We start from the raw sequence: 144,179 nt of genomic DNA, 5'->3' as shown, positions 1-144,179 counted from the left end.
GCCTTCCCCACAGCGGGTGTGAAGGAAGACCTTTCCTGGTGAGAAGAAAAGGTGGTAGACCATATGTCGCAACTTACTTTGGTTGGTTGGGTGGATGTTCAGTGCAGGTACTCCATAAAGAGGGCAGCCAGTGACTAGATAAATGGCCTGGTAAAGGACTTAAAAGGAGGTACTGGATAATGGAACAGAATGGGGGAGGTGGTTGGGGACTCCTATGATTGGTACGGCTGGGAGCCAAACCCCACTGTTCTCATAGCCCTCCTTAATCGTCTTATGAGGCTGGTGGATGGTAAGGTCCAAGCCATGGGTCGGCTGGGGGACCTGGATGGAAAGAAACAAAGGGGGGGCGGGGGCTGGTGGAAGCCCCAGAGAATTTATTTGAATATGCATGGATTTGCCTGCACTGTACACTTTATCTGCTGGATAGTCCCAGACATCTATATAATAAAGTTGCGGCCTGATTAAAACCCATAATAAGTCTCCTGTCCTTCTTATGGTATACCCAGACAACTAACAGAAAATCCCTGGCCCTCAACTTTGTTGATTGGTGAACACCTGGTAACTCTGTCATACAGGATATGTGAGAGGGGAAGAGGTAGCCTAAGACCACTCAAAGAAAAAACTTTATTTACAATTTAAATTCATGTTTGGATCCAAATGCAAATCATTCCTGGCATTGTTGAAACATCCAGAAACCATCTGCTTCTACATACCAGAATACAAGTATGTTATTCAATAGACTGAATAAGATGCATAATGATTATAAATAATATGTATGACACAACAGCAAAGTTTAGAACTAATTAGGTTCAATATTCCACTGTACAAACAAAGTTAACATTTATGTTTAGTTGAGCACAAAAAAGTGCCCTAAAACTTAAAAAAAAAAAAAAAAACTCAGGGTAAAATAACCTCTTTTTCTGTACCCAAGGACCAAAACCCTCTAAATTATTTTAAAACAAATCTACGGGACAAAAATTAGCTGTTTGTAGGCTGAGACTTTCTGTACAAGGTTTCTATCCAGAGGGAATATAAACCCTTCATACACAAAGTTTATAATGGAAATTCTGTCAAACTTAAGTACAGCAGAGCAAATGGCACAGCTATAATATGTAAAAAAAAAATTAAAATGCTATGAACACAGGGTGAAGGCTAGCTGACTTGACACTGAACATAGAAAGGTAAATGATTGGAACTTTAATTACTTTGATCCGTCATGCCTTGTAGCTATATGTCAACTAAGCCAACAAAACTGACACAGAACAAAGGCCATGACTGTTCAACATCTTAACTCATTTCTAATGGTTGATTAATAAGTCTATTGAACTAAACGTGTGATGAGAATTAAGAAAAAATATACAGTGTGTGTACACACACATACTGCGTTTTTCCCAGTCGTCTCATAATTTTGTATACACACACACACACACAAATAAACGAAAACCCACACACAGACATCGTATGTGACTTTTTTTCTACAAAAAGTATTTTGGCTCAAAATAAGTGACAAATGGAGGCTGTATCTGGGGATAAGTAAGCTTATTTCTGTGTTACTTTCTGGAAGGAAGGTCTGCATGGAATATATAGGCACAGAAACATTCACCTAGGAAGTTGCATACAATTTTTGTCAATAACATTGAAATAGTATCTTACGGTAAATTCTGGAGAGCTTCAACTTCCTTGGCCACTGCTCTTCTGAACTTTGATTGCCCTGAAACCCCTTTGGAGTGAGCTTTTATGACTATCCAGCAGTTTACTCAATCATGGAAAAAAGTCCCCCAGATGTATTAAATGACCCAGTCTTTTTACACTCTGTCACTAGCCCCTGCATTTGACATAATCTTTTTCCCTCCTGTGTCAGCTTTTATTTCCCTCCTCCCTATTCACCTATTCTCTCTTAGGCCCTGATCCAGTCATTCATGACAACAGTCATCCAGTCATGACATCAATGGGACAACTCAAGTGCTTAAAGCAGGTACTTACGTGCTTTTCTGGACTGGGGCCTTAGTTCCCAGAGTGGTGCTGCAGGTCTGCTAAAGTGGAGCTACAATGAATATCTCACTCGAGTTGTCCAGTGTGGAAGTATGTCTTCCATTTTAGTCTTCTCCTTGAACAAAACACTCAATTTAACAAGTTTTAACTATGCTCCTAAAATATGAATATCACTATACATTAATAAACATCACTATCAATATATGGCCTCCTCCTTCCACAATTTAACATAACTCTGCATGGTTGCCTATTTCTGAATATGGTGCTATTAACTCATTGGATTTCTCTCTCAAAATGTCAGGCTTGGGTCTTTCTGGCTTGTGTGTCATCTCCAGTAATAAATATTCTGTGGGTCAAATTCTGCCTTTGGTTATAAACCCATTGTTATCAATGGGGTTGTACATAAATAACGAAGGGCAGAATCTGGACCTGCAATTGGAACCTAAAACCAATGGAACTAATTGATTTGTGTTGATGAATTGTGCACACATTGGATCCTATGAATATTTCCAGGGCCGAAAATGTGTTTTGCACAAATTATTCATCAAATCATCATAAATTTTGAATGTGTGTGTGTGTGCGTGCACTGGGGAGAGGGTGGGCGGGAAAATTAAGGGCTCAGTTGTGACGTCGCCAAGAGCCCAGAGTCAGGGACACTGGTGTTATTCTGCCCCATGAACACTCAGCAAATAATCATCTCTCTACCAGTTCCTATGCTGCTTTAGTAAGGAAGTAACTAGTAAATAGTGCTGGATCTAGTGCATATTCCCCAGCACGGCTATTCTGGCTGATGCACACTGGGAGCTCTGCCCAGTCCCCGCCCAGTTATACCCTCTTCGGCCCATCGAAAGGAGAGCTTTCTTCCCATCCCATGCAACTACTCATAGTGCCTTGTGCCCTCTTACTCTCCTATGCCACCAGGCTAGCTGGGCCAAAACTTGGCAGAGAATCTATGATATAGAATTCAGGGGTCGGCAGTCTTTCAGAAGTGGTGTGCCGAGTCTTCATTTATTCACTCTAATTTAAGGTTTTGCATGCCAGTAATACATTTTAACGTTTTTAGAAGGTCTCTTTCTATAAGTCTATAATATATAACTAAACTATTGTTGTATGTAAAGTAAATAAGGTTTTTAAAATGTTTAAGAAGCTTCATTTGAAATTAAATTAAAATGCAGAGCTCCCCGGACCGGTGGCCAGGACCCGGGCAGTGTGAGTGCCACTGAAAATCAGCTTGCATGCCGCCTTTGGCACGCATGCCATAGGTTGCCTACCCCTGATATAGATTCACAGTGAACAGCTTATCTAGTTTTAATATTTAGTGTCCTGTGCTATGTGAAATTTATGCACATTTAGTTATAGTGTCAATCTTCAAACTGAAATATCTGTTCCTTTCTTTAGTGTTGTTTACATTTGGGTGCTAGTTTTTGAAATGAGTTCTTCAAGATGTAGTTGAAATAGTCTATGTTGGAATTCTCAAAACTCATTTGATACTATTTCTCAGTCAGCATATCTAGTATAAAACCGCTCTCTTCCATCATTTGAAGCTCTGGAACGTTAAACACTGTTCTGTGTTGTAGCGGTATCTGAGATTACTTGTGTAGCACCAAATGTCTCATCAACATATCTACTTTACAAAGGGAACTTTAAACAAAATTATATAGAGCTACTCATTTTTTATTTTTTCCTTTTACTGTAGTCTACAAAGTATGTTTCTAAACTTAATTCAGCAACCAGTGTAGTAATTTTATTTGATATGGAGCACTAAAGATGTAACTTAAAATATTTGAACTTAGATTTTACATTAAAAAACAAGTATGCTAATGTTGCAGGGAACCAAATTGATGGAAGATTATAAAATCAGAAGGCACCACTGTGATCTAGTTTGCTCTCCAATGTAACACAGGCCATAGAACTTCCTCAAAATAATTGACATTTGAACTATATCATATCTTTTAGGGGGAAAAATGCAATCTTGATTCAGAAGTTGTCAGTGATAAAAATGCGTGTCTTATTTCCATCCTTCATTTGGCTAGCTTCAACTTCCAACCACTGGATCTTGTGATACCACTGTATGCTAGATTGAAGAACCCATTATCAAATATTTGTTCCTAGGTGACTGTGATTAAGTCACTTCTTAACCTTCTCTTTGTTGAGCTAGAGAGACTGAGCTCTTTGAGACTCTCATGATTAGGCATGTTTTCTAAGCCTTTAATCATTCTTTTGCCTCTTTGAACCATCTCCAGTTTATCAACATCCTTCTTGAATTGTGGTCACTGGAACTAGACACAGTTTTACACGAGTGATAGCACAAATGCAAATACAGAGGTAAAATATTTTTTCTACTCAAGCTTCTCCTCTTTATACATTCAAGGATCGCATTAGCCCTTTGGGCCATAGCGTTGCACTGGGAGCTCATGTTCAGCTGATTATCCACCATGATACCCAAGGCTTTTTCAGAGTGACTGTTTCCCAGGATAGAGTCCCACATCCTGTAAGTATGGCCTACATTCTTTGTTCCTAGATGTATACATATAAATCTGGCTGTATTAAAACATTCATTATTTGCTTGCTATAAATCTATTAATATAAAAAGCTAATATTTACAAAAAAAATTATCCTTTAAAAATATAAATAAGAACCTAAGAGCAGCCATACTGGGTCAGCTAATTTAGACCCCATCATTTTGTATGTATAGTTAGGATTATTTTTTCCAATTGTGCATTATTTTGCACTTATCCGAATTCCATTTGCCATTTTGTTGCCCAGAAACCCAATATCATGAGATCTCTTTGTAACTCTTCACACTAAGCTTTGGGCTTGATTCAAAATTAATCAAAATAGTTGTCTGCAAATTTTGCCACCTCACTGTTCACCCCCTTTTCCATATCATGTATGAATACGTTGCACAGCACTCATCCCAATACAGATCCTAGGGAGACCCCACTATTTACCTCTCTCCACTGTGAAAACTGGCCATTTATACCTACCTTTCCTCCCCCCCATCTTTTAACCGGTTACTGATCCATGAGAGAACCTTCCCTTTTATCCCATGCATCCTTACTTTGTTTAAGAGCCTTTGGTGAGGGACCTTGTCAAAAGCTATCTGAAAGTCCTTGTACACTATGTCCACTGGATCACCCTTGTCTACATGTTTGTTGGCCCCCTCAGAGAATTGTAATAAATTTGTGAGACATGATTTCTCTTTTCAAAAGGCATGTTGACTCTTTCCCCAACATATCATGTTTGTCTATGTATCTGATCGTTCTGTTCTTTGGTGAAGTTTCAATCAGTTTGTCTGGTACTGAAATTAAGCTTACCGGCTTGGCCTGTAATTGCCAGGATTTTTTTTAAAATAGATATTACATTAGCTACTCTCCAATCATCTGGTACAGAGGTTAATTTAAATGGTAAGTTGCATATCACAGTTAGTAGTTCTGTAATTACAGATCTGAGTTCCTTCAGAAGTCTTGGGTGAATAACATCTGATCTTGATGACTTATTACTGTTCAGTTTATCAGTTTGTTCCAAAACCTCCTCTTCTGACACCTCAATCTTGGGATAGTTCCCCAGATTTGTTACTTAAAAAGAATGGCTCAGGTGTGGGGGCCTCTGCCACATCCTCTGCACTGAAGACCAATGCAAATAATTGATTTAGCTTCTCTGCAATGGCCTTTTCTTCTTTGGGTGCTCCTTTAACATCTTGATCATCCAGACTGTGGCCCCACTGACTGTTGAGCAGGCTTTGCTGTTGTGTCCTTAGCTAGTTTCTCTTCATATTCTTTCTTGGTCTGCCAGATTTACTTTTACACTTGACTTGCCAGAGTTTATGCTCATTTCTATTTTCCTCACTGGAATTTGATTTCCCATTTTTAATGGATGCCTTTTTGCCTTTAACTGCCTCTTTTACTCCGCTGTTTAGCCATGGTGGCATTTTTTTTTTTATTTTATTTTATCTTATTTGGAGTATACATTTAGTTTAAGCCTCTTTATCGTATTTTTAAATGGTCTCCATGCAGTTCGCAAGCATTTCACCCTTGTGACTATTTCTTTTAATTTCTCTTTAACTAGCTTCCTTATTTTTGAGTAGTTCCCCTTTTTGAAGTTAAATGCTACTGTGATGAGTTTCTTTAGCATTTTCTCCCTACAAAGATGTTAAATGTAATTAGTTTATGGTCACTATTACCACCTCCTGGACCAGATCCTGTGTCCACTCAGGACTAAATCAAGAATTGCTTCTCCTTTGTGGGTTCTAGGACAAGCAGCTCCAAGAAGCAGTCATTTATAGTGTCTAGACATTTTATCTCTGCATCACTTCCTGAGATAACATATACCTAGTCAATATGATAGTTGAAATCCCCCATTATTATTCCATTCTCTGCCTTTTCAGCCTCTCTAATCTCCCTGAGCATTTCACTAATCACAATTTACCATTCAATTCTCCCAGTCATCACCAACCAAACTATTTATATTTCTAATAATCAAATCCCCTGAAAAGTTTAACTACATTTAGGAACTGACTGTCACCTGGTCAGGTGGTCAGTAACATATTCCTACTGCTATACTATTACTGTTCCCGCATGGAATTTCTATTCCCTAGAGATTATGTGGTACAGTTTGATTTATTTAAGATTTTTACTTTATTTCAATCTATGCTTTGTTTTACATATAGTGCCACTCCCCCATCAACACAACCTACTCTGTGATTCGTATGTATTTTTTACACTGGTATTACCATGTCCATTGTTTATCCTCAGTCCACCAAGTTTCCATGATGCCTATTATTTCAATATCCTCATTTAAAGCCAGGCACTGTAGTTCACCCATCTTAGTATTTAGATTTCTAGTATTTTTCAACATGCACTTGTACATTTTGTCAATATTCAGTTGCTTGCCTTCATGTGTTATATTTAAATGGGACTCTTATGTTAGACTGTTCTTTACTAGCTCCTACTTGTACTTTACCAACTTCTTTCCTATCCTTTTCACTAGGATATAAAGTTCTTCCTTTAATAAATTCATCCCTAAGGGATGTCTTCACCCAAACTGTGCACTCCTCCGCACCTGTCGGCTTTCCCTCAGTCCTTAGTTTAAAAAATCCTCCACACCCTTTTTAATTTTATATGCTGGAAGTCTGGTTCTGTTTTGGTTTAGATGGAGCCAATTCTTCCTGAATAGTCTCCTCCTTTCTCAAAAGATTCCCCAGTTCCTAATAAACCTAAAGCTCTCCTCCCAACAGCATCATCTCATCCATGCATTGAGATTCGGAAGTTCTGCTTTTCATCCTGATGCTGGGCGTGGAACTGGAAGCATTTCAGAGAATGCTACCATGGAGGTCCTGAATTTTAATCTCTTACCTAGCATCCTATATTTGGTTGTCAGGACCTCTCTCCTACCTTTTCCTATTTCACTGGTACCTACGTGTACCATGACCATCTGTTCCTCCCCAGCACTGCACAGAAGTCTGTCTGGATGTCTTATGTGATCCTCAACCTTCACACCCAGCAGGTAATTCACCATGTGTTTCTCCCAGTCATCACCAACCCAACTCAGTGTGCAACGGCAGTCAAAAAAGCGAACAGAATGTTGTGAATCATTAAGAAAGGGATAGATAATAAAACAGAAAATACCATATTGCCTCCATATAAATCCATGGTATGCCCACATCTTAAATACTGCATGCAGTTGTGGTCGCCCAATCTCAAAGAAGATATATTGGGATTGGAAGAGGTTCAGAAAATGATTAGGGGTATAGAACGGCTTCCATATGAGGAGCAATTAAAAAGGCTGGGACTTTTCAGCTTGGAAAAGAAAGAGACGACTAAGGGGGGGGGGATATGATTGAGGTCTATAAAATCATGACTGGTGTGGAGAAAGTAAATAAGGAAGTGTTATTTTCTCCTTCTCATAACACAAGAACTAGGGGTCACCAAATTAAATTAATAGGCAGCAGGTTTAAAACTAACATAAGGAAGTATTTTTTTCCACACAACGCACAGTCAGTCTGTGGAACTTTTTGCCAGAGCATGTTGTGAAGGCCAAGACTATAAAGGGTTCAAAAAAGAGCTAGATAAATTCACAGAGGATAGGTCCATCAATGGTTGTTAGTCAGGATGGGCAGGGATGGTGTCCCTAGCCTCTGTTTGTCAGAGGCTGGGAATGAGTAACAGAGAATGGATCACTTGATGATTACCTGTTCTGTTCATTCCCTTTGGGGCACCTGGCACTAGCCACTGTCGGAAGACAGTATACTGGGCTAGATGAACCTTTGGTCTGACCCAGTATGGCCGTTCTTATGTTTTTAACTGCCTATATTTCTAATAGTCGAATCCCCTGAAAAGTTTAGCTACATTTAGGAACTGAGGATACTGAAATGTTAATTGCTCTTGAAAGTTTGTAGAAACTAGAACACTTTTGAAACCTAATTCACAAATCCATACAATAATAAGGTTCCTAAATTGCACTAAGTAAGATGCCTTATGATGAAGCAGTGTACTCCAGGGGATAAAGTACTGAACTAGAAGTCTAGATGACCTCAGTTATATTTCCAGTTCTGCTACTAGCTTGCTATTTGTCTTGGGCAAGTCATTTCACTACTCTGTGCCTTAGTTTTGCTATCTATAATTCTGATAACAATACCGAGCTTCTTTGTAAACAATATTTTAAATATGTTGCTGTTTTTAAATGTTTCCTTTTAAATATGTTGCTATTATTACTGTTACCCTAAGCTCAGATGCCAGAACCCTGTAGAGAACAAAGAGAACAACAAGGGAAACAAAGTCTAATTCATTGAAAGATGCAACTACTAATAATCTTTTACACTTATCTAACACCTGTCATCTGTGGCTTTCAAAGTGCTTTCCAATTAATTAATCCTCCTCACACATCTGTGAGTTAGGTAAATTTTGTGCTAGGAATGAGTTAGCTCATTGGAACCTGATGTTTTGTGAGTTTCAGAATTTTTTCCCCCCCAAATACCTGGGATTTTACAAAATGAAGTTTGTATTTTGTGAGGTCCCTTTCTCCAATAAATTACATCCATTAAATTATTTTATTAAAATAACATTTTATCTACCTGAAGGAACACCTGTGCTACTCAAACAGTAAAGAAAACAATACAAGGTGATTTTTGTATAGTGTCAATATGTTCCTGACCCCACAGAAACATAGCTAAAGCCTGACTAGTGACTTTGAAATTAGGGAAGCTGGAAAACTACATTGAAAAATCAATATGTTGTACCCAGAATGTATTGAAAAATGCTCTGGTAAATACTGAGGGCCATGGAAGATACCCAAAGTGGGTGAGTATGTAGATGGGTATTTGACAACAAGGTTGTTCTGTTGTTGTTAACCTTATTCCTGTTGGCATGTTCTATCCACTGTGGTCTGGTTAGAGCAAAGAACTGGGAGTCAGGAGACTTGAGTTCTATTCCTGATTCTGCCACTGAAATAATGTGTAACTTTGAGTGAGTCACTTCATCTCCCTGTGGACAGTAATACCCACATCTGTAAATGGTTTTGAGATTCCTACATGAAAAGTGCATAAGATTTGTTCTAAATTATCTTATATTAAAGAATTGTTTTTAATCAGAGTTTTGTGTATTTCTAGACAGCAAACACCCATGGCATTTGTTTGAGTAAGTACTATATGAATCACATGTCCTTTGCATGTTTGTTAATAATATGTTTGGCTTATGACTAGAGTTTATTACTCAGGTAAACGTGCTCCACAGAGAGATGCATTAATTGTTAGGATGTAATGGTCTGTCAACCAAAAGAGGTGGTTATGGTGAAGACTCCTACTTCCCAAGGCAATTGAGAGAAAAGGGGCAACCCACCAAAGTGGGTGGAACTGGGAGGAGAAGACAGCCAAAGTTGCACTATCATGGCAATTCCTTATCCTTCTGCTAGTGCAGGGCTGGGAGGATGGCCTGGCCAGATCCACACTCATGTTCTGACTCCTGGCTGCTCCTGTTGGAGCTAGGAAGGGAGTGCATTTAGAGGGACAGACCAGTGAAATGGGCTTCAGAGGTGTGGGTGACTTGGACCATTTGCGCAGCTCCCAAATGGAGAGGGAACACTAGTTCAAGTATTTGTTCTGCTACCAGTTTCTGCACCGTAACAGCTCCCTGGGAGAGGAGCCTTACACAAAGAAGAAAGAATGAGAAGATACTCAGAGGGACGTTCAGTGTGCATTGCATATTTATCTGAGATTTCTCTTGTCCCAGTGGAGGTATCTGCATCTGTTATATCTATGGAGCCATCTCCCACTCTTTCCACACTGGGCCTGTCCTGTTGAGAATCGGAAGATTTGTTGTAGAACCAATTTGTGGGCACCAGGAATGGTTATCTAGTTAAACTTAACCGAAAAGTTAATTGCCAAATTTGCTGTAAAGGTTAGTCAAAGAAGCACAGCCATTAAATTTTAATACTGAGCTGTAGAAAGTGTTCTCTATGGATCAAAGCAGAACCACTTTTGATAGTCTAGCAATTGTTATGGCATTTATGAAATCCTGAGGCACTCTGCTAGGAGACTCCAGCAAACATGGTGGACAAAAACTCTATCAACTCATTTGTGGAACCTGAAGTGTAATGGGACAGCCTGCATCTTATCACTGTACTTGCTTTAACTCTATCTTGATACATAACCTTATTCCACTTCTTACACTTGGATATGAATATTGGTGCATTGGAATTATTTGTGTATGCTGTTCCTTAGATGAAAAATATATTGCTTTACAAGTACCTTTGGTTAGTAGAAGTCCCATGTCTCTTAAGGAAAAAAGCAGTCTGTCATAGCACTGTCAATTTTGGGTGAGATTCACAGATGGTATAAATCCGCATAATTCAATTGACTTCAATAAAACTATGCTGATTTACACCAGCTGGGGATCTGATCCCTGACATTCAGCAAGACCAAAAGCAGGAATTATTTCTCCTGTTTTAAGTTTTTCCAGGGTAACCCTCTGATTTTCACATTTTGCAGAAAGTTGAAGATCCTGTCCTTGCAAAACTCATCATTATCATTCTTACTGCTATATAATACTGTCGCTTTATTAATGTGTTCATGAATATAGAGTAACAGTTCTAATACATTCACATTCTAACAGCTGGTAATAGTATGTGAAGTAAGTAAAGTACAGAATGGGCTGCTCATTGAGGTGGTATTTAATGTAGATGAGAACAGTAATATAGGTTAATTTGAACAAAGTAATAAATCGCTTAACTTTTTTGGACTGTTCCCAAAGAAATCATGGCACAGTGCATTTCAAAGGCAAGCCCTTTATTTTTGTATAACATCTGATAATGTATTACTAGAAACAGAGCTAAGCCAAAATCCCAGAGCCAAACAACCCCTAACTTTGGGGACTTGCACCTGACTCGACTCTTTTTAAAAGGTCAAAAAAATACCTCTGAGTGTTTATAAAGGAAGGAAAGGGATTGAAATTCAGATCTGAATCCAACTATTGCAGTTTAAGCTCATTATTGTTTGTTGTTTTTACTGAAAATATTTCCATTGATTTAGATAATGTCATGATAGATCAAATCAGGCCACTTCCTAGGCCACAATACATATTTCTCCCCTGGCATTTTAATGTATGTTACAATTTCATAACACTCAGCTGCACACATTGAGTCATGCGATAACATTAACCATTATAAATGGTGCTGAAATGCAAGTCAGCTAAGGTGGAATAATTTTGCTAAGTGTAGTATGACACTGACAATAAACAGGTGATAAGGCTGATATGTCACTAAAATGGTCTGAATGGCATAACATTCTGCAAGCCCTGGAAATTAACCACAAGAAACACAACTTTAAGAAAGTTAGCACAATGGAATAATTCCACCAAAAGTGCTTTTGTGAGAAAAATGTCCTGAATGTCTATGCACAACAGAGAGAATTTAGCTTTTTAAGGTCACAAAAGAGAAAAAGAGAGAGAGAGAAAAATGCAAGAATTGAGTTTATCTACATCTGAGGGCTAAAGGACTGACTGACCCCCTCAGGTATTAAAGTCTAGGGAAAGTATATGCTTTTTTCTGTTGAGTCAGTGTTTACAGCATTAGGCCATTGCTTCCCTACCAAAATGCCTGTAGTGACATTACTGGACCATTACTATTTAGAGATAGATAGCATGTATTGTTTTAATTCTTTCTAATTAACCTTTTTATTGATTTTTAAGCAAATTATATAAATTTGATAATTGTTTGTACATAGCCATGTATATACAGTACCAAATCTGTTTGCTTTTAGTTTCATGGGTATACACACGTTAGAGTGCTCCTCCATATTTTATATAGCATATTAAATTGATCTCGTCCCCCAATAAAAAAAGTTTTATTTGCATAGTATTACGACTGCTGTATAGTACTAACCAATAAACTCAATTAACAAATGGAAAAAAAAGTATCAATAAAGAATACAGTATAATACCAGAGTTTGATATTCATTGAAGGGCTACTACTGAAATATAATAATTCTGTAATTATCTGAAATAGAAGGTCATACACAGTAGAGTGTATAGACCTGGGAAGGAGGAACTCCTTGGTTTGAATCTTGATGCTGACACCCCCCCACCCCCATTCCCCATGGCCCTTGCCCATGTCATTGGTTTCCAGTTTGCAATGTGAGACAGACAATACTGGATTTGCTTACTGTACCCTACAGGAATGTTGTGAGAAGTAATGTTTGTAACGTGTTCTGAAGATAAAAACTAGTAAGTGCTAATTGTTCTAACTATACCTTACATTTCAAGAATAGAACAAAAAAGAAATGCCCTTTGATCACTCATCTTTCCAAAATATGAAACAAAACCTCAACCTTCTTCTATCTACTTTCCAAACTGAGTTGGTTTTTCATTCATCAGCAGGACTGCGGGAATGGAAGCATTCATAGATTCTAGGACTGGAAGGGACCTCAAGAGGTCATCGAGTACAGTCCCCTGCCCTCATGGCAGGACCAAATACTGTCTAGACCATCCCTGATAGACATTTATCTAACCTACTCTTAAATATCTCCAGAGATGGAGATTCCACAACCTCCCTAGGCAGTTTATTCCAGTGTTTAACCACCCTGACAGTTAGGAACTTTTTCCTAATGTCCAACCTAAACCTCCCTTGCTGCAGTTTAAGCCCATTGCTTCTTGTTCTATCCTTAGAGGCTAAGGTGAACAAGTTTTCTCCCTCCTCCTTATGACACCCTTTTAGATACCTAAAAACTGCTATCATGTCCCCTCTCAGTCTTCTCTTTTCCAAACTAAACAAACCCAATTCTTTCAGCCTTCCTTCATAGGTCGGCGCTCTGCTCTCTTTTCCAGTTTAGACACTCTGAATACTTCTATCAATGATTCATATCCACTTAACAAAAATGGCTGATTAAATAAGATAGCAATAGTCATTCTCTATCAGCATTGCAAAATAGCAACCTCCTTTGCTAGAGTGGACATCCAGGCATGTTAGAGCAATGTTATAAGTGATCTCACTTCTGCCATCCATCTCCACCCTCTGACACACAGAGGCTAGGGACACCATTCCTTACCCATCCTGGCTAATAGCCATTAATGGACTTAACCTCCATGAATTTATCTAGCTCTCTTTTAAACCCTGTTATAGTCCTAGCCTTCACAACCTCCTCAGGCAAGGAGTTTCACAGGTTGACTGTGCGCTGTGTGAAGAAGAATTTCCTTTTATTTGTTTTAAACCTGCTGCCCATTAATTTCATTTGGTGCCCCCTAGTTCTTATATTATGGGAATAAGTAAATAACTTTTCCTCGTTCACTTTCTCCACACCACTCATGATTTTATATACCTCTGTCATATCCCCCCTTAGTCTCCTCTTTTCCAAGCTGAAAAGTCCTAGCCTCTTTAATTTCTCCTCATATGGGACCCGTTCCAACCCCCTAATAATTTTAGTTGCCCTTCTCTGAACCTTTTCTAATGCCAGTATATCTTTTTTGAGACGAGGAGACCACATCTGTACGCAATATTCAAAATGTGGGTGTACCATGGATTTATATAAGGGCAATAAGATATTCTCTGTCTTATTCTCTATCCCTTTTTTAATGATTCCTAACATCCTGTTTGCTTTTTTGACAGCCACTGCACACTGCGTGGACGTCTTCAGAGAACTATCCACGATGACCCCAAGATCTCTTTCCTGATTAGTTGTAGGTAAATTTGCCCCCATCATAGTGTATGTATAGTTGGGATTATTTTTTCCAATGTGCATTACTTTACATTTATCCACATAAAATTTTATCTGCCATTTTGTTGTCCAATCACTTAGTTTTGTTCTTCACAGTTTGCTTTGGTCTTAACTATCTTGAGCAGTTTAGTATCATCTGCAAACTTTGCCAACTCACTGTTTATCCCCTTTCTCCAGATCATTTATGAATAAGTTGAATTGGATTGGTCCTAGGACTGACCCTTGGGGAACACCACTAGTTTCTGGAAATCTAAGTACACTATGTCCACTGGATCCCCCTTGTCCACATGTTTGTTGACCCCTTTGAATAACTCTAATAGATTAGTAAGACATGATTTCCCTTTACAGAAACCATGTTGACTTTTGCCCAACAATTTATGTTCTTCTATGTGTCTGACAATTTTATTCTTTACTATTGTTTCAACTAATTTGCCCGGTACTGACGTTAGACTTACCAGTCTGTAATTGCTGGGAGCACCTCTAGAGCCCTTTTTAAATATTGGCGTTACATTAGCTATCTTCCAGTCATTGGGTACAGAAGCTGATTTAAAGGACAGGTTACAAACCATAGTTAATAGTTCCGCAATTTCATATTTGAATTCTTTCAGAACTCTTGGGTGAATGCCATCTGGTCCTGGTGACTTGTTACTGTTAAGTTTATCAATTTATTCCAAAACCTCCTCTAATGACATTTCAATCTGTGACAATTCCTCAGATTTGTCACCTACAAAGGATGTCTCAGGTTTGGGAATCTCCCTAACATCCTCTGCCATGAAAACTGAAGCAAAGAATTCATTTAGTTTCTCTTCAATGACTTTATCGTCTTTAAGTGCTCCTTTTTTTCTTGATCGTCCTGGGGCCCCACTTGTTGTTTAGCAGGCTTCCTGCTTCTGATGTACTTAAAAAACACTTTATTACCTTTTGAGTTTTTGGCTAGCTGTTCTTCAAACTCCTTTTTGGCTTTTCTTATTACATTTTTACACTTAATTTGGCAGTGTTTATGCTCCTTTCTATTTACCTCACTAGGATTTGACTTCCACTTTTTAAAAGATGCCTTTTTATCTTTCACTGCTTCTTTTACATGTTTGTTAAGCCACAGTGGCTCTTTTTTAGTTCTTTTACTGTGTTTTTTAATTTGCGGTATACATTTAAGTTGGGCCTCTATTATGGTGTCTTTGAAAAGTGTCCATGCAGCTTGCAGGGATTTCACTCTAGTCACTGTACCTGTTAATTTCTGTTTAACTAACCTCCTCATTTTTGCATAGTTCCCCTTTCTGAAATTAAATGCCACAGTGTTGGGCTGCTGAGATGTTCTTCTCACTGCAGGAATGTTAAATGTTGTTATATTATGTTCACTATTTCCAAGTGGTCCTGTTATAGTTACCTCTTGAACCAGATCCTGCACTCCACTCAGGACTAAATTGAGAATTGCCTCTCCTCTTGTGGGTTCCTGTACCAGCTGTTCCAAGAAGCAGTCATTTAAAGTATCAAGAAATTGTCGTCTCTGGATTTCATCCTGAGGTGACATGTACCCAGTCCAATATGGGGTTCATTGAAATCCCCCACTATTATTGAGTTCTTTATTTTGATAGCCTTTCTAATCTCCCTTAGCATTTCATATTCATTATCACTGGCCTGATCAGGTGGTTGATAATAGATCCCTACTATTATATTATTATTAGAACATGGCATTACTATCCATAGAGATTCTATGGAACATGTGGATTCAATTAAGATTTTTACTTCACTTGATTCTACATTTTCTTTCACCCCTCCACCCCTCCGCACGACCTGTTTTGTCCTTCCAATGTATTTTGTACCCCGGAATGATTGTGTCCCATTGATTGTCCTCACTCCACCAGGTTTCTGTGATGCCTATTATATCAATATCCTCCTTTAACACGAGGCACTCTAGTTCACCCATCTTATTATTTAGACTTCTAGCATTTGTGTACAAGCACTTTAAAAACTTGTCACTGTTTATTTGTCTGCCCTTTTCTGATGTGTCAGATTCTTTGTTATGTGAATGTTTCTCATCGGATCTGGCCCATACTTTATCCTCTTCCATCCTCTCCTCCTGACTAAAACGTAGAGAATCTCTATCAATAGACTTTCCTCTAAGAGAAGTCTCTGTCCGATCCACGTGCTCCTCTGCAGCAGTTGGCTTTCCCCCATCTCTTAGTTTAAAAACCGCTCTGCAACCTTTTTAATGTTAAGTGCCAGCAGTCTGGATCCACTTTGGTTTAGATGGAGCCCATCCTTCCTGTATACTCTCCCCCATCCCAAAAGTTTCCCCAGTTCCTAATAAATCTAAACCACTCCTCCTTACACCATTGTCTCATCCACGCATTGAGACTCTGAAGCTTTGCCTGCCTACCTGGCCCTGCGCATGGAACTGGAAGCATTTCTGAGAATACCACCATAGAGGTCCTGGATTTCAGTCTCTTTCCTAGCAGCCTAAATTTGGCCTCCAGGACGTCTTTCCTACCCTTCCCTATGTCATTGGTACCTACATGTACCACGACCACCGGCTCCTCCCCAGCACTACACATAGGCCTATCTAGATGCCTCGAGAGATCCGCAACCTTTGCACCAGGAAAGCAAGTCACCATATAGTTCTCCCGGTCATCACAAACCCAGCTATCTATGTTTCTAATGATCGAATCTCCCATTACTAACACCTGCTTTTTCCTAATGACTGGAGTTCCTTCCCCCAGAGAGGTAACCTCAGTACGAGAGGATACCCCAACATCATCTGGATTATGTCCCCAGCTGCCTCTGGAGAGGAGTGGCATGGGGCATCTGACAGAGCTAAGGGAATAGCAAAGAAAGCTGAGGGAGCTGAACATCTGAGACTATTTCACCATCCCAGAAACCTCTTTAAGCTGGATAATTTGTCCATCACAAGACAAGTCCGACTTAGTGAGGGGATTAGTATAGCTAATGCTATTCATACTGCTCAGAAAAACATTTTCTGTGTCATCATTTTATTGTTTTTCTATTTATAGCAAGGTGAGTGAGAAGGCTAGCATTCTCTGACTCCATGAGAGCTTCATGATAGATTGTACCAGACCAGACTGTTCAGTAATGTGTTTACTGTGCCTATGTGCAAAAAAGAAAAAGAAACATTTTCATATTTCGCGGCTAGCAGGCTGCCTGAAAAAGAAAATGGTACAACTATGAGTGAAAACCACACACTTTGTTTTTATACCTGTTTCTCTTTCAGTTTCCTTGGGACAGAAATATTTTATTTTAGCATTGCAAACACATTTTCCTAACGCTTACTGGTCATTACTGCAGTTAGAAAGAGCATGTACTGTTTAGGTAATCTTTGTATGAATGACTTGGATTGTGTTATGAGCAATGAGCAGGATCCCTCATCACATTTTTTTTCCATTCTCTTCCGACTTGTACATTGTGATATCTGAGCACCCTTAGTCTTGTTGACTTAGAATAGAGTATTTGTGGATATAAGAAAATATAACTATGGAACTTCATTGGAGTCAACAGCTTAACTTAATCCTTTTTTAAAAAAGTCTGACTTACTTTATATCTCCCAAACATATTTAGTTGCACTGCTTTCAAATGAGACTAGAATTTTCTGTGTTTTTTGCTGCATGATAGTACATTGTCTATTGCTGATTTGTGTGTGTGTGTTGTTTCTGGTGTTCCATATTTGTGCTGTTTCAAAACACCTTGAGTTAATTGTATGCTATACATCACTATTCACTCTCACTCTATATGAGCAAGTCTTTGTTCATACAATTTGCCAGACAGTGGCAGTCTGCTGTTTCAACTTTATCTGTGACACATTAATTAGATGGTACTCCTTTGCTGGGAGATTTTTTTTAAATAACTGTGTGTCATTTCTCATCCATTAGAACGCAAGTGTCTGAGACACTTTTTTAATGCCCATTGAAAGTTTTGCCAATTCCAGATCTATAGTCTTAGGTCAAGCATTGATTATGCATTTAGTTCTGCTATGTTAACTTGCACATAACTGTTAATTTTGCAATTTCAAAATCGGCACACTCACTTGCCTTCCACTGGTACCTGGTTGCCCCTTTAAATTTATAGTTTGCTTTGTTTTTTCTTGAATATCTGTGCATTCTTTGGGATCACTTAAAATTGAATGGGATGGACTTTGATGTTGACCTCAAATTTAGCAGATTACTAAGAGATTAAAAACCCCCACCCATTTTAACGTAAGTGAGGTTCAGGCAAACACAATAAAGCCAATATTAGGCATCTAGAAAGTGTGAAAAGTGGGACCACTTTCTGAAACAAGGCAGGAGTAAAAACTACATGCAAGACAACTTAAATAAAGCAATTCTTGTTTTGGGACTGGTAAACAACTGATTCCTCACAGTTGCTGACATGGAAACCTAGATGCTTGTGAAAACATGATCAAGTGCACAATAGACTCAGTGTCACTGGAAAATGTAATTGACACACAGATGGGTACTTTGCAATTGTTTCTTTCTGAGAGTCATGCATACATTCAATAAGGACTGATAGTAATTAGTGCTAGATATGGTTTAACCAGGAGCGCCGCTAGCTTTTCTGCCGCCCTAGGCGGCGGAATGTCCCGTCCCGAAATGCCGCCCCCCACAGAGGCGGCGGAAGGTCCCGCCGCCGAAATACCGCCGTGGTCACTGCCCCCCAAATTGTAGTGCCCTAGGCAACCGCCTAGGTTGCCTAATGGGTTGCGCCGGCCCTGGGTTTAACATTTTAACTGGTTATAGGTGGGAGTTCATAGGCACATAGACCAATGTATTACAGTATATGAAGAATATAGCACAAAGTTTTGAGCTTCTTTTGTGCTAAGAACACAAGAGAAGATAGAGTGCCTCCAGTACATAAAGAGTGTGTATGGTACATTATAAACATATATACAAATCAACATTAATCCATCACTATAGCTGATCTTGCACAGGGTTAGCTAGTCCTGAAATGGGTTAGCAGGGAAATTGTACTGGGGAGCAGGGACTGAAATCGGCTGTGCAAATGTAGAACATAAAATCTACATTATACACATGGTGCTCACCTTTATTATCTACTTTCTCCTTCAAAGTAGCATCAAAAAGGATGTGTTTGGGGAGGACAGTTAGGGTGCTTTGCAGGAAAATGACTTGCACCAGAATCTAAAGTACACAATTGGGTGATAGCAGTGTTCTTTTGTGAAGAGAAAAAAGAAGTTATTCTTGGTGTTAAGTGACTGAGAGGCTCCCTAGTCATTGCACAGTCTGGCACATAACTGGCTGTATGGTGGGAATTGGTCATGGAAATGAGACTCTCCACACACATTTCCACGATATGTCAAAAATAATTGTTAAACTGTGGAAGTGCTGAAAATCTAGGAAAAAGCAAATGCAGTACCAATTATCAAAAAAGGAAAGAATGGTGATCTTGGTAGTTACCATTCCAGCAGCCTAACTTCTAGTGCTATAAAATAGTGGAACAAATATTGAGAGAGAACTCACTAAGGGTGGCATTCTGCAACCCTTATTTATATTATGTAGCATTTACTCACAAGAGTAGACTCTAGAAGTTAATTGAACTGTTTGCTTGTCCACCCAAGTAAAGGTTTCATAATATAAGAAAGTAATGTAGTAGATATATTTGGATATTGGTAAAATATTTATTACTGTGTCTTAAAGTGTTTTATTTTTTAATTGAAGTAAATTAATTCAAATCAGCTTGGATAGGTAACCTGTCATGTGGACTAAAATGTGTTGAGTAATGCCTAAATTATGACATGGTATGTTGGGGAGAAGTGTCTAGTTGGGTACCCTAAACATTTGTGTTCAGTCTAGGCTTAAACTGCTTCATTAATTATTTGGAAGAGGGGAAAGGCAGCATATTAATGAGATTTGTAGATGATATTAAATTGGTATGAGTTGTGAACCATAGTCAGGACAGAGAAATAATATAAAGGTGTCTTACACATTGTTTCTAACTGTTTAGGTTCTATTTCTACCTGGACTGATTTCTGCTCTTAAACATGTTCTTAAAACTGACCAGAACCAAAAACATAGCTCTGATGTGTTTTAGTCAGTGTTTTGGAAACAAATTCCAATGATCATCTTGCAGCTCTCAGCTCATGTGAGTTTGCAACTGTGATCTTAGGCTCTTTGATAATATCAAAATAGTTCAGTACAGATGCTTCTCTGGCAACTTTTTTAATTGTATTGTCAATTTTTCTGTATTGTCCTCAGGCAGCATTCTGAATGGAGTGTTTAATTGTGACAAATGAGAGATGAATTTGCTTAGATATGTTAACATGCTGTTGCCTTATTTTGATGTTTTACCATTTGTACAATTGTCTTGGGGTCCAGTCACACTATTTTGTCACTGAGTATGGTCCGGATCCTGTATTTTATGCACACTGGGGCAGCCATGCACTTGCAAGCGGTGAATTGCAGGATTGAGGATTTAGTTTCCTACATAGCCAGTCTAATTTAGCCCAATCTGGCTGCTTTATTCCTGTTCAATTTAAGGTTCTTTTCTTTGGCATACAACAGAGCAGCTTTGTGGTGGTGATTTTCTCCCCATTCTGCAGCTCATCAACAATTACTTCTTGCTCTCACTGATCTCAGTTGCATTGCTCTGCTCCAATATAACTTAGGATATGTCTATACTGACATCACAGGATGCGATTGCAGCTCTTGTAGACATATCCCAGCCAGCTTTAATCGACATGGCTTGGGTACTGATAGCAGTGAAATGGCAGCAGCACAGGCTTCAGTGTGGGCTAACTGCCCAAGTAATTCCCCAAGATTTGGACAGTCTGCACTGAAGCCTGTGTTGCTGCAGCTTTGTGATGACTATCAGTACCTGAGCTAGCTAGGTTAAAGGTAGTATGGATATAGCAACACGAGCTGCAATCATATTATGCAGTCATTGCAGTGTAGACAGACCTGATGGGAGAATTTTACCCTACCTGTGTGTGAAAACTTCAGTCCTGTTTTTCCTTCCCTCTCTTAGTACATATTATTTACATATATTCACCTGTCAGAGCCGGAAAGGTTTAGGTTTAAGGGGATACCACTGCACAGGGATATCTGCTTTGCATGGCAAAAGCTCTTCAGTTTCTCAAAATGGAAAATACAAGAGAAGACATTTTTTTTGCATAAGAATATGCAAAAAACCTGCATAATTAATTATATCAGAGACATGCATTCTTACAAAACAATATGCATTTGAGTTGTTTGAGGCCTTGTTAGCCATCTCTCTCTCACTCTCTCTCTCTATATATATATATATATTTTAAAAGGTACATTTAAAACTTGTAAATTCTGGTATTGGTGCATTTTTGCTGTTTGTCTCATCTCACAGAAGTATTAGCTCATTTAAGAAACAGAATTCACCAACTGATTACTCTGAAGAAGAGGAGACAGTTTCAACTGCACTCTGTTTTTTAAACAGCAAAGCTGCCATAATAATAGGGGACTTATTGCACTGAAAAAAATCTACTCTGAGGGCACTGTTTTCATGAAAAGCCTTCTGTGTGTAATGTGAAAGTTTCTACAATTGAGAACTGCACAGTAGTAGTAGTTAGGGCTTTATTACTTAGTTCTAATTTGTATTGATGGCCTAAAAAAAGTAGCATGCTTTGCAGTTCTATGAAAGAAAAGATTATAAATGGAGATTAATTATAATTTTGCTAGCTCAGTACTTGTAAAACTAAAGCAATTTATATTCTTTCTCTTAATGATCTCCATTCCTGATTGCAGTAATGTAATCTCATTGTGATTATGATAGTATCTGAATCATGTGGGCCTCTATGTGATTGGAACTACTCTTTGCATTAAAAAGTAATTTTGGAGTAATGATGAAAAGTTACTGTGGAAAATTGGCAAGTAATATATTTTACTCTGTATCTTTAGTTTCTGCTTTCATTTTTGATTATATCTTATAGCAAGGATAAGTATGATACTACATCAAGGATTTATTACATCAAAGCCTTATCAATGATAAGTATGAGTACCAAAGATAAGCATGATATTATTGGAATAACATAGATATGGTTGAGGCAAGAAATTGACTGAGGTTTTAAGATACTAGACTAGGGTTTCTGGATAGAAAGGGAAAATAGAGGAAGAGGAGTGGTATCAGTATTCCTAAGAGATGAGTGTCTGCAAAGGAAAATGCTACAAGTATTTTGGCTGACATAGCAGTGTCAGCTCAGATAAAAGTTAAGAACAATAAAGGCTGTCAGGTATTTTTTTAATGTTTCTGTGAACTTTCAGGGCTGTGTTTACAGATGAGCGAAGCCTAGATGAGGGCTGGAACTTTGATAATGATGGATTTTAATTACTTGGTTATTGATTGCAGTAACTATGTTAAAACTAAGGAGGGGAGGAACCACATTTGTAAAGCTGGTGCAAGATTGCTTTTAGTTTCTCATGCACTTTATTGAATTGTCTTTCAGAAACTATTTAGGATTTATTCAAGTATTCAAGCCAAGGGCAATAAAGGGTGTTGAATTTGAGAAGTATCTAATTTCCAGTGATCTCAACATCATTTGATTAAAGATAGTTGTTGAGGAACAGAAAGCAATGCAACCATTATGGTAGATCTACTTTGAGGAAATGCAAAGTGTGTTAAGGAATTTTTATCAGGATTTTATTATAATGTATGGTAAATCTACTGAAGAAAATTGGAATATATTTAAGAAACAATTGGGGTACATTTGAAATTCTATGAAATTCTGGTTGAGTCTAAAGAAGGATAAAGGTAGCAATGCCCAAAGTGGCTAAGTAGGATTGTGTAGTAAAGAGTAAGATAAGCAGTAAGTACAAGGTGTTTAACAAATATACAAAATCTGGTAAGGTGGAGCAGTCAGAAGGCTATAAAAATAAGCAGAAGCAAATTGTGAGGCTAATTAGAAAAGCAAAAAATAAATGCTGAATGCCAACTGCAGAAAATATTTGAGATAACAGTAATGTTCTGCAAATATATTTGAGAAAATTGAAGGGAAAAAACAGGTCCAAAAATCATGATAGTCAGGAATTAGAGCCAGGTTTTATTTTTGCTATTGTATTTAGAGAGGGTGTGCGCTGTCTAATCAAGAGATACAGTTTCTTACTATGTTACAAAGTGTATATCCTCACCTGAAGAACGGGCCAATAAGGCCAATTTTACAATATCCTCACACATTTAATTAATCTGGATGGCAATACAAAATGTAAGAAATCAAAGTTTGTGGAAAACTGAAAATAATCATAAGGGAAAAAAAGTCTTTGAATGCCCAAGCCTAGTATATCATTGCAGTAAAGAAGGGAAAACCAAAAGGAGTGAGACTTATTTTATTGTCCATATCTCCAAATAGACTTCTAGATTATGGTTTTACGGAGACACCATCAAAGTTGGCAGACTCAGAATTTGACATATCAAATTTTCCCTGTAAGATCTATGGAAAATATGGCTATGTGATTCCATACAGCGTATAAAATATCATATACATTTATGGTGCTGTGTAATAATAATGCTGCCTTTTTTTTCTTTCCACCTGCCAAATGTATTCTCCAGAAATGTTTGTCAAAAGAGAGTACAAGGAGAGAGTCTACAAGCAGGCCTTGTTAACAGAGCAGAGTATGCCTGAGCACTTAGGGTGATCACTGATAAAGGGCACTCATCCATAGAGTTTTAGTGTGAAATTCTGGCCATACTGAAGTCAATGGCAAAATTCCCATTGACTTCCGTGGGTTTAGGATTTCACCCCTACAGACTAAAAATTCACCTGTCCTGCAGGGAGCAAGTCTCTCAATGTGATTTAGTTGAATTCCCCCGTAGCACAGGTAGAATTTTCAGTCTTCAGGACTCTTTACTCATGGGGCTTAAAAGCAGAAGCCTCCAGGAGCCAGCATTTATTTGCTCAACATTTCCTACATCCAGGATATAGGCAAGGATAATGGTCACATGCACCTAGTAAGAATGTGCAGGCTTGTGGATCCATGTAAATCCTGTATCTGCTGGGTAGCTCACTGCCACTGCCCCCTCACCATTCATTAGCATAAAGAGTCAAAGCTAAGCTAGTGAGCAGTTGTGAACGAAAAATCCCAATGATGGCTCAGAAATGCTTATGACCCTGCACAGGATAGTGAAAACATGCTGTTTTTGCAGATTTGAGACCTTTCTGTATTCAAGCACATAAGTATATGAGGACTGCTGCCTAAGTACTTCAGTGACATTGTGATGGGTTGGATCACAGAAACCCCCTTGGGAGCTGCCACCTGATTGGCTAAGACTACCCATGCTCCTGTTTTCCCTGCCAGCTTAGGACTCCAGCACCTTATCTTGCTGAGCCAGACACTCCCGTCTGCTCCAACACAGACCTAGGGTCTGAATTACTTGCCCCAAAGCTGCAAGTTTACCTGAAAACAGCTCACAGAAGTGTGCTTGTCTTTAGCACTCAGCTGCCCAACTCCCAATGGGGTCTAAACCCAAACTCATAAATTGTTCGCCCTCTATAACACTGATAGAGAGATATGCACAGTTGTTTGCTCCCCCAGGTATTAATACATACTCTGAGTTAATTAATAAGGAAAAAAGTGATTTTATTAAATACAGAAAGTAGGATTTAAGTGGTTCCAAGTAGTAACAGACAGAACAAAGTAAGTCACCAAGCAAAATAAAATAAAATGCACAAATCTATGTCTAATCAAACTGAATACAGATAATCTCACCCTCAGAGATGCTTCAGTAAGTTTTTTCTCAGACTGGACACTTTCCAGGCCTGGGCACAATTCTTTCCCATGGTACAGCTCTTGTTCCCGCTCAGGTGATAGCTAAGGGATTCTTCATGATGGCTCCTCTCCTCCTCTTTGTTCTGTTCCACCCCTTTATATATCTTTTGCATAAGGCGGAAACCCTTTGTCCCTCTAGGTTTCCACCCCCCCTCACTGGAAAAGCACCAGGTTAAAGATGGATTCCAGTTCAGGTGACATGATCACATGTCACTGCAAGACTTCATTACCCACTTGCCAGCACACAGGTATACAGGAAGACTCACAGGTAAAACACAACCATCTGCAGACAATGGTCCTAATTAATGGGAGTCATCAAGATTCCAAACCACCATTAATGGCCCATACTTCGCATAATTACAATAGGCCCTCAGAGTTATATTTTATATTTCCAGTTTTAGATACAACAGTGGTACATTTATACAAATAGGATGATCACACTCAGTAGATTATAAGCTTTGTAATGATACTTTACAAGAGACCTTTTGCATGAAGCATATTCCAGTTACATTATATTCACTTATTATCATGTTTTTATAAAACCATATAGACTCCACAACGTCTCAGACATATCCAATTAAAAAAAAAACAGAGAGAGTTTTGGCACTTAGTACAAGTTTCATATCTTTACTATTCCTGTGTGCTCCAGTTTGGGGCTCGTGCACTCACAAAATAAAATAAGAACTTTGCTCTCCAATTTGCTGTTGATATATTCTTGTACATTTCTCTGCATTGGTGTTTGAATCTAACAGTTTTTTGAGCAAAGTTTGGAGTCCCCTAAAATTACAGTTTGATTGGGAAAATGCATTGTATGCACAATTTCTCTGTTTTCTTCAGACTACAACAACACCACAGTCTTCAGAATTGTCTTTCTAGCTCTTAGAAATGTTCTTAAAAATAGCCACTATTCTTATAAATGTCCCCAAAATGGATTGATATTTTTCCCCTTGCTGTCCCTGCAGTAGCAAAATAGCAAGCCCCACTGCCCACATTAAGGTTGCATTGATGATGCTAATGCAGAAGATGTTTTGGTCAGGCATAGACACTTATGGCAAAGACTGGAGGAGGAGTTTTATTTAAGAAAGACAGCCAGGATAAATTCATCTTAAGTCCCCAAAAGCAATGTTTGCTAGTGAGAAATGGACAAAATTGATGAGGGGGAAAGATTTGTTATTTCTAAGAGAATATTTCAAACAATGGAGACAGAAATTAAAGAACAAGGAGTGCAAGAGTCACTTTAGGCCCTTTGATGGTAGAACTAGAGTGGTATAAAATTTAATATAAGTGTTTCTTTGCAGTGGTGCAACTGAAGTGCAGCCTTAGAATAAATGTATTACTGGGATGCTTCTGTAGCAAACAGTGTCCCTTGGTTTCATTGATCTAATCCTGCTAACAGTATTTTTCTTTAAAATTAATTTAGTTACCTTGTCAAAATGCTCCAGTGATTAAAAATAACAAATGATAACATTATATAATGATTATATTAGGGCTTGTCACTCAGGAGATCCAGGTTCTCTTCCTGTCCATGCCACTAACTTGCTGTGTAACATTGAGTAAAGCATGTAGAGACACATTTTCCTAAAGTGAGGCCTGAGCTTGCATGTGGATTTTCATTTGCACAAATTAGCACACCTGCTTTTGTTGTTTGCCAGATGTGCACGTCAGTCAGTGTTTAGATTCCTAAGTACCCAGTTTTATGGTGCTTCAGACTCTGCTAATTTAAAATCTGCCCCTTAATCTCTGTGTCTTAACTTTCCCCACCTGTGAAATGGAAATAACATCTACCTACCTAAATCCAAGTGTGTTTGAAGGCTTTTTGTAGTTAATGGGTATTTGTAGAGTGCTTTTTAGTGTATGTTAGCAGTTGTTGTCTTTCCACACTGTATTCCTGCTGCTGGGCTTAATCCATTCCAAAATGGAATATTGTGTGTGCTAGGCAGGCTAGTGAAATAATCAGCAATGTGCAGTGACTCTATTTAACATCTTTGCTTCTTAAAAACAGTCTAAAATGCTTGCAAAAGGAGCAGGCTTGCAGGAAAAATTCTATTGCCAAAGGCCAGTTTCTTAGCAACGACACCCTCTCAACGTGTCACAAGTCTGGAGCCCTTTGCCCTCTCAAAGGAAGTTCCTTAGGTGTCTTTTACACATTGAGTGCTTTGTGATAGGTTGAGGCCTGCTGGCTGTCAACTCTGTCCCTTAAGGGAACTTGACAGATCTTAAAAAAAATCAATTTTAAGCTCACATGCCCCAGTGGGTGCCAAAGCCACTTCAGAGAGCCTGAAAGATGGCTGAGTCGACAGGATTTGACTTCCAGAGGTAGAAAGGTGACAAACTCTATCATGAGAAAGGGGCAGCTTAGGGCCTCAGAGGCCTAACCTGCTCCCAGGATCTGGGGCCTAGTGTTGTATTGAACCTATTTATCTCTTTCATGGGCCCAAGGTACCACGGGGAAAGAAAAGTTGTTCAAAAATGCTGGCAGAATTCAGGGGTGTAAATGATGAATTACTTTTCATCAGCTGAAAGGAAACATACTCCGGAACAATACTGAAAGGGAGCAGGAGCATCTGACCTCCTGCTTCAGAGCAGCCAATATCTTCATTCAAGAAGACAACCATGAAATTACACAGAAAATGGGATTGTCATGAACAGCCCCTTGAAATCTCAGTATACAGTCATTACTGCATGGGAAAAAGCCTTCATCCACACATCATAACTTGTAACAGACAAGGGGAAAAAAAACAAACCCAGAAAACAGGCCTTGGAGTTACCAATAGGAATGTAGAAAATATTTGTTGATTCAAACTTTTCCCCTGTAGTCTCTCAAATCATTATACACAGACATAACAATGTACTAACGTTATAGTGATACTTGATTTTTTGCCATAGGCAGTTCATTGGAGCTGTTTTCTAAAAAAAGAAAAAGGAAGACAGAGAAACCGTCCTATCATTTTATTTATATTACCCCTTCTCCCTCTTACAATTTATCATTTAAATTATTTGAGCAAAAACTCTTGTCCAATTAGTATTGGCATTTTAAACTGCACAATATAAATATATTCAACTACCAGAACTAAAGCAAAATGTTCATTAGAGATTCATATTCTGGGTAACAATTTATTTTCTGGGTTTGCCTAGAAAAGTTTGTATTTGTCCCAATTAGGCATGGGGTAAAAAGCAAACACAATCCTGTTGGTTTATTTGAGTGTGAAATCAAGCAGAGAGTGTGAGAACTTTGGAAGTCAGGAATACAGGGATAAAAATAACATATATTTAAATATATTTTTTAATTCTTGCAGATTCTACATTGATTTTAATTATGCTAGCCCTGGGCTAGTGGACATGGAGAGGTTTTAGTATTATTATTATTATTATTATTACTGTTATAACACTAAGATTCCTCATGATTTTTTTCCCTAAGCTCTCATGACTCTAATGACTAGCCCTATTAAATATGTCAATGTTTGTTGTGTTGATATACGGAGACACAGAAATCCAAATTGCAACTAAACTTAAACACTGAGCAAATTAAGTCTTTTTAGGCAGACATGATTTCTTCACGTCTATATGTAAAGCTGTACTTCCTGCTCTGTTTTTCCCTCCCATCCACAGAACCCATAATAAATAAATAAGTAAATAAAAATTAAAAAAGGGCAAGACTCTGAAAGTAGAAATTAATAAGGAAATATTATAATCCCCTTTATATAATACTATGGTACATCTTCACCAGTGCAGAAGGTGCAAATTACAACCCTTTCACCAGGGTTGTGAATCTGACACATTGATCTGTTCCTATTACCTGGTCTCAAAAAGGACATAGGAGAAATAGTGTATCTGACCCCACTGCAGGAATTCACTGGAACTGCTGGGAGAAGGTGGGTAAGGTAATATTTTTTATTGGGCCAACTTCTGTTGTTTCTGAGAAACAAGCCTTTGAGCCACAGGGCTCTTCTTCATGTCTGGGAAAGGTACTCAGAGTGTCACAGGATAGAACAAATTATTTAGCATAGTAGTTAGCACGTATTTTAAGGGACCATGCAAGGTAGAGTGGCCTGTTGACACCTCTATAGTCCTAGGACAAAACGAGAGGGTTAGTGGATTACGGATTGTTGTGATAAACCATAAATCCACTGTCTTTGTTCAGTCTATGATTTTTAATGCCTAGCAAAGTTATGAATTTAAGCTCCCTGGTGTTGTTCAGGTTTCCTTTGAGGATGAGGATGGATAGGTCAGATATAGAGTGAACGCTTTGTAAAAAGTGTTTACTAGGTGGTGTTATGGTGTTTTTGTCTTTTATCACTTTTCTGTTTGAGTTTATTTGAGAGTGTAATGATTGTCTGGTTTCAACCAGATAGTTGTTATCGGGGCATTCAGTGCACTGGGATGAGGTACACCACATGTGTAGGACTCATGGATCTTGAAAGATGTGTTGTGGGAAGTGCTGATCATTGTAACAGCATATGTCTTTCTGGTGCTTCCTTAAGGTGGTGTTTCCTGGTCTGTGGGGAGCTTGCTTCTGATGATGACATCTGGAGAGTTTGGGTGTGGGGTATTTGAAGGCCTTAATGAGGTTTGTACTTTAGTGAGGGGCAGGATGTGTTTGATGTCACACTCCCTGCTAGACAATCCAGGAACATGACTTACACTGGCCTTGCCCCTTACACTTAAGAAACATTTCTCAGGTTTATTTTGCTGCTGCCATTCTTGCACTGGATAGCGTTCAGGGACAGTATTTCATACAAATATTCCTGTGCCTGTGCTGGGCTACAGGAGTGAAGAAGTTGTTCATAGATGGATGGTTTGAGAGGACACCTCTGTTTCAAATTGGGTGAGTATTATTATTTATTATTTGTATGATCTAGGATCCTTAGTCACGGTGAAGAGCCCATTGTGCTAGAAACAGCAAAAAGACAGTCCCTGCCCTAACGAGCCTACCATGTAAGTAGATTGTTTAGAAAGGCTGCTGTCTTATATTACGAGTGTGCTCTCTATCATTGCATCATATTGTACTGCAAGCAGAGTAGCTAGATGCTGGGCTTAATGCCAGGGGTATGTGGGCAGGAGCAGTGCTTGCTATTCTATGAGTAAGCCACCCACAGAAGGAACAGGCTGGTGGCTTCTTTAAAGGCTCTCTTCCTTCTGTGAAAGGTTCCTCTGAGGTGCCCATTGTGTTTCTCATCACCGACCTTATGCTGCAAAGTTAACTTTGTTCTCCTAGGGATGGCATTTTTTCATCAGCTCCTTGAACTGCCCTTGCACACACATCGCTTGGCCAAATTACCCTGTCCCAACACATCCACAAAACTGGTGAGGTCACACCTGGAGTATTGCATCCAGTTTTGGGCCCGCCACTACAGAAAGGATGTGGACAAATTGGAAAGAGACCAACAGAGGCAACAAAAATTATTAGTAGCCTGGGACACAAGACTTATGAGGGGAGGCTGAGGGAACTGGGGTTATTTAGTCTGCAGAAAAGAAGAGTGAGGGGTAATTTGATAGCCACCTTCAACTACCTGAGGGGGGCTCCAAAGAAGATGGAGCTAGGCTGTTCTCTGTGGTGGCAGATGACAGAACAAGGAGAAATGGTCTCAAGTTTCAAGTGGGGGAGCTCTAGGTTGGATATTAGGAAAAAATTATTTCACTAGGAGGGTGATGAAACACTGGAATGGGTTACCTAGGGAGGTGATGGAATCTCCATCCTTAGAGGTTTTTAAGGTCCAGCTTGACAAAGCCCTGGCTGAGATGATTTAGTTGGGGTTGGTCCTGCTTTGAGCAGGAGGTTGAACTAGATGACCTCCTGAGGTCTCTTACAACCCTAACCTTCTATGATCCACTCCTATTAATATACCAGGGTGTATTTTGTTGTTTGGTTTGGGAATTTTTTTAAGGGGGGAATAATCTGGTAAAGGGGTATGTGTATATGGGCAACAGTGGGGTGGGGGCAGAGTTAAAATTGTGGTCTCCGGTGTAGGTTAGTTCTGGCATTGGCAGCATGTGTGCCAGTGGGTGGATGTTTTCTTGCTTTTTTGGGACTGCATGCATCAAGTATCTTGTGTCTTTAGTAACCCTAACTGTTTCACAGCATTTTGTGTGTGTATAATAATATAAACTGCTACTTCAAGGTCACTAAGTATTAGGTTGGAATTAGAAAGTATATGATGATCAACTCAGACGGTCTATGGGCCAGATTACAAATATATCAGAGTCTAAGAAACACTTCTATGTATAGCTACAATTTGTAGAGTAATCAGGACCATAACTGTGTTAGGAATTATAGCTTCTAGACCAGTCAAGGATCATGGTTAAGCTCCTGGTTAAACTGCCAATGGCAACAGTTTAGTAACTATAGCACATATATCCATATTTTAGCTAGGCCAGATGACATCCATATTGAAACTGTTTCCAATGACTAAGAGTGTAGTGTGGATGGACACTATAAGACTATGAGTGAATATGCTCTATAGTCTGAAAGGTGATTCAGACTCTCTTTGATTCAAGATGAACTCTGCTGAACTTAAGCAGCATTTCCAGAATTTAAAAGCAAACAAACTAAAAAGTACTATAATTTAAGAAATAGCCCTAACAATCATTCCCCTGGGTACTGTTAGTAGAAATGTCTATTACACATCGCATTCCACAGCAAGAGACACCTTCTATTAGAAAGTAAGGATACAGCTAATCAAGCAATTTGACTGGTTGAGCAATCTTTAATGCTTCAACAAACTGACCTCAAACTACTAAGACCCTTGCTAGCTGAAATTTGCTATTTGCAGCCTGACTTATTACATCCAGAGATTTTCTTCTTGTAACAAACCTATATCTTTTTCACTATATTAAGACCTGTCATTACTCATAATTATTATTAAGTCACTTGTAAGCAATGCTAAGACATTAAACAATATAAAAAAAAGTCCAAATAGAGAGCTGGTCCATTGATTTCATGGCTAAGTCACCACCTTGTCTTTAAAGGATGCTAAAATGTTACAACATTTGATAAACAGAGACAGCAGCCTTGTTTGTGTTCCAACAAGAAAAATGTTGCTACTAAAGCAGTAAAATGCTTAGAAATAAAAACATACATAAAAGCCTGTATTTTTAAATAGGTTTCTAATATTGTGCCCTCAATCTACTTTGTACACAGATTTGCAGGCACAATTAATTGTGGATGCAAGAGAACAGTTCTCCGAGTATGGTGCCCTTACTCTCTTATTCATGTTGCTAGTCCCATTTGCTTACTGTGTGAGTAAGTGTACACGATGGGACACCTAGAGACAGATTTTCAAAGGTATTTAGGCACCGAAACATGCAGATAGGTGGGATTTTCAAAAGCACTAGCAGTTAGACATCAAAGTCCCACCTTGTGCCTGTCTGCATCTTTAGGCGCCTCAATATCTTTATAAGTCTTGCCCTTAGATGTGTCTCTGTCTGATCTGCCACAGACATAGTTCATGGCACAATTAATTGTGCCTGCAATTGATTGACTGAACAAAAGGACAGATGCAAAATTAAAGGCTAGTGTCTAAAAATTTGGTCTATATAGTCTGATTGACATTTAGTACACTTTTAATGTTTCACTCTCATTGGCTTCTTAATTGAATAAAAATATTTCAGACAGAGCAGCAGAAATCAACTTCTTTGATTGATATGAATCCTGTTTACTCTCCAACTCTGAACTCAGCAGGTTAAGTAATTGGGAGACAGAAAAGTTCCTATATTTCTATTTCCAGCTGGTGATACACAAAAGGCAGGAAGTTATCTCATTAATGGGGCACCAGCTTTATGCAAATTATAGTAACAAAAAGGCTTCCCTTCATACTTTTCATAAATTACCTAATAAAGTAGGAATAAATGGCCATATTCAAGGGCCTTTGTTGTATTTTTAGCACAAGACTCTTTCTGTTACTGCAAATATGACTAAATGTGCCTTGTTCAAAAGGGGTGTTTATGAAATAAGGCCACTCAAAAGCTTTTATTTCTTAACAGCCTTCAGTTACTTTTATGGCACAAAATTAACATAATTAGTCACAGAGAATAGATGACATAAGCAGTGTGCCATGCACAAAAGGGGAAACCAGTATCTAAGGAAGGTATTTTGAGAGATTAAAATTTTTCAAAGTGCTCAATACTAGAAGGTCCTTTTTATTTGTGCACAGCCTTAAGATACTTTTTTTACTCCGTGAAATTCACATAATGAGATGCAGCAGACAGATGACATTAGCGATGAGCCATTAGAAAGAGGTCAGTTTCCTCTGAAAGATAGTCACTGTTCCTGCTCGTCATTAATTTGCAGCTTCAAAGCAGTGAGCATATGATAGTCTGGCATGTTAAGCAAGTTGCAGTTATCTTTAAATAACCATTTTTTTCCAGTTATTAGAAGCTAAAGTTTTTAAACTTCTGACTGAAAGCAAAATTAAAGCACGCAGCAGTGTAAAAAGGCTGTAGAGAGATTAGAAAAAGGAAATCAAATATGTTTTATAAATGAAGTTAGCTTTTCCCTGGGGAAAGACTGCCTTGACTTTCAGTGCTAGAATTTGGGGTTGTATATAGACCTCAAAGACATGAATGCTGGCTATTAAATGAGAGAAGTAGTAACTATTTTTAGTTGCTATCTTTTGATTGATTAACGTATCCCAGTCTAAAGGGCAGAAATGTACAGCTATATAAATAACACTGCAGAACAGACACAAAGGCATTTGAGTAGATTGTATATTATTTAGCAAGATAGAAGAGTATAGAGTAGGTCAACTGTACTTACAATATTATGTGAAGTTTATATATTAGTTACATCTTTGGCTTATGAATGAGGATATCTTTATACATTAAAAAGATGGCTTGGAATTCTTTATTTCAAATAAAAGATCAAAAGGAAATATGCAAAATTACAGTGGATTACTTCATGCGGTAGGTAATTCCATCGCATTGCATTGACATCTTAACATTAAAAGATTTGTCACATGTCCAAAGTATTTGTCACATGTCCAAGCTGGTACTAATGAACGCTTTTGTTCTACAACAAACGTCTTTTCGTTCCCATTTTGATAGTCATATTTAATGATGAAACTATGCAATGAATGGCACCCCCAGAAGGATTTTATTTTAAACAACCCACTCTTCCCACCAAAACTCAGATTTAATCACCAGGGAGGGTCAAGTGATATAGCAACAGATGGGAAGACAGTATATTTCCACCAATTCTCCAGACTCTGGTGACCTTCGGTTTTGTCACTGTAAATCCATCAGCAATACTAAGTGCTTGAACCAATACCTATGGACATCAGTAGGACTCCTTGCATTAAATTCAATGGGATTTGGATCAGGCTCTAAATCTCTATAGAAATTCAAGAATACACACAAACCAGTGGACTATCATTCATGTACTATGTTCTAATTTACAACAGTGTTATCTTTCTATGATGCAATTTATCAATTTAGAAGAATCAACTTAGTAAACTAGTGATGAGTGGTAGTGGAGAGTGTTTCACAACGTGGCAGTGAGCTGCACTTCACTGCTTCAAGTCTAATTTAGTATTGCCACATTGAAACATGTCTTTTTCAATAGACAAGGAGGCTCATCTGATTATGGATATATCATAAATTGGTGCCCCGTGTACAGATGAGCTCTGAGTCACAAAGTTTGGATCCAGAATCTGATCCAGATCTGAACTTCTCCTTAGTCTGGGCATACTCTGATTTGGTATTCTGAGATAATTTATTATAGGTTTGAATCACAAAATTCCAATCCTGACCTGAAATTCCCCAATTTGGAGGGGTTCAGTTCTGTTGTTCCAGTTTGGGCCGATCTCTAATTCTAATAAGTATGTTTAAGTTTATTTATCTCTCAAATTATGTCTTATCAATAAGGGGAAGACCAGTAAGGAAAGTATTTGCAAAAAAAGAAGCTTCTGAAATTCTGTTATTGATGTTATCACATGGAGAACTACCTAGATTTGGAAGCAATCTCAGAGTGCTTATTTGCTGAACACTGATGGTCCATTTAGCATCAGCAGTTGGTTCCTGTCCTAAGGGTGAGTGGTAACCTTGAACTCCTTCATACATTTGCAAATGCTTTTCATTCCAGTGAAGAAAGGATTGAACCATGTGAAAATGGCAAGAATAATAGAGATGCTCCACTAAGACAGGAAAATAAAAAAGTCAAGTGTTACAGATCTAACTTTGAGGACACTTTGCAATGCCTCCCTTATTTTTGAAAAACACTCAATACTCGATTGTAATGGCTGTAAAAACATACAGCCTAAAATGGTCATAATTCAGTGTTTGGGCTATCATAGGATACTGTAGGATTTTTGTAAGGATGGCATTCTGAGGAGGATAGACTTGTAAAGAAGAAGACTGGACTGATAGCATTATACTAATTCCAGGCACCTTATTGACTAATGGTGACATGTTGCCATCAGTCTCTAGGTACAGTGCTTTATGGTAATAAATAAATATTATATTATCCCAGAGATACAACCAGACTACTCCCAAATGCATGGAGCTCATACTCAGGGTTCTATGTCATTATTAGAGCTGATCAAAACATTTTTTTCCACTGCAGAAGGTTTCACATTTTAAGCCAAAAATCGAAATCCAAAAGATTTTGCCCAGAAATTGAAATATTTTTATCCTGAAATGCTGCTGTGGTTCCACATGGCAGTTGTAGAATGAGTGCTGTTCTCCCTGATTGCATTATATCTACCGCGATGCCCCATGGTGTCCTTCTTTGGTGAGAGGAAGCAGTGCATCAAAGTAGGCATATGGCTGCAGTGCATAATGGGATATTACCTCTGGCTGGTGACTCTAATCCATAAATGAGAATGGAAGCCTTAGGAACCCAAATGAAAACTGCTATTAAGCACTGAAGCAGCATTCAGAATAAAAATATTTCAGTTTTCTGCCAAAATATTTTAGCTTTTTGCTGAAATCGGACACTTTTCAGTCTTTCAATGAAAAATAAAGAATCTCCACAGAAAGCTGACACTTGTAATGAAAAATGTGTTTGTGTCAAACCCGCAATTTTCTGTTGAAAAACCATTTCAATAGAAAATTTTCAATCAGCTCTAGTCATCAGATATCTAGGGAAGGATCTGTGTTGGCCTCATTCTGCTCTTATTGACATCAGCAGGAACAAAATGAAGCTAATGCTGAGCACTTTTGAAATGCCCACCCCTCAAATGTTTAAAGGTGGTATTTGAAATACAAACATTACATTTAAGCCTAATCATGTAGTTGTTCAGCCTTTTGTCTATATCATCTTGGTAGTGTAGGTATTTTGTTTAAAAAAAGTTGTCTCTCAACAGATGTGCTAAGCTGGAGATATTATTGGAACGGCATGCACACAATTGTATTAAATAAGTTTTTAATTCTAGTAATTGCCAGATTCTGTATCAGGCACACTGAGGACCTTCTATTATAAATATCAAGATACCTGAAGCAGTTGTTGAAAATGGCTGCATTGGAGAATATTAGTGGCTTCAAGGTCTCTCCTCTGTTGCTTTGGGAGAAGGAAACCCTTTGCAAAGATATCAATAAATAAAAAGGGGGTGGCAGCAATTTCTACAGGTTGTATTTTGCATTTCAAAATGGATTAATCTGCTTTCACTAGTAGGAATCCATATAATGGAATTAGAGAATTATGAATTGGCTGTTCTTGTTAAGGTCTAGTTCAGTTTAATTAAAAAACAAATTCTAAGGTAATGTGTGTGTGTGTGTGTGCGCACGTGTACGTACATGTATATGTCCTGGTATTTTTTATATTTATATACACAAACACACACATACTAGTACCTACAACACACACACACTTATTCGCAATAGGTTATACCTAAACTTTTGCTTTAATCACAAAGCTTTATACATTATTTTAAACACATTTTAACACATGTTAATAATATTCATGTTGCTGCTTTGAAAAAAAATCTGTGAGATGTGGTTAATGAAGAGAAACTGCAGCATAAATTGCATGTAAAATATGCAATCCACACCAACATATTTTTCTTGAACTACAGTTTTTTTACATTAAGCATATTTTAGCTTGTTTAAATTTATTCCCTATTATTTATAAAGAGTATCATCCAGCACCATTGCTTGAAACAACTAAGTGTTGTAAACCAGGCAATCTTCTTAGTTTAATGAGATCCTTTGGTTAAAAATAGATTAAGTCTATCTCACATTAAAGAATGTAAATCCTAATGAAACTGCACACACACATTTCTCATTTTTTGAGGTTTGTTGCATACTATCAAACACTTATTTACTTTCTCTTAAGTCCAGCCAGAAAAATAACTTCAGCCAATTTATGATCTACTAAGATTGGTTGTTTCACTGGGCATTCTGGGAGTTGTAGTTTACTGAAAATATTTATCACCTAAAGGGAGGAAGATGTCAACTTTCATATAACCCTCCCTGTGAAGTGCTTTGGCAAAATCAATGCCATCAGTTTGACAACTGAACACTGATCAATGGCCTCGTGATCTAAAAATGAACTCAAGCAATGATTTCAAGTGAAATGGCCCTTTTCGGGGGTGAACATAGTAAGAGAAATATAGGTTCATATCTACATCTATGTCATCTCAACATAGAAAGCCTCTCTCCAGTAAAATGCAAATTACACGAATAAACTATTATACAAACAGAATCATAGAAATGTAGGGCTGGAAGGGACCTTGAGAAGTCATAGAGTCCAGCCCCCTGCACTGTGGCAAGAACAAGTAAACCAAGACCATCCCTGACAGGTGTTTGTCCAACTTGTTTTAAAACTTCCAATGATGGGAACTCTACAATCATCATTGGAAGCCTGTTCCAGAATTTAACTACTTTTATAATTAGAAAGCTTTTCCTAATATCTAATCTAAATCTCCTTTGCTGCAGATTAAGCATATTATTTCTCCTACCTGCGGTGAACATGGAGAATAATTGATCATTGTCCTCTTTATAATAGCCCTTAACATATTGGAATACTGTATTCAGGTCCCTCTTCAGTCTTCTTTTCTCAAGATTAAACATGACCAATTTTTTTAACGTTTCCTAGGTTTTCTAAACCTTTTATCATTTTTGTTACTGTCCTCTGGACTCTTTCCAATTTTTCCACATCTTTCCTAAATTGTGGCACCCAGAATTGGACACAGTACACCAGCTGGGGCCTGAACAGTGCCGAGTAGAGCAGGACAATTACCTCCTGTGTTTTACACACAACACTCCTGTTAATACATCCCAAAGTCATATAAGCCTTTTTTGTATCTGCATCACATTGACCCCTGATATTCAGTTTGTGGTCCACTATAATCCCCACATCCTTTTCAGTGGTACTATCACCTAGACAGTTATTCCCCATTTTGCAGTTATGCATTTAATTTCATCTTATTGAATTCAGACGACAGTCCCCTAGAATGTCATGTGGAACTGTGTCAAAAGCCTTACTAAAATCCAGACCTATCTACAGCTTCCCCCCATTCACTAGGTCAATAACCCTGTCAAAGAAGGAAATTAATTTGGTTTGGCATGATTTGTACTTGAGAAATCCATGGTGACTATTCCTTATAACTCTATTTTCCTCCAAGTGCTTACACATTGATTGTTTAATAATTTGCTCCAGTATCTTTCCAAGTATTGAAATTAGGCTGACTGGTCTATAATTCCCCAGGTCCTTCTTGTTCCCCTTTTTAAAGATAAGTACTATGTTTGCCCTTCGCCAGTCTTCGGGGCTTCTCCCATCCTCCTGGAGTTCAGAGATAATTGCTACCAGCTCTGACTTGGTGTGGGAAGATGCTCTTCCACCTCTTGGTCAGGTGAACCCCATCTCTTCCCAGCAAACCTTCTGCCTGGAACAGCATCCCATGTTTGAAGAAGCCAAAGCCCTCCCATTGACACCCTCTGTGCAGCCATGCATTCATCTCCAGGATGTGCATGCCCCTGCCTGGTCCCTTACCCTCAACCAGGAGGATGGCCGAGAGAGAACACAACCTGTGCCCCTGACTCCTTCACCCTAACTCCCAGAGCCTTGTACATCTGCTCAGGGTCAGACCTGGCCCATGTAGATGAGCAGCATAGAGTAATGATCAGAGGGACAGATGAGCATTAGCAACCTTTCTGTAATGCATATTGATGTCCTCATGCTACAAGAAATTCATTTATCGGACAATGAAAAAAACATTTATGTGTCACATTCCAGGATACCACCTAACTGAAAGAAGTTGGTCGACTAAAAGCTATTATCTCACCCACCTTGCCTTCCTAATATCTTGGGACCAACACAGCTACAACAACACTGCAAACAATGGTCAATATTTATATGGCCCTCGTCTCTTTGGATTCCAAGCATCTTCATCATCACCATTTTCACACATGCAAAGCCATTTTATGCAGGCTTTTAATCAGGCCTTGGCTCATTAACAGCCCACGATATTAGAGATGCCTATGAAAATGGCTGTTAGAAATGCAGGGAGCCTCAGATTTCCCCATCATCATTTTTCTCTGACAGAGTTTGTATGTTTCTGCCTTTCTATAATCTCTGAGGGAATGTTCAGGATACAGTCACAAAACTCCCTACCATCCTTCAGGAGTCCTCCTAGATAGTCTCATATCAATAGCTCTAAGCAGAAAATACCTTATTCCCAGAATTATTTGTACAAAATAATTCTACTCCATTCTTATCCTACTCACCTTAGTTGCTATTGAGACTGTTGATCATACTTTCCTTCTCAAAATCCAGTTTTTACTAATTTTCATGAGGTTGTCTTCTTAGTTTCCTCCAACTTCTTTGGCTATTCCTTTAGCATCTCTTTTATTGGGTCCTTCTCCTCTTTCCCACACTCCATGGGAGTCCCACAGATCTGTGACCTTGGCAGCCTCCTCTTCCGGCTTTACACACTGGGTTGCCCCTCTCTGTTTACCTTTTAGTGTCTCTTATTGGTCATCTTTTGTTCCTTCAGTAATATCAGCCTTGAATGTACAGAATCTACCTCTCCCATATCTATCTTCTTGCTGGCTTCTAGACTTCTTTTCCCCATCTTTCCTTAAGGTTCATTTCTTCTGTGAAGCCTACAAGAAATCAGCTGATTAAATTATGGTTAGTATGTGGGGTATTTGGGTTAGCGGATGTTATTAATTTATTTATTGAAAAGGCTTTAAAATATTTCAGAACTATCAAGTGTCACAGACAGTTAGCCTGTGGAACTGCATGATCTGTGCACATCATTACCCTCCTCCTCCTTTTCCATCCTGTTGATTGTCACTCACTTCTTGCATCTTTTTTTTTTCTAATTAGATTGTAATTTTTTGTGTTGGGAACCTGGCCTTTTGCATGCTTGTATGGTTGTACAATGAGATCCTGACCTTAACTGTGACCTTGAAGGCTTCTGAAATCCAAATAATAATGATAATAATAACAAAACAACACACTTCTTGGGACAGGACTATAGTCTGTTCAACACTGGAAGTTTCAGATTAATTATGGAAGGCTGGTCTCTGTGTATATATATATTCTGTGATATGAAAAATTTTTGGGATATCAAAAAGAAAATGGAGCTGAAAATGAAAGCCTCTAACACACATCAGAGATAAAGCAGTGAAATTTGACTCTTTCTAATTGTACATCATCTTTTGATGCTGCTCTCCCTGTGTTGTTGTCAATGTGCTGTTGCTTTCAGCCATACTTAGTTTTCTTCATGGATGTGTGTGTCTTCCTTTTTTTGTATTAATGACATTCAAAGGGCCTGGTTGTGTCTTTAGATAAGCTATGTACCGTCAAGTAGTTCGGGATTTTGTGGTTGGTGAGAAAGACATGGGGAACTTTCCTAGTGTATTGAATTGAATTCCTAGTGTATTAAAAGCCTCCAAAAAGAAGGTGCATGTTAAAGGCTGGGAGGAGGGATCTAAGTGACTAGTAGAGATGGACGGTTGGGTTGCCTTATCCAAACTGATACAACCTTAAAACAGGTTTGAATGCAGCTTAGGACGAATGAATCAGATTTCATGTGATAAAATCAGGTTTGCCCATCCCTAGTTCAAAGAAAATTCAGGCCCTCTTTAGTGGTACATGAGAATTATAGTTCAGTTCCATGCTCTGCAGGGCATAAGAACATAAGAATGGCCGTACTGGGTCAGACCAAAGCTCCATCCAGCCCAGTATCCCGTCTACCGACAGTGGCCAATGCCAGGTGCCCCAGAGGGAGTGAACCTAACAGGGAATGATCAAGTGATCTCTCTCCTGCCATCCATCACCACCCTCTGACAAACAGAGGAAAGGGACACCATTCCTTACCCATCCTGTCTAATAGCCATTAATGGACTTAACCTCCATGAATTTGTCCAGTTCTCTCTGGCACATCGATGTCTGCCAGACATACTGGGGGGGTTGAAGATTTTCAGAGTAGTTTGACTGCTCATTTGAGCCTACCCAGCCTAGATTTCTCATAAGTTTTATGAAAGACAAAACATAAGACACTTGCTCTGTTTGTCAGCGATGTGAAATATTTGTGTGGTGTCATGGCACAACATTCTGATGTAGCAATAGTTTGCCAGGCTTAAAGATAGAAGGAAAGAAAACATGTTCTCTCTTTTTCTACCCAAATTAAAGCTGGGAATGCTTCCTACAAGCCAAAGTGCACAGATGAAAAAATTGCCAGTCTCATAATTGTAGGTCTCAGCTCAGCAAGGTACTTAAACACATGCCTAAATCTGAGCACATAAGTAGTCTCATTGATTTCAGTGGAACTATTCATATGCTTAAAGTTAAGCATGTAGCCTTTTGTAAATTGAGCTTAAGGAAAGACTGGCAACGCTGAGGGCCATTTTGTTTGCCATTTCTCCTTCACAGGCTGCCAGTGAGCATGTCCGTGTGTTTTATGCTTCCTTCTAGCCTTGAAGATTGAACATCTCCTAGATGACTTGATCCTGCAACTGGAGGCATGTAGGCAGACCCTTGCACTAGTGCAGATCTACTTGCAAGACTGGAATAGACTTGGACCAAGTCTGGAGTTTTTGCTGCTCAAAGTGAATCAGTCAACACAAGTTTGGTAAGAATTTAAGTACTAAAAGAGAAATCAAAGTAAATGAATTCAGAGCCATGTTAATGCTGGCTATTTCAAAGCAGGAAAGGTCTGAGACAGCCTTGATTTTCAGACTGCTATTTTCTGTTTTACTTTAATTATGGAAATCTGAACATAATTGGAGTTAATAGGAACGGGAAAGCCAGTTATACCTTTTAAGAGCAAACTTGTTTTTATGTCATCTGTCTTGATTCCCAATGAACAACAGCAAACAAACGAGTGCAAGATTAACATGATTTTCCACACAACCCTAAATTCATTTGAGATATTTAAGGATTTTTCAGACTCACTTCAAATACAACTCCCCACTAGTTCTGTTTGATAGTGTGCACAACCCTCCTTGAATGGAATTTGAGGATTCCTTCCAATTTACAGTGCATATATATTTTTGATTGCTGTGTAGTAATAAGCTTAACCACATACCAGAAGAACACACATGCTAACAATTCAGCTTCGCAGAAACAATCTCAGACCCTGAAACACATTACAGAAAAGACCACAAACTGGAAAAAGAAGGGAGCCAAATAATGCTATTTTGAAACTTTACAATAGCATCTTTTGTAATAAAGGGGCTTTTAGGTGATGCACGATGTTCCTTTTCTATATGGTACTGGAGATGTGAATTATATTCTGTCATTTACTATAGTGTCTGATACCAAAGCATGGAATTTGGAGTCATAACTATGATCCATATGGAGAGTTACTAACAATGATTCCTAATGCATTTCTATCTTTAAAAAAAAATAAGTGTGAGCAGGAGATATTTTAGGAGTGGATTTTTAGAATGATCTGAAATACCATTTCATTTCACCAGAGCCTTATTAGCTAAGTGAGCTACTATAGGATATTATTGAGGTGCTGATTAGTCTCTTAATTTGGATTTCATCGCCTTTTAATATCTCATAATAGTTACACCCCTTCTTAGTCCCACCAACAACCTTAGAGGTAATCAATTGACTGATTTAGCTGCTTGTTTACTGGTAAGATTACTACTGTCTTTTGTGCATTTATTAATTTTCTTAAATCTCTGTGTTGAACTTCAGGAGGAAGCTTTTGGGCCTCTACATCTTCCCTCTCTCCAACATGTAACAGGGCCCAGGCGTGTCTTATCCTCTGCTATCTCCTTAGGGGAGAGACCTATTTGTCAGGTACCTCAAACACACACCTTCTCCACACACATATGCACAACTCCTTTTTTCTGGGGACATAGGGCTGTGCCATTGCCCATCACAGCTTCTGAGGGCATGTCTACGCTGCATCTGGGAGCGAGCTTCCCAGCCTGGGTCCACAGATCATGCTAGGAGAGCTCACACTAATGCTCAATAATAGCCATGTAGATGTTAGAACTTGGGCTCTGAAACCTGTGTTTGTGGTTGTGGGCTTCCGAACTTTTGCTCTAGCTCAAGCTGCAATGTCTACACGGTTATTTTTAGAGTGCTAGCGCAGTCCCTGCTAGCACAAGTCTGTGGACCCAGGTTACAAGGCTGGCTTCCAGATGCAGTGTAGACATGCCCTATTAAGGGAATTCCCTATTTCCATGATGCACGCTGGAGCAAATTAGAATGTATGGTGAGACAAAGCAACAATAACAGTGGGAGAGTGAGGAGCTTTATGGTTCTACTGAAATACCGGTGGAGCTGGGAGTGGAAAGATCACCTACCTCTCTGAAGATATTAGTCAGTTGAGCTGGGGTGGGGCAGGGAAGCAGTTTTATATTTCTCTCTTAACTTAGCATCCTAGTTAGTCAGATAAGGGAAGAATGAATCTGTTATCTTCAAGTTTCTTATCTTCTCTTTTGAAGGCTCTTTGTTTCCATGGGCTATATCCCTCCCTACCTGTTTGTTGTTGTATCTTATCACAACTCCACACAAAATGTCGGCTCTGAACTGATCCATAAGGTTGCTACACTCTTCTTCACATTTCTTCTCAAACCCTTCTTACAAGAAATCAGCCAACACAGGCCTGGATTAACCAATGCACACTCTTTGCACTTGCACAGAGCCCCCATCTCAGGGGCACCCGATTTGGATAGGTGGCGTTGTGACATGTGAGTTGCAGTGCCTCTCAGGCTTGGCTCAGCTGCCGTCCATCATGATGGGGAGATATACAGGCCAAGTTTGAGTGAAGATGGGGGGCCCAATTTCCATGGTGCCCAGAGATCCAAAATTCTTTAATCCAGCACTGAGCCAACACTTAATGGCTAGGCTGAGGGGTAACTGCAGAAAGTCAATACTAAAGTGGGATTTCCAAAGAGACCTAAGCAAGTTGGATATCCAACTCTCAGTGAATTTATTGAGAATTGTGGGTGTAACTCCCTTAAGATTTTTTAAAATCCCAGCCTTATTTGTTATTACTAAACTAATACATTAATTAATATGTGGTTAAAAACATATATATTTGATTATTTTTGTCTCCCTTCATATGATGCTAATCTTCATAGGCTGTAAGTGCTTTGTAACAGGGACCAGTCTCTATGTATGTATGTATGCAGTGTATCACAACCAGGCCTTGGCCTTGAATGAGTGCTACTAGAGCACCAATATGAAATATTATTTATAACAACAATTTCATCAAAAAGAACAGGAGTACTTGTGGCACCTTAGAGACTAACAAATTTATTAGATCATAAGCTTTCGTGGACTACAGCCCATTTCTTCGGATGCATATAGAGTGGAATAAATATTGAGGATATATATATATACACACATACAGAGAGCATAAACAGGTGAGAATACTTACAAGGATAGGTTCCTGGGTCAGTGGTTTTGTTCAGTGATGTGTGGAACCTATCCTTGTAACAAAGCCCGATGCCAACTCTGTCCACATATCTATTCAAGTGACATCATCATAGGACCTAATCACATCAGCCATACCATCAGGGGCTCGTTCACCTGCACATCTACCAATGTGATATATGCCATCATGTGCCAGCAATTCCCCTCTGCCAGGTACATTGGCCAAACCGGACAGTCTCTACGCAAAAGAATTAATGGACACAAATCTGACATCAGGAATCATAATACTCAAAAACCAGTGGGAGAACACTTTAACCTGTCTGATCATTCAATGTCAGACCTGCGGGTGGCTATCTTACAACAGAAAAACTTCAAAAACAGACTCCAATGAGAGACTGCTGAGCTGGAATTGATATGCAAACTAGACACAATCAACTCAGGATTGAATAAGGACTGGGAATGGCTGAACCATTACAAACATTAAATCTATCTCCCCTTGTAAGTATTCTCACACTTCTTATCAAACTGTCTGTACTGGGCTATCTTGATTATCACTTCAAAAGTTTTTTTCCCCTCTTACTTAATTGGCCTCTCAGAGTTGGTAAGACAACTCCCCCCTGTTTATGCTCTCTGTATGTGTGTATATATATCTCCTCAATATTTATTCCACTCTATATGCATCCGAAGAAGTGGGCTGTAGTCCATGAAAGCTTATGCTCTAATAAATTTGTTAGTCTCTAAGGTGCCACAAGTACTCCTGTTCTTTTTGCGGATACAGACTAACACGGCTGCTACTCTGAAACAATTTCATCGTTATTTCTTCTTTAAATTCTCATGTAGTGACTTTTGAGTTAATAAAGAAAAATGTAGAATGTCACAACTGGCTAAGCTGACTTGTTAACCAATCATATTGGTTCTTATTAGCCAGTATTTTTGCTAACATCCCAATCAAGGAGCTCTCATTGCTATGGACTATCAATTATCTAAATCTACCCAAAAAAGTGACTGTACCAATTATGTTATGTCTGCATCATAGATACTCTGTTTGTTTTCAGGATGCTAAAAGGGCTTAGATTGTTATAAGGACTAACTGCTTACAACTGTACAAGAAAAAAAAACCCTCTACGTCTTCTTCATTTGGAGTTGGACTAATTTGCATCTGAAATATACCTCCAATTGTTACTTTTTGTGTAGAGGAGAGATTCAAACCATCATTTTATTAAGAATGAATGCAAGAAAAAAATATCACTTTCAGTCTTACAGTTTACGTAGCAACTTTTAGCTTGATATGATTTAAAGTGGTATACCCTAAACTGGTCTTTATATTGCAGTCTAGCTTAACTGCAGCAGTTCCACAGGCACCATTAATATGTATGAGAACAGCAGTATGTAACACTCATGTTTGATTCCCCTTGAAACTTATTAACTCTTTGGTATTGAGAAACAGGTTTTTTTATGTAGCTTAATAGTGCAAAATGTTTTTGCTCTAGGTCTTCTAAGCCATTCAGACCCACCTCTAAAGGGCTTCCATTACAGCTCATCCCATTGGTTAAAGGCTGTTGTATTTACTTAGTCCCTTTATTCATCAAGGAGATTTCCTTTGCTTAATTTATTCACTGGCAGTCAGAACCAACTCATGAAGACTCTGCCATTACCCAACCTTCTGGGACATGATTATGTTACTGAAAGCCTAAGCCCAATATACCGCAGTGAGCTTGTGAATCAAATAGGGAAAGGAAATTGGAAAGAGGAACCGAAGATATTTTACTCTTATGAATTAGTACACAAATACAGATTTATAGGCTGCATCTGTGTTTTGTTTTTACTGATGGTTGTAACTAAGGGCACCTGTAAGTCAGGGACAAGAGGGAAGAATGAAAAATAAATGGAGTAAAAGTGTAACAATACACTGCATTTCAGAGACTTTAAAATGTGCTTTTCTTTTCCTGGAATAACAGTATCATTTAGCGTGTGTGCTTTAGCATAAATGAAAGGTAACAATATTTTAAAATATTATTTCAGTGTTTCCAATGGAAATTTAAGGTGCATGTAGAATTTGTGCGCTCAATTAGCTTATAAGCAATGATCCTTTATGCTGGCGTTGGGAAATCCCTGTTCCCACAGCTTGTTCAATCCAGCAATTAATATCAATACATTCTGAAGAAAGCAAATCTCGATTCACTTTTGTCTGCATTAGTTAACATGAGAAAAATCCCATCCCTCTTCTGGAGTATTTAACCTTCTCATAAGAAAGCACACTAGTGAAAGGAAAATAAAGTATGCTGTTTGACATATATTTGCCATTACTTCCTGTGCCACATGTCACACACTTTCCCTGTTACAAGATGATAAAGATTTTTCTTGGAAATCTTCACTGTGATTATTTTGTTTCATGCATCCTTCTATGACAAGCCTATCTTGTCATTGACCTCAGCATTTTTTCTGGTGTTTCTAGGTTAGTTCCTACTCAGCTGAATTTCATTACGAGATGACTTTATCTCCAAAATTCACAGATAATGTTTCTTAAGCATATACAGCACTGAAATGTGCTATTCAGAAAACTCCTAATTTACTTGGCACTTTGTTCACTCTTAGGGCAAGTATTTCTCGTCTGACAGGGCATATTTTTGTAGCACACATAAAATTGTCTACTAAATGAAAAGGAAGGCCTGTCCAGGGAATAGGTGTGGTTTAATTGACCTCATCTTACAGCAATGAATTTGTGCATTCATGCTTTGTAGATCAAAATTTTTGATAAAACAATGTCATAAAACAGCCCTGAACTTTTGCTGCATTTGGCTATGTTATCTGAGATTTAACACACTAGCACTAAAAAGCTTAAAAGATTTTATCTTATAGCAGCCAAGGAGTGTGGTAATAAGGTAAAGGCTGAAATGCATTGTTGGCATAAAAAATCCAGCGCTTACACTGGATTTCTAACACACCCAGTTTAGTAAGAATTGGCACTGTTGAACTCTGACAGTGTTACGATAATATACTGCAAAAGACAGAGCTGCCAAGTCTCACACCTGAAAAATAAGACACACTTCATTTGGCGATGGAGAATTTTAAATCCAACTTAAATGTTACCACAATACAAATACGCCTCTCTTAGGATCTGCAATTGTACAGAGTTGAAGTATAGAACTTGTGTCTCCAGTATAGTTTAAGTTTATTAACCCCTTAAGTTTTAATATACACTAAGCATTTTGAAGGATAGCCATTACAAGTTACTGAGGTACATTTCAAAAGAAAGTAATAATGTCTGATGGGTAATCCAGTGGGTGTGAATCAAAAGAAGCATTTCAAAGATTAAATTTTCAAATGTAAATGAAACAATATTGCATTGATTTAAATTTCAGGTCAACATTGCATGCTGCGAGACTTCCAACAGCATTGCAGAAAGAAGTGCTCTGTTAGGGATAGACAAACCTTAAGGAATTAGAGATTTTGTGAACTTCCCAGCCTGCTTATCAGGTTCATATTACTAATTTGTAAAAATTCTTTTACATTTAAAGCACAAATTCCTCATCCCTGCCCCTCCCAGAATGATTTAACAGAAAAACATGCTTTTTTTTATAATGATCTTGTGATGTTAAGTAGGAATAGAAGAATAAAAGCTAGGCAGTGACAAGTGAGGTGTGTGTGTGTGTGTGTGTGTATGTTGATATATGCTAAATTGGGTGTGTTATACATATATACAGAGACACATACTTTTTTCATTAGACATTTTTCTTGCTGCTTTTCAGGTCTATTTTTCACAGTCTCTAAATTTGATTTTTACTTTAGTCAGTCTCACCATGTTTTTCATATTTTATGCTCTTTTTTCAGTTTCTCCTAAGCAGAATATAAAAACAGAGTGTAATGGGGTTCAACTCACCACCACGGTGCCTCCTGCTGGCCTTCCTTGGAATTAGCTCAGGGCTGCAAGTGCACCTCTTCAGGTGGTATCTCTCTCCCGTCATCACTCCTGTCTCCACATCCAAGACCTGCATCACTCCCTGGATCGCATCATCCTCTTCTGGACACAGCCCTCTGGCTGTGCCCCACTGACTTCTTTCCCCCTCTTCCGGGGGACCAACAGTCCTAAGTCCAACCACTTGCCTCAGTGGCGATTGCAGTCCCAGTTCTAGCCACTTTTCTCAGTGGCAGACTGCAGTCCATATGCTGGCCACTCCCCTCACTAAAGCAGGGTCTGCTATTCTGGCTCCCGACCCAGGGACGCTATTGCAGGCAGACACGTTCTGCCCCGCCTCCAACTCCGCCATCTCCTTCCCTGGGCCACTTCCCCACAGCCCCAGCACCTCCTCCTTGTATCAGGGCCTCAGTCGGGTAGGTATCAGCCTGGAGCTTCCTCATACTCTGCTGACCCTGCCCATCACTGCTTTGTCCATGGTCCTCCTCCCTCAAACTCCAGGAACTGACTGCCCCCTGCTCTGCTCAGAGGCCCTTTCTTGTATGGGCCAGTCTGGCCCTGATTGGCTCCTCCAATAAACCTTCCCCTAATTGACTGGCACTACAAGCCTTTTCCTTATTGGCTGCCTCCTGTGCAGCATCCCCAGGGTTACTTTAACCCCTTACATACCAGTGAGGGGCAGCTGCCCGACCACACACCTGGGGAGGGGGTGTTTCTATCTTCCCAGCTTCCCTCACAACTGGGCCCACAGAATGTCTTGCTCTCTACCAAGAGGAGCAGCCTGCCTTCCTCTTCCAGGGTCTGGGTCCCCACTGTAACATGTCCTGTTCCTACATGGGTTCCCTCTTTCTCTGGGTCCTCTCTGCCCCAATCATCTTAGCTATCATCTCCCTACCTCCCACCTACTGGGTATGGGGGAGAGTTGTCTATCAGGACCTCGGTCCTCACTGCCCCTCTGAGCAGTCCCTGACCAAGCCCGGCTTTCAGGCATCCCCCTCCTTCTCCTCCGGGGGCAATGCCTTTTTATATGGCCCTTCTCATGGCACTGGAAGCACATGTCTTGTCTCCCCTTGGCCATGGCTCTCTCATGGTCCTCCTTTTGCTTGGCCCCTTCCCCGGGTTAGCCTTACCCCTACAGCCCAGAGACCTCTGCCTCCGCACGTGTCCCTGTTGCCCACAGGTCCAAATGCCTGGTCCCTCCCTATTCTCCTCACAGGGAGGGTCTCTCTTGGGCTCTTTCACTTTCCTATTCTCTGAGTGGGGTCTCTGTTCCCCATCCCAGTAGAGGCACTCCCTCTTCATGTGTCCCAGTCACCCACAGGCGAAACATTCTCTTGGCCTCCTGGTCCTGGTGCCTGGCTTCCCCTCTTGTTCCTTGCGACTCTCACGGACTCCCCTTCGCAGCTACTTAAACAGCCATATAGGCATGCAGGTGCTCCTGTATCTCCCACTGTTTCTGATGGGTGGTGAGCACCTGCTGTAGCAGAGTCTGAAGCTGCCCTTGCAGCCTGTCTACCCCTTCTCGCAGGGGCACCACCTTCAGAGTCCAGTTCGGGAAGGCCTCAGAACCCTCCACAAAGAAGGCCTCAATATTCCCCAATTCCATTCTCCATCTTACATATTCCTTAATTGCGCTAATAGGTGATAGTCCCCACAGTCTTCTATCTTGCCTTTGCATCAGTGGTGACCATGTGCCCGCATTTTCCACCATGTGTAACAGGGTTTGACTCACCACCATGCACCTCCTGCTGGCTGTCCTGGAAATTAGCTCAGGGCTGCCAGTGCGCCCTCCTCAGGTGGTGTCTCTCTCCCATTGTTACTCCTGTCTCAGCATCCAGGACCCACATCACTCCCTGGACCGCATCATCCTCTTCTGGACATAGCCCTCCGGCTGTGCCCCACATGGTTCTTTCCCCCCATTCCAGGGGACTGACAGTCCTGAGTCCAACCACTTGCTTCAATGGCAATATGCAGTCCCAGTATTAGCCACTAATCTTAGTGGCAGACTACAGTCCATACAGTGGCCACTCCTCTAAGTGGCAAGTGGGGCAAAAGATGGGGGGGGACAGGCCCGCCCGCTACTCCAGGTCCCCAGCTAGGGACCCTATAGCCAGCAGCCACATGCTGCTCCTCCTCCAACTCTGCCATCTCCTGCCCTGGACCATTTCCCCACAGCCCCAGCACCTCTCCTGTGCCCTTGTATCAGGGCCTCAGTTGGGCAGGTGTCAACCTGGAACTTCCTCATACTCTGCTGACCCTGCCCAGCACTGCTCTATCTATTGTGCTCCAGCCCTCTAAGCAGCCAGTCCTTCTCCCTCAAACTCCAGGGAGTGACTGCCCTCTGCTCTGCTCAGCGGCCCCTTCTTAAATGGGGCAGCCTGGCTCTGATTGGATCCTCCAATAAACTTTCCTCAAATTGGCTGGCACTATGTGCCTTTTCCTTATTGGCTGCTTCCAACGCAGCATCCCCATGGTTGCTTTAACCCCTTACCTACCAAAGAAGGGCAGCTGCCCCATCACACAGAGACATTCAATTTCAAGCATAACATTTGGTTTATTATTATGGACATTCAAAATTTAACTTTAAAAAGGAAAATTATATATAAAAAGGGAATAGAAATAATTTTGATAAGGTTTTAGCAAGAGTTAAATAAACAAGCTAAACTGTGGCAAGGTGTTTTTCTCTGGGCCTTTCAGCATGGTGGGTACATTATGTGAAGACTATAAGCAGAGCTGGTCAGGAGTTTTCTGTTGAAATGTTGTTGTTGTTGTTTTTCATCTGAAAATGTGGCTTCTGCTAAACTGAAATTTTCCTCAGGTAAATGTCTATATTCCTGTTTTTTTTTTTTTTAATTTTTGTCTAAACAAAATGTTTTGTTTCAGGTCAGGTTATCCTGAGTCAAAATATTCAAGTTTGTCAAACCAAATTGAAATATTTAATTTTAGTTCTGTTCAACATTAGTCTATTCCACCTAAGCAGCCATAGTGCCTCATGCCCCTCTTCTCGCCATGGGCTGGTTTCCTTGGCTAGATTACATCTCCAATGATGAAGCATGGTTCACCCTCTAAACCACTGTGGTTCATCGGGGAATTGCCATCACTGCCGGACATAATGGTTGGTTTAGGCCTGCTGGGGCTAACAGGGGAAAACTGGGGCATGAGGCTCTAGACCTACAACTCCTCTTAGGCAGTGAAGCAGCTTAAGTGGAAACAGTTTAATGTCTAACTAACCCAAAACAAAAACATTTGACATTTCCCAATTGAAAATTTTCAGAATCTTTTGTTGTATGAAACATTCTGCTATTTCAATTTGTATTTCAATTTGTAATGAAAACAAATGTTAAAATACTGGAATTTTCCATGGGATGGAAATTCCAATTTTATTTAATCTCTAATTATAAGTACATCCACTGGACTAAATTATACACTGGTATAAATCAATATGTATAAAAAGTGAGGATACTACTCAGCAATTATAATTTGGTTCCATTGTTTTCATTTTTTTTTCATGATATATGAATTGTTTTTTAAACTATTTACATTTGCACAAAAATATATTTGCTTACCTTCCTCTGTGGAAATGAATTCACAAGAGAAGTGGAAAATGTTCTTAACTTAATCTAAAATGGATATTCCCTTCAGTAAACAGGTGAGCAGCTAAGTCATTTTCTATGCATTTAATGAATGAGGTTTGATTTAATCTGTGGTGTATTGACATTTCTAAACTACTAGACAAGTGAAGGTTTAGAATTATATTTTGCTCATACTCTCCTGGCTATTTGTGTAGCTATGCAATATAGTAATATATAATGCTGCACTGATTTTCAAGGGCACAAATTGGCAGTTAGGCACCTAACTTTTGTTGATTTTCAATAGGAGGGAAGTACCTAACTGACATTTATGTGTTTGAAAATCTCCCCACATACAGATAAGTAAACTTAGTCCACAGTCATGCAGAAACTGGAACCTACACATGTAGTGATGGCCCAGTAATTTTTGTTAGAGTTTTAATTGCACCTACCAGAAACTGTGGCACGGAAGCTGTGTGAAGAAAAAGCAGACACCGCTAGTACTGTAGAATTATTCCCTCCTTGTGCTGCTGATGGCAGCAGCAGGATTTTCAAAAATGCCTCATGAAATAGGACACAGTGGAATTACAGAGCCCAGTGCAGAGCAACAGCTAGGACCCAGGACCTTTAACTTGATATGATCTTTTGGCCACTCTAGGCCAGAACAAGAAAAAGTTTCTTTTACTTCCTGTCCCTGTAGGTCTCCTGATTCCTTGAGAACCTGGGTCAGTCTCTATTTTTTCTGTATAAAATGGCTGGTCTAATGATGAGTCAATGTCAGACAACTGGTGTGGCCTGGGCACCTAGTGGAGATGCTACTGGGCCCAGTCTTTTGGGGCTGAAGTTCCCACTTGCCCCCATGGTGCCACTTTGGACTTTCCTTGGTGGGTGCATTATCCAGGACATGCCCCAATTTACCCCGGGTGTCAAGTGCAAATTTTAGTACATGCAACTCAGGTGAGCCCGAGTTGTACTATCCCAGTTGTGCAGATGAGAAAAAAACAAAACACTTTTTAATCGCTGTTTAAAGTGACGGCTATTGTCCAGTTTAGTACATTAAAAGTTTTGAAAAATCTAACTATGTGTGTGTATATATATAAAACCATGTTATATATAAGGTTGCTAATGGCTTGCACTTCTAGTAAAGCAGCCATCTGAGACACTCAAAGTGCTTTGCAGACGTTAAGGAATTAAGCTTCACAACAACCCTGTGTGGTAGGTACAACTTGATATCCCCATTTTACAAATGCACAAACTGGATCACTGACTGACTGGCTTAGTGACTTCCCTAAGGTTCCATAGGAAACTCTGGCAGACCTCAGAACAGAACCCAGATTCTCTCAATCCTCTGCTTTGGCCATGCTTCAAAACAAGATGTTCTACATGGGGTTGTAATTCATTTTCTACATTACTGGAAAACAGAACACATGCTAGGTATGTGAAAATCAGAGAATACTCTTGGCTGATGTGAAGACAGCAAAATACAGTGTGTACTATTTCCCCATGTTCTCAAGAACACTGTTGAAAACTAAGAAGACTATCTGGCTAATGTGATTATTTCACTCTTGAACAGAACACAAAGAAATTTTCAAAATGTCCAGTACTCAAGGCTTGTTCAGTACTGAACGGGACATGTTTGCACATGCTCACCTATGCTTTACCTTTATAGTTAAAGCAAGTTTTACCTACTGCTTGTTGTTAGAAACAGACTGAATGAATTCACGATAATTCAGGTAGCTGCAAACTTTGGCTAATTCTGCTAATTCATGAACACTTACCCCTATGTACACTTCCTGTTCTCTGTATCTTGACAGCTCGAAAAGTCATTATCTGAATGGATAGGTTCACATCTGTCAGCTGGGAAAGCAATTACCTAAATTGAGAGCAGTTGTTTTAGTGTAAAATGGCTAAGTATGTCTCTTTAAATTTCTCAGGAAATTGTCATTTTATGATTTAGTCAGTTTATGATGATGTGCTGTAAACAAGACAAAACTAAACAGTGACAAAATGTCAACTTCCTGATGAAAACTGACATAGGTAAACAGTATGCATAATGTAGCCCTTTAAAAACCAGAAATGAATTATTTGGAAGAAAGGATCCTTTTATTATAATAAGTATCACTCTAAAAATTGAAACAAAATACATGATCAGAATACTTAGTAAATAATGTGCTCTTGGAAGCACTTTATTTCCTTTTGTTTTTCTTTGTCTGTCTTCCTTTCCACTCATTCATCATACCCCATTGTTATTTCTTGTCCTGTTGTCAGGGTCAGAGTTTATCATTTGTGATGTAAGCACAATTCTAGGGAGTCTATCCTGAATTCCTGATGAACCCCCAAGTTCTCCCATTGAAGTTGGGAGGAGTTTTGGGTGTTCAGGGAATACAGATATCACCCCAGGGTGATATTTGCATATGGGAAAAAATATAAATGTAGACAAAAAAAATTGCAATAAAAAAAAAAAAAAAGCCTGCTCTTCCTCCTCCTCCTTCTCCTCTCCAGCCAACTTTCTTTTTGCAAGTGTCAGCTTTCTTTTCTTTTTTAGGTCTATGTGAACCGCCTTTAATTTCTTTGACAAATAGTGATAATAATTCTTTCACAGTTTTGCACATCCATGAAAACTTGTTTCCACCCTCTGTTTCAGAGAGATTTGTTTTTAATGTAGCCCAGGTCCAAGATTTTCAAAAATCAGAGCTAAACTTAGACTTTTACATCCATACTTAAACACCTGACTAAATAGCCTGATTTTCACATATTATGAGACCAAGAGGTTTCACTGATTTCTGTGGGAGCTCTGGGTGTTCTGCACCTCTAAAACTAAGGCTACTTATTTAGATGCCGCGTATGGTTTAAGAACCTAACTGTTTTATTATATTGAAAAAATAATAAAGCTCATTACTGAAAATCTTGGCCCAGGTCTGTTCAGATACAATCCTACAAGTGTAGGGCTGGAAGGGACTCTGGAAGATCATCTAGTCCAGGGGTGCCTATAATGGGGTGTCCACGCCATACTAACTGATGTAAGGGGTTAATGTAACCCTAGGGCAGCTGCACAAAAAACAGCCAATAGGAGAGGGGCTGTGAGGAGCAGCCAATCAGGGCTGGGCAAGCCCATATAAGAAGAGCTGCCCGGAAGAACAGGTTCAGTTGCTCTCTGGAGCTTGAGGAGGGAGGTCTGGCTGCCTTGCAGAAGGAAGAATGCTAGCACCTCAGACAGAGCAGTGCTGGCCAGGATCAGGGGAGTGAAAGTGAGCTCCTCTCTGACTGCTAAAACTGGCATGCTTAACTCTGAGATAAAGGCAGAGAAGGTGCTGTGGGGAAATGGCCCGGGGAAGTAGACTGAGCAGTTGAAGGGGATGCAGCACATGGCTGTCATCTACACGGTCCCTGGGCCAGGACCTGGAGTAGTGGGGGGCCTGGGTCCTGTCCTACCCCCCCCCCCCAGTCACCACTGAGGAAGTGGCTGGACCGTTGGACTGCAATACCTTCACCCTGGAAGGGGAGAGCACAGAGTGTGGTACAGCTGAAGGGCTGTATCTTGAAGAGGATATGCACGGTCCTTGAAGCGACATGGGTCCAGGAATAGAAGTGACAGCAGGTGAGACATCACAGAGAGTCGGTGAACTGACCTGTGAGCTGATCCACAAGGTCACCAGCAGGAGGTGGTAGTGTGGTGAGTTGCACCCCATCACAGTGCCCAACCTATGGTCTGCGGACCATACATAGCCCACCAGAGCATTTCATAAGGCCTATGGTCTGCTTCAACACAATCTACTAACAGCTGATTCCTTAGTGTTTTGTCATCGTTTACATCATTTTAGTGTACACAAGTGTGTAAATAGACAATACTGTACATAGAAACTACCTATCTAATTACATATGAAACAAGCTGAACTTAAAATATAAATCAATACAGGTGACTTTAAATCTTAATAAAATATGTAGAATCTGTTTGGCCCACGCAAGGTTGTGCTTGGGTTTATGTGGCCCTCCTGTAAAATAAGGTTGGGCACCACTGTCCATCCTCACATTCTGAGGCAGGACCAAGTAAGCCTATGCCATCCCGGGCAGGTGTTTGGCTAACTGCTCTTAAAAATTTCCAGTGACAGTGATTTCCATAACCTCCCTTAGAAACCTATGCTTTAAGTTAACACATTATTGCTGTGTTATCAGAGGACATGACTAAAATGGCTATTTTTAATATATGCATTTGTTTTAGATACATTTATAATGTTTTCATGCTAACATGAATAATGTGAGGGAAAAGATTGAGTCTTCTTTTGCTCTGCAGGTGAGAGCACTGGTGGTAAAGGGGACAGTTGCTCATGTTGGCCTTCTGGCTTGGCCTGGGAAATCCATTCTTAGGAAATGTCCAGCATAATATTGCAAATTCAAGAGTTTCAGATAGTGTAAATGATGTTTGGGGTGAATAAGTTGATTTTAGGGCATGATGATTGTCTGAACCAAAGCACGAGACCTTTTGAGCTTTGTCATCACTTGGCATTGTGTCACATTCTGTTATTACCTGATGTAGCATGTCATAATACTGATGCACCAACCATTTATTATTTTTAGAGGTATTATACAGTGATGCCCCTAGCTACTGTAACTTCAAATTTATCTTGTGATATATCACAAGCTATTACATCATGAGATGTTACACAGCCCCTGTATTTTATTAAACAAGAGACATCTCATTAAATCTTGTGATGTAGCCAATTTGTAACTCAGAAATTAATTCATATCACCATTGTAAAGGGTTCCAAAAATATTCCTGATTTCTGGTGGGCTAACCCAGTGGTTCTCAACCAGGGGTATGTGTACCCCTGGGGGGATGCAAAGGTCTTCCAGGGGATACATCAACTCATCTAGCTATTTACCTAGTTTTACAACAGGCTACGTAAAATGCACTAGCAAAGTCAATACAAACTAAAATTTCTTACAATGACTTGTTTACACTGCTCTATATACTATACACTGAAATGCAAGTACAATATTTATATTCCAATTGATTTATTTTATAAATATATGGTAAAAATAAGAAAGTAAGCAATTTTTCAGTAATAGTGTGCTGTGACATTTTTGTACTTTTATGTCTGATTTTGTAAGCAAGTAGTTTTTATGTGAGGTGAAACTTGGGGGTACGCAAGACAAATCAGACTCATGAAAGGGGTACAGTAGTCTGGAAAGGTTGAGAGCCACTGGGCTAATCAAGGGAGGAGATCTGACTTTTTAATCTCCTCTCATGTTAATCTCATTGGGGGAGAGAATTTTGTCTAGGGCTCAGACTTGCGTCCAATAGACTTCTTTTACTTTGAAGCCTGGGTCAAACTTGACATTCAAGGTTTTGGCATCTTTCCCTTCTCCTTTAATATACCAGACTATCAGTGCTCTTTTTAAAATATATTGTTCCCATAAGGCATGTACAAAAGTTTCCCCAGTGTTGGCAACAAACAAACAAACAAACAAAAACCCAAGCCTGCAAAACTGTTTCCATGGCTTTGTGTACATTCTGTGTATTTGCCTTGAATGTGAAAGGCAGTTTTCTACAATGAAAAGAAAAGGGGCTAACTGAGGTACCTTCCTTTCCACCTGCATAATATACTGTGACTTCCCAGGGTGTCTTTTTTTGGAGGCTTCAGAAACTATGTAATGTGTGGAACAGCTGGAACAGCTAAATGCATTTGCTAGTATCCGTTCCTCATATAAAATGCTGCATTCACACATGGAAGGGCCTGGTGTAGTTCCCATTATTGCAGTCAATGGCAAGGCTCCCATTGCCTTCAATAAAAGAATTGGACCCAGACTGGGTGACTGTACAAGCAAATACTCATTTGCTACTGCAGTTATCCTCGCTGCAAGCACATAGTGGGTTTAATAAAAGCATTGTTGCCACCTCCCTCCCCACCCCACAAAAAAAAGGTGTGCCCACGGGAGCACACCAAGTGTGGGTTGAAAGTTAGGCCTGGATCCAGTAGTTTATTTTGCACAGGTGGTTGGTTCCCTGTGCCTGGGCAGAGCCCCACTGACTTCAGTGTGACTGTGTTGGCACAGGGGTCTGGCCATTAAAAATCAATTGGGGCTTAGTCTTACATTATGGGATATAGAGGAAGATCTTCCCAGTTAGGTGCCTTGCCTCAAATATATTCTAAAGGGGGGTGGGGGGAACCTTTAATTTATTTGTGAAATGAAAATGTGGAGATGCCCATCTCTTGGTACAAATTGGCATGTTCATCTGATTCTTTTGCAAAGCTGAGTGTGGGAATGCATCTTCAAAACTGCTTATTAAAGGATCACTATAATGGAACAATAGAAACGCAATGGGCTAGAAAATGAGGTTCTCATCCAGCTTCTCCTGATGCAGATTGGATCCCTACAGTGTATTTTCTAGTGTCTTTTTCAGTCTAGTTTTACATGACCCAACAGTTGGTGAGGTTTCCACATCTTCGCTTAAAAAGCCATTCAACAGTCTAATAACTGGTACATATACTAAGGTAACTGATGAATTATTCTCATTTTAATTGCCCTTTTTACTATAAGGTCTAAAGAACGATTGCCTTAGTAATGTTTTGTTTTGCAAGTATTGTTGCAGCTTATTCTTAGAAAAGGATACTGTGTTGTATCTGTGTACACATTTTTCTAGTGGGTTTGATTTTCTACAGTCTTGCATCTTGTATAGTCATTAACACCTCTCCAAAGTGGGTGTATAATGCTACCCTGTCAGAATGCTTACATTTTTACCCATTTGGGACAGGCATAAATAATTATAAAAGGTACAAGGCACTGGAGAATCAGGCCAGTATATATGGTGGTAATAGAAATATCAAACATGTTGAATGTGAAACATAATGAAATGCAGTCTTACCACACATTTAGTTTACAGTAGAAGCCACTGTGTGATAAATGCTATCTAGAGGTGCATTGTTTACAAAAGAGTCTCTATCTTAAAATCCCACACTGTAGTTGTTTAAATTGTTAATGCTGCATCATGCATGATGCATCTTTCACTGGACAAGAAGCTATGGGTACCAAGTGGCACAATGTAAGCTGACATAACCTCATGCGATGTGATAGACGTGCCACATTGTGTCATCAATTTAAACCCCTGAATGGCATCTCACTGGAGTGCCTGAAGCCAGGCTTTTTAAAGCCCATTTTCATCAAGGGAATGTCAGGATATGTGTTGCATATACAGTAAGACTATCCAAGTAGCTGTTTATAAGATGCAATAGATGTATGCCACCTTGAGATTTTTTTTTACACCAGTACCTGGATTAAAGAGTTGCTTGGCATATCTTTACTATTCTTTGTTTACTGATTTATGTTTAATAAAATGTCATGCCAAGTGTTGCTGTCTGAGACTCTGCCCTCTTTAGGAATTGTAACCATTGTGTTCATTTGTCTACAACCTGCAGCCTCTTTTATGGTAAGTATTCAGGTACGGAGCTGTTTGAAAAATTGGAGGGTTTATGCTGTGGCAAATTTTGACTTTTTAGAGGAAAAAAAAAATTCAGCTGAAAAGTGAATTTTTTTTTATGAAATGGTACCTCATGAGAGTTAAGAACATAATGATGTTTCTCAGGGGACTTGTAGTTCAGGTGCCTCATACTTCCTTTCTCCTCTATAAACAGGGCTTCCTATCCAGGTTATACCTCCCATGATGTACCATGATCTCCCCACTTGTTAAGGAGAGGCGGTGCATCATAGCATTCACATGCCTGTGGTGCAGCATGGGAAATGAAATCCAACAGGGGAGTCCCATAAAGGAGAATGGAAGCATGAGTCAACCAAACTACAATGCCTATGAGACATTTCAGCACTGAACGTATTTCAGTTTTCAGCTAAAATATTTCTGGGTTTGGGTGCTCTATTTTTTTTAATCTTTTTTTAATGCAGAAAGCATGTATTTTTCATGAAAAATTTCATTTAGTCAAAAACCCAGTTGTCAATCAAAATTTTCAACCAGCACTCCTCAACCAAGTAAAATTCACATAGGTAGCTCTTGTCAGTGGGGAATGTAGTTGATAGTGCTTCCTAGTGGACTAAAAAGGAAGGTTACTTTTTGCACCTGGCAAGTATCCACAGGGTTTAGGGCAGTATTTCCTATGAGTTGCTGGCCATCTAATGCACTTTTTCTTTTTGACTCACTAGATTGACAGACCGTGGGTGAGATATAGCTGAAGGCACTTCTTTTTATTCCCATGGAGTTGTATGACTCATTTGTTTCTCTCCACTCATTTTTATTCCATTTGGGAAGATAAGGGCTTTTAACTTCGTATCATATTTATCAGGTAAGTCTCTCTTCATTTGTTTTCCTTTGAATTTTCTGTCTTGTGTAGCTTTTCGTGATCATGTTTTACTGCATCCATGCCACTCCTGAAGATTTCCTGAATCGTTGGACTCCTTCCTCTTCAACAGATTAGGTACTCTCCTTTGGCAATTATTCAATTAGCTGACATTGTTTTTCTTGCATCACAAGCAAAAATCCCTTAACTTTAATTTCCAACTTTAAATAGCTAAATTGTGATCAATGGCAATGTTGAGTCCCTGGTACAGTAACCCATCCTATAGGGAGCGCATAGCTGCAAGTGATTGCTAAACAGCTAATCGGGGTCGTGCTAATTATCTTCAGAACTCACACTTTAGCTTCTGAATGGTTTTTGCACTGAATTTTCTTAACAATAAGGACAATTCACTTAAGCAAAGCCATTGGTTTTCACATTATTGAATTCCCTTTCTACCATTTTCTTTGCAAGAATTGGGTTGTTAAATGCATGCCGTTGAAGATAAAAAACCACCAAAAATTTTGGGGTGAAGGTTCTGCCCCTATGATAATTGAATGCAGTGCCGGGCTTCTACCTGGTTATCATCAAGCTTTATTGAAACTGTAGCTGTCCAACAGGATTATAAGACTATACATTTGAATGTACAAGGTTGTGAAGAAAAACATATGCTAATTTTAAATCAGAAAGATGAAGTAGGCTGAATGAAAAACTTTCAAAAGTCCATGTAATATTATAAAGGGAGCTTTATTTGCAAACAAGCTATCAACATTTGTATCTATATTCCCACTCATGATATATAAACACAGACTTGGCAACTCACCAAGGTGGAGCATGAGAAGATAAAAGCTGGAAAATTAGGTCTGAAAAGTTGTTTTTACCTGGATAGAAGAAAAGGATAAGAGAAAATCATGGAAAAAGGAATCTTGAATTTCTAGGATGATGGTAATTTTGGAGTTGACTGGTCTAAAAAGAAGAGCTAGAAGTTTTATCACAGGTATAGTCATATGTATGGTCCGTGATATAACAATCATCAGTGAAGATATGGACATGTGACTTGGGATGCTTTATAGCACCTTCTTGGCTTTGTTTAGCCCAGGACAGCAATACTTGGTGACACTGTTGGGAGGCCTTCATCTTGCTAAGTTTAACAAAACAAAACTAAGGACTGCTGTAGACATCACCATAAAAGGCACTATGTTCTCCAAAAATATTATTTGCTTAACACCATTAGGTTAACATGACCCTGTGTTTTTGGTACTCACAAAGAGAGAGGAAGGAATTCTATCTTGGAATGAAAATGAAGTTATTTTTCCATATTGTAAAATAATTCACAATTATGGAATTTTAATATTCTATGAAAATCAGCGCTTGTAAACTGCAACTGCCTAGTTTCACACAGCTGCAACACTAGGAAGCTAATAAACCAAACAACAAAGATGCTGACTGTCTAAATTGTGAGCGCGATGATGTGGATGGTAATAAAATACTCCTTTACAATGGAGGATGGAAAACACTCTAGTTTTATTAACTATGTAGTTTTAATTAGCAGTAAAGTACAAATTGGACAATGAGATTTTCTTTTTTCATTATATATTTAGATTTCTGCCCTTAAGTGTCTGACTAGGTGAGAACAACAGTTCAAGTGATTGTACATGTCCATTCCACTGTAGGTGTCTGTGCCCTCCTGTGCAGAGTTGTCAGAGAGATTTACCCATAACAGTACCTGTCGGGGCAGACTGAGCATCCTCTGCTGTCTTATGCACACTACTCAGGCATAAGAGGCAGAGTTGCCCGGACCACCCTCAGTTCTCCCTACCACACAGGATGGTTGTTGGAGTTCCCAGTCTTTGCTTGGTTGGTAGGTTAGTACAAAAATAAATAAATAAAATAAAAGCTTTTGTTGTTTTGTATGGTTCCAGCATTCAGTTTGGATACCGTCCCCAGTACCAGACATATGCTGCGCTCTCCAGGTTTCAAGTCCTGCCACTCTTGTGATACGGAAATGCCTAGCAGTGACCCTCACCGCAGTGCCTTAAGTGTTTGAGGGACACTCATGTGAGTGTCAAGTGTGGTATTTGTAAGGGCTTTAAGCCCTATTTTTTTTTAAAAGACAGGGCAGCCAGATTAAAATATGCGCTGATGGAATCAATGTTACGTCCCCCATCTGAGCCATCTCTCTCAGTCCAGGTGCCAAGCACCTTGGCATTGGTCCATAGCATGCCTCTGGCATCACCACTACTGAAGAAGAGACATCAGAAATCGGACTCGGCACTGGGATTGTTGAAAGCTGAGAAGAGGGTGAGGTGTTATAAAGGTTTTGGAGGATATTCAAAGAGGAAGAACTCCCCAGAGTACACCTCTAAACCAGGGAGTTTGTTGACTCAAGAGCCCAGTGTGGGCATTACAAGACTGGCTCCTGAAGTACCTTCATCCACATGTCCTCACTTCTTGGTACCACATAGTGTCTTCCTGGTACCATCTACTCCTGAGGTTTGAGGCTCTGAGAGAATTATTAAACCTCTCTGTGCCACCGTCACCAGCAGTTCAAGACTCATCTGGCACTGGCACCCAAGGTTCCACCCTCAGCACCTTCACCTCCACAATGGGCAGCCCATCAGATTTGGCCATTAGAGTACCAGTTAGTCCAGTACCATCTAGGAGAAAGCCACAAATGATATTCCCAGCTCCCCTTTCTTCAGAGTCTGAGCTGCCTTCTTGACCAGTACCAATAGCTATGGCATCACCATGATCACAGGAATCTTCTTTATCTGACTATGGGATACATAGGAATCCAGTTCAACCTAGCTGTTCCCATCAGAGGGGATATATCACCTGCCTGCCCTGGTTTCAGTCTCAGTACCAGCAGAGGGCTTATAGGAGGGACCCTTGGGCTATGCATAGCTGGGGACCAGGGCTGTAGCAGTTGCCCTTTTGGAACCAGTGAGGCTTTCCTCCTCAATCAAGAGCATCCGCACAGCCACCTCCATCTACTGGGAATCAGGAGCAGTAATGCCACAAACACCATAATGTCGGTACCAAGCCCGGCACTGAGCAGAGTCACGAACCCTCTCACGAACAACCACAAGAGGAGCCTATTTCTCCACTTCCTGATGATTGTTAGACTCATCAAGAGCTGTTGAGGAGGATGGCTATGGCCCTAGACATCCAGACAGAGGAGAACCGGGAAAAATACCACAGACTGGTGAATATTTTGACATCTGTGTTTCCAGCCAGAATAGCTCTCCCTATAAATGAGGCTATCTTAGAGGCTACCAAGGTCCTTTAATAGACCCCAGCTTCCCTTCCTCTAAGTGTAAACACAGAGTGCAGAGATGGAATTATGTCCCCTCTCAGGAGTTTGAGCACATATATAACCATACTTCTCCAGCTCCCTTATAGTGGCAGCAGCCAAGATAGGTGCACCAAGCATCAACCCTCAAAAATAAAGACAAGACGAGGCTTTCTTCTGGCAACTAGCAGAAGTTGCTAGATCGCAGGCCCTGGTTCTCATGGGAGACTTTAATCACCCTGATACATGCTGGGAGAGCAATACAGCGGTGCACAGGCAATCCAGGAAATTTTTGGAAAGCGTAGGGGACAATTTCCTGGTGCAAGTGCTGGAGGAACCAACTAGGGGCAAAGCTTTTCTTGACCTGCTGCTCACAAACAGGGAAGAACTAGTAGGGGAAGCAAAAGTGGATGGGAACCTGGGAGGCAGTGACCATGAGATGGTCGAGTTCAGGATCCTGACACAAGGAAGAAAGGAGAGCAGCAGAATATGGACCCTGGACTTCAGAAAAGCAGACTTTGACTCCCTCAGGGAACAGATGGGCAGGATCCCCTGGGAGAATAACATGAAGGGCAAAGGGGTCCAGGAGAGCTGGCTGTATTTTAAAGAATCCTTATTGAGGTTGCAGGAACAAACCATCCCGATGTGTAGAAAGAATAGTAAATATGGCAGGCGACCAGCTTGGCTAAACAGTGAAATCCTTGCTGATCTTAAACGCAAAAAAGAGGCTTATAAGAAGTGGAAGATTGGACAAATGACCAGGGAGGAGTATAAAAATATTGCTCAGGCGTGCAGGAGTGAAATCAGGAAGGCCAAATCACACTTGGAGTTGCAGTTAGCAAGAGATGTTAAGAGTAACAAGAAGGGTTTCTTCAGGTATGTTAGCAACAAGAAGAAAATCAAGGAAAGTGTGGGCCCCTTACTGAATGAGGGAGGCAACCTAGTGACCGAGGATGTGGAAAAAGCTAATGTACTCAATGATTTTTTTGCCTCTGTCTTCACGCACAAGGTCAGCTCCCAGATTGCTGCACTGGGCAGTACAGCATGGGGAGAAGGTGACCAGCCCTCTGTGGAGAAAGAAGTGGTTCGGGACTATTTAGAAAAGCTGGACGTGCACAAGTCCATGGGGCCGGATGCGCTGCATCCGAGGGTGCTAAAGGAGTTGGCGGGTGAGATTGCAGAGCCATTAGCCATTATTTTTGAAAACTCATGGCGATCGGGGGAGGTCCCAGATGACTGGAAAAAGGCTAATGTAGTGCCCATCTTTAAAAAAGGGAAGAAGGAGGATCCGGGGAACTACAGGCCAGTCAGCCTCACCTCAGTCCCTGGAAAAATTATGGAGCAGGTCCTCAAGGAATCAATTATGAAACATTTAGAGGAAAGGAAAGTGATCAGGAACAGTCAGCATGGATTCACGAAGGGGAAGTCGTGCCTGACTAACCTAATTGCCTTCTATGATGAGATAACTGGCTCTGTGGATGAGGGGAAAGCAGTGGATGTGTTATTTCTTGACTTTAGCAAAGCTTTTGATACTGTCTCCCACAGTATTCTTGCCACCAAGTTAAAGAAGTATGGGCTGGATGAATGGACTGTAAGGTGGATAGAAAGCTGGCTAGATCGTCGGGCTCAACGGGTAGTGATCAATGGCTCCATGTCTAGTTGGCAGCCGGTTTCAAGTGGAGTGCCCCAAGGGTCGGTCCTGGGGCCGGTTTTGTTTAATATCTTTATTAATGATCTGGAGGATGGTGTGGACTGCACTCTCAGCAAGTTTGCAGATGACACTAAACTAGGAGGCGTGGTAGATACACTAGAGGGTAGGGATCGGATACAGAGGGACCTAGACAAATTAGAGGATTGGGCAGAAAAAAACCTGATGAGGTTCAACAAGGACAAGTGCAGAGTCCTGCACTTAGGACGGAAGAATCCCATGCACTGCTACAGACTAGGGACCGAATGGCTAGGTAGCAGTTCTGCTGAAAAGGACCTAGGGGTCACAGTGGACGAGAAGCTGGATATGAGTCAACAGTGTGCTCTTGTTGCCAAGAAGGCTAATGGCATTTTGGGCTGTATAAGTAGGGGCATTGCCAGCAGATCGAGGAACGTGATCGTTCCCCTTTATTCGACATTGGTGAGGCCTCATCTGGAATACTGTGTCCAGTTTTGGGCCCCACACTACAAGAAGGATGTGGAAAAATTGGAAAGAGTCCAGCGGAGGGCAACAAAAATGATTAGGGGTCTGGAGCATATGACTTATGAGGAGAGGCTGAGAGAACTGGGATTGTTTAGTCTCCAGAAGAGAAGAATGAGGGGGGATTTGATAGCAGCCTTCAACTACCTGAAGGGGGGTTCCAAAGAGGCTGGAGCTCGGCTGTTCTCAGTGGTGGCAGATGACAGAACAAGGAGCAATGGTCTCAAGTTGCGGTGGGGGAAGTCCAGGTTGGATATCAGGAAAAACTATTTCACTAGGAGGGTGGTGAAACACTGGAATGCGTTGCCTAGGGAGGTGGTGGAGTCTCCTTCCTTGGAGGTTTTTAAGGCCCGGCTTGACAAAGCCCTGGCTGGGATGATTTAGCTGGGAATTGGTCCTGCTTTGAGCAGGGGGTTGGACTAGATGACCTCTTGAGGTCCCTTCCAACTCTGATATTCTATGATTCTATGATTCTATGATTCTATGATTTATTTGGGAGGAAGATTTATTCCACAGACAGATTACAGCTTCATATTGCAAACCAGCAAGCTTTTCTTGGGGGCTATAATTTCACCATATGGGGTACGGTTTTGAAGATCAAAAACAAGATCCCAAATGAGTTCCAGTCTTTAAAAGAGGAGGGCAAGTTGGTCACCAGAATGGCTTTCCAGGCAGGTCTTGATGCAGCAGATTCTGCAGCTCACAGCATGGCCTCTGTAATTACGATGAGGTTCTCATCCTGGTTACGCTCTTCTGGTCTCACTGCAGAAGTACAACAGACACTTCAAGACTTACCTTTTGAAGGCCATCACTCTTCCCAGAAAAGACAGATGAGACTCTGCATAGTCAAAAAGACTCTAGAGCAACCCTGAAATCCCTGGGTATGTATACCACAGCAATGAAGTGAAAAGTGTTCCATCCTCATCAGTCTCAGCATTTTCAGAGTTTTGCTCCTCGAGCCCAAGACCTGCCAAAGGTTACGAATGATGACCACCACTGCCATCTGCTTCAGCAGCCACTAGTTCTTCAAGGAAGGTAGCATCTTTGAAAAGCTCATTTTGATGGGCAGCTCGAGAGGAGTGTACCAGTTCCATCTTTTCCTTTTCCAGTTTTTACAAACTGTCTGTCCCACTTCAGTCATGCCTGTGCCCACATCACAACAGATTGGTGGGTTATAAGCACTGTGACAAAATTCCTCCTCTATCTTGGTGGGTCCTGCGCTTATTGGTGGATTTTCTTGCCTCAGAGATTCACCATGTGGGTTGGGGAACAGCCCAGAGACCTTCCCCCCTGGAAGAACCCACAGTCCAGGTCAATTGGGAGGTTTGGGGGGAACCCGGGCCCGCCCTCTACTCCGAGTTCCAGCCAGAGTGGACTGCAGCTGTCTATAGTGCCTCCTGTAACAGCTGCATGACAGCTACAACTCCCTGGGCTACTTCCCCATGGCCTCCTCCAAACACCTTCCTTATTCTCACCACAGGACCTTCCTCCTGGTGTCTGATAACGCTTGTGCTCCTCAGTCCTCCAGCAGCACACCCTCTCACTCTCAGCTCCGTGCGCCTCTTGCTCCCAGCTCCTCACATTCGCACCACAAACTGAAGTGAGCTACTTTTAAAACCCAGGTGCCCTGATTAGCCTGCCTTAATTGATTCTAGCAGCTTCTTCTTAATTGGCTCCAGGTGTCCTAATTAGCCTGCCTGCCTTAACCGGTTCTAGCAGTTTCCTGATTACTCTAGTGCAGCCCCTGCTCTGGTCACTCAGGGAACAGAAAACTACTCATCCAGTGACCAGTATATTTGCCCTCTACCAGACTCCTGTACCCCACTGGTCTGGGTCTGTCACAGCACTGAGAAAGTGGGATGTACACTCCATTTTATTTCAACTCTCCTCCCATTCTCCTTCCCTGCCCCTCTTCAGGGACCCTCTCTCTCATGAGACAGTATTACTGCAAGAGATACAATTGCTTCTCCTTGTTGAAACTATAGAAGTCAGCAGAAATGAGTTTTATTCCTAGTACTTTCTGATCCCAAAGCCAAAAGAGGATCTCAGGCCTATTTTAGATCTAAGGCATTTAAACAAGTTCTTGAAAACATCAACATTCTCGATGGTCACTCTAGCTTCCATTATTCCTTCCCTGGAGCCAGGGGACTGGTACACGTCTCTTGACTTAAAGGATGCCTACTTTCACATGGCAATTCATAAGAGTCAACGAAACTTTGTGAGATTCAGTCAGTGGCTAACAGTATTACTTCACAGTGCTCCCCTGTGATCTCTTGACTGTCCTACATGTTTTTCGAAAGTGTATAGTGGTGTATGAGCATTTCTCTGGAGGTAAGGGTCCATGTATTCCCTTGCCTGGATGACTGGCTGATAAGAGGTTGATTGCAAGTCACGGGTGGTGTCCAGCATTCACACAATCCAGTCCACCTTTGACATGCTTGTCCTGATCAACTCAAACTGTCTCCAGAAAATAGCATTTACTGGAGTAGTTCTGGACTTGACAACAACCAGGGCCTTACTACTGCAGGCAAGATTTCATATGATGCAAAACATGATTCTGGACTTAAAGATTTATCCTCTCACCACATTGACATGTTTAAAGTTGCTTGGGCACTTATATGTTCAGGTACTCCAGACTGCATCTCAGTCGCCTTCAGGGCTTGGAAGCAGAGGTGTATACTCCAAGAAGGCACCACATAGACATATTAGTGCACATATGAAGTCACATTTTATCCTCTCTAGATTGGTGAATAGACCTGACTAATATCTGCAAGGGAATTCCAGTCTCTTATCTTATCAGTTCTGGTGCAAGGTCAAGTAGGATGAGACTTGCCTTATACTGATTACCCTGACTGACCCCATCAGCACTGGTTTTCACAGCTCTTGGATCTCTCAATCAGTCCCCCACTGTTTACTCCCACTTCACATGGACCAAGTTCAGCAGAATCATGACTGCCTCCTCCACCCAAGCATTCAGGCCCTTCACCTGATGGCCTGGAGACTTCATGGTTAACAACAGTGGGGGAGTCCTGCTCCAGAGAGGTGCAGGAGATATTGTTGAATAGTAGAAAACCATCAATGAGGACAACTTACCTTGCTAAGTAAAAGAAGTTTTCCATCTGGTTGAGGATGAAAGAACTCTCCAGTATTCTTGCTTCTATTTAGCATGTGCTGGACTATCTTTTGTATATGAAACATGAAGGATTGGTGATTAGTTTGATCAGGGTACACCTAACAGCTTATCAACATTTCACCCCTCCTTTGACTAACTGCTCCCTTTTTTCCCAATGTACTGCCCATGTGATTTTTAAAGAGTTTGAACAGACTGTTTCCACACATACAGAACCCTATTCCACCATAGAGCCTGAATCTAGTCTTAACGGAGCTGATGGATTCCTCCTTTGAGCCTCTAGCAACCTGCTCTCTGTTGCACATTAAATGCAAGTAGTGTTTTTAGTAGCCATTACATTGGCTAGAAGAGATGGGGAGTTGAGGGCATTAGTATCAGATCCTCTGTATACTGTTTTTGCACAGATAAAGTCTACATTCATCCCCATACAAGTTGTATTACTAAAGTGGCCTCCACTTTTCATATCAACCAAGCAGTTTTCTTGCAGATCTTCTTCCCAGAGCCTCATGGTAATAAAGGAAAGGATACACTGCACACTCTAGATGTTAAAAATGTTAACATTTTATCTAGAACAATTTAACCTTTCAGATCTTCATCTCAAATGTTTATTGCATTTGCAGACGGAATGAAGGGCAGTCAGATTTCCATCCAATGGATTTCTTCATGGATATCCAGTTGTTTTTGCCTGTGTCGCCAGATGGCAAACATGAAGCCAACAGAGTATTGGGCCATTTGACTAGATTCCAAGCAGCCTCTGTGGCATTTCTGGCTAACATGCACATATTAGACATTTGCATTGTGGCAATCTGGTCATCACGTCACACATTTGCCTTTCACTACGCAATCTCTCAACAATCTAGAGGTGATGGTGAATTTGGATGAGTGGTCCTCCAGTCCCTCTTCAAATAGGCTCCAAATGCACCTCCAGATGGGATTGCTTGGAATGAATATGTGCAATCACTCAAGGCAGAGAAAATGGCTATTAACTTTTCCGTAACTGTTATTCAAGATGTGTTGCACATGTCCGTTCCATGACCCACCCTCCTTCCCTCTCTATTGGAGTCGTCGTGGTAGGAAGGAGCTGAGGGGGATCAGGGGAAGCTCAGCCCTTTACGCCTGCACAGTGTGCACAAGACAGCAGAAGGTGCTCAGGCCTCCCCAATGGGTATCTCTAAGGCTAAATCTCTCTGACAACCGTGCCGGAGCACACAAACCCCTACAATGGAATGGCCATGTGCAACACATTTCAAAGAACAACAGTTATGGAAAGGTTAGTATCCGTATTTTTCTCATTGTCTATGTTTGTATTCTGTGACCTCCTACAGCAAGGATGACCATTATGTATGTTGAGGGAGCTTAGGACTATGTGTTTAAACAAAGACCATCTGAAAGGGATGTCAGACAAAATATAGAGACGTGGTCACAAAAAGCTATCACTTATAAGAGTAATATTCAGTTGCCAGAACTAACTTGCTCCTGACCATAGCAGAAAATTAAACATGAGTATTCTTTATATAAGAAAATATAAGTTATCCCGTGGTCCTCTTGAGTTTGTATAGAAAATAACTATTTTTTCATGTGCTAAAGAAGTGTATCATTCTGGCATTTCTTATAGTGGTCTACAATCCTGGAGTCAGTTCAGAGTAAACAGCCAAAAAGCTCAATCCTTTGATTCAAAGGCACAGGGCACAAGGGAACTAAATAATCCCCCAGCATCATTATGTATTATCTTGGGGGAGGATGGGAGGTTACACAAATCAACATTTGTGGTAGACACATTAAATGACTACGAGTTTGAGTATCAAAGTTTATTTTATGATGCAATGAGGACAAATAAGGATAAGTGATATTGCATACTTTAAAAATTTGTCACAGAACAGGGAAAACAGTCCCCACCATATGTGATTTTTAAAGTTGACATTTTGAAGTCTTGCTGTTATTGAAATGTTCTGTTCTATGAAATGTACTTTTAATATAACTTACATAGCACTTCAGTGCAGTTTACATATATTAACTAACTCTCAAAATCACTGCAAGGTAGGTATTTCCATCTCCAGTTTACTGCTTGGGGAGAATGAGGTTGGGGGGCCTAAATCATTATACTAAGGCTCCTTTAAACAGTTTTGCCTCTGGTATAAATGATAATGAGGCCCAGAGAGGTTAAAGGACTTATCCAAGCCACAGAGGGAGTCAGTATCAGAACTGAGAGTACTGACTTTCAGTTCAGGAGTATCTGACTCTCAGTTCTGTGGTCAGATCACTAATCCACCCTTCTCTGTGTGCTATGCAGCTGTATTTGAAGCCGTTCAATAGCTTAGACCTTTTTCTGTAACTCAAGGCCTACTTGGCTATTATAGGTAAGTATTCCTGAATTACTGACCCTGTTTTAATAAAACATATTTAATTAAAAGAAATATCTGTTTAAAATTTCCAGTGATTTCCCCCTCCCCACCCCATGAACTCCACTGTAAAAATCAGTATTTTTTGTGTGATTTCACAGAACTTCACAAAAGTGTAAATTTCAATGCAGTGTTTGCAACTGGAACACTCACTTGCAACTTGCAAACTAGTTGCCAATGACTATTGTTTAAGCAATGGGTAACAGAACACAGCTGTTGACTGAGTAGCAAAAACATGTAGGTATTCAAACAGTACTGTGTTTCATGCTATAGAACATCAAGGGATGAAAAGTAAAGAGAAAGGTGCAGCAATATTTCCTGAAGATAAACTGGAACCATTTGTCCAAGGACGATATTACATGAACTGTATTGGCTGGCATGATAATGATTAATGTCTAGTGTTAGCTAAGAACACCTGATTGCCAATGTCATTTTGGTAGGATTTTATAATTAAGGTAATAATGGCAGCTATGGCCCCTTATAGCCATGTGAGACTACCAGTTCACTATCACTACCTCCTGGGTTAGAGTGCTACAGTGTTTTGTGTCAAAGCTTTTTTTAAAATTTAGAAGCTGTTGTCATTTTTAACACTAAAAGGAAATTAATTCCATTTTTAAACAAATCATGATCTTTTGTAGCTATTAAATATTCCATTCAGGGATGTCAAAGTGGTGTATAAAGGTGGGTAAATTCTATTATTCTTATTTCATGAATGAGTAAACAGAGGCATAAAGAGTTTAAGTGGCATGCCCCAGGTAAGGCAGTCAGGAAGGGCATTTGTAAAAGTACTAGTCAGACCGCTAGATCATGCTGCTTTTTCTTTGACAGTCTGAGTCATTTCAAATAATAAAGGGAAGGAGCCTCCTACCTGTCAGCCAAATTGTTTATATGAAGTTGATGCCCTAGGTTTTCATTTTTAGGCTGCTTTCACCCAGATCCTCAAAAGAAAAATAAGTGCTTTTGGGTTTTTTTATTCAAAACAGCTACTGCATGCAAGTGAATTACAGAAAATGTGAATTTTACAACAAAGTAAACCACAATGTAAAGTAACAAGAATGTTACTTTGAGTTCAACTTTGAATTCCCTAGTGCCTTTTGGGGATGGGAGAGATGGAAGAAGGAGAGAGTGAAAACTCTGTTTTCACTGATTTAATGCAAGTTGTATGTGTTCCTAGAACTGCCCTTTGCCTAAAATGAAGAACCTCAAAAGAATATTCAAATTATGAATTCTGAACATGGATTAAAAATTAGCTTTATTCAGGCTTCAGAACTGTTGGAGCCCCGAGGCCCCAATCCTGCAAAGAAGTAGATACTGGCTTAACTTTTTAAGCATGAGAGAGTCATAAGCCAGAAAAGAAGGTGGAACATGTGAGATTTTTAGCTTTCCACGAGTGAGAGAGCCAGGTTAGGTTGCCTGTAAGTTTTCTTATGAATGAGGGGAGCCTCAATAGGAGGGAATACCTTTCAGTTTGTATACCGTGATGGGTTGAGTGTGGGGAAAACAGGGGAAGGTTGGTTAAACTGCAGTAAGAATTGGGGGTAGGAAGGCACAAGTGCATTGAAGTTATATTGACTACTTTTGCAGCAGTTGTGTTGATACAATTACCTTATAGAGGCATGATGAGCTTTTGGGTACTCTTGTATCTGCCTATGCATAGAGTAGTTTGATCTGAGCTCACTAGAGTTACACTAGAAAAAAATATGGTTGTTATAGACCCATTATTTTTCGTGCATTTGGGCCAGATTTACAGAAGTATTTTGACACCTAAAGTTCCAGATAGGTACGTCTAAAAATCCAACTAGGAACCTAACTCTCATTGATTTCAGTGGGAGTTGGGATTTCCAAAAGTGCCTACTAGTCACATGTCTGCATCATTAGGTGCCTAAATACTTTTAAACACCTGGCCCTTTTGCACTACAAAGGGAGGACTAGCCCATAGTATGTGAGAATAGAAGCAAGATATGGTCAGCTGCTTTGTCACACTATTTGCCCCCTCTGGGATACTGCTGCTACTACACAGTTGTACTACTTTGTGTGGAGACTCTGGAGGTAGTGGTGGTGGTGCTGCTGCAAGAACCTCAGCTATAATTACTGTTTTATCCACCACCACGTATGTACCTCTCAGGAGACTGTAGATGAAACAAGAAGCTCATAGAGCTAAAGATGAACCAAGCTTGTCTCTATTAGATCTTCTTCTTCTTCAAATTGTTAGAGAACCATCTGAGTTAGATAGATGCAACTTAAAGGAAAGTTCATCCAACATTAATAAAATCATGTTTATTATGTTACAGAATACATAAAGTGGTATAAGGCATTTAGTAACTGGTGAATTAGTTTAGAGGTAACAAAGGAAATTAGGGATTCTATAAACTGTGTGTGTATACACGCACAAGTAATGAAAAATCTCAGTATTTCAAAATTTCAGAAATAACAATGTATTAATAATAGAAATTACTCTTTTTAAAAAGTTGTAGATGGTAAAAACTTACTCATGTTATGGTGTTTGCCCAAATGGAATCGTTAACTGTGAAGCAATCCTACAAACCAAGCAGAACATTGATAGTAAGTTCACTACAGTACACTACAGGATAACATGCTAAAATATAAAATGCATACTATAATGCATAATACAACATATCAAAGATGAGAGAGAATAATTTAAGACAAATAGAAAATAATGGATATATGGCTGTCTGCAATTGCTTTCAGTCTTCAGCATCCTCTTGCAGCAAAACCTCACAATGCAACAACTCTATCTCAATTTCCCTCCCTCTTTGATGAGCAAATTGCCATCTAGTTCAATGCCTGAGGGTTCTTTGTTATGACCCTGGCTGGGTCATTAATAGTCTCTCTCCTCTCAGTGTGATAAAAAGTTCAATACGTCAAGAAGCCAGTTATTCTGGAGGACAGGTTAGCAATCCGCTGGCCCCCTTGAACATGGCTCACTCATTCACAGTTTTAATAAACCCTTTGCTGGATCTGAAAGTGGCGCCCAGGCCCACCCACTCCTCAGGATTCCAAGTCAGGATCTCTGCATGAAGCAGTCGGAATCAGTCTCTCCTGACCCCTTATGGTTTCCCTGAGCTGCTGTTGAAGGGTCTTACTTTCAGTGTCTCCTCAGCCTCTCTGGCAGCTATCCTGCCCTTCTGACTTGCATCCTTTTTATTTCCCCAGCTGTTGTGAGGCTACCATCCAGCCCAGCTGAGGAAACAGCCAGTTTCCGTTAACCCTTTAACAGCTGAGGCCTCATGGGACCTGTACACCCCATGATAACAATCTGAACAGTCAGAGAAAGTAACAGAATTGTTTGTTGATGTTCAGTGAGGCTCTTAGAGACCAGTGCTCACATTATCAAATGTGCCAGTTTAATGCAATAGTTACAAGATTAAGTTAATTCACGATAACATTTTAACATTAAACATAACAAATATTTAATAAGTATTTTAAGAATAGTCTTAAAAAAACCCTTTGTCAATTTCTTTGTAATGTCAAAATATGCTATACTACATAGCACATTCTTATGTTAGGCCTTTACATTTGGAATCCTATGTGCGGTAAAGGGAATAAATATTTTTCCTGATGAGAAAAATCAAAGCTGCATGCTATTTCAGTGAAGTCAAGCTGACACCTGCAGAGAAGCAAGCCATGACATTTTAGCTGACTGCTTTCCCTCTCTCCCCTCCAGTTGTGGCTTGTTTGTTCATTTTATTTACCCTGACAGACAAAAGGAGCCTAGATGAATGTGTTTAGATGAGGCTTTGGCATACTTTCCCATAATTCATATTTTCTTCTCCCTTGTTTAGTAAGTAGTTCCTACATGCTAGTCTTATCTACATGTGACAGTTCTACAGAGGGAAAATATACTTGAACACATTTGTATTAACTCCAGTGCTCCCCGCCTTCCTGATTTCTCAAACATAGCTACATTTATCAAGATAATAAGCTTCAGGTTTCATAATAATAAGAGATCTATTTTCATGTCAGCCTGGCATAGGCCTGACTGACTGAGCTAGTAAGATCCTTAAAAATATGAATTTAGGATCAATAATATTTATAGCCCCATTTATAAAGTAGAAGTCAAAAGCATGTAAAAATACTGAATTTATTAGGGCAACTTACTCTAGGGACTGTACATTTACTAACATCTAATCCTGCCTCTACTATTTAGCATCTCTGAGTCTAACAAAACAAAAATAAATTGCAGGTGTTCATTGGGGGGGGGGGGGGGGAAGAGTACATACAGGAATACCACAAATTGTCTTGATTGTGTCCTAATATTGCAGAGTTTTCTGTATCCATCAACCAGTCTTTTCCTAGCTGCATCTTATTTTTGCTATATTTGTGGATGCCATTAAAGAATACAATAAAGTTATTGCAATGCTATTGAAATACATTTTATTGCATCAATATAAGTTCCATTTACTGTGTAATATGACAGTGCTTAATAATTTTATATTACAAGCATAATTATAGTATCAAATTAGTAATTTTCACAAAGTACTTGCATTAGATGCACATATGATATGATGCAATATATTTCAATTCTCTATGGCACAGTAAGATACACATTCATTTTAACAGGAAAACCAGAGAAGCAGCACACTACAGCATCTGATGGTCCTACTGAAGCATTTTTGAAAGACACCTACCCTTTTTTGGGACACATATTTTACTTAGATTATTCTTGTAAGCCAGATATCCTGGCATCTTTTAAAGTGCTGAAGACACTGCATTTCAAAATGTGAATGTAGTGGGGCCAGCTCAATCAGGTGGCCCTGATAAGAGGGCTGTGGGCCAGAAGCTGAAGGAGTCTCTCTCTAGTGGTAGAGAGGGAAGGACCTGGCTGTCTGGGAGCTCAGGGTACAGAGAACAGAGCAGGACTGGGGGGAAAGGCCAGAGGAACTGGGGTGCTCCATCCTGGCAAATCCCCAGGCTGTGGGCCTTGATAAAAGGCCAAAACAGGTACTGGGGTTGCAGAGGCTGCAGCCCTGGGTTAGGCAGAGGCAGCTGGTCCAACCCCCTTGCCAGTGACGAGTGGCCTTTTACGGACTGCAGTTTGCCCCAGTGAGTGGGGGCTAGATGATCACTGGCAGTAGCCACTGAGGCAAGGTGGGGCTAGAGGGTTGGCGGTTACCCTGGGAGTGGAGACCCAGATTGAGGAAAAGGGGCACCGGGGTCCGGGAGGGACAGGGGGCCCTAAGGCCTGCAGAGGGTGCTCTGGGCTGGACAAGAGCTAATTCCCAAGATAACCAGCAGGAGGTGCCGTGCCGGTGAGTCCTCGCTTTGCTACACGTGGTGGAGAATGCGGGCATAGACAGTCACCCCTGATACAAGGAGTAGGACAAGGACTGTGGGATTATTGCCCGGATCTGGAAGTTGGGGAACTGAAGGCATAGGAAATGGCGGACTATTATTGGAGAGCCTGTGTGGCCTGGCTCGCCGAGCAGCAAGCGTAACTGCTTCAGCTGCTGCAGGGGTAGGCACATGGACCTCATCAGGGGCCAGGCATGTGGGGCTGGAGGCTGGTGCCAGGGCCTAAAAGCTGTTTTGCCTGTGGGCAACTGGGACACTACAGACGGGAGTGCCCCTATCGGAATGGAGCAAAGAGGCTCCACCCAGGACAATGTGGAACTGCCAGAGTGTCCCCTGTGAAGTCAACAGGGAGGCTCCAAACATGTTGGGCCTGTGGGGAGCCTGGGCAGAGGAAGAGGGGGTGCCCCTACATGATTCACAGGGCCCAGGCTAGCCCTGAGGTGGCCAAAGGAAGGCACTGGATGTACTTCCTGTGCCACAAGGGGGGGGCAGGTAAGATGGCTTTGCCCCCAGAGAAGGAGGGGGAGGCCGGAGGATCAGGCTCGGTCTGAGACTGGCCAAAGAGAAGTGGCAATGCGACCCCCAGAGAGAAAGGGGCTGGGGCATAGAGGCACCAGCTAAACCTGGGAACCCATGCGGGAGCGGGACGATCTATAGTAGGGACCCAGACAGACAAGGGAACCCATGAAGGAACGGGACCGGATACAGTGAGGACCCAGATGGTAGAAGAGGGAAGCAGGTTGCTCCTCTTAATAGAAAACCTCTGACAGGAGAGAGACCTCCTGCGGGCCCAGCTGAGAGGGAAGCTGGGGAGATAGAGACAGTGGCAGCTGCCCCACTCCCACAGAACAGGGGTTAAAAGCAGCCCTGGAGAGTGAGAGCAGCTGCGTGAGTAGCTGACCACAGGTGTGGCCAGCTCAATCAGGGCCCAGCTAGATGGTGACTGGAAGTAGCCACTGAGGCAAGGTGGGATAGAGGGTTGGGGGTTACCCTGGGAGGGGAGACCCAGACTGTGGGTTACTGCTGGGGGCAGAACCCAGAGGAAAAGGGGCACCGGGATCTGGGAGGGACATGGGGGCCCTAAGGCAGGTGAGACACCGGCCTGCAGAAGGCACTCCGGGCTGGACAAGAGCTAATTCCCAAGATAACCATCAGGAGGCACTGTGCCGGTGAGTCCTCACTTCGCTACCATGAATAACTCTTTTTCTTTAATAATAATAATTTCAAAGGGCACCATTCTGCTATTGTTCTCACACTGAGCAGTTCCTTACTTTGTGAATAGTCCCATTAATATTAGTGACACTACTCATGGAGAAAGATCCTATTCGTGATAAGGATGGCAGAATTAGGCTCAAATTGTTTGAAAACATAAGCTAGTTCAGCCTCAAAACACCACTGGGTTGTGGATAATGGGATTAATATATGTACCACTGAAATGCAGCTTCTTCGAGGGTGGAACACAGCAGCTTTTTAACATGTCACAGCAATACTACACAGCGATTTTAAGACAAAAAGTGAAGAATAGTGCATCCAGTTGAAACTATCTGTGGAATTTGTGCATGTATATTTTCCTTCAGTGTTTTACATTAATGTTATTACTTGTTCATATACTGATAACCTATGGATTTTAATTCCTCTTCCAGAGTTTGGTTTTTATCTGGAGAGATAGTGAAGTATTATATCATGCATTTTAAAAGATATCCCAGTATTTTAATAAACACTTTAAAAGAATCCACCTTAAATACTTGTTTCCTATACTAGAAAGTTCATCAATATCTGGACAGCCATGCAGGCAGCTAGGAGGCCAGTCCATTAATGAAATGTTAATGACTGAATTAGACCTGTAATAACAGAAGTAGGATGTACTGCTGTGAGTCCATTAGCATCAGCAGAGCCTGCTGGGGAACAAGTAAACACAACATACAAAGCAAACTTCTACTGATGAAAGGTTTGTGTTGCTATAAAGGTGTTCAAGACCCAGAACTACATGTACAATGCAGTGCTATCCTAAAAGGTTTTCTTAATAGGCATTCTAACCTGATTTACATTTGACAATGAAATAATAAAATGTACAATCCATGCTCCACTGTCCACCCAAACCACACTGACAATAGCAAGAGGGATTGAATAGTGAACCACCATATTATTGAGGTTCAAATCCAGCCCAGGTTCATTATGGTGAAAAGTTGTTACCACCCGATGGATGTTCGGCCACTGTGGAAAATGAGCTTCATGGTCCCTGACTAAAGACTCAATAGACCTCACAAATACCACCACGGTAGCTGGCACTATTTACTGATGCTACTAAATGTTTATATCATGCCTTAAAGGTAGATTAAGTGTAACACTTTGATTTCAATGTAAGTTGAACCTAGTTAATGGTTTCATTGGTGATCATTTTGCCCAAACCATTTAGCTAATGTGCCTATCCATAGTCATAAGGTACAGTGGTGGATTGTAGAGAGATGTTAGGGAGGGGGCTAACTGCTGGAATGGGGAACTAAGAGTTCAAACTGCTCCATTTCTTCCCTCCCCCCCAAACTTGAAGTCAACTCCTGCCAACAAAATGGAAGGAATAATATAGACATCTCCTCTCTGTCTCAATAATCTCAACTATTTCCCATCCCTCCCCCAAGTCCAAAGGCTGCAACTTTCCCTTTCACAACTGTCAGGCCTCCAGCGGGCTCCTTACAGCTTCTGTAATGTAGCTGTAAATAAAAATTAAAATTATTTGTATCTGCAGCACACTGAAAATTGAAACATTGGGGTCAGCATAGAATAAATAGATTTTAATATAAAATCAATAATCAAAAAATGCTGTATGGTAGTTCTCATATTTCAATAATGTACTTGAAACTATAGACATCAAAGAGAGTAAATTCCCACCAGCTATTTCAAAACAAAATTTGCATTAAATGGCAAGTTCCCTGAGCAGAGAACAAGAAGAAGTAGGAGTTGGGCTAGGAAGAGGATCTGAAAAGAGTGGCTAAGATAGAGAAGCGTTCTCTCAGTTTATTGCCCCCTTTTGGTGCCACAACAATCTGTTATATATGGCCTATCCCTCTGACCAGGTCACTACTCAATCCATTCCCCTCCGAGGTTGACAGAAGAATCCCAAATAGGAAACCCTTTATACTTTGCCCATGTGTGATCTGTTGTTCCTCACCACTTCTTCTTTTCCAGTTATTGTAGTTCCTCCTGAAAGCTACTCCCTGCCTCTCTCTTACAGCAGCTGGCTGACCCCTCTGTCTCTTGCTTTGGAATAGTCATTCTTTGTCTCCTCATGTAGGAGTTCCCCTCCCCCGCCCCAGCCCTCTCTCTCTGTGGCTGGGAGTTATGTTCTATAAAGTCTCAAACAATAGCTTTCTCCTCCAGACAGGAGTTTGCCCCTCGGCAGCTTGGAGTGTGACTTAAATCAGTCGTACGACTTTTATAAGCTCCATTCTGCTGAGCACCCTTTCCAGTTAGCCTTCCACTCTGGAGAGCTCAGCAGGACAGCCTGCTCCCACCAATGTCTTCTACTGTGAAGGAGGAGGAAGGCTTTATGCTGCTCTCCTGCCAACCCCTTCCCAGTTGGTTGGGTCAGAAGGGAGCCTTGCCCTGCCTTCTGTGTGATGCGTCTGGCCCTTAAAGGTACAGTGTCAGAATTCCTTCCTCAAATGCCACTCAGTCCCAGAACCCTTAGGTCTCTCTCTTTAAAGGGAATGCCAGGAGGCAGGGTGAGCTGACCAGTAGATATTACTGTACTTGATGGCAGACCACCCCATCACATATGTCCTCCGGAAGCCACTCTATCCCATAGATGGGTGTGATCGAAATTAATACCTAGCCGTGAACTCTAGCAAGAGGGTTCTTCTTGCCTGGCTTCCACAAGAAAGTCTCTTAGGTCTTTGTCAGTATTTAAAATTATTATTAATATTGCCAATCTGTCTAATTTCCAGAGTATTTCAGTTGTGGAATTTTGGTTTGTTGGAAGAAGCAATTGTTTGCTGAACTACTATAACTCTGAGGGACTGGGTAGTGGATACTGATTTCATTATGAAGAACACAGTGAGCTGATTATGTGAGCTAAAGAAATAAATATGATATGCACAAAATAAATCAATAAACCATAGGAAATAGTTGTCTTAACTGTAAATCCTATAACTAATTCCCCCTGCTCCTCCTGCACAAAGACCCACCATATATTTTCTAAACCATTCTCTGCACTGTTAGACTTTAGGACCACAAAAGTGTAAGTGATCCTTGTTAAATAATATTAACATTTTTCTTTTCAGAAAAGCAACTTTCCTGGTATAGCAAGTTGAGTGAGTCATGCTGTCTATAATTTGCTTGTCAGCAGTGCTCTGTTTTTCTTCCTTTTGACATTTTTACTTGTTTCCTGAAGCCTTTGTCAGCTTTCTTATTGCATTTTCACTTGGCTATCAAAATCTAAGGGAACAAGTTCTGTACAGTATTTGCAATGGTGAGCATGATACTAGATCTGAAATTCAGACCATGCAATGAAATGGCCCATGAAGAGTAGGTCAGAGACAAATAGTAACACCTGACAAAAGGGTATTCATTTGATTAGAGCTAATGAAATACTACTCTCTCTGCAGTACTTCTTGAACCCATAACTACTGTGTTCATATTTTGGACATATCAGAAAATGGAGAGACATTAAATGAAGTACATTTTACATTTGATAACTGAGAATTGAGGATTAATTTGTTTATTACAGATTAGTTCTTTCAATACACGATTATCTTAAACATATGCTGATAGTACGATTGCAAGTTACTGTAAAATAGTAGCCTCGCTTGGGCCTTTTCCTGATTCCATTGAAGTCAATCTCCATTGATTTCAGTGTCTATGATAGAGCTCTAAAAGGGTGTGAAAACATTCCCTCTCCATTTTTGGCATGAAATTGTTGCCCATGAAAATGAAGGATTAATAGTGTAGCGCTGACCGTGGCTGTCCATAATGCAGATAGATGCGTGAATACATAAGAATCTACACTGAGCTTTGCCCAGGGGTCCCAGTTCAGACCTTTTTTCTATTGTCTTTGTTTCTTTACTGTGAGCTTAGCACTCATGGCACGTGGCCGATAGATGTCCTTAGAGAATGAAGACCTTTATTTATTCATAGAACAGGTATAGCACAGACTGTAGCAAAGCTCTCAATGTCCCCTTTAGCTTCACCAATATCTCTTGATGCCCCCTTGGGCCGGCAATATTCTGGAAGCCAAACTTTCTCCTAGTGAATTTGGCCCATGGCCTACTTTGTGGCATTCTGTTTGAAAAACCTTTTCTAAAATTTTTAGGATACAAGCCTTGAAAAGCTGCTGCTGTGACAGCACAGTAGATACAGAGCTTTGCTAATGCAGGTGGCCTAAAGACACAATTGTGCAAAAAGAGAAGCTACTGAAAGGTAAATAAGATTTATTTTGTTGACATACTAATTGTTCACCTCATACTGTACATTGCTGTGTATTAAACTTAACTAGTTGAAATAGCAGGATGCAAATTAAAAATATATTGAAGTCATATTTCGTTACCAGTTCATCAGACCCTTCCCCCCTCTTGGTGGTGGTATCTATAAATCAATTACAATATTATTTATTAGTATTAATTATTGGATTTGGCAGCAGCCAAAGGTGTGCTAGAACCTCACAATACAAAGCCAGGTTCCCTGACCATAGGAGCTTACAAGCTAATTTCAACTGTGATTCAGTGTGATGGGAAGGGAAGTTAGTAGAAGTTAAGAGAGCATAGTAGGAAGAGTAAAAGGAGAGATGGGCCAGATCTGTAAGCTAACATGACATGACGTAGTAAAGAAGGTTTGGGTGGGTCACTTATTTTAAACAAATAAAATAAATGTCTTAGTTGGGGAGCAACAAAGGGAATGATGTGGTGAGACGGACAGGCAAGGAAGATGATCTTAGTGGCTGCATGTTTTTTTTTTTTTTTTTAAGCACTGTATCAGCAGGTGATATCAGTGTCAGGGAGTCTGGAGAGACGGTGGTTATCATAATTAAGACTGGAGATGAATATGGTCTAGAAAAGAGTGTTTGTGTGGGCAGAAAGAAAAGGTCAGATCTAAGCAGTGCTGTAGAGAAAGAGGATTTGGACTTGATCTGGATGTAAGGGGTGAGCACACCTTTCTCTGCCTCAGATCTTAATTTTATTTGTATATTGTATACAGTATTTTAACTGTCTAAAAGTACTAGCAGTCAGGGATGGAGTCACCACATAAACTGAAATAAGCAAATAAAACAAATGACATTTCTCTATTATAAAATAGGCACATTCTGATTAAGTTCTGAGTCCTGTAAGCTGATGTGTGTCGGCAGACACTTTTGTTCCTGTATTTTAGGGGTCTGTGAAGAGGTGAGGCCTTCCTCATGGATAAGCTTGTAGAACTGGGTGGCTTAATATGTTTTTACTTAATAGATTACAAGGTTTTCAAAGGAGCTGTTCTGAGCTATCAGACACTGTCTCTAATAGAATATGCGAAAAATGATATTTACTTTTCTTACAAAAATAGTTATTTGTATTAATTCTGCAGATTCTCTTTAAATACAAAACAATGGATTTATACACGTGATCCTCTTCCCTCCCCTCCATAATTTAATAAGGATTTTGAAAGAGTCTGGAAAAGAAATCAGGAAACCTCATGATGAAGTTGCTTAGTCCATCTTTATCTCAAGCCTCTTTCTCATTTATTAAAGGTGCACATGTACAGGACCATTGACAACATTTAAAAAAAAAAGTAAACTGGTCACCAATCAAAAGTCAGCATTTGCCTAAAGGTCCTGTATGGTAGCATGTGAGATCTCAGCAGGAAGTAACTGTGGTAACCATAAATGTTCACTCATTTCTTGTAGATATCATTTTGTACATATCTGTGGGCTAGTGGTGACTTTTGGATTCCAAAGTCTAGGTATTTCTATTGCTGTGTCCCTCATGAGAAGCTCTCATCAACGTTGGTGGGAGTCTGCTGATGGAGTAAGGGAGCAAGCAGAGTGGTCATTTATCAGAGCCTTTGTAGACCACGTTTCTAGGAGGATTAAACAATAAGGAATATCAAATTGTCCCATTTTGGCACTGACCTACATTAAGAACAGTGCAGAACTTCCTTGCCCCAGCCATCCTTAGGAAGATGCATACTGCTCCTCAAAGCACCCCTCATTGTTTTGAAGACATAACTAAGCCTTCTTCTCTCCCACTTTACAATCATGAGGCCTCTGCCTGGGATGTACAAAGGGTGAAGGAAAAAGTTCTTGTGTTGCATGCTCCCAAACCAGTCACATACTGTTTGCAGTGCGGCGTGATGCTAAAATAGTGATGGCAGGTCAGACTACTATAAGAAATATGTATGTATTAGCAAAATTATTGCTTGTACCGTACCAGAAAATGCTGAACAAGTGGGATCAGCCAGAAAATCAGTGGTATGCATCTTCAGAAAGCACACCAATATAGATGTTAGAACGTGCAATACAATGAATGTTGGACAGTCTTAATCTTTACTCAATCATTAAACAATGAGAAATATTGGGTTGTTTTTGTTAAGGATTAGGAAAATGCTTTTGGAAACAGACAAACATTTGTCCCTGCTGGAAGCTACTTCAGCTGTAATGCATCATTATGCCTGACCAGCCTAGAAACCTTGGAAAGACAAAATATGTACAAGCTGGTTGTTAAGCATATGTGATATGTTTTGCCTTGTCACCTGGCAACAAAAAGGTTTTTCTAAACAAATTTTATATGTTGCCAAAAGTCCAACTTTTTGAAACACGTAAGCTGCTTTTGAAGATGCTGATGCTGATTTGTCAAATACAACCCAAGGTACATCTTTGTGAGCAGAGCAAATTCTGTAATTCTTAGTGTTCATATGTTCTGGCAATAGAAGAATTTAACTTTATAAAATGTAGCTAACTTTATTTGCTATCTTACTTAGTGCCTATAACAACAGCCCTTAGACAGTGTGCAAAAAATATTAAAACCATACTGACCTCAAAAGTAACTTTTCCTGCCCTTCATAAAACAAAACAAAATCCCCCCCTTCCCCCCCCCCCACTTTTCTGGCCTAAGACATCCAGCTAATGAGAACAAAAAACAAAACAAACCTTGTTTATAATGAACAAAAATCTCCAGATTCTCTGCATAGATGGGGATTGATGAATTTATGAGATTTCTGGAAAAAAAATTGGTAAGAATTTATTTTTAATAATAATAAATAAAAGATTCACAGTATCTGAAAGACAGCAGATCAAATATGAGCTGCCCTAAATCTAGGTGTTAGTTTAAAGCCAATAAGAAAAGCAGGTGGTGTGTGATTCCCCTAAACTTTCACTACGAGTTTTGAGCAGAATTATTAAAGAGCCTCCTGCTATACTCTGACAAACTTTAATAATGTAATGCATTCTGTTACTCCCTTAATCTCATTTATATGGTCTATATATCCATTCCCATCTGCTTACCAACATATTTATCCTTTACCATCAGCCTCTTCCTCCCCTGTCCCTAACAGTGTCATTGATGATACAACCCAGTGCTTATGTGATCACAGTTCATTACCATGCTGAAGGTGATTGGGATTTGCACAAACAATGGAGTGTGACATCATTGAATGAATCAGGCAGGCAGGGGGAGTCAACTGATTATAAACGACAAAGCTTCTGTAATGACATAGATAGCTGGGGAGTCAGCAATGATGAGTAGACCCCCTTAACATCATCCTTGATAGCAGAAAAAATTACACCCAGAAAATAAAGATGGATGGTTTCAGTATGATTCAAACACAATTTTAGTGATTCCATATTACTAATACTGACATCGGAAGGAATTTGAATGCCAAAAATGAGTAGTTGTCACTGGATGTGCACTCCATAAAACGGACACAAGCACTAGAGTGCCACATAATGGGAGTGTGCACAAAGAAAAAGTAGTCAGATTCTTTTTTATTACCTTAATGATAAAATAAAATAAAAATTGCTCTAGCTTCTTGGGCCATGAAGGAAAAAATAGAATTTTAAATGATAAAACAATAGTAGCCTCTTCGCTGAATGATGCAGCACTTAGTAATAATGCAGTACATTTTGAAAAGATCTGTATTTTTTCAAAGACAAACATCAAATAGAAAGAAAAAGGTTATGTCACCTTCACCCTCACAGTACTGTCATTTATATGCTATCAGCTCATTAAATTCACATTAGGATACTCCATGGGACTTTAGGAGCTATTAGTGCACCTAAAATGGCATAACAAAATCTCAGTTCACTTTAAGAGAGATGGCATTGCGACATTTTGTATTTCATCACTGAATTATTATAGTCTCAGATGCATTCTGCTGTGATGGTAATGGAAGGAGGAATACTAGAGAGGAAAGCTGTCCATTTGTTTATCCCCAGGGAGAGAAAAAGCAAAGTTTGATAAAAAACTAGAGTGAAAGTAAAGCATTAACAATTTAACCCCTGTAGCAATGCTAAAGAACACACAGGATTTTTATAATCTGCTTTCCAGGATGTTAAAATAAATAAATAAATTTTTGTGTATTGGGAGATGCTTCAGGGGATGAAAGGTACAGTGAATGTAGTGAATGAATATAGACATCCTAGTCTTTTATAGATGAAGGCTCTGGTGGCAGACATAAAATACCTTCCTTCATATAAACACTCGTGAAAAAAATCTAATAATTCAGTTATTCTAATCAAATTTGATTTTATTGTCTCCTTTTTTTTTTCTGACTTTCATCAACATCAGTTACAAAGTGTGGTGCTATAGGTAAATCTGCAGTATTATGTTTGTCTAATATAGAATTCCACACAAGGCTACCACTCTAACGGAACTCTACACTCAGGGAAGAACAAGCTACATTGGATTAGCCTTAGCTGAAATCATCTGCATATATTAGAAAACATACTAAGAAAACCTCAATAACCTTTAATAAATGGGATATTTTTCTAGAATACTAAGCTATATTTTATATTTTATTTAGCTATGGAAAGAACAGCACTGCTCAGAAGATGAGTATTTTAAAGCGCTGTTTTCCCTGTGTGTGTGTGTGTATGTGTGTGTCTATGTATGTATAGAAACTAGAGTATGTAGAAGAGGATTTGAATTCAATTTTTAAACTACCATAAAGATAAACGAATTCTATTATAGATCTACATGACAGATGCGTTTTCAGCTGCAAGAAATGTGAACAAGAACACTCATTGGAGTACAATCATTTTTAACTCATTCAGACATGATATATTTTAAAGTTAAACAAAACTGTTTGAAATATTCTGTGCTCCTGAAAAGTGACTCCTTTCCATTTTCTGTGGCACAGTAATGTCTAGGAATCAAGAAAGTGAAAGCCTTTAGAGCAAAAAGACAACACTTTGAGTTAAAAACAGTGAGAAATTTTGAATGTGCACATGCATACAGAATGAAACTCATTTCTATGGAAAGGGCCAGAACAAGGACTATAAACTGCTCAAGTCCTACTTAAACCTCCAAATTGGGCTTACCTGGGATTTATATGGAGTATAAACATTGTGCTGGCATAGAGGTGAATTTCTTCGAGGCATAGGGAGGTCAAAGATACAGGCAGAGTTACTGCAAAAGAAAGCTTTGAATCTTGAAAGGAGTGAGGAAAATACCAACACTGGGAATAGTCTCCCAATGAATGCACACCTAGTGTCCTCATCCCCTTCTAAATGTAGTGTTGTATTGTGTCTACTTGGTGATTTATATTGTAATCTCTTTGGAGTAAGTATTATGTTCCTTGTTAGATACTCCACATGTTGAAAAGAACAGTGTACACTAACGACTCAACCTGTTTTGAGTGGCCACTCCAAGGCCTAAACAATTGGCAGTATAATGGAAGCAGTTTTCTACTAAAAGAACAGGAGGACTGTACTCAGTGCTATATTCATTGATATGCTCTGGCTGCTTTACACGGCTCTGGTCATGTGAAGCAGCCATGAACTTGAATTGCAGCTGGATACTTAAGACCAGAGTACAGCTGATTGCCATTGGTGCGTTGCACAGAGCAGCTAGAGCCTAATGGTGAATCTGGTCCACTGCGTTTGAGGATACTTTGGGACAATCTTCGAAATCAGAAAATTGTCTAATAAAGGGTTGAAATACAAGTTCTTCTTCAAATAGTGTCACTGTGGCTGCTCCATTTCAGGTGCGCCAGCACCTTTCATCAGAGATTTTTGGTAGCAGTGCCGATTTAGCCCATGCATGCACCCCACACATCCTCATGTCCCGTGCGGAAGCTATACCAGGCAGCAGAGGTGAACCACTCTCAGTTCCTTCTCAACCGCCTTTGGCCCAAGATGGAGTCTCCTGTGTGTCTATTGTCTAATATTTAGTGTTCTCTCAGATAGTTACCTAACTTGCAGTGTTATAGTTGTTGGAACAATTGTTAAAACAAACAACCAATCTCCTTTTTTTTATTCCTAGAGATAGTTATGTAGTTAGGAGATTTCCCCTTTTTAGGGGTTAAATTTTTATTAGTTTTGCCGGGGAAAGCCAGGCTCCCTGGCTCAGTATTGATAACAAGAAAATCAATAGTACCAAAGACCACACATCTACTTATGGTTCATAGGAAATCCTATACCAAATGTTCAGTACCAGCTGCATTGATACTGAAGCTGTGCTCCACAGGTTCCCACTTGGCCCAATCTTTGATACCGTCATTACGTCAAGAGTTTAGGTATCTGAAGGATCAGATAATACTTTTAGAGCCAGACTCTCCTCTGCTAATAAGTGCTGGGGTTTGTCAGTATCAAGCCGCTCTCTGTCACTGACCCCTCTAACACCTAGAGCACCTCACTCGCCCTCATCTACTTTGCGAGCTGAACTGCTATTCTCTCCCTTGTGGAAGAGGACTCATCACAATCTAAAATTTTGGTGCAGGTCCCCCATCCCATTCTAGGACATATCAGTTTCCCTTCTAAACTGATGTATTAGAGGAGAATAGACCTCAAATGACACCTACATGGCAGGAGCACAGATTGCTGCCTCCATCTATGCCATTTATGCCCCTGTCAGTGGCCTTGCTGAGAGCCATGGGCATTCTATCTCAAACAATTTACACTGATGTCTTCGCAACATGGGAGGGAACAGAGAAGAGTTCATTCTCCTCAACTCACTTTACCACACCTATGCCAGAGGAAGAGACCTTTGAGGAGCAAGAGACAAGGCCTGATAAGGACATCACAGCTCTTACTAATATTTCCTCTTCATTTCCTGGTGAAAATGTTGTGCCCTGCCCCCACATTCTATGGCAGATGACTTCAGGTAGTTTCAGGACCTGATGAAGCAGATTGCTGATATGCTGCAGACTCCCTTAGAAGAGCTTCAGGAGTCCCACCATAAACACACAGATATTTTACATGCTTCAACATCTATGAAGATTGTCATTCCAGCCAATGGAGATCTTATGGGAGCCCAGTAAGATGGTTTGGCAAGCCCCTGCTAGTGCCCTGCTTGCCTGCAAGAGGGAAGATAAAAAGTATTGTTATGGCTAGGGAATCAGAGTTTGTATTTTCTCACCCAGCTCCAAATTCTCTAAGTAGTGGAGGTCATTAATGAACCAGGCAGACAATATAACTCAAAGTCCACCTGTACATTAAGGACCACAAGAGGCTCTATCTCTTTGGTCTTAAATCCTCTGCTTCAGCCACACTTGAGTTTATGATAGCAAACCATTAGGTGCTCAAGGCCAAATATGACCATTTAAAATTTAAATGATAACAAATTCAATTATTTTACTGAGCATCTGCCAGAAGAATATTGGGACCAGTTTAAGTCCATTATACAACAGTGTCAGCTCCTGGAAAAGACATTGATCCAGGCCTCCTTAGACTGTGCTGCAGTGTCTGCCACATCCATCTCCACTTCAGTGGTCAGGAGAATAGTCTTGGCTAAACTGTTAGGTTTTCCGAGAGCGGTTCAGAGTACAGAAGACCTCCCCTTTTGACAGTCATAAGCTCTTTGCGGACTCAACGGATACATTTCTCCACACTTTAAATGACTCAGGAGCTATCCTGTGATCCCTAGGGATTTATACTCTGGAAATAGAAGGAGATTCAGTAGGCCTCAGCCAGCACAAAGAGCATAGCCAACCCTGTATTCAGCATATTGTAGGCCCTCTGAACCTCTGGCCAACAGAACAAAATACTCAAAAAAGAAACCTCCATCAGCTACATCTTCTCAGCCATCCATGTCCATCAAGCAACAGTTTGAATGGCTAAGTCAAGAGTCTTAACCATCCAACTGAGAAGTCTTACACCTGCAACATCTTACCCCTTTCTCTCCTTTCAGGTGCTGCCTCTCCCATTTTCAGAATGCATGGGGATATATAACATTGGACAAATGGGTTTTGGAAGCCAAAACATCTGGTTACATGATCCAGTTCAAATCTATCCCTCCAACCCATTCCTCCTCCCCATCCCTCTTCAGGGAGCCCCCTCGTGATCAATTACTAGATGAAGACATGATCTGTCTTCTACATGTAGGAGCACGAGAACGAGTTCCTGCAACACAGGGGAAAGGGATTCTATTCAAAGCACTTCCTGATTCCCCAAAAGAATGGAGGGTGGAGGCTAATTTTAGACCTGATGCACCAAAATTCAAGATGGTGATCCTCGCAGCAATAACTCCTTCATTAGAAGCGGGAGATTGATTCATGACTCTCAAACTACAAGACGCATATTTTCATATTGATATTCATCTTTCACACGAGGTTTTTAAATTTTTTTAATAAAGACTCTACCAGTAGAGGGTGCTCTCTTTTGGCCTATATTTGGCACCACGTGAATTTTAAAAGATTCTGGCACCAGTTGCTGCTCACCTACATTGTTTGGGTGTAATTATTTTATGGTACCTAGATGAGGGGTTGATCAGGGCCGATTGTATCAGCAAGTGTTGACATCAGTAAAGATCCCTATTTCATAGCCTGGGCTTCAAATCAACCTTGAAAAGCTCATTTTCACTCCACTATAGTGTGTAGATTTCATAGGAACTTCCATGGGTGCAGTTTGGGGGACAGGTGGGCACTGCCCTCCCAAAAAGCGGAGTGGCAGCTGGGCCTGGGTGGGCACTGGAGGAAGCGGGATGGAGCTGCTTGTCCTCTTGGGTCAGGGTGGTTCCTCTGGGTTTCTGCCTCTGCAGCTGGATGCCACCTCCGGGGTCCTAGTGCCCATTGTTGTCACCTTGTATATGTGCTAGGCACCCTGCATGGCCACTATCCTGTTTCCTGTACGACAGTGAGTGCCCACAGGGCAGTGGGGAAGAGAAGAAGATAGGGGAATGGGGCATGAGGGAGAGGGATGAAGGGGTGGGGTGTGGGGCAGGGGCCAGTGGGGGGCAGGAGGGGGATGGGGAAGAGGCAATGGGATGGGGAAAAGAAGGGGATCGGAAAATGGGGGGGACGGGATTGGGAGCCCGGCATGTTGCATCCCCTTGGCAGGAAGGCAGCTGCAGCAGCACCAAAAGGCACTGGAGTGGCAGGATTGCTGAAGCAGCCAGTGCTGGAGTGGCCACAGTTCCCATGCTCAGGTTGCCAGAGTTGACAGAAGCACCAGCAGCTGGGGCTCCCCTGTTAAGCTGATCCATGTGTGTGAGCAGGGCAGGAGGGAGAGTGTGCACATGTGTGTATGCATGCATACTATTCCCCTGCCCCCAAATATGTCACTCATAGGCACAGTTTGACTGCTAGGCAGAGCATACCTACTGTCCAGCAGATGTCTCTCACTAGAAAATCTCACCTCAAAGATTCAGGGCAGTCCTCAAGTAACAATAAGAAACTTTCTTCAACTGCTGGGACACATGTCAGCTTGCGTCTTTGTAGGGCAGCATGCCAGATTATACCTGCAAAGTCTACAGGGATAGCTTCAAACATTTTTCAAACCAAGCAAACACAGTCTACGCAGGTTACTGTCTGTTCCTGAATGGTTTCTACAATCACTCAACTGGTGGAAGGACCCAACCAAAACCTGCACAGGTGTTCCATTCTTGCAGAGTATCCCTACTGTAGTGATAACATCACATGCTTTACTTTGAGGTTGGTGGGGGTGGGGACATGTGGGACCTCAGAATGTACAGGGAAAATGTTCACTACAAAAGCAGCTTCTCCACAACAATTTTTGGAATTGAGAACCATCACAAATGCTTGCCCACACTTTCTACTGCTAATCAAATCAAAGTAAGTAAAGATGATGACAGGCAATATCAGGGAGTCGTCTCTCTCCGTTTCTCTGTGCCAAAGCAATAAAACTCTCGAATTTGTGGATAGCCTACTACATAGTGATCTCAGCTTTTTGCCTCCCAGGTGTTCAGAACACTTTGGCAGATGAAATCAGCAAGCAGACATTTCGTTCTAAATTACGAATGGGAACTGATCCCCCATTCTAGGTTCCAGCATATACAAGCTCTTTTTATGTATCTCTCCTATCTTATTTTAGATTCTAGGTCCCAGTGTTCCATATAACATGTGATCTCCCTCCCCCATAACATTATTATATAATAATAATCTTTGACCCCTTGTACTGGGCAGTGAAAGGAGATGTTACTCACCTTGGGCAGTAACTAGAGTTCTTCGAGATGTGTGTCCCTGTGGGTGCTCCACTCCAGGTGCACCTGCACCCTACATCTTTGATCAGAGATTTTTGGTAACAGTGCCCCTTTGGACCATGTATTCACCCCACACATCCTTGTGCCCTAACTCCTCATTTAAAGTCGTCCCGGTAAACAGAAAGAGGAGGCCCAAAAGTGGAGCCAACCCCAAAGAGCACTGTGTGCTGAGTGATCCACCCAAAGGGCTGTGGTTATAAAGTTAAAAAAAAAATTCCAAGCCCAAACATGTAAATTTATCAGTTTAGTTAGGAAAAAAAGCAACATATTTTTGACTACAAAGACATTTCCCAAGAAAACCAACTACTGCATGAAAAATGAAGTTTGTGTGTTTACTAGCAGTCATGTAATGCATTTTTCCAATTTGCATACCTATCTCGGGTGTGTAAATGTAACAAAAGCACAGTTTCCATAGGAATGTAAATCACAACTTTCTCAGGGCCAATTAAACCATTTGAGTGCATAGAATCTGTGTGGGGATTGCAGGACAGAATCCTGCACCATGAACACAACACAAGGGTATGGATTAGCAGTGCAGTTGCATTGTGGCTGATACTGAAGCCCATGGATCATAGCACCTTCTGTGTCACCATTCATACATGGTTTGGCCAGTGTGAAATGGGGCCCAGCCATCAGTGAGTAAAATGTAATAAATCACTATGTAGTGGACAGATTTGGGGACATTTCTTCCCCATTGCAATCCATTCCAGCAATCAGCTTATTTAGAATAGAATCAAAGCTGGACTACAGTCTATAGAAGGTGAATAATTCTGCCCCTTCTAAAAGAAATGTCAACAGAAGGTACTTTCAGTTCTATTTTGGGCCACTAATACATGGCTAGGTCCTTTTGATTGGAACTGCTAACATTTTTTGTTTGTTTGTTTGATTTCTGTCCTATCAGCTTTCAAGTGCTAAGTATGCAAGCTAGTTTATAAGCTGTGTATTACAGTACACATCTGTAGGGTAGAAATAAAACAAGCGTTGACATCCTTACCATGCACTGGAGAGGCTGATTTTACAATGAAAACATGATGTAACCCTTTACCAAGCTTTCCAAAAGAGTCAGTAATCTTGATATTTAAAAATATTCAGGGATATCTAATTTATAGTCTTTTCACCAGCTCCTAATAATTCATATTATCTGTTTATTGTAAGTCTATTATAAAGCAGGTTTTCTGTTCATGGTGGTTCAATTGACCACACATGCCCTATTGTTATGCTGGACCATGCATCATAGATACTGATCCTTAATGCTTGTTTTACAAGGTAAAATAATAAACACATTCTATCCTTTATCCTTGTGTAGGCGCTGAGAACAGAAATCTTGGAGTAACAAGCTTAATTCTGTACTGTAATGTTTCATTACATCTCATGACACAGAGTAGATAGTCTTTGTCACCTCTAATGGCTTGTCTACAACACTAATCCTTCACAGGTATTAACTAAAATTCTTGAAGTAAATGTTGCTTTGGCTATAGACCTATCTGTGGTTTAGTATCTCAGTATTATACAGTATGTCAAGAAAATCACTGTAGAAAGCTCACTCTATAAATTTGTTCTTACAGTTCCACTGGAGCTGCCTGGTTCCATGAAATTTCCAAGAGGGTTTAGTATTACCAACTGTACTCTAGAAAGCTGTTTGGCCAAAAGTTAAAAGTGGGCCTGTCTAAGCTTGTTTGCAGATTCAGACCAAGTGATCTCATTCTGTGCTGTATCCTAGGGAGCCTCTAGCTTCCACACAAAAGCTGTTTGAGGAGGCTGAGCTCAGTTGAACAACCTGAGAGTGTTTCAAAGAAACTGACAGTCTAAGGTGCTGCTGTTCAGTAATAAATGTTTTCCCAAGGATCCAGATTGCTGACTTGGCATTGGTGCTGTGCTATGCTACACAGTAACTCCTCACTTAACGTTGTAGTTATATTCCTGAAAAATGCGACTTTAAGCAAAACGATGTTAAGTGAATCCAAATTCCCCATAAGCATTAATGTAAATGAGGGGGTAGGTTCCAGGGAAATTTTTTTCACCAGACAAAAGACTATATTATATATATATATATATATATATATACACACACACACAGTATAAGTTTTAAACAAACAATTTAATACTGGTACACAGTGATGATGATTGTGAAGCTTGGTTGAGGTGGAGGAGTCAGAGGGTGGGATATTTCCCTTACTGCTAAATGATGAACTAGCAATTGACTGAGCCCTCAAGGGTTAACTCTCTCACTCTACAAGGCAACAGGAATGGAGGGAGGAGGTATGTGTGTGAGAGAGAGAGATGCGCATTTCCCCTTTAAGTACACTGCCTTGTTAATTAGATCAGCTTCCTGAGACCGCAGCTTCTGCAAGCTCCCTCCGTCCTGAGCCCTGGTGTATCCCCCCTGCTTTATGGAAGATGGGGTAAGCGGGGTGCAGGAGCAGGGGGGAGGGGGACACACTGACATTAGCCCCCCTCTTCCTTCCGTCCCCGCCACACAGCAAGCAGGAGTCTCAGGGAGCAGCTCCAAGGCAGAGGGCAGGAGCAGCACATGGCAGTTGGGGGAGGGACACAGCTGAACTGCAGGCAGCTGCTGCACAGGGAACTTAGGGGAGCGGGGAGCTGATAGGGGGAGCTGATAGTGGGGCTGCTGGTCCACCCTGGTTCCAAGCCCCCACCAGCTAGCTGCAACGGGCTGCTCTTCCTGCAAGCAGTGGACAAAGCAGGCGGCTGCCAACCAACGTTAGAAGGGAGCATCGCACAACTTTAAACAAGCATGTTTCCTATTTGAGCAGCAACATAATAATGAAACAACGTTAACCGGGACGACTTTAAATGAGGAGTTACTGTATAGGATAGTTGGGTTCAGTTCCTTATCTGTCTTCCCCCAGTGGCTATATAGGTGGTACTGAATACCTGGCTTCTTGGCATAAGAAAATTCTTTGCATTACCCCCATTAAAGAGTGGTATTGAGGGAAAAAAATAGATGAATCTCAGGGCTACAAATGGAGTGAAGAGCATCCTTTGACCAAAACAAAGAAAAGAAACAATTTCTAGAGACAGAATAATTTTACTAGTGCTAAAGCTCTGTTGGGTTATAAAGGGCTGACAACTTTTCTGGTATTTGGCATGATATGTCAACATAGATTCATAGATTTTTAAGGCCAGAAGGGGCCATTATGATCATCTAGTCTGACCTCCTGCATAACATAGCCCATAGAACTTCCCCCAAAATAATTCCGCACATCTTTTAGAAAAAAACATCCAATCTTGATTTAAAATTTGTCAGTGATGGAGAATTCACCACGAACCTTGGTAGATTGTTCTAATGGTTAATTACTCGCATTATTAAAAATTTACACTTTGTTTCCAGGCTGAATTTCTCTAGCTTCAACTTCCAGTGACTAGATCACATTATACCTTTCTCGGATAGATTGAAGTGTCCATTGGTAAAGATTTGTTTCCCCGTAGGCAATTAGAGACTGTAATCAAGTCACCCCTTAACCTTTGTTTTGTTATGCTAAGTAGATTGAGTCCCTTGAGTCCATCACTATAAGACATATTATTATTATTTAATTTAGAGCCATAGATGGCGCATGGCACTTTTCAGGCAAATGAAAAATAAGGGGCTGGATTATCTGGTCTGCATAAGGGACGCAAGGTGAACTTAAGTCATCTGGAGATGATTGATGGAAGATTCCACCTGTCCAGGGAAACTCTACAAACTCTCCAACAACATAAAGGTCCAGTCTAAAAGTCTTCAATTCCAGGCAGTTGTGGTTCCAACTCAGACACAGCACTCCTCTAGTTAGCGCTTAGTTGGTTCTGCAGGAGCCCAGGCACAGTCAGTGGAATATGCATCATTAGGATTTCCTCTGCTCTGCTTAGCAGAAAAAGGGAAGCCATGTTCTGTGGTCAAAAATTCTTCAGAGGATTTGCGAATATTGTGAATATATTTTGTCACAAAAAGAATACCATACCATAGGTAAGACTGCATCACAACCTGAAAGGAGCAGAAAGATAGCCAAACATGAAGGATGTGGCTTAATTATGCCACAGCTTTATTACTTAACTCAAGGATCGGCAACCTCTGGCACGCGGCTCGCTAGAGTAAGTTTGTTTACCTGCCGCGTCCGCGGTTCGCCGCTCCAGGCCAATGGGGGCTGCGGGAAGCGGTGCTGGCCAAGGGATGTGCTGGCCGTGGCTTCCCTCCACCCCCATTGGCCCAGAGCGGCGAACCGCAGCCAGTGGGAGCCACTATTGGCCAAACCTGTGGATGCAGCAGGTAAACAAACTGGCCCGGCCCGCCGGGGTGCTTACCCTGACAAGCCGCGTGCCAGAGATTGCCGACCCCTGACTTAACTCATCTGGGAACTATGTAGCAATAACTCATACAATGCAGGTCATCATTCTTTCCTTAATTATTTCCATCTGGTGGAGGGCACTGACCAGCCCCACGCCCAACTCCACAGCTGGTCCCAGCCCACTGCTGTGACCCCACTACTCTCTCCTCATATGAGGTTTAAGGGGTTGGGAAAAGGGGGTTGTTTTCTCTCTGTATCGGACACTAGGAGCTCCAACCCCATTCCCTGGCTACTTCTGGGGATGCCTTCAAATCGACTTCCAAATGCAGTTTTTCAGGGAACCAGACCCTTCTCCTGGACACCTGCCACTTGCCGAGCAATATCTTGAACCTCATCTGAAACCCACCAGATGCAGTGGGGAAGGCAAAACAGCCCATCCTGCCCTGGTCAGTCTCATGGTGAAGGAAAAAAAATATTTTCCTGCCCCCCAAAAGGTAACTAAAGTAATACCCACAGCAGACCTAAACACCAGTCCTATGCTAATCACAGGAGTGGGAGTTGCCAATTGGAAGGTGGCTGCTTAGTGTTTATATAGACTCCCCAAGGTGTGCAGGGGCCAGTGTCTTACCTTACTCCTACTGGCCTGCCTCCCCTCCCCCCAGCCCAGGTGAGGGGAGAGGAACCCTTAAGGTAGCTGCTACTTTTTTTCCTGCCAGTCTGGACAAAGCTCCCTTACGTGGGGGTTGCATTTTTCACTAGTAGGTGAGGTTAAATGGGAAACAATATAGTATATTTTAAATAGAATTGAGGATGCTATTGACTATGACAGGGCACTGGACTGGGATGCAGGAGATCTAGGATCTATTTCCCCTGAGACTGACCTCCTGCATAAAACTTGGGCAAGTCACTTCACCTCTCTGTCTCTCAATTTTCCCTCCCGTCCTTTTCTCTGTCTTGTCTGTTTAGATTGTAAGCTCTTTGGAGCAAGGGGTGTAGCTCCAAGCACAATGGGGCCTTGATTTTAGGAGGGTCCCTTAGGTGCTTCTGTATACAAATAAATAATAATAAAAGAAAATGCATGTGAATACCATCAAAAACATGGCACTTCCCAATTGCAGTAGTGAATGCTACCTCAGTAGTTGCAATCTCCATTCTAAGAGCAGGATCTATTGCAAGTTAGATAAATACCACAGTGTAATAAATGTTAAGATTTTAATGAGAAACAATGTAGGATTTATTAACCAGATAAAGGGATGCTATTAAATGTAAATGGGGGGAGGAGGGGGAAATGACAAGGAGAACAATTTGTTAAAGGGAAAAAACAAAAGAGGACTGGAAGTCAAGGGCTTGTATGAAACACAATTGCCTGATTGTGTGTGTGCGCATTTAAAAAAAAATATAAAGTGTTTTAATTAGGTTAACTGAGTCTCTGATCAGGAAACCAAGACACTGAGTTTATAGAAAGGATAGACTCAACAGGAAAGGAGGAGGCTAGCAATATGGGTAAGTTGGCTGAAGGAATTCTGTGTGAGGAAAGAACTGACATATGCAAGTTAGGTACCATGGCAGAGATAGTTTGAATTGTGTGGGAAATATGATAACAAAAACATGATCTTAGAAGCCTGTGAAAGATCTTCAGGGCAGGATCAGGAAATGTTTACAGATATAAGAAAAACTTGTGAAAAACCTAGAACACTGATCACAGAGAATTTCAATTACTCTGACCCCAACTAAATAGAAAGCTTCATGCTCCTTGAGGTGGGCTGAACTACAGGAATGTTGCTCAACACAGTTTGCTGACATACCAGTTAGATTAGAGACACTTTGTCCCAGAGAGATTTATTGTAATTAGAGAGTCACAGATAGGGTGATCATACGTCCTGTTTTGGCTGGGACAGTCCCTTTTTTAAGCCCTTTCCTGGCTGTCCCACATTATTTGGCAAAAGTGGGTATCTGTCCCATTTGCTCCTGACAACTGATCAAATGCCCACCTTTGTCAAAAATGTGGAGTGCAGAGGAACATGCAGGGGGCAAGCAGCAATGCCAGCCCCACAAGGGGGAGGCAGGGCTCTGGTGGGGGGAAGGCAGGGCTTGGGCGAGCAGCGATGCCAGCCCCATGTGGGAGGCGGGAGGCAAGGGTTTGGGCCAGCCCTGTCCAGGAGGGCGGTTCGGGCAAGCAGTGATGCCAGCTCTTTGCAAGGCAAGGGGAGAGGCTCAGGCTATCCTCACATGGTGTCCCATTTTCCCGTTGGGAAATATGATCACCCTAGTCACAGAAGAGTGTGACATTAAAAGTGTAGTTAAGTCCATACATAACAAAAGTTCCTGATTAAATACCACACCTCTACAATAAAATTCAGCTCCAATGAAAACATGGGGAGAGTGAGCTATCATGGTATTTTAATAAGTGTCAGTCTATTTATACACCTTGTAGCACACTCACCACTTTTATTCACAAGTATGCTTCATCACCCTTGTCACGGTAGATAATGAGCATCACCTGCTTAAATACCGCCAAAACCCCAAGTAAATAAATGTGGTCTGACAGATGCACACTTTAGGATGAATGCATTACTGAAAACTGGTGAGTGATTGTCATATTTCCTCACTAGAGCTGGGAAAAAATTGTCAGCCCCCCCCCCCCCCCCAAAAAAGGCAAATTGGGTTGAGTAAAACATTTAATGAATTGCTAAATTGTTTTTGTTGAAAAATAAATAAATATCCTCTCCCCAAAACAAAACAACAACAACAACAAAAACCAGAAAATTCCAAAAAAACTTGGAATATTTTGTTTTGACATTTTAAAAATGAAACATTTTGATTTTTCAATTCAAAATGACTTTTCATTTCCAATTTTATTCAACTTTTTTGATTTGCCAAATTGTTTTAAAAACAAAATTGTTTTGGCTTGACCTGAAACAATTCCCTCGCTCCTCCCCAGGTTTTTTTCAGTTTGGCCAGTGAACTGAAAAATCAGTTATTTGCACAGCTCTATTCCTCATGTCTATCCTAGTCCCAATCCTATTTCCTCATCTGCTTTTCTAGGCAACATCAGTCCATGACTGTGGTGGGGAAACTTTGTGACTGCCACAGCTGAAAGTTTTGAATGTAAACCATATTGCTGGAGTCACTTTTATCCCTTTTTTTCTATCTTCCTTTCACTCTCTTATTTTGCTCGCCTACCAGTTTATGTTCCTTTCTCCATAGTTTTCCACTCTCCCTTTCCTTTGTTCTACTCCTCCTAACACTTTGTGACTCTTTTTCCTGCTATCAGTCTTAAAGACTTTTAAGCAATTGAGAGTGACAGCTGTGTGAAATGTATATAGTACAACCAAAATACATGCAAAACTCACTTCCCACCTAGCTTTGGGACTTCTTTACTCAAAACTTTCACTAAGGTATGCAAACCTAGGTTCAATTTTGGACTAACCTGGGCTGATTCATGCTTTTCCCTCCAAATCATGGACAGTTTGCATGGCTTACATGCTAATCCAAGTCAAACCCAGCAGTTTGAACAGAATTTCTCTTTGAGTTTTAGGTTTATTTTTCAAACTTGAGATTCTAAAAGAAATGCGAACAGCAGAAATATATGTGGATCAAAAGCAAAAACCACATTTGTACATTTGAAATCCAGTGCAGTGAAATCTCCGGATTTCACACAGCTGCATTCTATACTTCAAAGATGAGTTAAATTAGGAATGTAAAGGAGCATATAGAAGGGTAATAAAGCATACTCAACATATGGCAAATTTATAAGAGATATTACTGACATCACATGGATTGAAGATGATTTTTAAAAAAACCCAGCAACCTCTAAGAACAGGTAGAATGTATAATAGCCTGTAGGGACAACTGAGCCTCTACATGGCTCTTAAGACTGCTTCTGAACAGAAGTCTCTCTCTCTCTCTCTCTCTCTCTCTCTCACACACACACACACACACACACACACACACACACACACACACAGAAGCACTCACTTCCAGGACTGCAACTGCTGAATGGTTGATGCTGTGGTGATATTCCAAGTGAAGGATCCTTTAGAAAGTACCATATTGTCACTGCCTGTTATTATCATCTGTGCGAGGAGGTGGTGGTGTGTGTGCAGGGGGAAGGTATTTTTTAAGTTGAAAGTGAAAGTTGGGTTAAAAATAATGTATTTTAAAAATTCCCAAATCCTCCTTACGTTTTGTGGTTCCAATAATGCAGGGCCAGATTGTACACCCCGCCTATCCCCCACCCACCATGTTCCATGCATGAAAAAGTCTATTATACATTGGTCCCCCGCCTCTGAGAAAGCAGGGGCTCAGGTATGTCTCCTCATGTTTGTCGATAGAAAACAAAATTTACTGTAACAATCAGGACAAATTTCAGATATGAAAAGAAAACCACCTGACCCCTCCTTACTCCAGACTCTTTGCAAATGTTGTTGCTAAACAACTTGACGCTGTCCTCTTACAGCATTTGACTTAGATTTTGAAAAGGTGACTGGTAATTTTCGGGTGCCTCAATTTTGATGAATCCAACTTGCAACAATTAAAAAGACCATAATTCCCATGTTAAGTATGCATCCTCTGGTAATCAGGTGTCTTTAAGATATCTCCAGTTGGGCAACCAAAACCACTGGTCACTTCTTGAAATTCTTGGCCTACATTTTTATTCTGGCTATTTATAATTGGGAGTTTGTATATTAAAAACTTTTAGGTGTTTAGCGATTACCTCCTAATGGGAGGCATCCAGGGTAGAATCCTGGTCTCAATGAAATTAATGGCAAAGCTCCCCTTGACCTCAGAGGGGACAGGATGTCCACCTTGAATATTTTTGGATGTACTAAATAACTTTGTTCTGGTGAAACTGAAGATAAAATGCATGCTTAAAACATCAGGGGTTTTTAACTGCAGTTTCAGAAAACATTTGACTAAGTAATTGACAAGGTCATCTAGAAGGTGGTGACATAATTGGAAGACTAACCACTTAAACTAAAAACTGATACAAAAACAAGTTAGAGATATTATGAATAAAAGATTTCCAAGCTAGAAAGAGGTTAAAGTACAGCCAGAACAAAGACTTTGATGAAATGCAGCAGGATATAGATAAAGGTAGAATAATGATCCACAGACCTAAAAATAGAAAGAGAAATGGTTTGTTAAGTAGAAAGGTGCTGCCGCACTGGCTGGGAAAGAGCTTTCAGAGTCAGTATGAAAAGGCTCTTAAACTTTCATCCCTATATGTAACAGCAGTAAAAAAGAATTACGAGGATTACAAATACAGAAAATAAAACAGAAGAATTGAGGGCAAATTGAAAGGGTTTGAGCAAAGCTATGTTATAAATTTGGTAATAATTAATTAGGTGTTGAATGGAATAGCCACAGCGCTGAGAACAGACTTTGGAGATTGCATTGTAGGCTGCATGAGAGAAAAAACTCGCTGACAGAAAAACAGTACTCCCATACAATTATGTGTTTGTACATTCACAAAGCCCTAAAGAACCAAATTCTGCTGGCCTTACTTAGTTCTGATTGCCAATGAGAAATTGACTGAGTAAAGCTAGTGAGATTTTTGTAAGAATTTATTAGTATAATAGGTGTCTGTAACAATGTTACCCAGAATCCTTTTCTTGTGTTTGTGTGAGTGAGTGAGGAGGGCAAAGGGTGTTGGCCCTTTAAATTTTGTAGGGAAAAGTAGTTGTAGCTTTGCAGTGGCCATTTTGCAACTGGCTGCAGCTTGCTGAATCTGACTGTCTTCTAGGTGGTAAGTTTAACTTCTCTTATATTTTTCCCTTTCCTATTTCTGAAGAAAAGGCAAATCCTCACAGTACAAAAGTTGTTTCTGTTATATATTATGTGTGGCCCTGAGACAATCAACAGTTGTGTTTTATTCAAATGACAGAAAAAATGCAAAAGGTTTCTTTGGAGCCCCAGAAGGCAAATATCTGTAGATCGGGGTAGGCAACCTATGGCACGCATGCTGAAGGCGGCACGCGAGCTGATTTTCAGTGGCACTCACACTGTCCTGGCCACCAGTCCGGGGGGCTCTGCATTTTAATTTAATTTTAAATGAAGCTTCTTAAACATTTTAAAAACCTTATTTACTTTACATACAACAAAAGTTTAGTTATATATTATAAACTTATAGAAAGAGACCTTCTAAAAACGTTAAAATGTATTACTGGAATGCGAAACCTTAAATTAGAGTGAATAAATGAAGACTCGGCACACCACTTCTGAAAGGTTGCCAACCCCTGCTGTAGATAAAGGAGTGTTTCTGTATCCTCATCCCACTGACTGCTGGCAGGCTCAGCTAAGGCTAAACAGCAGTCATGCTACAAAATAGGGATGCTAGCCTAAAAAGCTTGCTTACCTCTTGAAAGGAGCACCATGATGGTATTTCCCTTGCTCCCAGCATGCATGCTCTCTGGTCTGCAAATGGGGCCAAATGGCCTCCTTACATGTATACCTCATTTCTTGCATATGCCTCTTTGATATCTGTTAACAAGGGCTGGACTTTCCACGTGCTTCTGTGGCGCTTATGCCATTTGTGATACTCTCTTCATCTTCCCCCTCTTTTTGAATGGCAGGCCTATGCTCTTGACTAACTCCCCTTTGCTTCCTGCAACCTCACATTGCCTGTGTCATTTCAAGAGCATGATATTGCTTGTCTTTTGGAGCACTGTTTCCTCACCTAACTGTTTTTTTTTTTTGGCTGATTTTGCTATGGTGCATCATGGGAAATGTAGTCCAGTTGGGTAACCAGCTTAAAAAGGAAAATGGAGGCACCTCAGCTACAGCTCCCAGGAGACACTGCAGCAGTTTAATGTTCAGCCAGCCTGAAATGAATCATTTCAATTGGGGTATTTCTTCAGAACTTTCCATTTTGATATTTCACATTTTTATTCTAATTTGGGATAAAAACAAATGTTGAAATACTGGTATTTCCCATTGAACAGAAATTCCAATTTTTGACCAGCTATAATAAATACATGAAAGATTTTGAGCTGCTCAGATACTATAGTGGTAGAGGCCTGTATGTACCTTGGATAAAGAAAAAAATCAACATCAGTCTATGCTACCCATTCCCTTTACTTCAGTTATACAAGTGGGTCCATGGTAGAAAATTAATGTCATTAATTTGAGGAAAATTTGCCCTTGACTTTGCATTTTGTTTTCTCTACCTGTGAGGACCTACCAGTCTTCCATGCACTAGCAGAGCAGATCATCAGAGTGGAAGTCCTCTATAAAGCTCCAAGATGGAAATTTTCCCCTTCATGTATGAAATTGCTTTAATACTTATCAGAGGGGTACCCATGTTAGTCTGGATCTGTAAAAAGCAACAAAGAGTCCTGTGGCACCTTATAGACTAACAGATGTATTGGAGCATAAGCTTTCGTGGGTGAAACCCACTTTGTCAGACGCACTAATACTTAGCGTCTGTTTTTATATCAACACATTAAACAATAAGTCTGCACCAATAACACACATTCTCATTGTTTGAAATTACACATTTTACACAGTTACTAGAAACAAATCATATGCAGAATAGAAGAATTAAAGAACTAGATGATAAAACAAATAATATTAGAAGATTGTGAGTCACTGGCTTCTTACACAATTTCAGTAGTGCAATATGTTACTGTTCTGCCGTGAGACTAAGAACTAGCATTTTTAACAGAAATGTTTATCATCTGCAGTTGCATCATTTCTTCTAAAGTATAGACAACCAATGAAAATTTTCATTTGTAATATAATTTGATTCTGGATTTTATTTTTGATTATTGTTGGGGTTAACTTTGATGTTTTTGATATGGTTTTCAAAAACCTTTTATTCAGTTAATTTTTGAAGGCAGAACACACAGAAACTTTTATCTCAGTTGGTAAGCAGACATCCCTTAGTTTTATTCAAGTTTTCACATGAAAATGCCAGTTGGGAATAAAACTGACAAATATATTCAATCAAAGATGGAATATTTTTTCCTCTTAAATTGCAAATGGCTTCATTAAAATAAAAGCACCACCTTAGGGATTGCATAAAACAGAATATTGGTACCTAAATGGTATTTATGAGTGGGCTAAATGTAAAGTGAATTAAAATTTAAAGGATTATAGTCAGGTAGGCCACAGACATCTGTAGAGGAAGGTCCATTAAGAAGATGAAAGAACCTAGAGTCCCTAGTGACAGGAACATGTCAGGTTAGTGGTCAGGCATACCTATACACTTAGTGCCACAGCAAATGAAAAACATATTGCTTAAACCCTAAGGTACTTGAATGATATTTACTTTAGGTAAAAAAACCCAAATCCCAATATAAACATCTAGGTATTCATATGCTGTATATGTGTATATGCTGTCAGAAAAGTACAGGCCAATAAAAAGAAACAGTTGTTAATCATGTGAAATATAGTAACCTGTATATGGCAATCTTAAAAATAGGCCATTAGAGAATGCTGCAAAATCTATTGTGCGATTAAACTAAAGAACCAATGCTGCTGTGGGTAGAGAAATCTTGAGAACGCCTAACATCCTTTAAGGTGCATGTCTCCTTTGGGACACATTTCATCCACAAAGATGCCGTTCTCTGTTATGTAACTTATCAACATACAGCTGTGGCCTGTATGCACACAGGGCATCTTTTCTGAGTTTTTACTTCTAATAAAAATAAAACAATTAGTCCAATTAATTATTTTTAACTCCCTGTCTTCAATGGCCAAATTTCTGAATTATTGACAGGAGAAATCTTGACTCCCTGGAAGAAGGTGCTCTGCCTCTCCTCATTTTGGTCCTGGAACTGCCACTATTAGTGTTAATATAAAATGGAGAGCTGATGGGGACGATATTTTCTGCCCCTAGGAAAATATTTTGACAAAACAAAAATATATTCTTTAATTTTTGTGGGTTTTGTAGAAAATGTTTTGTGTTGGAGGATTTTCAGTTTCAATCCCAACCAAATTTTGTTAAGATTTTAAGAAATCATTTTTTAAACTATCCTCAGTAAAATAGATTCACATAATATCTGTCTGCTTGCTGGTCCCAATAACAAGAATATCTGGATACTTGTATTGCTACAACTACAGCAGAATGTTCTTTTCCTGTTCTTACTTTCCTGAAAAACTACTGATGTCCTAAAGCCATTTGAAAAAGTATCATTAATGCTTATTCATCTAGGGTTCACCCAACACCAACAACCTGAATGTAAATATAATTTAGTTTTACAAGACCCCCAGGAGCTCAGATTATTTGTATAAAGCAGTAGATATCATGCAATTCATTGTCTTTCATAAAGATGCAAGGAATTTGCATAAGTTTTATTTTCATAATGTTGTTTATTTTCTACTACTTCTATACAGCCACTCCCCATTACAAAATTCTTGAACTACTGCTTCCTGTCCTGTGATCCCCTTCAGAATGTAAATTATAACTTATACCAGTTTACCAATGTGTAACTTGCACAACCAGTTTTCTCTCTCCATGAATGTGGCCCCATGAATTTAAGTGTTCATATTATATTATTATGCAGCTTTAAATCCACATGAGTGGGAGATGGGATATATCTATTTATTAGAATATTAACATTTCTAACATGACATTTTACACAATGCTTCGAATCACACAGTGCATATCCCTTTATTCAAGCAACATCATTGATTCTGAATATCTTCTTTCCAGTTTAGACAGATTAGCTAAGTGGTTAAGTAGTGGCCTTTATTATCCATCTACTTTGTGCTTTACTCTTATCTAGATAAGATATGAGATAGACAAGTGGAGCATTGTTTTCAAATGAGGATCTTTGTGCTTGTGCTTTGCTATTTATATTTCTGCATGTCTTGTGTCCTGCTCTTTAAGGTAGAATAGAAAAAAATAAAATAAAAAATAAAGTGTAAGTTTACAGACCAAACCACTAGTGAACAGACATTGAATGGTACATTTTCAGCCAAGCATCCAATCAACCTTCACTCCTCTGTGCATATACATAGCCAGCCCTTTGAAGGAGCAAACACCTGCTCCAAATCCTAACTTATTTGGGTGCATGTTTTAAAAAAGTATAACGATTGTGCTTGTGCAGGTGTTTAAAGTGTGCCTCTGCATGTTAGCACTCATGCAGGTGCACTGTCTGCCTTTAAAATTGACACCAACCCCTTAAAATAGCCATAGGGATTTGCAGGGCAGGTTGTATCATTTGTATTGCTCCAAGGAAGAGGAGGGTGGAAGTGGTAATTAATTGCCTCCGTTTAGCTCTCACTGGTAGGGGAGAGAGATTAGGTGGTGACTTGTGTTCCTGTCTGCTTTCACGGCTAGCAGAGAGGTTGGGGCCAGTTTTGAGTTGCTAATTCATCCAGTACTGCAGGCAGTTAGGCTATGTATGCTTACAGCTCATCTTTGGGACCCACTTTTTCTGAGGAGCCAGTCCAAGTGGTATTCATGATGTGGTGGACGTGAAAGGGAAGAGCTTAAAATCTGGATATTAGTTTCTGACAAAGTCTAGGCAAAATATTTTGATGCAGAGGAAAAGCAGGGAATTTTAACTCATCATATTTTTTTAAAGAATCCTACAGCACTGGTGCAGAGAAACAAAGTTGAGTTAACAAAATAGAGTTTTGTTTGCATTAGGGACAGAGGCTCAGGTCTCATGCTGAAGGGAGAAGAACAAGCTTTTTCCACAAAAATCAAATGAAATCCTGTTTACACCAAGAAAAAATTACCTAGATCACAATGAAGGAGAAAAGTGGAAAGTTATAGGCTTGCAACAGCTTTAGGTTGGTTTAATCACCTGTTAGATGAGGTAATTATTTAAAGTTGCATTTTCCAATTCGTGACTGGTACTGACATGCATCCCACCTATTGCTCTCTTTCAAATTTAACATAGTGCAAGAGAATTAGAGAGTGAGAGAGAATTTCTTCAGCTGATGTATATTGGTGTAGCTCTGCTGAATTCAATACAGCTACCCTGATTTGCACCAACTGAAGAGCTCGCTCTATGTGCTGAAAGTGAATTAAGAGCATATGTGTTCTGTGTCTCCCCCTTTCTTTTTCATTTTCTATAATTTATATGAATGGCCCTACTGATTTCCGATGGGGGGGGGGGGGGAAAGCCGGTACAAATTACCAGGGCTTGGTGGTCCGGAAGGGGGCCCGGCTTCCCCCCCCCCACCCCCCCGTCGGCCCTGTTTAGCCGGTCCGCCCTTGCTGGGGGGCCCGAAAATTTTTTTTCACCGGGGCTCGAACCCACTCTCGGCGGCCCTGTGTGTACCCAGTAGTCTCAGAATAACCTCACCTGTTGGTCAAGGCTACCAAAATACTAGTCCTGCTTACAAATATCCTGAAAAATTTGTGTGAACAAACTATATAGGGGAAGGGTTAAAAGTCTGATCCAATCATTATGATAGTTACTTATTACACATTCTCCCCTTGCAAATTTCCCACAGTCCCTCACAGTTCACTCAAAAGTCATAGTGCTGTCAATGGGAGCTTTTGCCTGACTGCAGCATTAATAGAAATTCTGCTTGTGGACTAAATGTACAATATGTAATAGTAATCCTAGACTAAAATTTTGCTCTTAGAGTGATCCATTTGTACTTGAAAGTGCTACTTAAGGTTTCCTCGTCCTCCTTTTATCCTCAAGTACATTTTGAAAACAAAACAAAACACTTGAAATGGCAGTTCTGGGGCTTCCTACTTGCTAAGCTCTTACTCCTTCAGATGCCTTTTTTATAAGTTAACAACTTTAAAATGCTGGTTTGAAGCTTCCTTCACCCCTCACACATTTATCTTTAAAGCAATGCAAAGTAGAGCTATATAATTTTATGAATTAATTTGTTTTGTTTGCAGCTGGTTATCATCTTGCTCCGGAATATTCATGTTACATTTCAGAGAGCACTGTGCCATTTTCCAGATATTATCATTATGGCCTTTTAGTCAAGAATTACCACTACTATTACAGGAAGTACAAGGAAATGCATTCCCACTCGTTGCTGTGATAAGGTTCCTCACATCCTCTGCCTTGCAATGGTTCCCTTAGTGTTCCACTTCTAGGATGGAGACACATTTGCAGCGATGATAACAATTTTCAAAAAGAAACTAATAAAATGTGCACATTTTTTTTTTTTAAGGATTGTGATTTCCCCCCAACAAAACTGTCACTGAAGCTAGTAACCACATTTAGTAGAAATGATTAGAGATGTGTGACAAATTTACAGGAAAATGCACAGCAAAACTGGAAACATTTTTCTTTTCATCAGCTATGTGAAAGGCAAAGGGGGGGGAAATCTTTTTTTCCCTCTCCTGTTCTGCCTGACAGTCTACTTCAAATTTTAAGATATGGAAGTGTAACTACTGAATAATATTGCTGTTAAAGTATCAGCCAATATTTTTAAATGGAGAAAACACATTGTCAGTGATAATCAGATGTCGGTGGCCAATGGTTAGCTTCATTAATTACCAGGGCTGAGAAATCTTGACTTATAAACAGAAAACATGTTTTTAAAAAACCAAACCCACCACCACCACCACCACCAAGGAAACATAATCAAGGATTGGTAAGAGATATTGTTGCATTTAGACCAATTTATATGTGAGAATTTGTATAAATATAAAGACTGGGTGGATAAAAATGTAACGGGGGTAATGATGGGTCAGTCTTCAAATATCTCCATGTTCAAAACATCCAAAAATTCAGCAGCTTATCCAGATATATCAGAAAAACTGTACAGAGTTTCAGTTATATGCTGTATATCATAGTCTTATATCAAACTATTGCAAGGACAGGCCTTTGTCTTTCTGCTTCTGGGCCTTCCTGAAAATTGTAAATGCAAGTTGAACCAAAAATCGAAAATTCAAGAGAAGTTTGGGTTTGGTTTGAGTTTTGGGGTGAAGGTACAAGTTGGTTATCATTTTACCCTAACCAGTTCATCCATCCTCAATACAAGTGGAAAGGCATGATAGTGCCTCTTGCACTAGTGTTCCACCTTTTGCCCCAACTGGATAGCCACTGTTTGGGGTTGTTTCCATTAGGAGGAAAAATTGATGATATGAGTCAGGTATTTCTTTGGTGCAAAAGAACGCCTGCAAAGTCCTGTTTCTCTGAACACAGTTGAAAGAAACAGGAGACAGCAAGTACTGTGCCCCAAAGTAGCTTTTTCTGCTTGGCATCTTCCCACAGCCTTGATCACCATTGTATCGCTTGTTTTCTCCTGGCTTTCTAGTTGTGCTCTTTCCTTCTCTTTCTCTCTCTCTCTCTGAAACCAGTCAATGCTCCAACCTCTGTGTTTACAATCAGTCCCCAGGGAAATTCCTTGGCCCTCATGGTTTATCTTCTGCTCAGGCCTGGCAATGCTGTCTAGTGCCTTTGGCAGTGGCTTCTACTGTTTCAGCTATACAAAGGGCCATTTAATCCTTCTATTTAGTCTGAATGATAGATGTTTAGTACACTCATCAGCTTTAACCAGGCTGTGATTGATGGCAGCCATTAGCACCTTCCAACATAATAATACATTCAAATGGAACCACATTTAATAATAATGAACCAGATTCTGTCTTGCTATATGAACAAGTAACTCCCACAGTAACGGGACTTATGGGAAATCAAAATGAGCCATGTGTGTTCTTCCAGTCACTGCATATGACTGATGGAGCCCGATTCTCAGTTGTGCCCACCTTCCAGTGGGTACAATTGAGAAGAGAAGTGAGAAAGGAAGAGCTTGCAGCTCTGTAGGCTTTCAGCCTGTTCTGTATCCCTGGCATAGACCAGAGTAGCCTTGGGAACTGCTCTACACTACATCACTGGCTGTAGCTATCAAAGATCTCTGCACCAGCTTACCAGGGCATATCATGTGCCCTGCTCATACCTGACATGACACCAACACAAGCTCTATATTGGGGATGAAAGATGGGTGGCATAGGAGTCAGCTATGCTGTCTCAATACACACAGTGGACTTCCTCATGCAGAATCCCATCAAGGAAGATCTTGCTGCTTTCGCTCCTATCGTGCCATTGCAATGTCATAATGGGAGCAGAACAGGCCAGATAATTTGGCCCATGGTTTCTAATGTGGCATATTCAGCTAGCTGGCCTCCTTTTTACAGGTGAAATTTCCAACTGCAAAACTTGCACCTCTATTTTTGTGCTTGCAGAAGCAAATTTTGGGTACAAACCATGCTTAATTTGTGCTGGGGCTTGCTGGGACTGAGCCCTGGTGCCTCTAGGCTTGGCAGCTCTCAGACTCGTCATCTCTGGGCTCCTGGCCAGCAGCCACTGCTCTCCAGCCACCCAGCTCTGAAGGCAGCACTGCCATCAGAGGCAGGGCAGAAGTAAGGGTAGCAATATGCCATACCATGCCACCCTTACTTCTGCCTTCAGAGCTGAGTACCTGGCCATCAGCTGCTGCTCTCTGGCCACCTAGCTTGAGCCCTGGCACCTCTTTCATTACAAATTAAGCACTGGGTACAAAGATGAGTCAAATACACTTTCATGAGACAAAAATGAAAGGTGGAAATTGCACCCATAATAGGAAGGCTGCTGTTGTAATATATATATACCCCAGTAAATAAACAGCTCACCATTTAAAAAAAGTCAGTATGTACCAACAATTACTTGTCACGCTTGTCTGGAGTGGCTCACAACTGAAAGTGCCTACCTCAGGGCAGAGTGTCAGAAAACAGGGAAGACACCCTAAGCTGGTGGGGTGTTCTATAATTAGATTTCACCAAAACAGTAACAAATGTGAACACCTGGATCACTAAACCAGTCTTACCATGGAGTCACAGACAGTCCCTTTAGACTCTCCAGCCTATCTTGCCACCCAGACAAACTGAACTTTGTGATAAAAGATTACTTAAACCAAAAATGACACCACATCAGGTTGCTCCCAGGCCCAAGAGACCAGTTACTTGCCCCAAATCAGTTGATACTCTAGATCAGGGGTCGGCAACGTTTGGCACGCGGCTCGCCAGGGTAAGCACCCTAGAGGGCCGGGCCAGGCCAGTTTATTTACCTGCTGACGTGGCAGGTTCGGCCGATCGCGGCCCCCACTGGCCACGGTTCACCGTCCCGGGCCAATGGGGGCGGCGGGAAGCGGCGCGGGCGAGGGATGTGCTGGCCGCGGCTTCCCGCCACCCCCATTGGCCCGGGACGGTAAACCGCGGCCAGTGGGGGCCGTGATCGGCCGAACCTGCCATGTCAGCAGGTAAATAAACTGGCCTGGCCCGGCTCTCTAGGGTGCTTACCCTGGTGAGCCGTGTGCCAAACGTTGCCGACCCCTGCTCTAGATCTTGCACCAAAGATCGCACTGGTAGCCAATTCTATAGTAAACTAATTAAAGATATATAAGCTAAGAAAAGGAAATGAGTAATTGAGAGGTTAAAGTAGGTGAAATATATGCACAGGTGAGTCAAGGTTTGTAATTCCAAATCGTGGCAGTGATGTAATAAACAGACAACTTCCCAAAAGTCTTTACAGGGTACCCAGATTGTCTCTGGGGATCTCTGCTTTGCATCTGGCAAACTTCCCTGTAAGAGTCCAAATAGTCCAGATACAAAGGATCTTTCCTTGAATCCATATTTATAACTTCTTCTGACAGAAAACAGCTGACAGTGTCTCTACCCACATGGGATTTTCCTTTGATGATGGTGAGTGAGGAATGCACTTTGATTCTTTGAGCTCTGGTCATCATAAACAATGGCTATTTGCTTGGAAATTAGCACTCTTCTGTTAAAGTCCTTCATTAGCACTCCACAAGGCTTCTTTGATGGGTTATTTAGTTGCTGGGGTATTCATAGTGTAAATGTTTGCTTCTGCATCATACCAGGATTCTGATAAGTGAAAACAATGCAAGTAATGTCCCATTAGTTTTATGAAGTCTAAACACCAAATTCACTCTTCTACCTTCAACAATCACTTTCAGCTATAGTAACACACAAGTGAATTGGCCTGAATACACGCTGGCATGACACCCTCTACTCAGGATAAGAAGAAAAAAACTCTGTATGGCATCTATTACTATATATTGACTTTTTAATGGCAAACACTATATGAAATAAAAAAAAACATGCTGAGATGAACAAAATTTGGGAAAGAATTTTTTAGACAGTGATGCAGTTGTTTTAATGTTAGAAACAGGTATATTTGTATCTAATGTATGCAATATAAAATCTGAACAGAGTTCATAAAACATTGACTCTTTCTTAAGTGAGGTACATAATATACAGAAACAAAATTATCAGCAACACAATGCTTTAAAAAAAACGACTTAGGTATGCAAAGGCCTCTAATCCAAAGTGAGTTAATATTAAAATAATGTATGGAAATCATTTAAATTCCATTGTGCTGCTTAAATATAGGGAAAACGAAAGTGGCTCATTTGTAACCAAGTTCTCTGTGGGGCCCAGAGGAAAGTACAGGTATTGTACAATTCAGGGAAGATTTTTTACAATGATAGATTGATGCTGAATATCAGACCTTCCTTCATGCTGTACATACTTCGGCTGGGCTGCAGGAATGGTTCAACAGGAGTGAAAACAAGAAATGGCCAAGTTGATAACCTTTAAAAGATGGAAAGACTGGAAGTGGTTCTCTTATTTTTTACACTTTGAGACATTTGTAATAAAATCAAATATTGCACAGGCATGAGAAGTATGAAACCAGGTAAAGAACGAGTTGGTTATTCAGCATGAGATTAATATAAATTGCAAGGGTGATGTCAAATAAATCCATGACAATTATAAAATGCACTGTTTTATACCCTTTTCTGTATTAAAGCCCTGTCTTCTATCATTAAATCTCCCTTTGAATGGTAACCATTTAAGCTGTGTCCTATTTGAATAGAGACTTTGTCTTATTCTGAGTTTGGAAATGTCTGGCACATTATGCCACCACAATCTAAACACTAATAATCTTGACTTCAGTGTGAATAAAATCAAGCACTTTTTTTATACGGTCTTATTCTTGTAGGCTTATGCCTCTAACTCAGTAGAGTAGTAACAATACATATGAGCAGAAGTGGTGAAATGAAAGAAAGGCAAAGGAAAATAATATATTGGACAACCCTTGGATCTGCCTGGTATTGTTCCATATAGAATCTCATTTTCTAAATAGTGGGCAGTTTTTATACAGTTCTGAAATATGGAGCAACATTATCAACCAAAATTTAGTAATATTTATCAAGCATTATTAAGCACAGTTGGCTATTAAGGTCTGATAGGTTCATGACCCAGCTGTCAGCCATGCTATGGAGACTGGCAAGTATCAATAGTATGGGTCCTGTGCTATTGGCTGCACTATCACCTTCTGCCACTGGGGGTCTCAGGTCATGTTGCAACTTCACAGACCCCACTTGAGACCTGATCCAAAACCCACTCGTGTCAAGGAGAGAGTTTCCATTGAATTCAGTAGGGTTTGGATCAGGCCCTTGAATGCCCTACTCAAAAGCTTCAGAAAGCAAAGGCCAGTTACGGAGCAGGAAATAGGCCTCTGTGGGGCTGATTCAGATTAGCCCTCTTATCCCAGAGGCAGCATATGGGGCTTCTTGCATGTTCTCCCAGCTGTATCCTCTTCTTCAGGCCCAGGAAGAGGTAGGGAGATTTCTGTGCGGAAAAGAAGTTGGGTTGAATCAGGAGTTAAGATAATGAAAGAGCAAGGTATTATGGGGATGTTAGCCCATGCTGTCAGTAACTGGACTACTGGAATGTGGGAACCACCTGCTTATTGCTCCTATACCCATGTGAATTGAACCCTGGAAGGTTCAGACATCTCTTGATACACTATATATACAATATTATATCAGCTATTTGAGGTATCTGTCCAAGATTTTAAAGCCTGAGTGAGGAATAGCTCAGTGGTTTGAGCATTGGCCTGCTAAACCCAGGGTTGTGAGGTCAATCCTTGAAGGGGCCACTTGGGGATCTGGGGCAAAATCAGTATTTGGTCCTGCTAATGAAGGCAGGGGGCTGGACTCAATGACCTTTCAAGGTCCCTTCCAGTTCTAGGAGATGGGTGGTTTAGAAGGTGGAAGGGGACTGTGGCTGTTGTATGATTAGAAAGGAACAGCTTGTCTAGACGTTAGAATGGGGGAGTGGGTGTCAGGGTTCCTGTATTTTGTTCACTATTCTATCACTGATGCTGTGATGTTGGCATCTCTTTGACTCAGTTTCCCTACCTGAAAAATAGGGATAATAATTCTCACCTATTTCACATGGGTGTTCTATTTATCAATTAATGTGTTTTAAAATGATTTGAGAACCTTGGATGAAAGATGCTCTGGAGTGCAAAATATTACAGCATTATTTTTATTCATGACTTGAGTTAGGTTTTAGTTAGTTGCATGTCTTTGTATACTGTGTATTAGGTTTTATAGCAGTGTCTGTGTTCTCTGGGCACCTAGGCAGAGATTTTCATTTTAATGGTACATAATTCAACTGCTGGATCAAATTCACCTCCTCCACACTTCTAACTGCATTATTAATAATAACGTGGTTGATTGCCGACGCTATATATTTGTTTTCTAAAGAGCTAGTTAAGAAGCTGGGTGTGATAGTAGGGCATGGTATGTTTCTCTTTTGTTCTCTGCAAGGCTCCTGCCTGTAGCACACAACTTGGCACTGCCCATATTCTCTCTTCACTGCTACGAGGCAAAGCATGCAGGCATTTTCAATTTACTAGATCATTCACAAGTTACCTCCAACCCAACCTTGTCATTGCAATTCATCACACTTACTGTGTATGCTTTTATATGCTGTATCTCGCTGAAGTCTCATCACGCCAGGCCAGTGCCACAGAGATCTCGAGCATAGTGTAAAAGGTAACACCATATAAGAGAAAAATAATGGCCACTAGATGCCCTGTTCCTACAAACCCTGCAGCTTTTCTGATTTCAACCAAAGCTGAGTTAGATGAACTGCTACCATCTTTCCTGCTCTTGCTGCTACTCAGATAAAAGGAGCTGCAGGGCCTTCAGAGGTCAGCTCCTGGCTGGGACCAGAAGGGGGAGGAAGGGTACTACTGTCAGGCCAGAGGGGTTTGACTGGCTGCATTTACTGGACCTGGGAAAGTGGGTACCTGAGAACTATAATTCTAAGGTAATGAGTGAAGGTAAAGAGACCAGGTGGGACCAGGACCAGGGAAAACAGCAGCAACAAATTAGGTGGGATGGTACATGGCTGCTGTTAGTGGGGTCTGTGGGCTGGAACCTGGAGTAGTGGGCAGACCTACAGGACATTGGTGAAGTGGCCCAAGCCATGAGAATAGGACAAGATACCTTTAGAGGCCTGAGTGAAGGGCTGGATTTAAATGTCTCAGAGATGGTGCTGAAGACACTGGTGGGGCAGACAGTTTGATGAACTCTGTGGTATCCCAGAAGAGGTTTGTATTGATTGGGTAATTTGACTGGAAGGCTGAGCCCCTGAAGACCTGCCTAGCAAGGTTGGCAGCCTACAGAGGATTCCAGAAGCAGGAAAAAGAGTGCAGTACCACACCCAACCTCTAGGAGGCACTCCAGAAGTAAGTCCCCTCCATCACAAGGAGAAACAATGGATTGTATTGTTTGTATGAAACATTTTTAGGGCACCTTCCCCTTGAACTCCAGGCACCTTCTGGCTAACTGTGCAGAACAGGTAGGATAGTCTTGGGGGAAGGAAAAAAAAAAGCACAGTACTAGGGTTTTAGAAGATTAGGGTTCAATTTCCAGCTTTGCCATAGACTTCCTGTGTGACCTAGGACTACTTGCTTTAGGCCTGATTATCTTCTCTCTTCCACTAGAGAAAATTCAGAGCATCTCCACTGAAATCTGTGGATTTACACTGGTTTTACATTGGTGCAAGCAAGGTGAAACTCTGCTATTAATCTCTCTGTCCTTCAGTTCCTCAGCTGTAAAATAGGGATGATAATATTTCTTTTCTCCTACCCATTACATGTCTTGTCTCCACATATTATAAATTATTTGGGACAGGAATTCTCTTAGCGTGTGTCAGGGTTCCTTCCCCACTCCGAACTCTGGGGTACAGATGTGGGAACCCGCATGAAAGATCTCCTAAGCTTATTTTTAACAGCTTAGGTTAAAAACTTTCCCAAGACACAAATTCCACCTTGCCTTGAACAGTATGATGCCACCACCAAGTGATTTAGACAAAGAATCAGGGAAAGGACCCCCAAAATAATCCCCCAAGCCCTGCACCCCCCTTTCTTGGGGAAGGTTTAAGAATAATATCCTCACCAATTGGTATAGGTGAACACAGACCCAAACCCTTGGATCTTAAGAACAATGAAAAAACAATCGAGTTCTTAAAATAAGAATGTTAATTAAAGAATAGGTAAAAGAATCACCTCTTTAAAATCAGGATGGTAAGTACTTTATAGAATAACAAAAGATTCAAAGACACAGAGGAATTCCCCTCTAGGCAAAACTTTAAAGTTACAAAAACAGGGATAAACCTCCCTCTTAGCACAGGGAAAATCCACAAGCTAAAACAAAAGATAATCTAACGCATTTCTTTGCTATTACTTACTATTTCTGCAAGACTAGATGCTTCATTCAGATATGGCTTAGGGAGATGTATTTTCCCTGCCCTGTTTCCTTGTTGACTCCGGGAGACACAGACAAAATCCTTCCCCCACAGATTTGAAAGTATCTTCTCCACTTATTGGTCCTTTTGGTCAGGTGCCACCCAGGTTATCTGAGCTTCTTAACCTTTTACAAGTAAAAGATGAATTAACCCTTTACAGGGTAAAGAGGGATTTTATACTACCCTTAACTATATGTTTATGACAGTGTGTGTGTGTGTATGTATGTGTGTGTGTGTGTGTGTGTGTGTATATATATATATATATATATATATATATATATAATATGCTTAACGTAATAGCATGGGCCTCTATGCTCTAACATTGTGACTCCCAAGTGCCAGATGTCTATTTATAGACATTTCTATAAGGCCATAGTATCTGAATGTATGTTAGCAACAAGAAGAAAGTCAAGGAAAGTGTGGGCCCCTTACTGAATGAGGGAGGCAACCTAGTGACTGAGGATGTGGAAAAAGCTAATGTACTCAATGATTTTTTTGCCTCTGTCTTCACGAACAAGGTCAGCTCCCAGATTGCTGCACTGGGCAGTACAGTATGGGGAGAAGGTGACCAGCCCTCTGTGGAGAAAGAAGTGGTTCGGGACTATTTAGAAAAACTGGACATGCACAAGTCCATGGGGCCGGATGCGCTGCATCCGAGGGTGCTAAAGGAGTTGGCGGGTGAGATTGCAGAGCCATTAGCCATTATTTTTGAAAACTCATGGCGATCGGGGGAGGTCCCAGATGACTGGAAAAAGGCTAATGTAGTGCCCATCTTTAAAAAAGGGAAGAAGGAGGATCCGGTGAACTACAGGCCAGTCAGCCTCACCTCAGTCCCTGGAAAAATCATGGAGTAGGTCCTCAAGGAATCAATTATGAAAGATTTAGAGGAGAGGAAAGTGATCAGGAACAGTCAGCATGGATTCACCAAGGGGAAGTCGTGCCTGACTAATCTAATTGCCTTCTATGATGAGATAACTGGCTCTGTGGATGAGGGGAAAGCAGTGGATGTGTTATTCCTTGACTTTAGCAAAGCTTTTGATACGGTCTCCCACAGTATTCTTGCCGCCAAGTTAAAGAAATATGGGCTGGATGAATGGACTGTAAGGTGGATAGAAAGCTGGCTAGATCGTCTGGCTCAACGGGTAGTGATCAATGGCTCCATGTCTAGTTGGCAGCCGGTTTCAAGCGGAGTTCCCCAAGGGTCGGTCCTGGGGCCGGTTTTGTTTAATATCTTTATTAATGATCTGGAGGATGGTGTGGACTGCACTCTCAGCAAGTTTGCAGATGACACTAAACTAGGAGGCGTGGTAGATAAACTAGAGGGTAGGGATCGGATACAGAGGGACCTAGACAAATTAGAGGATTGGGCCAAAAAAAACCTGATGAGGTTCAACAAGGACAAGTGCAGAGTCCTGCACTTAGGACGGAAGAATCCCCTGCACTGCTACAGACTAGGGACCGAATGGCTAGGTAGCAGTTCTGCAGAAAAGGACCTAGGGGTCACAGTGGACAAGACGCTGGATATGAGTCAACAGTGTGCTCTTGTTGCCAAGAAGGCTAACGGCATTTTGGGCTGTATAAGTAGGGGCATTGCCAGCAGATCGAGGAACGTGATCGTTCCCCTTTATTCGACATTGGTGAGGCCTCATCTGGAATACTGTGTCCAGTTTTGGGCCCCACACTACAAGAAGGATATGGAAAAATTGGAAAGAGTCCAACGGAGGGCAACAAAAATGATTAGGGGTCTGGAGCACATGACTTATGAGGAGAGGCTGAGGGAACTGGGATTATTTAGTCTCCAGAAGAGAAGAATGAGGGGGGATTTGATAGCAGCCTTCAACTACCTGAAGGGGGGTTCCAAAGAGGATGGAGCTCAGCTGTTCTCCGTGGTGGCAGATGACAGAACAAGGAGCAATGGTCTTAAGCTGCAGTGGGGGAGGTCCAGGTTGGATATTAGGAAAAACTATTTCACTAGGAGGGTGGTGAAACACTGGAATGCGTTACCTAGGGAGGTGGTGGAGTCTCCTTCCTAGGAGGTTTTTAAGGCCTGGCTTGACAAAGCCCTGGCTGGGATGATTTAGCTGGGAATTGGTCCTGCTTTGAGCAGGGGGTTGGACTAGATGACCTCTTGAGGTCCCTTCCAACCCTGATATTCTATGATTCTATGATTCTATGAATGCCCTCTAAGACTAAGGACAGATCATTCACTTCTTTCTCCTATGTTGTTTTTCTTCAGGTAGCATGGATGTTAATCGGAGCTGTATATAACCTTCACAAAGAAACACACAAAGCCACGTAAAATGTCCAGGTGTCATTACAGATCATAACTATGGGCCAGGTTTGCAAATGTTGTGACTAATTTGGTTGCACCTGGCCTGAGCTTCAGGCAAGTCTGGGCCAAGTTACAATTCCAAGATAAAGTCACAACTCCCATTGTCTTCCTTTTAATTTCCCCTCCCTTTTCTTCCTCCTTTGCCCTGCTCTGCAGGTCAGCAAAGATTTTTATCTCCCTAGATTGTGTTTTCGTTGATGCTGAGTATTAAAATGATACTGAGAGGGAGAAGCTGATAAAACAAACACGGAACATAGGCATTACAAAAGTTCTGGGGACAAGAACTTTCCTGACTTGTAGGGAGAGAAGGGAGTTTGGAGGGGATGACTTTCATTAACTTCCCTGAGCAGAATTCAGAAAAAAGGAGGAACAGGAGTCTAGCATTTTTCCCTCTCTGCAGTGTCCTTTGCACATATTCTTTGCTTTTTCTAATATTTCTCCCTTCTCATTCATGTGGATTTTGAAGTTTTCTGATTCAGCTGAAGGAAAGAATAAGTAGAGGGAACATTTTTATTGCTGGAAAACACTACAGGAGCCAACAGAAAATATGTATCTCCGTATTCACAGTGCAGTGAATGAAAAATATCCATAGAATGATTATGCAAATCTCTGAACTCTAGCTAATAATTGGTGCCTGAGAGTCATAGTATGGGGATTCACATACTGTCTGTCTATTGTAAAAGAACCAGCAGTGATTATACAAATTGAGTACCAGAATCAATCAAAATGTAGGGGTGTGCATAACTTTGAAAAAAGTGTACTCTTACAAGTCGGTTACTGTGTCCCAACATTCTGATTGGCTGAGAAAATTCCCTTTCAGAGCAAATCATAGAATACCAGGGTTGGAAGGGACCTTAGGAGGTCATTTAGTCTAACCCCCTGCTCAAAGCAGGGCCAATCCCCAGACAGCTTTTTGCTCTAGATCCCTAGATGGCCCCCTCAAGGATTAAACTCACAACCCTGGGTTTAGCAGGCCAAGGCTCAAATCACTGAGCTATCCCTCCCCCTTCTTAAAAGTGAAATCTGATGGACTATGGAATAGACTCACAAGATTAGTAGTTGACACTCCCTCCTTAAAGATGTTTAACATTACAGTAGACTAGACAAAGTGCTGTTGAATGTATAACAACAAACAACATTTCAGAGGCAGAGGGATGACATATTAGCCAATAGGCCTCTATTCTGTGATAATCACAGTGAATGGATATGGATAACTCTCTCTCCATGCAGTATCTGTGTGTGTTGCCTCCATTAATCTGACAGTAGCAAGTCTAAAATGTGACATCTGTATGTCAGATCTGAGCAGCTGCATGTGTGCGCGGGCTGAGCCATGTGCAGAATATGCCACTTGCCAGGTGCTTCGTTTAGCGTAGGGAGGGCAATCCACCATGTAATTAAGAAGTACGTTTCTCTTCTTCTTGCTAGTCTCCTTTCATCTCCCCTCCCTTTTTATGCACAAGATTAAATAGATGCTGGCAGTTGCATAGCTTTGGATACAGGCTCACCTATTATCAGGAGGGAAGTGAATCCAAATGTACGCGCACACAGGAACCGGTCCAACAGTATTTTATTGGCAGAGCTGCAGAAGACCTGTATCACACTGTGTAACAGCTTGGGCACTGATGATTACACAGATACATATTGCTATATCAGCTATGCTGGGGCTCTGTCTTGAATACAATTGCATCGTGGCATTTTTACCACATCTCACTCACCATAGTGCAAGGAAGAGCAATAATTCAAGTGTGAGCCAGAACCCATTGAAATTAATAGGAGTCTTTCCACTGACTTCAGTGGGCTTTGGATCAGCACCTTATAATCCCCAACAAGTGGGAAGGTATGAATTTTGCTAGCTACTTTTGCTTAACACATTAAGTTGAGTTCATTTTGATAGTGGAAATTACGACTCGTTAGAAAAGGAAGGGGTGTGTCTAACTAGACCTTCCTTGCTCCTTATGCTAATGGTTGAGCAATGGATCACAAACAGGGGTCTATATCTACAGTCTCTCTCTTAAAGTGTGGCTGGGCCTCTGTTGCTTCATTTCCACTCCCACCTGACATTCCATGTTTATTTCACATTTGTTACAGATGAAGAATGTTACAATAATGAGATTAGGACTGAACTTTTCATTGGGGCCTCTCAAGTTTCTGTTACATGATTCTCAAACTCTAGGCATGTCTGTATATTTTGTTGTTCAAACGCATTTTCTGCAAATAGACTCTGCTGCCCTCTCCCCTGCTGAAAAAACAAAGAATTGAAAAATGACACCATTGATGTAAATGGGACCTTTCACATGAGTATGAAAAGTAGGATATAGTTCCAGATATTATTCTGAAGATGCATTTTTTGTATGACTTGGTCAACAATTGACAGAAAGGAAAGGTTAAATAGGAGTGAGAAACTACTGCAATTTCACTTTTGAGGACTTGTGCTGTAAGTGATTACATGCATGGTTGAAAACTGTATGCTGGATCCATAAATACTGATTGACCTACCTGTATATTTTCAATAAGAAGTAATGTCTACTATTTCCAAGAGGAAAGCAAAATCTGCAGTTTTAGGCTATATACAAATGATAAAAGTGAAGACATCAAAGCATGCAGCCTTTCAACTCAATTAGAACAAAAGTTTGGTTGCTGTTTTAAACATTTATGGCTAACTAACTGTGACACCATCTCAGCTCTGAAAATTAGATGATTTTCAATTGACTTTTGATCTGACTGACAGTTTCTTATACACTTCAGTGTTGGTTTGTAAGACACCACTCCACATTGGAATACACATGTGACTAATTAGAAACTGTTTATGGACTATACGTATACATTTAACATACAAGAGTAAAACCTTTTTTGCTAGGGTCATGTTTGTAATGAAAGAGCGTTAATTAAAAAGTGCTTGACCTGATTTTTTTTTAATCTCTCTAATCTATTGTGTGTCTGTATGTGTATATAATATAAACAAAAAAGGAATCGTAGAGAAAAAAAAATTATTGCAATGCTCAAAATAAAAATGTGAAGAATGAAGCTGCAGAGAATGATTTAGTGACTTCTATAGTAGTAGTATAAGGATGAAGAAGACGCAAGTCAAACAATATATCTTAGAACATGTTTACAGTTTACACACCTCTTAGCGAGGGATTTTATTCTTGTTGCATTTGCACCAAGAGGCTACAAATGAAACTACAGAATATACATTTATTCAGATCATTTCATCTACCTTTATCATAAGGATTCTTGACAGTACAGGTGATACTACAGCTTTTATACCACCAAACACAAGTGGGGGTTGCAAAGAGTCTGCAAAGGGAAGTGCTAAGATGAATCAGAATATAATAACATTTTCTTGATTAAAATAATGCTTCCGTGTCACAGAAAACGAAACTGTCAGCATTCCTTTGTAGGCCTCTCTTAGGCTTAAGAAAGGGTCCTTGACAGTTTCAGCACTGCCTTTAAATATCTTATTGAAATGTAGATTAAGACTGTATATCTTATAATAGTTGGAAAGCCTTTTTCATTTTAAGTCTCGTAGAAAAGCAAGTATAAAGTAAGTATTAACTTTAGCAGTTATATGTTAGCATTTTTCTCAGGTTGATCCGTCCTAGACCTAATATTTAGATGTATTTAAAGAGACAGTAGATTACCTGACTGTACACTAGTACAGTATTATGCATTCTTAGGATTCATTGTAAAGTAAGATTGGCTGTATCCTTTATACTGCAATCTTCATATAGTTTACAAAGACACAGCCACACACTGGAAGTGCTGTAATTAAGGATGCTTCAGTATTTCTCTTTAATGTTATTCCAGTCAAAGTTTAGATTAATATTAATTGTATTAGATGTAACAACCACTCTCTGATGAAATTTGGTATATAAGATCTGAATCCAGGGCAGAGCTTTTTTTTTTTTTCATCCACCAAATTTCCAAAGGGGTTGTATGGTTGTTTTGAGTTACAGGATTGAACAATAGTGCACAAATCAGCCAGTTCTTTGCCTCCATTCAGTATGTTAACCTTTTGTCAACTTTATTCGAGATATAAATCCAAGATTTTCAGAGTGACTGGCGAGTTTGTGAGCCTTATTCTCTGGGAACCCAATGCGGGACTTCTTTTAAAGGAGGGGGGGATGATCTCATTTTGAAAGTGCTGAGTCACCCTTCCTCTGTAACTCAAGCTCTTTAAGGTGTCCCAAGTTAAACACCCACAAATTGAGACACCAATAATCACTAATCACTTTTGACAGCCGTAGATATAGGTCTGAGATAAAACAGGCAAATGTGTAACGTACTGAATAAACCACCCAGAACTCTTGACTTAAAACAGCAACCTGTACTAAAGAAGATATGTTGCACGAGTCAGAAAAAGCACAGTATGACTTTCAGATAACAGCTTGAGTTTCATGGCTCGTAGTGAGAAAAGAAACAACTTTTAACTTGTAAACCGAACAAACTTGATATGGAGTTTATTGAGAGCCAATAAAAATGCTATTTACACACTGTCACTTTTCAGAATGTGTCCCGGCTTTAAACAAGAAATAAGCACCAGAATGGTGGTAGCTTTAACGACAGTGAGGAAGATTCATACTGACTGAATGTATATAAATAAATATTTGAATGTAGATAAGAAAATATTGGCTCCATCTCACATGAGATGGGAACAAAATAGCAAAAGAAAGTGATTCATGAATGGAAAAAAATATAGGATGAGGTATGCAATTATTCCATTCAAAAGAATATTAAAATACTACATGGGATTTTTTCCAACTCCTATGATAGCAGTTAAGAGCACAAATAACCCACATATAAATGGAGACATCACAAGGAGGATAGTGGTCTGCTGGGCTTGAAACTGTTTTTCTTTTCTTTTGCTTTTGAATATTAGATTGGATTTGAATATAAGACCTTGAGTTATGCATATTTGGGCTCAGATTCAGTGGTGGTCTGACAGTGAAAAGAAGAAATGTTTTGCTGGCATATTCAGTGGCCAAGTTAATAATCCTTAAAAGATGGAAAGACTGGAAGGAATCTTTCTCTTGAATGAGAGATTTTTTTTTCCAGAACATTTGGGGTATAAATTGGCATATTAAGAAATAATCAGTAGCTAGTTTAAAAACTGAAATGCACTTTTTGAAAAGGTGAAATCCATACCAGACATACTGTGATCTAAGTTGTATTTTCTTGTTTCTCTGTTCCTCCCTTTGTGATTGGATTCTTCTACACCAATGTTCTGTTTGTGTGATAGTTTCCAGAGTAACGTATTTGGTAATCTACTAGAAAAGTTTCATTTGGGAAGCTCAAAAAAATAAGGCACTCGTGGTTTTTCTCGTGTATTCGGGAACTTAAATTTAGCTTTTTTTTAAAAAAAAAAACAGGCTGTTTATAGTGAAGACAAGATCTTTATGCTATTTAAAAAAACTAAATGACTGAAGCATTAGTATGTAATTAGCTTCAAATAACATTCAAGAGCATGATCTTACAAACACCTCATCATGGAAATAAGCAGTGTTTGGTAGTAGGCGTTTGCAGGCTTCATAGGAACACTTTCTTCTGCTTCTACACATGGGTCAAAGTTTTCATTTTAAATGGTGTAAAACTGGAATGACTCCAATGAAATCAGTGGAATTGCTCTAGAATTACATTCAGGTAAATGGGAAGGGAATTTGCCTCCCTGAATCATGCTTTAAGTTTTGGATTCAAATAAAACTGAAAACTCAAAATGAAACTCAGTTAGAAATGCAGTGTTTCATTTGGTTTCCTGCCAAAACCATGAAAATAATTGAATTTCCCATGGTTTTGATGCAAAACCATAGATCAGCCCAAGTTCACTTAAAACTCAGCCCAGAGGTTACTAACAGCTGGACCCAGGGAGTGCTCAACAGACACAGGAACTCGAGCAAATTTTTTGACACAACATGAGCTGAGATTTGCATTTATTACAACAGAAAACCAGGCAAGATCTGTATGGCTTTGGATTCTGTAACAAAAGTTTCACCCGCTTTCACTGTAACTAATAACTCCCTTTCGATTCTGATGATTTATGCTATGAATGTGTATTAAAAAGAGTAATATACTGAACTTGGCTGGAAATATTACATACCAGTGCCTGGAGAAAGAAGGCATTAAAGCATTATAATATCACACTTTTTAAGGGACAGATGATGTCCTACTTAGTAAAAGAGAGAGCCTTTGACCTATTAATCTGTAACTTCCAAATTCATTTTGGTGGGTCTGTTTTCTTTAGAGTGACACTGTCAAGAATTTTATTTTACCTAATTTTAAATAGCTGTTCTGTGGTGAGGAAGATTTCCCTGCGACACCACCACACATTCCTCCTTATGTCCTGGTCCATATGTGTATTCCACTGTGGGGATGTGCTTGTACTTCATCTACCTGCGATCAGAGAATTCTTGCAAGCACTGTCTGTTGGTCCACACCTGCGCCCTGGCCTTCCTTATGCTTTTCAGTGAAGGCATAAAGGGTGGAGCAGACTGACCACCTTTCCAATTTCTTCTGAATGCCACATGGCCTGGGTCAGACCCTCCAGTGTCTGGAGCTTTCCTTTGATTTTTCTTCCATCTGAAAATATTTCAAAGTTTGCCTTAATGCTTCTTGCATATAGTTTTTTTTATAGTTAGTAAGTTTTTAAATAATTGTATTGCTTTTTATCAGAGTTTTCTAGTTAGATTCCCTGCCTCAGGGACCCCTTCCCTTAGGGTGACCAGATGTCCCGATTTTATAGGGACAGTCCCGATTTGGGGGGCTTTCTTATATAGGCACTTATAGCCCCCCCCATCCTGATTTTTCACACTTGCCCTCTGGTCACCCTACCATCCCTCCTCATGCCCCATTATGAGTATTGGACTATATCTGGAAGTCCAGGCTTCAAAAACTGTGTCCTGCTCCCATTCATTCTTGGTCAGCGACAACCACCAGCACTGTTTGTGCTGTCTTAGGGAGGCACACATTGCGGCTAGGTGTAACATCTGCTGCTCTTTCCCTAGCAGTACCCATGAGGTGAGGGAACTCTGCCTTAGAAAACACCGAATGTAGAAGGCCATCAGGCCACAATCAAACACAGTCTGAAGTACCCACCCTGTACATCAGCCTGAATCGACATAGACCTCATGGCGGAAGGCATGTTCCGACTCTGTTTGGGGGTATCTGTGGGTACAGATTCCCCTTAATTGGTCTCATTGGGAAGGCAGAGAACACTCACACAAGCATCAGAGCAGGTTTCCCTTTAAAGGTGCTTCAAGGACATCTAATACAACTCCACCTACATTGAAGAAATCTGCTTGTTCAACTCCTAAAGATTTAGGACATACTAAGTCCCAGGGCCATGACTCTAAAGTCCACAAACCCAGGGCTCTACTGGTACTGGGCCCTCTACCAGGAACACCCTCTTCACCAGTACCATCCAAATCAAAATGTCAGGATCAGTCAATTCTGGCACAATTGTACTGTCATTATTTCCCACTCTGGCCACAGAGCGTCCCTCCTCCTACCCTCTTCAGCATGAACAGATCAGACCCCTCACACTCCAGGGAGATGAGAGACTTGTACTGCACCAGAAGATGTCTTTGCTTTTCCCAAGTCTCAGTTTTCTCCATCATTGGGACCTTCTCTCACTACGGAGGTGGTGACTCCCCCCCAGGGAATGTTACCTTTAATAGAAGCCCTTTGCCCTCTTCCATCTGCCACCTGTGCCTTTCCTCCATCAGTACCACTGTTGGATCTGGACCCTTTCTTCTCTTCCTAGGGAGAATAATCCTCTAGAGGAGCTGCCATCTGCTCCTCTGAGAAGTTGATCCAGACAGAAGATTCAGAGCAGCCTGGTACCAACCTCTACCTCAATATTTGGTTTGGGACCATTGATACCCTGTGCCTTGAGGACCCACACAACTTCCTCCTAAACCAACGTACTGGGGGATATGAGACCTGTATGCCCGATATAGAGAGCCCATGTATTCTGCCAGGAAATTGCTCCACCCTTCTCCCCTAAGGGAACAGTAAGAGCCTTCTCCTGACTCCATGGAAGAAGAGGCATACAAACCAGTTCCATTGATTCCGCCAGTACTGACAAGATTGTCGTCATCGTCTCTGGATGAAGCAATCACACTGGCATCTCTGTCCCCTCTGGATGACCATAAACCCCTTCAGCATTTATGGCAAAGGGTGGTAGAGGAACTCCACATCTCCCTAGAGGAGGTTCATGACCCTCAACACAAACTCCTGGAATCCTACAAACCACCAGATCCAGCTGAATAGAACTTCCAGTTAATAAAGCTATTCTGGAACCTGCTAAAGCACTCTGGTATGCACCAGGCACATGTGCTCCTACCCCGAAGAGGGCAAAGAAATGTTGTTTAGTTCCAGCTAAAGGAGCAGAATTTCATTTTACCCACCCTGCACCAAACTCTCTGGTCATCCACGCTGCCACAGAGAAATCTAGACAACATCATAAATCACTTCTGACAAGAAGGCTAATCTTCTTGAGTTGTGGGAAGAAAGGTCTTCACATCTACTAGCCTTCAGTTTTGTATAGGGAACAGTCAAGTGCTGTTGGCTAAGTACAACTATCTCAGATATTCCAAATTCACAGATTTTTGTGGACAAGCTACCACAGCAGGACAGAGGTCACTTCCAGGCTGTTACTGAAGAGGGCAAAGAGCTGGCTAGAACCACACTTCAGTCAGCAGTTGATGCAGTAGACACATCATCTAGGTTGATGGGACTGGCCATTGTGACGCGCCATGAGTCATGGTTGCATGCTTCAGGGTTTTGTAGGGAGGTTCAAAACACCGTGGAGGACTTCACCTTTGATGAAGCCCATTTTTTCAATGAAAATACACCTGCCCCCAAAAGGAAGTATCATAGCCAGCTTTACAACCTAAACTGGCATCTCACCAGTTTGATCACCACAGGTCTTATGACCTTTCTTGTGAGAGACAGAGTACAGAAGTCTCATTTCCCTGCCCCTCCAATTTTTACATAATCTCAATCCCATCCCCTGTTGAAAAGATATTTTTGATGGGCATTCAAGTCCTACAAACCATTTATGCCATCACTGTTCGATTTCCCACATTGTTTTCAGGGGACATTTAGCACTGTAGTGGTATAAGATATCATCCATTCTGGCTATGCAATCAAGTTTTATTTCCCTCCTCCAAAACCCGATTCTGTTTTACTCCTCCAAAATCTTCAGAGATCATTCTCACAAGGGGTTTCTCAGGCAGAAGCAATAGAGCAGGTACCTCTTCAACACCAAGGGAAATGTTTTTACTCTATGTACTTCCTAGTGCCCAAGAAGACAGGTGGTTGAAAACCTGTCCTCGATCTCTGCAATCTCAACCACTTTATTCACACACAGAGACTTTGCATTGTCACTCTGGCATCAATAATCCCATCCCTGGAAAAAAGCCATTTGGTTTACAGCTCTTGATAATGAAGGATGCTTACACAAGGATATTCAGCCAGTCCAGAGGTGTTTTCTCAGATTCACCACTTTCATTACAGAGTGCTTCCATTCGGCCTCCCCCCTGTCCCTAGGGTCGTCTCCAAGGTCTTTCTGGTAGTAGTAGCAGCTCATTGATTGGCTTCTTGATGCCAAGATATCTCAGCATCCCGTTCTTTCCTTATCTCTTGACCCCAGGAGAAGGGCAAGATCAGACATCCCAAACCTGAAGCACTTCATGTCATGGCTTGGTTTTTGGATGGGCATCAACATTAGGGCATTCTTGCTCTGAAGTCATACAAACAAGCCTTAATTGCAGAAATGGCTCCACTAGGAAGTGCTATTCAGCCAAGTGGCACATTTCCATCTGGGCACAGCAGAAACATCTATCTCCTGAGTCAGCAGATAGAGGATATTCCCCTCATTTTTGGACTTTCTCTCAAAACAGCTGGGCTTTCCCTCAGTTTTATACAAATCCACCTGGTAGCAATTAGTGTGCGCCATCCACCATCAGATGGTTATTCAATTTTCACTCACCCGTTGACTAGCAGATTCTTAAAGGGCCTAATCAGAACTTTCCAGTCAGTAAAGAAGCCTACTCCTCATTGGGACTTAAATTATTTACTTTTGGCACTCACCAAGCCTCCCCTGGAACACATAGCTAGTGGTTCAATGTCTCACTTAGCAAGGTAAGTGTCATTTCTTGAGGCCATCCCCTTAGCCTGGAGGGTGGATAAGCTGGGAATCCTACTGGCAGATCAATCATACACTATATTCCATAAGGACAAAGTCTCTTTATGACTACATCCAAAATTTACTCCCAAAGTAGTTTCAGCATTTCACATAAACCAGTCAATCCTCTTACCTGTGTGTGTGGTGTCTGGGTTCCCCCTCCCCTCCCCAAACTGCATGCATCTGACGAGAGGAGACTTCACTCCCTCAATGTATGATGTACTCTGTCCTTCTACCTGCAAAAGACAAAAATAATTAGAAAATCACCTAGATTATTTCTTGCCACAGCAGAACAAATCTGAGGTCAAGCTATATCCTACCAGAGCATTTCTAACTGGTTCTTAGGCTGTTACCAGTTGTTGTAGCTTCCTCCAGCTCTGAATTCTGTAGGTAGGGGAGGGGGAGACAGGGAACAGCTGAAGGAAGGAAGGAGGGAGCAGAATGAGCCCAGCAGCACTGCTCCTCTCTGTTCCTCCTTCCTCCCTTTCCCCATATCCTGAAAAAGCAGGACTGGAAAGGCAGAGAAGAGGGCCCCTTCTGGAGCTGATCCCATCCTCAGAGGAGTGTACATGAAGATTCACTGGAGCAGCCTCCTCCCCAGGCCCGGTCAAGGAGGATGAAGAACCTCTACAGCTGCAGGAGGAACAGAAGTGGGAATGGGAGTAAGGTGTAGATGTGAACCTGGGGGAAGGCAGAAATGCTGTGGGACTGGGGCAGATGTAGAGGCTGGGAGCACAAAATTAATTGATGTGATTATTTTGAGAGATGCAGAATTTACATGGGTCTGTGGAGGAGGATACATAAATTAATTGATTGGTTGAGGCCAGGCAGGGGTGGCACACAGCATTAATTAATTGGAATTCCTAGGTCTGTGAAGAAGCTGTAAACTCTCTGAATCATCAGGCAGCACTTTGTGCAAATTACTGTAATTTGACCTCAGTTGGGTCTTCCAGCAAAAGCTCCTGAAGCGGGGCCACAATCATGTAACTTACTGTATCTGTGTGAGGATTGGCAGTACTGTAATTGTCACCCAAAACTGAGGTGGGCAGTAGGAGCTTAACAATGGGAAGGCAGATTAAAACACTTATCTTTGTGCCCAAAATCATAAGTGTTGGGTTTTTTGTTTGTTTGTTTGTTTTGTTTTTTTAAATCTCATGATTTTGATTTGAATGTGCATTTGTGACTATTACTTGGATGTTTTTGCTAACAGCTCTAGGCTTCTGATGTGAAAATCGGGTCTTCTGTAGCTTGCTCAAAACTATACTGGAGGCCTGTGGCAGGAGAGAACCTAGTGTTTGTTTGTTTTTTTCCTGTTTCTGATCCACAATACCATCTCTCTCCCCTCACCAACAAAAAGTGTTGAATGAACCTTGAAGGCTTAGATTTCCCATGATGATACTGGCAGGCACTGGCAGGCACTATGGAGTGGTCCCACTGCAGCATGAGTCCCAGGAGTCTTATGTCTGCTGAGGCACAATGCCTTCCAAAGCACTGGGCAGGACAGGGGAACAGGGTGCTACACCATTGTTTTAGGGGGAGAATCCCTTGCACTACAGTGGGCCATAAAAAGTGTGGCCTTGACAACGCCTCTGTGAGGCTAGTTCTTCTTGCTTTTTATTGATATGGCACAGCAGCCCAGCTAGTTTCTGAAAAACTGGTTCCAAGGATAACCTAATAATTTGGCAACAAAAGGCCAGCTTCTCTTACTCACATTGAGTAGCATCTTACTATGAGTAGTCCAATTTACTTCAAAGAGATCATTTGCAGAGCAGAGGGCTACTCACAATGAGTAAAAATAGGAGAATCTGGTCCAAATACTAGATAGTAAGCAATAGGTACTCGGTCATTGTATAAAATTAAAGTCAAGGTGACAGGTCCTCAGCAAATGTATCTCTGGCCTAGAATGTCGGCAAATCTGGTCAAATAATATGTTGTTTAGTAAAGCCATCATATATGCTGTTCAATGACTATACAGCTCCGGAAATATAGTTAACATTAATATTGAACCAAATATGGGGAGGTTGTGAGTATCAGCAATTTCAGTGTTTAGATACCATGGTGAAAGGAAATCTAAGATCGGATCAGTGGAGCCAGAGTAGGGCTAGGCTCTTGAGGCAAGGGATTCTTGTGGGTTTCGTTTTTCCCTTTGACTTGGGGTTGGTCTCCATAGTTAGCCTCTTCTTTTCTGCCCAGCAAAGGCTCTCAGTGAAAGGGTGTATCCTCATCCCCACCACATTTTTGCTTGGGCCTTTCTTTCCTTGCCTGTTGCAGTAAGTAACTTCTAATATTGCTATAATAGAGTTTAAGAAAGCAAAACTATTTTGTCTTTTTTTTTTTTAGTTTCGCTGTGCATTTGTTGCACTTTGGTTTATTTCAGTTTCCACTTCTCGTGTGTAGCCAGTTGATGTGTTTTCCCCTTTGGTTCATTTGGGTCTTTTGTTCAGCAATAAGAGAGAAGCATATATTATAAAAACCACATTGATGGGAAGTGGACTTGTGGGGAATGTGTATTCCTTGCAATGGCTTTCAATCCAATTTCTTTAAATTTGGTTAGATTTCAAGTTGGCACTCATAGAATCATAGAAATGTAGTGCTAGAAGGGACCTCAAAAGATCCATCCTCTCGCATCCAGAGGTAGGACCAGTCTAGGTGATTTGGAGGTTAGACAATGACAAGGACTCCACAATCTTCCTTGGTGACCCATTCCAGTGCTTAACTATCCTTCTAGTAAGAAGGTTTTCCCAAATATCTAACCTAAATCTCTGTCATACAGATAAAGCTGATTACTACTTGTCCTACCTTCAGTGGACATAGAGAGCAACATATTTGAAGACTGTTCTCAGGTCCCCACTCAGTTGTCTTTTCTCAAGACTAAACATGTCCAATTCTTTTTTAACTTTTCTTTATATGTCATTGTGGCAAGGCTGGGATAAAACCCCTTTAATGCCTTACCGAAAGGCTGGCCAAGCCTTGCTTTCTGGTAGGGAAGCCAGGTGCAGGGGCCTGGGCAACCAGCAGAGAGCCCAGCTGCATGCCCTAACGAGGGCCAGCTCATCAATTACTTGAGCTAAGTAGAGACAGCTGGGGTGAGGAAGGGGGAGGGCTATAAAAGCCCTGGAGAAAGCTCAGTCAGGAGGCTAGCCTGGGAGGGAATAGGAGACTTACATCTCTGTCTCCTCACTAAAGACAAGGGGCCCCATGGGCCAGGAGACCCTGGGAAGGGTCTGACTGGGGATAGCTGTTGCGGGAGTAAGGGGGACTACGCTGTTGAACTGTAAACAAAGACACAAGGGTGAAGTGCTGAAGAAGGCGTGGGGACTCTTTATTTAACCAGCCAAAACAGGGCACAGGCTTGAGAGGGCAGAGACCTGTGCGGACCCTGTGACAGTCATGTTATCAAAACCGTTCATAATTTTTGTTGTTCTCTGGACTCCAATTAGTCCCCATCTTTCTTAAAGTGTGGTGACCAAAACTGGACACAGTACTCCAGGTGAGGCCTCAACAGTGCAGAGTAGAACTGAACTGTTACCTTCTGTATCTTTTATATGATCCTCCAATTAATACACCCAGAATATTTGCCTTTTTTTTTTTTTTTTTTGCAATTGTATCACATTGTTGACTCTCATTCAATTTGTGATCCACTATAACCCTCAAATCCTTTTCTGCAGTACCACTGCCTACCCACTTTTTAACTTTCTAAATATAGTACTTTGCACTTGTCTTTATTGAATATCATCTTGTTGACTTCAGACCAATTCTCCAATTTGTCAAGGCCCTTTCTAATTCTGTCCTCCAAGGTGCTTGCAATCCCACCCAACTCAGTCATCCATAAATTTTTATAAGCATACGCTACACTCCATTATCCAAGTGATTAATGAAAACGCTGAATAGTACCACACCCAGGACAGACCTCTGTGGGACCCCTCTAGATTTGACCTCCCAGTTTGACAATGAATCGGTGTCCATTTAAGATAGTTTACAAATATTTCTTTGCCACCTCTATAGTTCTTCTTTTAGCCAAATAAACCTTCTCCTTGGGAAATAGGAAGGGGGAAAAGAGGGTATATTTTATCATAACACTACCAATATTGATTTTAGTGGTTTTCAAGTTTGCCATAAAATGGGGGACAAGGAACGTTTCTATACCCCAAACATTATATAGGCTCTTATACATCAGTTATAATATGTTGGCAGTTTCTGTTGTTGCTTTTACATTTCACTGTACTAATTTAGCAAAAATGAATTACTATATGCTTGGTATTACTCTTTGAGAGAGATGCTGTATTTGAGGAAAACTATAACCTAAGATTGTACAGAGAGATGTCAACAGAATTTAATGAGTGTATTTGAAAATCAGGATGACCAGGAGAATGAGAGAGACAAGGTGGGTGAAGTAATATCTTTTATTGGACAAACTTCTGGGACCGACGCAGCTACAACAACATATCTCATGAGAACAACTCTCTCGTGAAATTTTCTTTACATCCAGGGGTGGCTCTAGCTTTTTTGCTGCCCCAAGTATGGCAGCATGCCTACGGGAGGTCCTCCAGTCCCGCGGCTTTGGTGTACCCGCCACCGAATTGCCGCCAAATCCGCAGGACTGGCGGACCTCCTGCAGGCATACCGCCGAAGGCACACACTTGGAGTGCTGGTGTCTGGAGCTGCCGCTGTTTACATCTGGCTCTGGCTATGGTCCAAAATGCTCCCACAGCCTTCTTTCTTGTTGTATTCCGGCTTCCAGGCCCAACCAATGGTAGAATGTGCAGAGACAGAAAAATGGAGGGTAGAAAAAAAGTGACTGATATGTTTTAAATTTCAAAATAAATTTGAGTTTGATTCCAGTTTGGGACAAAGGTTCAAGGGAATTACTATTTTGTTAATCTCCCATCTTTAGATACACACTGGGCCAAATTTTCCCCTTCTCCCCTCTCTTAAACTTAACTTGAGTTATATCTATGTAATCGAGGAGATAATTTTGCCAGTTTTCTTTTGGAAGAAGATACTTCAGTATAATTTTCACACGTGCAACATTTTGTGTTGTTTCCTTCCTGTTCAGTAACCAACTGTTAGTACTAAGTATTGTATGTTTGATTTAGCAGCCCATAGTGGAGCAGCAAAGTGCATCCGTCTGTTATTTCAACCCCCTGATAATAACCCTGGTGGCTCTTAAACTTAAAAAAAAAAAAAAAAAGTGAATCATCGATAAAACCTTTTTAAGTTTGCAGCTTCCCTGCTATAAGGTGTCTAAGAAAAGTCAGCATATTGCCTCTGGGGAGTAGATTAAAGGGAAAATGAGTGTGGTTCTGCTTACTTTCTTGGCTCATTGCTTTATGGATATGAGGGACCTAAAAAATAAGTGGTGGTCAAAAAAAAGAACAAACACATTTATTAGAGCAGTTAGAAAAAGACACTGTTTTGATATTTGCCAAGGTCCTTCTGAATAGCATGTTTGGCAGCTACCAAATGACATGGCCTGCACAGAGTTGATTTTGATGAAGCCTTGGGGATGTGTTAAAAAGTAAACCAGAGCAAATCACGTACTGGAAAGCATAACTCAATCAAGGAAAAATGTATGATTAAGGGCGACATGGGCAAGGAAAGCTTTGCCAGAGCTCAGGGTAAATATTTGTATCAGTGTGAAGTGAAAGCTTCACATCACTGATGTCAAGCAGCTGGAATTTTCATTGTTTATAAACTTTTGTTGTTACAGTTGGATTTTGGCAGAAAAGGTACCAAAGAGAGAGCAGTTTCCCAGCAAGAAAGTTTGAATTTTGATAAGGCAGCTTGAGTAGATAGGAACGCAAGGATGCAATATTTCTGTACCTCTTTTAAAAATAGCATTAAATTTGACCAACAATCATTTTGTAATGCTCAGTTGACCAACACTGACAGCATTAGATAAGTGTGTGTATGTGTGGTGGTGCTGTGCTAAGGTGTCCAGTGAATGACAAATTGTCTAATTCAAAAAGTAGGTTTTAATACGTTTTTGTGTTTCTGAGTTCAGAGTTCATTTTTCTTTAGAGAATGTCGTCAATATGAGTCAAATATTTTAATGAGAGAAAAACATATGACCTATTTGGAGATTGAACCCAATTCTTTGGATTCTGTCCAGAAGCCTTAAGAAGATAAGCTAATAGGCCTACAAGGTTCCCCCCGATGCGGTTAAACTGTAGCTGTGGACATGCAGTGTTGTCTCTTTAACTATATTTTACTCCCTCGCTTAGCTTATTAGAGCATCTCAACAGTTTGAAAGCTACAAATTTAATCTCTAGCTATTTATTTCTTTGAAAAAAAAATCTGGATTCTGACTTTTTTTTTTTTTTTTTAATTCTCTGAATTGAGTGATAAGCTATGTATCCAATGTAATATAGGAGAAAAGGCCTTCATGTGAGAATTTAGGGCCTGATCAAAAGTCCAATTGCATTCTTTCAATTAACGTCAGTAGGCTTTGGATCAGGTTCTGAGTACAATGGAATGATTCAGTATAAAAAGGACAGGTTTAGAAATGTGAGGGAGACAGTATATTTCCAGACTAGCCTTTTTACTTCCTCAGATGGGTGGTGGGAGCTCAGTGAAGTTGTGCAGCTCACAGAAGGGACTGTGTGTGTATTTACTGAGTGGGGAAGCAGAGGAAGGAGCAGTTTAACTTTGCAGTTCTTGTGACTCTAGCCAGAATGTGCAGCAGCAGCTTTGAGAGCCTCTGAATAGAGTTGTTTCTAGCCCACTTTGATGGGAGGCTGTAAGCTGAAAAGTTCAGCCTCTTAGGAGGAAGAGGCATTAAACTGGTGAGACGGGACATGGTGGAAGAAATTAAACAAGAAAATTGAAATATCAAATATTAGGTAAATTATATTGTTCAATTTATGTTTTCAGAATGATAAGGCTCTGAGACCAAGAAGGTCACTAGATTCATTAAGTAACTGAGACATTGAACTTCATAGGGATGTGGGCCCTGCTAAAGAGGGTGTTTTGTGTATTCTGCTGAAACGTGCATGCTTGGTTACACATGTATGTGAGGAAGCTCCAAGTTAAAGAGCTCTTTATATTTGTCAAAGTAAACCGGAGGCTAGCCCCGCCAATGAGAAAACAGTGTGCTGCAAGAACCTAACAACATTACCCAGCTGCACTAAGAATAGAAATCAAGCCCCTGCTGGTATAATTAAGAAATCTTCACTTCCAGTCCCTGGGCTTTAGAGACCTGGATCACTAACTAATTCCAATTTAGAGAGCTTTTTTGATAAGAGCTTTTGTAAACTAGGAAATAAGCTGAGAATGAAAACTTTTCATTGCAAGAATTTCAGCTCCACGAGCCCAGTTCGGTGTTAATGAATCTTTGGCCTGTACACATTGGGAGATGCGCACCAGAAGTTTGTAATCTACCCTGCAGTGATGGGTTGCACTAGCAGCATGAACCCATTCTCTAAAGTTTTCATGAAATGGCAGCTGTCATCCATTTGCTACCACATGACACTTTCGGGAAATATTAGTTTCCCTGATAAATATGGTAATCAGGCTGGCCCAGCAGTCTGGTCAGCACTGCGGTATTTTGCTTCTCATACTTCTAGGTGCACTCAACATTGCAGGTGCAGCACATGGGCTGATGAGTATCATGCCACATCTCTGTAGAGCAACTCACTCTGGTCAGCTTGCAAAGCAATTCCCCCTGTAACATACATTCACGTGGTTTGCTTCTGAGCTCATGTACACTGGTTTAACACCAATGTAATGTAAGCAGAATTGCACCCGATTTACATTCATGTGAAATCAGAATCACACCCTTGGATTTTTGTTGCAAAGCAGATTAATTGAGAAAAAAAAGGTAAATGGAAGAAAGTGTGTTAGGGATAGAAACAGAGCCCCAAAAGCTTGACTGGTACAGGTAGGTTCTCTGTATACATGTGTATATACTTTACCTATGTTTTTTATTAGTTTTTCTCTTTCCTTATCTCTCTTCTTTTCTTTGGAGTACGGTACACAGTCCTAAATATTGGGCCAGACTATGACTTTTAAGCCACAGGCAGTGCTGGAAGGGGATGCAGCAGGGCTGCACTCCTGCAGGAGCCCACAGCATGGATTTGGGTTTGCTCAGCCAGAACTCCTGCTGGGTCCTTTCAAGGAGCACATCCTGCAGCAGCAGCTGTGCCACCCTCTCAAGGGATGCTGCATGTGATCCCTCTGTTTGCTTTTCACTTTACACACTGTGTCATTCTGCACCCATCGGATATTTTATTTCTGATTCTTTTTCCTCCAGTCTTTCTGAAGCAGAATGCAAATTCAGTATGGTTCCTGTGTGATTCCAGCCTTGCAACCCACAACAGTCCAATGTGTTTTAATTACAGCAGTGAGATTAAAACCACCTTCCAGTCATTAATTAGTATTATTTGATGTATCATTCTGCAACAGGTCAGAAAATTGCTTTGTAAAAGTGCATCAGGAAATGGCTTAGCTATGTTTCGTAGTGGTTAGAGCAGAGGGCTAGGAGTTAGGAGAACTGCTATAGATTCTATTTCTGGCACTGCTATTGACTTTGAAGTCAGTCAGCCTCTCTGTTCGTTTCATCACCTGTGAAGCAGTGATGATAAAACTTACCAACCTCTCTAAAGTGCTTTGAGATCTCTGATGAAAGGTGTTTCGTAAGTGCAAAGCAGTATTATTATTATTATAGCTCCTGCCAGCTCCTAAACAATCCTCATTCTGTGGCTCAGAGGACTGGTATATATGGGGTTTTGTTTTGTTTTAATTGCCTAAGTAACTATTTGAAATATATATTGTTCTGGAGGGTTTTGATAGTTGTATGACTCTGGTCTTACACCAGAGCACCATAGTCAAGTAAATAATATCCATTGTTGAAAGATTCTTTTCACACAAGCAGAGCTTTTATAGGCCTGTCTACCATTGCAAGGTCAGAGCTTGGGAAGCTGAGAGTGTTTGTGGTGCCTGAACTCCAGTTTTGCTTGAACTAGACCTCCCCAAAGAGTGAAGCCCTCTCTTCATCCACAGAACAGATAGAGCATAGACAGAGGGTGTACAAGCATCCCCAAACTTCCCTGGCAACATCTTTCACCCACCTGTTCTGGGATGAGGGAAGTATCCATACCCATTTCATCCTTGGCCTTTCTACTGAGATTACTCCAAAAGAGTTACCATTTGTGGTGGGGAGGGGGGTGTTAGTCCAAATTCTACCAAATAAGTAGCCATGGCACAAAGAGCACCAACACGTCATGCACTGAAATCCATCATGCAGTTCTCAGATGATCACTTTCAGTGATTGCTGACCTGGGGCCCTATTCTCCCCCTCCATAGTACAAGCAACTTCCACTGAAGTCCAGTACACCCCCTGGGGTGGATTCAAGCTAGTGACCTAGAGGTGAAAGGCTTCAGTTCTCATTACCCCTGGGCCATCCAGTCCCCCTTGTGACCTCACTCTTCTTCTGAAATGTATGCCTTCTTTAGGCATAGTGTACCACCAATACCAGACACTGCATCAGCTTCTAAGATTTTGTAAATAAGCAGAAAACGGAGATGGCTTTACTTGTTACTTTTAAAGGTTGTCTACTGCTCTTAAAAGCTAAAACCACAAACCCCATTTGAAGCTAAAAATTTGTCAAGAAGGACAAGAATACAATTTAAACAAACACATTTTGACTAGAATGATGAATTCTACCAGCTTGAACTTGCAATCAAACTGCAATAAAACTGTGAAAAGCTGTCAGCAGATATGAAACTGGTGAAAATGAAAGCCAGAGATAAAGAAAATGAATCCTAAAATTAATTCCAGAAAAAAGATTATTTACTATCAAAATACAGAAAGCAAACTAACCTTAAAAACTACTCAGGCAACATGTTTTCTTTGTCCATGATCATTTATAGCCAAAATAAAAATCCCAACTCTTTTTAAAAGAAAACCATGTGAGCTAATTGAAACAAACAAACAAACAAAAAAAAACCCTAAAAGAACCCTGAGAAAAAGTTTTCTATTCTGTTCTTAGTTCTTCCTGTGTAAATGGTTGTAAAAATCCAGCTTTACAAATGGTCCTGTAGGTGGAGCTACACCCTGCAATTCCTACACTGTCTGCTCGACAATGAAGCAATTGTTTCCTGTCTCCACTTAGCAATTCCTCCTTCTCTTTCTGTTCTTTCTGGTTGTATGTTCTATTTATTTTAATGTATACCTTTGTGCAAAGCCTGTCTCTGAGTGGTTAGATACCCCGTTGATATGCGACCTTCAAGGGGGAAAAAGGAGTGCAGCCTATTCCCATGACATGCTTGGGCTTTGTAGAGCCAAAAAAACCTTCTCAGGAACACCTAATCCTTGGGCTGATTCCAAGTACCACAATCTCTCTGCACAACTGACATGGGCCACTTGGGACACTTGAGAGCTTTAGGTGTGTCTCTCTGAAGTCAGCCACAGCCAAGCATGAGGCAAATGTGCCCAGACCAAAGAAAATAAATTATGTGGACTCCAAATTTCAGCAGTTATGAAGTATTAAATTACACATCTGAAGAATTCACTTTGGGATTAACCCTTTAGAATCTAAACACAATTTTGTCATGGCTCTTCCTCGAGGAATTGTGCTGTGCATACTACGTGCATTTCAAAGACCTTTGGGTTATTGATCACAGGGCTGAAGCACTAATTGAAATATATGCTGTAATTAACTGCTAACGTGGAGGGGAAAAGGTACCTGTGCAAAAGCGGGGATTTGGACAATGTTTCAGACATTGACTGCCTCTCTTAATGCATTCTGAGTGGGGCCTTGTGTGCTGGAATGGATTTAAACAGTACTGTGAAGTTTTTTAGAAATCCCTTTTGGAACCATGAATGCAACTTCCAGCACTTAATTAGTATGCATTTTAGCACAATTAGCATGGCCCCTGTGGCTGCTTCTTCATTCAGGTTTAGAGAAGTGGTCGAGAGCCAATGAAACTCTACTAAAATTACTACTGAAGAGCTCCTGAAAAGACATTAGCTCTTGGTAAGAGATATAAAAAGTACATCCTGCCCTGCCTCTTTCAAGTATTTCTGGTTCCCCACAACCATCTGTAGCATCAAATATCCAGTACATTATGTTGCTGAAATGTAAAGTGCAAACCCCACACTGGAAAAACAAACCACTACAATTTATTTTAAGGTATTTTTTTAACCAAGTGATCATAGTGTAGAAAGCTATAGAGATAAGAAAAAAAAAGATAGTTACTGGGGGGGGGGATTGGAGGTGTTTGATTTCCTGCAACAGTGAGGTAATTGGAGTTTTGAGTCTTGTTGAAACAGCTGAACTGAAGCTACACATACTGTAATTATACTCAGAATGTGTGGAAATACTCCTAAGGTGAGCTCAGTTGAGCATTGGTGATGTGAGATGGTCCAAGGCTGCTGGTACTCACATGCTGCTATCTACTGGTATATATGCAGTGTAGCCAAAGATGAAATCATAGTAATTGCAACACTAACACATTGGTGTGTGTTTTGTTTTTCCAACTCACATTGGGGCCTGATCCTGAACCTTTGTGCACGATTCACAGTAAAAGGGCTTTGTTTGCATAAATCAAGTTTGAATCTGGGGGATGGAGTCTTTACCTCAAAAAGAAGCAGCAAGTTCTGTGCAGCTAGTTCATGTCTATCTTCTCACTCGGACTCTCACAATGTGATTGCTGTACTCCCCATAGTGGGTTTAGGGGCTGTTCCTCTCTGACAGAGCTTTTGTGACCTTATGGAACCATTCTGTGCACAAACTTACTGGATACACCTGTTGCGCGCACTCACCCACATTCCCTTCTGTCTTCTGTGGGAGCTGTACAATCCTCTACTGGTCTTGGTATACACGCAGTCACTACCACCTGCTATGCAGAGGAGCACAGATACCTCTGAGTAGGGTCAGGCTCCCCTCTCTCCAATGCAGCAATTTTAAATTGCTTTTGGGTTTAATGTGTCACTGTAAAATGTTAGGTCTGAACCCGCAGAGATCAGAAATGATTAACATTTTGACTGCCTAAGAATACCCTTCTAAAACACTCTGGTACGTAGAGTTCCTCCTCCCTCTGCACCCAACCACATTTGCTTTTTGGAGCTGTAACATAGCAGGGAAATTGCTCACTTTTTTGTGTATGGTTCACACAATGGGATTTTTTGTCTATGAGTATGTCTATACTGCAAAGAAAGGTTTGTTCTTAACTTGGACTAGCTAGAACAGCTTAAAATAGCAGTGAAAACACACCAGCTTGGCCTTTTTACTCAAGTTAGCAGCTCAAGTTTCATAGAATAGAATCATAGAATATCAGGGTTGGAAGGACCTTAGGAGGTCATTTAGTTCAACCCCCTGCTCAGAGCAGGACCAATCCACAGACATATTTTTGCCCCTAAATGGCCCATTCAAGGATTGAACTGAGAACCCTGGGTTTAGCAAATTAATGCTCAAATCACTGAGCTATCCCTCCCCAAGTTTAACCCAAGGCTCCCCTATAGACTTTAACCCTGTGGTTTTGAGTAAGGCTTTGCAGGAAAAGGGGAAGGAATTCTGGTACATGAGAAGGAGATGATTGTAAGTATTAGTGGTGGCAGGGAAGATGGTGCAAAAGCAAGATATAAATGAGGTATACATAAACTTTGAGTTTATTTTGAAGGTGTACTTGTAAATGAGGATGTGTGTAGCAGATTTTTCTTTTTGCCTGTAGTTTGTTCAAGAAGGAAGGAATAGTGTTCTTTGAAATGTCTCATTTTTGAGTTTGCCTTTCAGTAACATAATGTGTATTCAGGAATTTCTAAAAACCACTTCATGCATGCAGCATCGCCCAACTGCATCTTCTTATCAACAAGCTGGTATCAAAATTCAGGCAGTATAAGATTTGGGGAAATTTTGAAATAAAGAATGGATTGCTATTGTATTGTAGTGACAACATGAAAAACTTGGAGTCTCTGTCCTTCATACGCACAAATGATCAGAGAGAGTGACCTGAAGAAGAGCTCTGTGTAGCTCGAAAGCTTGTCTCTCTCCCCAAGAGAAGTTGATCCACTAAAAGATATTACCTCACCCACCTTGTCTCTCTAAATTCCACTCTTAAGTCACATACATGTGCCTTTTTTCCTTTGTCTCTCCTCCTTTCTCTCTTTCTCTTCCCCCACCCCATAAGAATGTGAGCTGAGCCCACCGTGTCAGCCCAGATTATTAGGTTTAACTCTGTATCTGTTTCCTTTTGTGGGTTTAAGTCAGACCCTTAATGTAATTTAAATGTCATTTTTGTGGTTGAATTATTTCTTTTTGTGCTCATAGAGTTCAGAGATCTAACATGACATGCACATTGAAGTCAGACCTTCATCTAAGCCCCAAAAACCCATCAAACTAGAATCTCTCCTTGAAGACCCAGAAATTGCTTTCTAAATTGTTACATTTTATTGCAATAGTGCAGAAGGCTACATGCTAAGTGAAAGCAATTTTTATAACAAGCTGTGCCCTGTTCGTTTTCCAGGTACAGGGTTTTCTCTCATCCAGCCTAGGGTTGATAGAATATGTACCATTTGACATCTGAGAGAACTAATCACTTGTTAAGATCAAACACATTATTTGCACATCTGAAAATGAGGCCCTCTGATGTTTTTGTTACAGGGGGAAGAGTCCTTTTGTGGTAGGGAAAAGAGCTGTGTACAAGAACACGATTCCAATCCAGACAGATTTAGAACATGCCAGAGTTTTGAGATATTTGGATCAGCCTATATTGAAATGGGGTCAGATACAAAATTTAGATCTAGAATAAGATTCTCTCCCCAGCATCCAAAGTTCTTGGATGGTCAGATCCAAGGGTGTTGGTTTGGTGCCATCTCTAGGGCCAGCTGGTGCTCCCTTTTCTGTGTAAGAAGAGGCCATGGGCATGTGAACCTCTGCATTTCAACTGACTCTACAGCACTTCCCCCTCTTTGGAACCAGTCAATATGTCTGTTTGGGGTCAGGGTCCATGTTTGGGGAAGGTGAGGAGACTCAGTAGAATTGAGGAATACTGGATGGGACAGGAGGCAGGGAAGGGGGTAGGGATGCATATCCTCCCCAGCCTATCCTGACTATGCACAGATTAGTCAGGGCCAGAGAGGAGAAGCGTGTACCTGAGAGTAAATTATTTTATCTGGGTAGTCCACCCCTGGGGAGGTCCCATTCTCGGGGCCAGGGGCAGTCCCTGGTAGCATGGCTCCAATGGAGTCATTACCAGGAAATTGAGGAGAGCAGGTGTGGAAGAACAGGACCTCTTACAGAGGTCTTTGGCTTCCTGAAGATCCCTGGGAGTCTGCTAGGTTCGAGGGTGTGCCTAGCAGTCTTTTTCTTCCACTTCCCAGAAACCCTGCCTCCACAACAGGACAGTGTAGGAGGGATTTCTTCAATGAGATCCTTGTGGAGAATTTCCTCCCAGAGTTCCCTCTGACAGGA

The sequence above is a fragment of the Chrysemys picta genome, chromosome 11, assembly GCF_011386835.1.
Source record: "Chrysemys picta bellii isolate R12L10 chromosome 11, ASM1138683v2, whole genome shotgun sequence".
Taxonomy (NCBI): domain Eukaryota; kingdom Metazoa; phylum Chordata; order Testudines; family Emydidae; genus Chrysemys; species Chrysemys picta.
The sequence above is the reverse complement of the archived record's forward strand: the minus strand, read 5'-3'. Positions refer to the sequence as shown.